Source organism: Petromyzon marinus, chromosome 15 (assembly GCF_048934315.1).
Source record: "Petromyzon marinus isolate PM22_M1 ecotype Great Lakes invasive population chromosome 15, UKy_Petmar_22M1.pri1.0, whole genome shotgun sequence".
In the NCBI taxonomy this organism is placed as follows: Eukaryota; Metazoa; Chordata; class Hyperoartia; order Petromyzontiformes; family Petromyzontidae; genus Petromyzon; species Petromyzon marinus.
The window spans coordinates 3,357,369-3,479,264 of record NC_133681.1 but is presented as its reverse complement, the minus strand read 5'-3'; the positions used below and the strand labels follow the sequence as shown (position 1 = coordinate 3,479,264).

Here is a 121,896-nt window from a genome sequence, read left to right as displayed (position 1 = left end):
ATTTAAAAAAACTTTTTGCACATACTTGATTGCATATATTTCCAAGCATGCAACCTATGCAAAGGGCAGTCCACTGGCTTGCGACACTTACCTTTACGCAAAATATGCATGTCAAGTGTGGAACCCTGTGCAAATAGGCCATTGTGCTTTCACGTTATGCAAATATGAATGAATACTGTAAACCTTGCATCATTCACCATTGTCATTTTGGTGACTCAATTATGGCCACCACTACTGTTTGCATGCGGACCTTTTTCTTAGAGCACCAAATGGGTTGGTGTTTCTCTGGTGGCTTTCGATTCCTAAAATACAAAATATATTTTTCCCTCCTTTACATGATCTGCCACCTACATGACCTCACATATATAAAACATTTTTTCTTACCCATTTGATTGGGGAAGTGGTTCACGACCTTTCCAGGCGCCCAGACCACTGTCAGTCCTCAAAATGCTATTCACAAACAACCTTGCCGTAAAAAAAAAAACCCCTGGTGTTTTGTGAATGTAATTATACCTGCAACAGTTCCGCGGACCACAGGTTGGAGATTTATGGATTAGAGTACTGTATTTAGACGTAGTTTGTTTATTACAACATAATATTCAAAACGGGCATGCATTGATATGTTTCAGGATATTTTCAGGACTGTTTCTAATAAGAGATATGCAGTAATCCCCAAGGTCGTGTTTCTGTCATTTCTTGAAAAGAGGTAATGGACTATGTTCCTTTGAATTGCTTGGAAGTGGGCCTGTTTTGAATGATGAAAAATGCCTGCCAACTCTTCCCCAAACCTTGTTTTCCAGTTTCTGCTTTCTCATATTCACGCATCTCTCCCCCACTCCCCTCCCGCCAACCGCTCCACCCCCCGCCCCCCCCCCCCCAAATAAAAAAGAGAAAAAAAACTCTGGGAAATGTTCATCTTGTCGAAGAGATTGATTCAACTGTGAGCTCTCCAAGACCAAAATAAGTAAAGCCCCTTTAATCTCTGCCACATGAATCTCTGTACTTTAAAGCCAGCAACGCTATCCAAATTCTAGCGCATTTCACAAAAAATACTCAAAATGTCATGTCTTCATGGAAAAAAAAACACATTTATTTATTTAGCATACTGTATTCCAATGTCTACTATACACATGAAATGAACAACAAGTACGATCAACCCCGTAGGCGGTGCCCGATATTATCAGATCACAGAAGCTAAGCAGCAGGTTGGAGGTGGAATAGTGTTTGGATGGGTGTTCGCCAAACGTGCTCGGTTATCAGAGTAAAATCCATTGTTTTAATATGTTTACGTGCTTCCCGCCTTCACTAACACTGACCAGTGTAGTGTATCATGATAAAACAACTCCCACCATCCTTCTTGCGTGGGTAGGCCCTTAGCCACCATTGGTTTGACAATACACGGGCATGCACATATCGTTTCAACACAAAAGTAAGAACACGGAATACTATTCCTCACCGAGACGTGAATGACCTTTCAGCAATAGCAATAAATAACGGGCAGACCATTGTCATTTTTGGTGAAGCTGCGCTGACAAGACTGGATTTCTGAAACATATTTGTGTTCTTTATATTTCCATGGCGAGCACGCATCGAGTCATTCCCTGCTAATGTCAGGCCCCTTTCCAGCTCTACTTGATGAAAGCGAACGTGACCCAGCCACAAACGTCGGCAGTTACTCTGCTGGACAGCCGGATGGGATTAGTGCAATCCCACTCAATCATTGCAAAAAAAAAGCTCTCCCAAAGTCATTTTATGTTACACGCAATCCACTGTGCCGAAAATCGTCGTACCGAATGCATCTCGGCACAAAGGCGGCGTCACGCTGGGAAGTCTCGGTTTTTTTGGAGATGCAGCGTATTTGGCTGGAGTGGTACAGCTTAGCTCACGTTGAAAAAAAAATGTGGCACAATTGCACGCTGCCCCTGATTGACTCGTAGAAAATAATTATAATTGCGGGCTCTTTGAGGAAATTAATGATAGCATCTGGAACTTCAATAAAACACCTTTATATTGAAATCAAAAGTCCTTGGGGCTTAAACCAATTTCACTACTCTAACTATGACTGATGCCCGCATAAAATACAAATCGCAATAAGCCACAAGGCATTCGGCATGACATCTAGAAAAGTAGCAATTGTCACCCCATAGTCTTCACCCTTGCACACAATTAGAGGAATGCATTTATACACAGAAATAATTTTCTCTCCAAGCTAAACACGAAAAGAATATTCCTGTTCCTGCAAAAGGTAGCATAATAGGCTATTGTTATAATCGCCTCCTCAAAATGGGGGCTCTAGGGAAGCCACTCTTGTGGGTATTTCTGGCCTACTCTTTCACGCTGAGCAGATGTCTTGGAAGAGGAGGTGCGCACATTTACGCCACGATACGTGACCTACCAATCAATTTTGGTTGTACCCATTTATAGTGCTGGGTGGGCAGAGGCAATGGGGGATAATTTAGAAACTTGTCCCATTTTTTGAACTGCCGTGCCAGGAGATGTCAAGAGCAACGCATTAACCATTAAACTGTGGCTGCTGCATCCTCGAGTTGAGTAATCAGCATTTGTAAATTGTGTTTTTTGCATGGCCAAGTCATTCCCAATGAATGTCCGTGCTCAAGCGAACCTGAGGCTGTTCTTATCTTACTTGGTTGCTGAGAGATAGTAGTAGTAGTAAAACAAAAAAAATCCACATCGCTATTGCGCCAAACACGTTCTCCTCAGGACAACCACTCTTGACTTCCCACAAAGTGGGACTCAATTTATCGACGGTGTAGAAATGATGGGCAGAGTTGACCCCTTGACCACGGATAGCAAGCGGCCGAGTCAAGCACTTTTCTACAGTGCCAACCCGTTCAAATTTAATGAAAATCTCGGTAGGAAAGACGTGATTTTCATTTTAGTCCTCATTTGAAAGCCAATTTATACAAGTGGAATTTACGACGGATGATTTCAGAGTTGAGCTGCAATTGGTTTGTGAGATGTTATGAACTTCGTGGCCAGCACGTGAAGTATGGGTGAAAAGATTCCACCTTGTCATGGGGAGGCCTTTAGCCACTGGTGGATTGAGAACAGATGGAATTAATATCGTACGTTATCGATGATGTTAAGTCCTAAGATGTTCCAACCACGTATATTGGAATGTATTACTTCGTTTGATCTCGTGGATTACTTCTGCAACCTTTTGAATAGCAGGGCCTGGAAATAGATTAATGTTTAAAGAGGCTGGGATGAATTAAATGGTCAAGTCTCCAGTTATAAATCTTACCCTTTTGTGTTGTTCTGTTAATACAATGGATGTATGCGTTGTTTTTAATTAAAAAAAAACACATTTTGTGGGCATATTTTTGCAAACTTTTGACCTAACAACAATAACAAAATGGAGCATTCATCATCATCATCATCATCAATCAGCCATGATCAATCCACTGCTGGAATAAGGCTTCCCCAAACCATCACCATCCCTCATCATCTCGCTTTACAACAATCCCCCCGCCCCCGGCACCTGAAAACCACGCCCATTTCATTGCTTCATCTCCAGGGTGAGCATCCTCCCAGGCGCGTTCCTCCTTTGGCTGCCACTCGGTTGCTATTCTCCCTCAGGAGCCATCATCTCCTTTCAGCTCCAAGTCCTCCACAAGAAGTCTAGCTGTTCTCGACATACGGAACATAGCAAAAAAGAAAGCATAATTTAACATTGTTCAGTGTAATTTATCTAATGTGCAGAACGTGTACTAAAAGTCTCCACTTGGGTATTATACAACACACTGAACTGTGCCTATTAAATATTGAACAGAAATGTAAACTAAAGCTCTGCTAACATAGTTCAGTGATTAATCTCATCATCCGCAAAGTCCGCAGACGCATGGAATTAAAACAAAATTGACTGAATGGGGCCCCAAATAATTACCCTGCCCAATGCCACTTGGCAGAAGTTGGTAATGAGATTAATACACATTATTTTATGCTACCAAGTGATGCAGTGTGTCATTAAAGCTTTGTGTTTATTTCCATCAATCTGCATATTAAATGTGTGTTCAATGGGGACAGATAAATCACCTCCAAATTAGGCAACTCAAAAAAGATTTAAATAAGTGTTTGTACAATATTCTTGGTTCTTTCGGTAAAGTCACGTAGAAGGGAAACAATAAAATAATATAAATATAAAAAAATAAAATTCTCGATTTAAAGCTTTCGTGACTGCAGTGATTCATATTCTTGGTTCTTTCGGTAAAGTCGAAACGTCGTGAGAATTTTATTGTTTTATATATATTTTATTATTTTATTGTTATCCCTTCAACGTGACTTTACCGAAAGAACCAAGAATAATAAAATTCTCACGACGTTTCGACTGCAACACAAGCAATCATCATCAGTGGCGGTTATTTTTAACGTTAGCACCACGGAGAGCGATTTGACAGTTATTCAGATGGACGAGTCCATCTATGTTCGGAAAAGAGGAGGGGGGAGACGAAAAATAATGGATGCGGTCTGAAAGCCACCTTAAGCATGATCAATCAATTAAGACCCGAAATGGTTTATCAAATCCTTCCAATGATTGTTTGTACAATGTATAAACATTTAACAGCAATACCAATAAAACACATTGAAAGTCCTCACAGGTATATAAAATGCTAATTTACATGCACTCCATTAAATAACGTGTTCTCCCACCTCCGATTAGCACGGTTGGCTACGTACAGTGGATCCCTTAGCTCAACACACATACACGGTGAATTGTAAGACACGTGGAACTGTCAAATGTATAAATTAAAATTGTAGTTGTAAAAGAACAAAGTCCTATGAACCCAGAAATCTAAGTTAGATTCCCAGCTAGCCATGGCTACATGAGTTACAATCGATAGCTGAACTTGCCCTGGATAACTCCTTGACCAACCCACATTGACAAGGGTAAGGAGGATTTCCAACAACTCCCATGACTAATACAGCACTGGGAGACTTTCATCGAGCAATGGATTTATAAGAGGCTGTAAATAATATATAGGATTACATTTAATACAAAAACGAGTGTTATTTACAATGTGTTTCGTCACTAGTTGCATGTGTAGTGTGCTAATTCACAGACACGAGTAGGAGGTACTCTTTTATTCTGGCCTTCACAGCCTTATGGCGGCAGTCTCCAACCTTTTTGGCACCAGGGACCGTTTCGTGGAAGACAATTTTTTCACGAACCAGGCGAGTTCATCATTGGGTCTTCCCCCCTATATTTAGAAGCTCTCCAGCGACGTTTGTTTTTTACTCATTTTAGCTACTAGGGGTTAGCTTGTGGGCTTACCAACACTGTGACTGAGACAAGTGCGCAGTGCGGGAAAGAGGCGCGGACGGAAGTGGCCAATAATAAAATAATGGACGGCCCCTTATCTCTCGACGAGCGTTCTGCTGCGGCTCTGTCCTCACTCTCCGCTCCACGCAGCCGCTCCACGCGCACAGACACACACAGATAAAGACAAAGATCTCCCGTATAGCCTTAACAGACTGTAGGGGGAAGTGCTGTTAGCGAGCACCTATGAAGGCCGAAACGGTATACGAGGGGGTGGGTGGCCAGCACCACACCCGACCGCCTTTGTCTCCCCAGTGGCGATGTTTACACACCGCACCAGGTACTAATTTCAGGCTGAGTCGACCTAGGGGAGGCCCAGGACCGGTTCAGATAATCGTCACTGGGTGTTGGCCGTGAGCGGGAATCGAACCCGGGTCGCCAGGTTCATGGCGCAGCGTAGCGCTAACCGCCCTCGGCCCCGCACCCCTGTGGATCCCCCAGATGGCTCCGTGCCTTGCCCACATGTCCAACTGGTAGAACGGGGCTGCTACCCCCAATCCCATTGTCTACCAATCTCCCAGCGGCACGCGCTCCAGTGACTCATTCCACGTCACTATACATGCACTCACATCTCAGCATAGAATAAGGTGATTAGCTACGATCAATCGACTGCTGAATGCAGGCCTCCACTAAGCCGTCACCATATATCATTCTTCCGAATCAACAATCCATGCATCTCCCGCACACAAGCTGCATTCATCACTCTGTATCCACGATGGAAGTGTACGCTCTATACAGTGCAATCAAACGCAATATACAAATTAGCATGTAAGCCGACACAAACTTGAGCTTTCTGAAGGGTCAATCAAGGAAAAGGCGTAATATATTTCTTGGAAAATGTAAAATTGAGGGTCTATCAAGAAATCAACCATCCTCTGATGTGACGGGGCCACGGGGTATTTTCAACTCATGTGCAAGTTTCCACTCATTAAAACAAGATAAAGGCGCAGCCCTGTAATTCCTTGCTCATGCCACTGCTGGCAGAAAGCCCTCCACTCCAGGAAGCTCTAAAAGGCCCGACGGAGGTTCTGTTGGCCGACCCTTCCACTCTGACCAGACATGTTGGAACACGTGTCAACACCCACACTTTACTCCACCACACGCTGCCTGCCGCTCGACTTTGGTGTTTCCATTGCTATTCAGGGATGCAACGATATCATATTTTTTTTAACGTTGTGAAGGCAAAATCTGTCAATATATATTACGCATCATTGGTCATTCATGCAGATGAAAGCAAAAAAAAAAACGAAATTCCTCATTTCATTAATGCCTGAGGGACTAATCAGATTCAAAGGAAGATCCTTTAGAATTTGCCACAGGTAAAACACAAATACTGGTTGACGATTACCATTTCAAATCATAAAATGTCTACCAAACGTGATAGAACTGGAAATAAACCGTACTAGTATTTATATTTTTAAATCTACAATGGATTTGCTTTTTAATGATGCTGATTTCACTATGTAACACAATTTTTGTTCCTGGGTAGTAAGTGTTATTTTGTAATTGCATGTGCCTAAAAAGTATAGAAAATGGCCATTATTCCCCAAAAACTTTGCTTTTGTGAGCATCGTGGTCGTTGTTGCTGCTGCTGCTGCCTGTTGGCCCCTGATAGCTCAGTCCATCTACTTCAAAATCAGTGCGGGTTTTTTTTTTGTTCACGCTGCACCACACTGCAGCAGTTCAGCATTCACTTTGAATTATCCTCACACATTTGGGTTTAATAAAGGGGGTTTAATTTCCAGCACATTAAACCACAGACGGCGTCAAGCTATGTTCCGTATGAAGTGTTGCAAGGGCAGACTTCGCAGCAGTGGCTTGGTTTTCAAGTGCACAGCTTATTGCTTTTAAACCCAATTCCAGTCCTCCTCGTGTTTGTAGGGCACATTGTTAATTGTGGCGATTAGGGCTAGCAGATGTTCAGGCAAGATGTCCAATATTTTAGATAACATAGCAACTAGATCGGAGTGTTGTCCCTTTGTCCGAATGCATTTTTAATTGACGATGATTTCACATCAGTCACACTCTTAGAGAAGAAAAAACACTGTTTGGACTGTACAAGGTAATTATGAATCATTACATTGATAATTATGATAGATGATAATGAAACTAAACTTGCACCGATTCGAGAGCTGTAATATTATCTGGCAACTCAAGAGTACTTCGGATAGGGTTACTAATGTTGAGGATCTTGAACCACTACGAGTATTAAGATAATTCATGTATGCTTTAGCAAAGAGCTGTGAAGATGTTGAAGTAGACCAAATGCATGGAAAAATTATAAAACGTTTGCAATGGCCCAAAGCACACCACAACATCAATATTCAAGACTTCAATGCAAAGGTAAAAGATTTCCAGAGATGAAAGGATTATTGGTAAAGTTGGCATAGGAGTGAAAGAGGAGAGTAAACAAACATAAAATGGAGATGGAGTGCACAGCCAGAAGTGACAAGAAGATAACGAACACCTTGGAAAAAGTGGTCTCGAAAATGTACTTGCCTAAATAGAAAAAAACTGTGAAATTATTTTGACTTTTTTCTGAGGAGAAATTCCCAAATAAGTCGACACATCCGTGATCCCGTCAAATTCAACAACATAAGGAATCAAAGATTAGTGCGATGCATGTTACACTTCAGAAATGCCAGAGAGGATAAAGTTACCCTATTTGCAAGCAAAAACAACACGTTTAACATCAACATATCCAGTTCGGTAGGTAGGAGACTTTATAATGATTTATGTAACAGATTCATATGGGAGTATGATCGCTGTGGAAATTGGATGGTGATATTATCTCTCGTGCAGGAGCAAAGTGCACTATGGCTTAACAAGACTGTGAGCTTCGGCAATTATATAGGGAGACCTTTATCCAGCAGTGGATTGATCATGGCGATTGATGATGATAAAGAACTCGAATTGCGTTAGGTGCCAATAGTCTCTGCCATGAAAAGAGACGTGATTAGAGGCGCAACTGCTGTCTGTGTACACACACGTGGGGGAGGGGACACACGTGTAAGTGGTTAGAGAGTGCTCTCTGTTACGCAGACATTTTCTGAGAACTACTGGAAAGTAAGCAACTTCATAATGACGTCAATATTTGTTTTGCTTTATATACGACATTATTGACGGTTGATATCGTCATCGTAATTGTATCCTGTCTGCCACTCGAACGCTCCTAGTTTACTGGTTGTGCCTCTGTTCGGATCACAGTCAATCAAAACAAGTCTATCTAGGGATGCATCACTGCAACTTTTTCCATGGCCCTATGCAAACTTGTGACTCAAATACTTGGTTGATGGTGTAATTGTCAGAAAAAGTACATCGCATTAATTGACACCATTTGTTTTATATATTGTTATTCATATAATCAAGTAATGCGCAGAAAAAAGCTTGTACACAAAACTTCCAGACGCACAGTTAATTAAGACAGCGTGCATCATGACCATAACACCTAATCGGGCAATCATCCCCTGGCTCTCTGTTCTGGCAAAGATTCTACCACCAAGCATCTGCAGAGGCATGCAACCTGGAAGGGAGTTTACACGTTTTCTTGCCAACAACAACAACCACCAACCCCATCATCAACCAATACCTCAACAGTGTCACCTCGCCGACATCTCGAGTTCCAGTTCCCCTGTTGGGATTATTCTGTCACCATTTTAAAAATCAAAATCCCGCTCAGACCCAGAAGAATGCTGGCGAACAGAGAGTGGAATAATGCGTACGTATGCCCAGAGTAAAGACCTCGAATCGAGACCCAAACCAATGCGCCTCCCTCCGACTCTCACAGCCGTGAGTACAGCCGCGAGGTACGTGATAGGGCGTGTCACTATTTGGGGACTTGGGTAGCAGTAGGCTAGGCTCTGCTCGTAGAATATTCCCTCCGGGCAGTGCGGGGTTTGCGCCGCAGAATAAAAGTTAGCGCAGATCATCGGGTGCAGTGTCCGTGATTTGTGTGTGTGGGTCTGTGTGTGTGTGTGTGTCTGTGTGTCTCGCGGTGCCGGACGGGCAACTCTGTCGTGGACAGTGCTGTGGGGGGAGGTCCAATTTTGATTGGCTCCTCCCCTCATGGCATATGTGTCCACCACAGGGGCTAAACGGGGGCTCTGGACGGGTGCGAGGGGCTGGTAACCCCTCCACCTTCAATTAATTACCACTAAACCACGAGTTAAACTGAAATATGTAACTAATAAGCTTGTGCCGGAGGCCCCGGGGGGCCAGGCGTCTATGACGTCTCCTGGCCAAACCCCAATTGGCGGAGCCAGGAGCTCCTCCAGAAACAACGAAAAGCCACTATGGGTGGCCACGTGGAATGTTCGAACGCTCACTGCGGAGGAGAGGCTGCCACTCCTCTGTCGGGAGCTGGACCGGTACCGCCTGGATCTGTGTGGCATTCAGGAGGTCCGGTGAACCGGCTCTGGCTCCTGCCACCATGAGGGGTGGACAGTCCTCAACTCGGGGCAGCAGACTGCCAAACAAAAGGGTGTGGCTCTTCTTTTGAACAAAATAATGAAGGGGGCGTGGGAGCGTGGCGGTGAGGTGTGGGAAGCTGTAACTCCAAGGCTACTTTGGGCTCGCCTTCCCATCAACCGGAGGCGAGGAATGGTGGTCCTGGTTACTTATGCCCCCACCGAAGATGAACATCCGTGGAGGGATGCAGGCAAAGCCGATGAGTCAGATGCCTTCTATGACCTCCTGTCACAGGTGCTGGCTAAAGTGGCCCCTCGGGATAGAGTCATCATGTTGGGTGACTTCAATGCCCGAGTTGGTCATGATACTGGCACCTGGTCTGGAGTGATTGGAGGGCATGGGCCAGATCAGCTCAATAACAACGGGTAGGAGGCTGCTAGATTATTGTGCAGCCCATGGGCTTGTAATTACCAACACACTGTTCCGGCATCGGCGCATCCACACAACATCATGGATGCATGCCGGGTCCAAGCAAGAACATCTGCTGGACTACATAGTGACGGACCAGCGGATGCGAGCCCATGTCCTTGACACCAGGACCTACCGTGGAGCTGATCTGCCCTCTGACCATCGACTAGTCATCTGTGAGATGCGCCTGCCATTCTTCCACTCCGGTGGTGGGTGTACACCCAGGACCCCATTCCAACCTAAAGTGGCCTGGTCTCAGTTATCTGATGAAAGTTGCAAGCGAGAATTTCATCATCGCTTGCGGCTGGGATTGGCATCGTCCCCGACTCCTCCTGATGTCGAGGGTAAATGGGCAAGGTTTAGGACTGTGACTCATGCAGCTGCAATGGCTGCTTTGGGTACGCGATCCAGGCCTCCCCAGAGACCCTGGCTGACAGAGGAGGTGTTCAGGATGGTTGAGAAAAAGCGACAGGCCCACTGTCATCGGCTACAGAATCCCACGTCAGAGAATGAGGAGGCTTACCGCAGCCTTCGCTCGGAGGTTCGGAGAGCCGTGAGGCGCTGCAAGGATGGGTGGTGGTCGCGGGTTGCTGAGGAGATGGAGTCTGCCTCAGTGGCCCGTGATCACAAATCTCTATTTAACTCCATCAAAAAAGTAATCTGCAGCGCCACACCTATTACCATCATTAGGGGAAAAAACGGTGACCCAATCTCCGACCCCTAGGAACAGGTTTGCAGATTTGCTGAGCATTTCTGTGAGGTCCTGGGGGAGGGAAAATCCCTCAGCCAGGAAAACATCGTGGCACAAAATGAGGATGACCCTGCTGAGGCTGCGGTGCTCAAATATTGGAAGAAGTCACCTCCTGTGAGTGGCTGGCTGAGGTGCCATCTGCTGAGGAAGTACTGAAGGCGATCCAGAGTCTGAGACCAGGAAAGGCAGCGGGCAGAGATGATCTCCCAAGCGAAATGCTGAGGGAGGGTGGCGTTTGTGCACAGACTGCCCTATGTGACATCATAACAACAGTCTGGACCACTGGACGGGTTCCGCAGGATTGGAAGGATGCCCTGGTGGTCCCCCTTTTTAAGAAGGGGGACCGCACAGACTGTAACAACTACAGAGGTATCTCACTCCTCAGTGTGCCGGAAAAGGTCCTGGCAAGGATTATTCAGCATCGCCTTGCCAGGCACGCTGAGGAGAGGCTTGCGGAGCTCCAATGCGGTTTCAGGAAAGGGCGGTCCTGCACAGATGCCATATTTTCTGTCCGTCTGCTACAGCAGAGGTGTAGGGAATTCCAACAAGACCTACATTTCTGTTTTATTGACCTGGTCAAGGCCTATGATACCATCAGTAGGCCTGGGCTCTGGGTTGTTCTTCGTGCTTTTGGAGTAACTGACCCTCTGCTCATGATCATTAAGGACCTTCATGATGGTGAGCGGGCCCGGGTAAAACTACGTGGCCGGGAGTCAGAGCCATTCCCTGTACACCTTGGGGTGCGACAGGGATGTCCTCTGGCTCCCACATTATTTAACATCTATTTTGACCACGTAGTTCGTGAAGCCTTCAATAGCTGTACCGGGGGAATCTCCATATGGTACAGATATAATGGGAGGCTGATCGATGCCCGGGTGCGGTCAAGGGATGGCTCCCTATTGCTCAACCATGTTATGTATGCCGATGATTTGGTAATAGCTGCCCATTCACAGGAGGAGTTGGAGACGCTGCTGCTGAGACTGGAGCGCGCAACTAAGAGATGGGGCCTTACCATCAGCCCCACCAAAACTAAGCACCTGCCTGGGTATTTTGTACCATCGGACACTCCACCCCCACAACTCCCAATCGGTGATGGGGCAGTTGTGGAGAGAGTGGAGAGTTTCCCATACCTGGGCAGTGTGCTTATGACTGGCTCCAGTTTAACAGCAGAGGTCTCACTCCGAATCAGTCGAGCGGCAATATCTTTTCATCGGTTGCGTAACGCTGTGTGGAAGCTACCTGGTCTGTCGCTCCGCACTAAGCTTCAGGTCTTCTTGGCCACGGTCATTCCCTCACTTCTCTACGCTTGCGAAAAGTGGACCCCCCTAATGGAACATCTTCGCCGGTTAGAAACATTTAGGCTGGCCTGCCTAAAATCCATCCTGGGTTTAACCAGACTGGATTGTGTGAGGAGCTCACAAATCCTTGAAAGATCTGGGCAAGGTCCCATCAGTAATCTCCTCCGGCGGGCAAGGCTGCGATGGCTGGGTCATGTAGCCCGCATGCCCAACCACCGCATGCCAAAACAGCTTTTGTTCGGCCGGATTGAGGGGGCTAAGCGGGCGCGGCACGGGCTAGAGAAGAGATGGAGTGATGTGGTACAGGAGGACGTGGAGCTGAGTGGACTTGCCAATGATTGGTACCAGCGGTGTCAAGATCGGCCTCTGTGGAGGAGGCTCGTGAAGGATGCTACTGGGCAGTTGGAGGTAGTCGCCCTCCAACAACAACGGAGGGCGGAGGAGCGACGCTCAGAACAACGAGCGGAGCGCCGGGTGGCTAAAGCACAGCAGGTTGGCACAGTAGGGGGCACAGGTGGTGCATCAGCCAGTCATCTCAGTCAGTCGACCTGTGGCACCTGGGTCTGCCCCGTGACCTCCTGCCAGCGGGCGTTCGACACTTCACGTGGCCTCAGGGTGCACATAGCCTGGCACAAGCGTCGTGGTGACGTCACCGCCACTTAGTGGCGAATGGCGGTTGTTGTTGTTGTTGTGTCTGTGTGTGTGTGTCTGTGTGTGTGTCTGTGTGTCTGTGCACGTGGAGCGGAGAGTGAGGACAGAGCCGCAGCACGAGCGCTCGTCGAGAGATAAGAGGCCCTCCATAAATGACGTCACGCGATTATGGGCGATTTTTGACCCCACCCCCCTCGTCACACGGCGTCACAAAAAGTCAGATCCCCCCGTCAAATAATACGTCACAAAGCTCTGCCTCCCCCTCCCCAAAATATATATTAAAAATGCTTCAAATCGCTTTAAACTATTGTAATTGAAGTGCATATTTAATATGCCGCTGCACTCTGATGTTGTAGGGGAAAACATTAATCAAAAAGTCTATTTAATTAAGGAGAACGTGTTGTCTATATTTATTTAAAATTGCGCATTTTGATGTGACGTCACATTTCTCAACACCCCCCCCCTCATCACACATCGTTATAAATATCTGACCCCCCTCCCCCCCCTAGGTGCGTGACGTCATTTATGGATGGCCCCTAATCGCTCGCAGGTGTGAACCGCGCTCGTAACGCTGCGCGCTGAGTTAGCGTCGAGTGGCGGTGTGCACACGACGAGTGAACGCAGAGCCGCGGCTGTGTGTGTGTCTGTCTGTGTGTCTGTCTGTGTGTGTCTGTCTGTGTGTGTCTGTCTGTGTGTGTGTGTGGGGAGCGGTGGTGCAGTGGTTAGCGCGCTGCGCTACGAACCCGGCCGCCCAAGTTCGATTCCCGCTCACGGCCAACACCAAGTGACGATTATCTGAACCGGTCCTGGGCCTCCCCTAGGTTGACTCAGCCTCAAATGAGTACCTGGTGCGATGTGTAAACATCGCCACTGGGGAGACGAAGGCGGCTGGGCGTGGTGCTGGCCACCCACCACCTCGTGCGCCGTTCTGGCCTTCATAGGTGCTCGCTAACAGCACTTGCCCCAAGGGTCTGTCACAGGCTACACGGGGGATCTTTGTGCGCGTGTTAAAGAGGCGTGGGCAGCTAGCGCTACCGCGCTGTCCGCTTTGGCTGCGGTGTGCGCGGGTTGAGTGGTGGGCTAACTCCGTGCGGCGGTGAGCTAGCAATTATAGCGGTGTCCGTCAGAGAGGGCGGCGAGCTCGGGGTCGGGTGGGGGGGGGGGGGGACGCCGGCCCCCCACAGAAAAGTGAAATGGAATTGAACCAGCTGGACTGTCGGTGTTTAACAATGCATTTTGAGTCACACGTGCAGTGGGTAATCGAGTCGGTGTGGATCGGGCTTTCCGATGTGTTGTCGAGTTACATATACCGCGCGTTGTTTCGGCATGGTCTGGGAGCGACAGAGGCTTGGCAGGACTTCTATGCACGAATGTTGAACCTCTTTGGCACCATACGTAGCCGGCTGTGCTAATCGGAGCGTGACGTTTCGGATATGATGATGAACATCACTTGCCGTGGAGGGGAAACGTCGGACGTACTGCTCTATTATCCCAAAAACGCATCGCAGAGCGATAGTCATACATTCTTAAAAACCTCACCCTTCTGTGACTGTCTCCCCAAAGTGCTAGTTTGATTGGAATGTGATATTCAGACACTGAATCGGGTAGTCATCTACAGGGAGTTTTCAAAATGTTGGACCCAATTTCAAAGCAGTATATTTCACGATGGCAACATTTTACAATTACACAAATTGTAACAAACGGTTTAATGAGTTCATCTTCTTGGTTCTTTCGGTAAAGTCACCACGTAGAATGGAAATAAAATAATAAAAATAAAACAATAAAATAAAATTCTCACGACGTTTCGGCCACAACACAAGTAGCCTTCTTCAGGTGAAGGAACAGAGTTCTGAACAGAGTTCTGAACAGAGTTCTGTTCCTTCACCTGAAGAAGGCTACTTGTGTTGTGGCCGAAACGTCGTGAGAATTTTATTTGATTGTTTTATTTTTATTATTTTATTTCCATTCTACGTGGTGACTTTACCGAAAGAACCAAGAAGATGAATCCCTGCAGTCACGAAAGCTTTAAATCGAGGTTTAATAAGTTATCAAGTTTTTACGAACCATTTTATAAATGCTCTATGTGCCCTCCACCTGCTGTACGGACAACATCGAGACGATAGTTGAATTCGTCCTAAACGCCTCTGAAAGTGTCTTCTTCCACTGAAGTAACCACTGCCGTGATTCTGTTTTAGAGGTCATCCAGATTAGTCGCTAATGGTGGCACAAAAACACCACGGGTCTTTGACGTATCCCCACAAGAAAAAGTCGCAGGGTGTGGTAATGTCTGGGGATCTTGGGGGCCAAGAGTGTAGCGCCAAGTCTAGGGGTCCCGTGGGACCTATCCAACGTTGAGGCAGTGTTGTCTTGCGAATGACTGAGGCTAGGGGCTGTTTGTGCGCTGGGAGAGGCATCTAGCGGAAATCATTTGAAACTCAATTCCCCGCCCTTTCAAGTGGTAAGTGTTGCATTCATGGGCGGTTCGTGGTTGCAGAGATTTCGCGATTTCAAATCAGGTCCATCTTTTTCAAACACCCTGTATAACGGACTCCATTTAGGGAAGGCTCTGGAATATTCAGACTAGTTAACTTGTCACTACTCTCCATGGCCAAGAGTTGAACCTAGGTTCCCAGGAGCACGTTACACTAACCCCACTGCACCTCCCACACACTCACAACAAATGACACATTTCCTGAAAAGGAATTACCACCTTTATCTCCATTGTTTAGGTCAGTGTCAGCTTCGACTGAGAGCTCACTGTAAGCCGCTGGCTTTGATTTCCGGGCATGAATAGAGCAGCATTTTGTGTCTGCACCGTTGTAAATTTAAAACGTGTTTTTATATTCATGGAAACAAGTCTACTACGCTCATAAAGGTCACGGAAGAACCGCACAGTCAAATGTGTTCAATGAAAATAAAAGCAAAGGAATATTGTTTTATTGTTGAATAAATATATATTTCAAATATATATCGGGCATAAAGTGAGTGGCTGGTAATCAGAAAATTGCCAGTTCAAGTTTGTTTTGGGCAAACTCAGCCTATCATCCCTTTGGGGTCGATAAAACGAGTACCACCTTGTGGGAAAGTCAACAGTGGTTGTCTTATGAATAGATTCGTCGCGTTCATAAGAATTTTGAGTTTCCCACTCCTGGCTTCGGGTTGCGAACAGGAGATGAACACTGCCCCGATGCTCAAGCAGGAAGTAACTTTTTGACTAGACTTTTGAATTTAATGGTCACTTAGTCGGTACTTAAACAGAATATTAAATTTAGTGATGGGCTATCCGATTACTTAAGTAACAGATTACTCTTCAGATTGTCAATTTGATTGCTCGACAGATTTGGTAACGCCGAAATATCCGAAATATATACTTTTTCTCACATATGTTCCCACACGTGCGCTAGCAGGAGTGGTGATGGGCGTGGCTTGGTGATGTAATCCACATCATCAGCCGTGGCTTGGAGGGGGTTTCCTGCCTTCGTGAGGCGGGACATTGGGGTGGCTGCCATTTTGTCAAGGGGCCCCTATTAATCGACTTCAGAAAGTATTCAATATAATTTGTTGTGTGAATTATCTACTTAATTGGGTAATTATCCCAGCTCTAATTTAAAATACGTATGTTTTCCATCGGTATTATATGGTTCTTTCGGTAAAGTCACGTAGATAGAAAAAAAAAATAGCAATAAAATAAAAAATAAAGTGAATAAAAAATCATAAAGAATATCACGACGTTTCGATCGCAACACAAGCGGTCGTTCCTGATGATGACTGTTTGTGTTGCGATCGAAACGTGATATTTGTATTCTTTTATTGTTATTATTTTGTCTATCTACGTGACTTTACGGAAAGAACCATAGAATATGAATTTCTGCAGTCACGAACGTTTTAAGTCGAACTTTTTCATCGGTATTTTGAATAACAAGAAGCTAAATTATTATTATATGTTGAATCCATAATTTGATTATATCTATTGTAAGCATTCTAAGAATGCAATGCTTATATGAGGGATTATTAAGATGAAATAATAGAACAATCTGTCAAGGGTGAAGTTTGTGACGCACACAAATCGAAGCAGACATTGCATCATGCATACATCCAAAACGGAGAATCCATTTTTAGTTGACTGGAATTTCAAATTGAGAATAGGCTCAAGCTCAAGGTTACCTTGTGCCACAGAAGCAGACATAACAGCAATAACAGTGAAGGTATCATGCACTCATGATCTTGTTTAGCCACATTTTAAAGCCCCAAAACTATCCTCTGGTGACCTCAATGGAGAATTAGCCACTTATAGCCGAACAGTAAAAAATTATTATTTAATGAACTGGGGTCCTATATTGACTTAAGTACACTCAATATGATGTTACAGAACTACTTTTGAAGTCCCTTATACCCGTGGCACACCTTCTATATGCCCTGCCTAGAGTATTAATGGCATGTCAATAAAACTTAACATTGTAATTCCCAGACCTAGAAGATGCATGTATGTTGAACTTCTTTAGCTCCGTACATAGCCAACCGTGCTCATCGGAGGTGCGGGAAGGGGGGCAATCCGGGCGATAAACTAAATATACCATGACTATTTTCGTGTGTGCAGTCATTGCTAACTGTGCTAACGACCATCAACTTGCTCCAATGCAGAAACCTGTTTAGGGGCCATCCATCTAGTAGGTAAGCAGAAATCTGTCAAAACTTGACCCCTCCCCCCCTCCCTGTACGCACGCGGTCTTTTTACACCCCTCCGCCAACCTGCGTACATACGCCTGACGCCCCCTGCCCCCCCCCCGAATCCTATAGAACGGCCGATATTTAATCCACGCCGAAACGATCATGGATGAATAATATTAATGTGTTTAAGCAAACAGATAGTCCACCGCCGGACTATCTAGCTCATTTGAAGGCCAATGTAGACAAATTATTATAGAGGCTTCACCCCCCCGCTTCCCGTTTCCTATGCGTACGCACATTGTCAGGAGACTCTTCATACACAAGTATACGCATTTGGGTTAACCTCCCCTTCCCCCTCCATGCGTACGTACTAAATGGATGGCCCCTTAACCTTAAACTAAAGGCAACCGCCCACCATGGTTTGATCCTTTGATTACAAAGCTCATGAAAACTAGGGACAAGGCTTGGGCATGTGCTCAGAAAAGTAATTTGGTCAATGACTGGCTAGAATACAGGATTTTAAGGAATAGATGCGTCAAAAAAATACGGCATGCAAAAAATGCCTACTTTTCCTCCACTCTCCTGGAATCATATGGAAATGCCAGGATTTTTTGGAAAACAATCAAATGTATCGAAAAGGCATCCAAAACAGACAATCTGCCCGTTGAGCTTAACCGAAATGGGGAATATTTTTCAGATCCCAAAAAAATAGTTGCCAATTTTAACCTTCATTTTTCTGAAGCTGGTAATCTTTTTGATAATGTATTGTGAGTCACCCCTGCTCATGCAAATTCCTACACCCCTGTCCAAACATTAAACAAATTTAGTTTCCAGCCAATCCACAAACGTAATGTTCTGAAACAACTGTCCTACCTCAAAGGGTCCTCCTCTACAGGAGCAGATAGTATTCCTGTCTTTGCTCTACAAACTATTGGTCACCTAATATACAAACCTATAGCCCATATTTTCAACCTGTCCATCAAATAAGCATCAGCTCCTCTAGAATGGAAACATTCCTATGTCCGTCCACTTCACAAAGGGGGCCCTAAAGATGATCCAAATAACTACCGACCTATCGCAATTTTATCCCCATTGATTAAATTTTTGAAAAATTATTGACCTACCAAATTAGCAGTTTCCTGTCCACCAACAATCTACTACATCTAAAACAATCTGGGTTCCGAAAAAAATACAGCACCACATCTGCTGCATTAGACTCTCTGAATCACATTTACAGTAGCCTTGATAATAACCAGTACTGTGCCTGTCTTTTTCTAGACCTGTCCAAAGCTTTTGCTACAGTAGACCACAACACCCTGCTTAGTAAACTAAGTTGCCTCGGTTTTTCCGAAAACGCAGTAAAATGGTTACAAAATTACCTATTTTCTCGCACCCAAACTGTATTCACAGATGGTTGGAGGTCAAACAGAGTTAACATAACAAAAGGGGTTCCACAGGGTTCCATCCTCGACCCCCTTTTGTTCTCTCTGTATGTCAATGACTTGGTCACTGACCTGGATCATTCCAGGGTAAAATCTTTTTGCAGATGACACGATACTGATTACTGCTGGCCGCTCTCCGGATGACGTGATTGCTAAGCTACAGGGTGATTTCAACAAACTACAACATCAGCTAGTTGCTCTTAAACTAGTCTTGAATACCTCCAAAACCAAGGTGCTATGCTTCTCACCAGGACTAAAGCAGGAAGTTATTTTCCCCCAATTACATTCCTTAAATAATTATCAAATAGAGCAAGTCAAGATCTATAAGTATCTTGGGGTCATCCTGGATTCAAAACTGAATTTTGAAGATCACATTGATTATATTGGTAAAAAGACAAAAACATTTTTTTTTCTGTATCGACACAAGCACTGCTTCCCCCCAATGTTCCGTTTGGAATTGATAAAAGCTACCATACTGCCTCTACTTGACTACTGTGCCATAGTGTATAAATCAGCCCCAAGTACTGTACTGAAGAAGCTTGATTCCATCTATCACTCGGCCTTAAGATTTGGTTTGAACTGCCCATATAGGACTCACGACTGTGATCTCTACATTGGGTCAAACTTAACATCTCTTAATGTTCGACGGCTTGTGCACCAGATCTTATTTATTTACGATGTACTTACAAAAAAATCCGCAGACTAACTGCTGGATCTCCTCTCTGTTTCAAAGAACAAATTTGACCTCAGGTGTTCGCTCATTTACCAGCTTCACATTCCCTATTGCCGTACAAAAACTGGAGGAAGGGTCTTTGCTATTAATGCCCCCAGGGTCTGGAATGCTATTGCCAATAAACTGCAACTTGAATCGCTACCAATGAGATCTTATCTCAAAACTGCTCTAGAGGAGTTGTACACCCCTAGCTGCCACTGCTATTCATTGGCGTAAAATAAAATAAAATGTTTTCGCTCCGGATGACGCAGCAAAGTATTATCTGTATTTTGATTTAGCGTGCTGATCTTAAAGGTGCATTGAAAAAAATGATACTCCGACTGATGCTTCTGTTGTTGTGGAGTAACTCATGCAGTGAGCTATGGCTCTAGGATTTGGTGTTACATGTTATTTATGTAGTTTATTGTAAAAATCCGGTCACAGTCCCTATGATCACTGTTACGTTGCAATTATGGCTTTATTTTTTGGTGATTTCGAAAACGTTTTTTGGTTTGGACATGTTTGTTTTGTTGTAGTACGAAGTTAGACTGATGGCCTTAATCTAAGTTTTCTTGTAGTTGTTGTTGTTGTTTGACTTGCATCCCACTGGGATTTTTAGCACATAGCGTTGGTGTACGGTGCTTTTTTCAGGAATATTTTTGCTGTTTTTTTTCATGGATTTTCTGTTTGCGCAGTCACACATAGTCACTTTAAGATGTTTTCTTGTTCATGTTTTTGTTTTTTTGTTTGTTGTGGTTGCACCCGATTCAAGAGCCGAATGGCTCACAGGGCTATGCCAAAATATAGAAACTGAAACTGTTCCGAGGTTTGCCGAGTGACCCAGGATTGAGGAGTGCCTTCTCCTATGCCCCCCTCCCCCCCGGCCAAATGGGATTTCAGGAAAAACCAAGAGCTGAGTTTTTATATATTTTTTTGAGAGGGGCCGCAGCTATGAGAAAAGGAGAAGGGCTATAACATTCGGAAGATGTCTGTATTTATTTTACAGAAGAAAAAAACCCCTCAATAGCCATCCTTCTTTGCAGGAAGATCGTCATCTCTGTATGAAGAACGGCCTTTTTTCTGAAATGTCACATCTTATATATGTTTCCTCTTTCGAGCAGTGTTTTTTGATGAATGTGTTGTTTTTTTTTATTTGTGCACGTGTACCACTGCTAATGCTGTATGACAAAAACAATAAGCATTTGATAGTATTTTTCGGCATACTGCGAACAATTTGTTTCCGAACTACAGTATTTACCTCCTTATGAGACACTATTTTAATTCTGAACATTCTGCGCAATACATCGCAGCAGCAGCAAGTAAGCCTTCATGTTAAAGCAGAAATGCACGTGGATCTATGAATCAATGCAAATGGCCTCACTAATGGCAAATACTGTTACGTGTCAGCAAACAGAATCGCTATATATGCAGCATATATATTTTTTAAACGGCATTTATTAACTAGAGCTTAATTGCCTATACATTTAATATCGGGGACGAACATACACGTTGACATTAATGTGCCAGTAAATTTTGGTACACGGATCATAACCGTATTCATGACAGGATACATCATTGTCGGGAATTCAATGGCAAACTGAGGAGTATTAATTTTAGGCTGCCACTGCATTCCCTGTAATTTTGCCTGTCGAACACAATGTGTACGTCCAGTACTTATGACTCCTGCGATTTTAGCATAACCAAGAGTGGTAATTTTATTTTAAATGGCTGTCATATTTTTTTTTTAAATAAGTGAGGCATACTAGCAATTGCAGTCAAAACACTTTCACAATATAACGTCGATTTGAGAGGTGAGATCAAAATCAATCTTCTTCATCCTCTTGCACATTTTCCACGTACCTTTTTCGGAAAACAAATGAGTGCTACGAGCATTATGCACTTGAAGTGTCGTCATCATGCGAATAACACTAGGCTTCACATTTGTTAGGAAACGAAAATGCGTATCTTCATAAGCGTTTTACACGATTAAATACATTCAGAAATGAATAACTGTATACACATGGCCTCACATACACTATTATCAGTTATTTATACAGTACAACATCGTATACCAGACTCACTGGAGGACTGAGGCATAAGCAGATATGGTAAAATGTAGGATATGTGAACATCTAAAGCAAATTACAGTTACGCAACCATCTCCAAATAGGTTAACGGAAGAAAATAAAATGCTAACGTCTTTCAAGGTTGAGAAAATGCTTCGCTGTAGTTAATAAATAAACCAACGTATTCGAGATAAACAAAAAGTAAACACACAGTCGTTTGTAAACATCTAAAGAAAATTTGCGTTACATTGTGCATGCGAGGCTACTGTGGATGGGCAACTAATTGGCCATGGGGAATATCTGACGGTCGATTATGCAACATTCTGTTCATATTAAAAACGATGTTTATCGAAAATAACATTTCCAGATTATTCCATGTTAATTATGCAAAACAGACACTTTCATCGCGGACTTTCAACACGCGTGTAGTTGTTGCTTCCCATGGTAACAGTGCTCGTATAATTTACGGGATAGTCCAGTAAAGATTAAACACACATGGACAAAAATAAAGATAAAATAGCAAGTTTCCAAACATCATCGCAATATGCATAGCCTAGTAATGCATTTTAAGACTGTTTAAGTAACATTAATGCAGTGTGTGCATGCATACATGGTTTTTTTCGTTCCCAAATCTCTACATTAGCTTTGGTCCAAAGTGGAGGCCAGGGATTTATATTTGTGCCCAAATGAATACTGTACATCAAACACGTTATTTTGATGGATTTCATAGAAATGTTAATCCTTCTGATAGTCGGATGAAAATGACAAGAATTCCTCTGTCAGGTGGCTTCAAAAAGTGCACGAAGAAATAGGATAGCGTTAGTGGCAGTGTGAGCGTCTGCTGATTCATTTGTGCGGTCCATTGCTAAATGTGCAGAGGAAAACAGTCTTCGTTTATTTACCATGTACATTATGGTACAATTAACGAAGTTAATTTGTAGTGAAAAATTAAGTGCTGTAATATACAAGGGGGGGGGGGGGGGAACCTCTTTGCAGGTGTAAAGTCGTTACAGTTGCGTGAAGATTTATTTCAGCCAGAACGGTCTGGAAAGCAGTATCGGGATTTGTTTGCATTCACGAAAACCACACCGACAACAGTGTGAGCCCATGCATCTACTTTTCATAAGCCTGTTGATCTGATTATGGGAAAATAGGGTACATTAATGTAGAATTAATAAGAATTTGAATATCTTGTACTCGAGTGGTAGTGCCTTGCACCGATAAGCCCAAATCCAAGTCGGGCTAGCAGCGTTTCAGAAAATATTGGAAGATAAATTAAAGTGCTGGGGTTGCCTGTGTGCATTCAGCGTCCATGTGAATACTAAACTGCTTCCGAAGATAATATCAACCAGTATACACGTGGCAGTGGGCCGTCCATAAATGACGTCACGCGATTTTGGACGATTTTTGGCTACTTCCCCCCCCCTCGTCACACGACGTCACAAAAAGTCAGACCCCCCCTCAAATATGACGTCACAAAGCTCTGCAACCCCCCCAAAAAATAAAACATGCTTCAAATCGCTTTAAACTATTGTCATTGCAGTGCGTATTTAATGTGGCGCTGCACTCTGATGTTGTAGGAGAAAACATTTATTAAAAAGTCTATTTAAGTAGAACGTGTTGAAGTCACATTTCTAAACCCCCCCCACTCGTCACACATCGTCACAAATGTCTGACCCCACCCCCCTAGGTGCGTGACGTCATTTATGGACGGCCCCCAAGACTATTTACGATTGCATTTAAAGAAGACATTGCACGAGTAGCAGAAAGAAAAAAGTGGTGCGACACCCCCATTGTGTACGGCATCAATACCCTTCGGGAGCTTTGTGTTATTTGTTTTTATGGCTTCTGCTTCTGACATACGTTATGCAGGCTTTACGGCAGGGGTTGGGAACTTTTTTTCTGCCAAGGGCCATTTTGATATGTATGATATCATTCGCGGGCCATACAAAATTATCAACTTAAAAATTCGCCTGTTATATTTGGTCAAACATTTAATAAACTCACCCCTTAATGCGATGGCTGGAACTGCCTCTCTTTGGCGAGGCGTGTGATGATGTTAGCTCGTATTGACGATGTCGCTACTCGCAACTGCTTTTCCAGGTTTTGCTCCTTCTAGATTTATTGAATTTCGAGTCCCGCCTGCGGTTGCCTTGGCAGGGCCAGAGACCAAAATGATTCCGCGGTGCCTCATACGACCCGCGGGCCGGACGTTCCCCACCCCTGCTTTAAGGTAATGGCACAGGAGTGCCTATGACAGCCGAGTGAAGAATACAGATGAAAAAAGACGCTTTTTTTAACAGCTAACTATTCGGTATCGGTACGTGCAGTGGATTACTTTCCTTTTAATAAAAGGTCATGCGAATGTAATCTGCTCTTTGAATGATTTCCATGGCTGGATGGCTTCGCAGAGCTGCCTCGGAATGCTTTTGACAGGCAGCTGCTATAACGTAATATTGTGGACATGCTATTAATGACGCCGCCGTAGCGTAATGATTAGCGCGCCAGATGTATAATTCAAGGATGTATGATTCAGAGGTCACCCGTTCGATCTCCCGGCGCGGCAGCTGAAACAATTGGGAAAACATATTCTTTGGGTCTTTCGGTAAAGTCACGGGGATAGGTTCAAAGAAAATAACAAAAACTAACAACAACAAAAAACTACGACGTTTCGATCGCAACGCATCCTCCCGATGACGACCGCTTGCGTTGCGATCGAAACGTCGTAGTTTTCGTTCGTTATTTTCTGTGAACCTATCAACGTGACTTTACCGCCGAAAGACCCCCTCTGTCCACAGGCAGGATGCGTTTAGTCGGCGGTCGGCAGATTGGGTGTGGTGGGGTTAAGTGCGAATGCTCTCACCTCTTACGAGATGTCTTGCGAGGTGTGCATGAGCAGGCCAACAATGCCTTCGAGAGGGGCTCTCCAGAGCTCCTTCTCGTGGAGGCCCTTCCACCAACAGTGGTGTGAGCGAGCATTTGCAAGGCATCAGATTTACCTAACCTCTTTTTTTATGAATGATGTCATGGCGCACACAGCTCCGATGAGTAAGATTGACTCCGTACGGTGCGAAGTAGTTTCAACATACATACACTGTGTGTAGTACTGTGACAAGTCAGTGGTTATTTGAATAATTTGGCGGGACCCCGGGGTCCCGCAAAAATCAGGTCAATAATAATTATTATTTTTCAGTCCGCCCACTCGTGACCCCGACAGCAACGCGCCCGCCCAGACTCGCGCCAACAACAAGCGCCAGCAGCAGCAGCAGGCGGCAATCAACACGATGGGCCCAACCCCACCGGCCAAACGCGAGCCCCGGGGGGCGTCCGCCGCAGTCGCCCTCCGGTCAGCCGTCGTCGATCCTCAGCTTCTTTGCCAAGGCGAGCCCCGCCGCCCCCCAGGCGGTGAATTTAACGTGTTCATGTAATTTTTCAACTTTTTAAGAAACTTAGTGCCCCGAGTAGCTCTCGACGAGGCCAATCGATTGACCACTAGTTTTGTTGTCGGTAAGGTAACAAGACTAGTGTCGCTACGCGGGTTTTCCCACCCCGAGGGCAGTGATGGGACCCTGGGGTCTCGCCAATTGCTTCATTTGCCCAACTTAGCATGGAGGAATACTCAACTCCTGTAACCCTGAGTCAGTGATTAAACGCCAACTATATCATGGTGGGGGTGCATCTACACATCGGATAACTGCTGTTTACTTTCCTCACAAAGTGGTACTTATCTTAACAAACCCTGAAGGATGAATGGCTCAGTCAACACGAACTTGGATTTTAATTCACACCTCAGACTCTACTGCTGTGTTGTACCCAGCCGTAAAAAAACACGATAATTCTGCGGTAAATATACATTTGTAATTAAAGTTAAATATGAGAATATAATGTCACCTCATTATTTACTCTCTATGAGGATAATTATGTTGGATTACTGACATAATTGCATATCCTGGGAATAAAAAAAATCAAATTATTTCCAAAAGTTTTTCAACCTATAATAAATGAAAGAACATGCCAAGTAGATAATTTATCTAAATGACATTTTAATTGCTGAATTTAAATATTCCTCACTACTGCTTTTTAACATTTTGCTGCATAATAGGAATTGAAGTTATAGAAGCGTGCTCAATTAACAAGTCAATATCACACCATTTAGATGCAAGGCTTAGTGTAATAAAGCTGGAGACTAGTAAAAAGTACAAGTTTACAATATGTTTTATTTATTTATGTTGTAATGGCACGTGAGTTTTAGCACCATGTATGAGCATTACTCTTCTGCATGCTAATTTTTATTCCACGTGAATGAAATATATATTTTTTATTTCTTTTCAGATTTTGTCTTACGCGAATTTAGATCTCCCTTCCAACGATGTCGGTTTTGGCCAGTGCACTGTATAACGCTGACAACACGCAGCACAACTCAGAAACACAAGCGAATGCTATACAGTTTCATTGAACTCTCAAAGAAATAAAATAAACCGCTCACGTCTCATTTTATTTCCTAAAACCACCATCTTCAAAGTTTCAAATCTCAGCACAAGAGTAAGAATATTGGAACTTTTTAGGCTATGATTGCAGAGGTCGGATTGATATTCAATGCTTCAACCAAAGGGCCCAAGATCAAAGCTCAAAACTTTCATCGCATTTCGGTATTGACATAGAAGATGAGCAACATCCTCTCTGGTAAGAGGATTGAATGGCAATACAAAAAAAGGAGAAATGGAAAACAGGTCTCACGGAAGGCATTCTTGTTAGAAGCCAAAAAACCGAGATACAGCGATTATTCTTTCACGTGGAAACTTGAAAAGCATTAAAGGTCATCATCGACTCTATGGCTTCTGGGCACCCCGAATGAATCAATGCTGTTCCTCCAGGAAGGTTTTTTTTTTGTTTAGAGGGCAGTGGTTCACTATATCCCATGTAGGGTTGCCACGATATTATTTCATACAATGCGATCATTATTTTAATGACATGACAATTATCGTAATAGCAGTTTACTGTGCATTTTCCGCCTTTATTGCCTAACGTTATCGCGTATTTTTGTGTTTTGCGAGGTGTTCGCGTCGCTCGGATGCCATTCGCCGTTAACCGTATCACGCATGGCTTGGTGAAGCCCCATATGGTTTGTCTGTAGAGACCATGACCAGGTTCTTATTTTCGTCCCTGACGCTTTCCAACAGTCTCTGCCACTTGTCTTGCGGTGACAGTTCCAAAGCTGTGGCCACGAACCGGAAGGGATTCCCGGATTTAAGGTGGCTTCCCCAAGCCAACACCACCTCCCACGGTCCTGCGAGGCAACAAACCTGCACATGAACCGATGTTTTCGCCTCCATCTCCTCGTTGGACGCCCTCTCAGATACGTTCCATTTCCCGGCAGTCATATTCTCCAAGTACTGCTGCGTCTCTTGAGAGGGATGATATGTATAAGGACGGGATGGGGGAGGGAGGGGGGGGGTAGCATGTTAGTGTTGACTTCAGCATTCCTGTAGCTACTATGAATGAGATACCGAGCCGCTGAATTAATTATATCGCATCAAGGAAGCTCGAACCGCATGGAGCGATGCGTCGGACGCCTTGCTGAACGACGCGTGGCCCAACCCGAAGACACACCGCCGAGGTCACGGAAGATGCGGCGATGGGGCGGATGAAGATGACCCCCAGTGGTGGTGGTGCTGGCCCACAGGGGGGGGGGGAGGAGGGGGCACCTCTGTTGATGTATAAACTCTACACGTAACAGATGTGCAATATGAGATGGAGGTTTAGCAACGCGAGAGAAGAGAGATACGGGTGACAGGGATGTAGTGAAATGAGAGATATCTTGATAAGAGACAGAGGTGGAGTTAGATGAGATTCGAGAGAGACAGATAATATGAATTCGATGAATTTGCTTTAGTCACTTAAATTCGATTTTTATAAGGATTTTAATTCGAACTGATGTGTGATTCACCGATATTTAATTCATGAATTCGGGGCCCTTTGAGCCTCTTGGGGCCCGAAGTGTTTGCTGATTCTTAGCGCCTCCATTGATCGTCACCTCAGTCTTCTAGTAGTATTTTCGGGGGACTCAATATGAGGCTACCAATCAGCATGTACTAAGGAGGCTACTACATGTGCCCACCACCACCACATGTAATATTTTATATATCTGTAGCCAATGCTCTTCCTGTGCAATTTGCGAAAAGTATTTAAACACATTTCTGAAAACACAAATAATGGGTTTCCCAATGTCAGTGTTGAAGTTCGACTCACTTAAGAGTCATTAATTCTTGACCTGTTTAAAGGAATGGTGATATTCGGTTCACTCCTATTGCAACAGCCCAATTGCTCTCTGACTTTCGCTACATCTATATGTGCTCGTCAGCTTACACTTGTAACCGTTGATACACTTACAACGATGATTTGAAGACAAACGTGACCACAAGTGTGTGTTGTAGCGTGTGCTTTCAATACAGTATTACATGATGACAACTATTTAGATATTACGGTGGTCTTATACTGGAAATGGTTAACTTCCACATATATATAAAAGACAACGACAAAGATCCCCCCTATAGCTTTAACAGACTGTTGGGGCAAATGCTGTTGGCGAGCACCTATGCAGCCTGGCATGGCACACGAGGGGATTGGTGGCCAACACTGTGCCCGGTAACCTTTGTCTCCCTAGTGGCGATGTCTACGCACCTAACCAGGTACTCATTTGAGACTGCATACCGGGTCAGGGCAGCCAACGTCGAAGACCACGATGCCGGCAGCACCACAAGTTCCACTCCCGATGGCAGCAGCCCCGACTGTGAGTCAGAGTTCGCCTTTTATCCTCCCCGGCCACGCACCGCTCTGGATCCCCCAGAAGGCTCCGGGCTTCGCCCATGGGTCCCATCGGTAGAACGGGCTGCTACCCCCAATGCTATTGTCTACCAGTGCCCAGCGCTACGCTCTCCAATGACTCATTCTACGTCACCACAAAGCAATACTTTTTGTTACGTATTACACGGCCGTCAATAAGTGACTGCCTGCGTTCCAGAAGTTCCACACGTAGAACAATCTCTATATTTCGTGACACAACACAACAGTGAGTACAGTGTTGCACTTTAGAGCACTATCAGAGAATCATTATAATCGAGCAAGCATCAGTTTGTCTGTCACTCTGTTTATCTGCCCGAATGATTTTGTTTTTAAAGCCCATTTACTATGAGCTCATAATATTTGCAAAACATTGACATTCAATTAAATATTGATCTTACGTATTTTGAAATGTGAGCAAAAATGTTGATTAAAAATGTGGGAAACATCACATCCGGTTTACGACGGTTCGATATGCGACACACATTTAAGACCTGTATATCAGGGCACCATGGATTAATTTACTACACGGAAACTTAATTTAATGTTCATTTAAAATAATGTTATAATATAAAAATAGGAAAATAAAATAATAATATTCATAATATTGTAATAATATATCATATAAAATAATTATAACGTAATGTTTAATTAAAATTTGGGAAACATTACACCTGGTTTACAACGGTACGATTTGCGACACACATGACGTGTATATAAAGGCGCCATGGATCAAAATTACGACACAGAAACTTAATTTCACGACGTATCTTCCCACATGACTGAAAACATTTGAAAAGCGATGTCAGTGAGTTTTATTTTCAAAAGGTCAAGTCACTTAAGCAAAGGAAGGAAGAAGCCGAGGCAAGAAAAAAATTATTTTAAACATTTATATAAAAGTGCTTTGTGTCAATTTCGGTAGAAATGTCATGTTCATTACTGTACTGCACACTTAACACTATTGGACTATCAATGTATATCACTAGGGGACTGTTTCCTAACATTATAATATTAAGAATGGTCAATATTTTTTGCAATAAAATAAAAAATATATATTCCTTCTTGTTTGTTTATTAATTTCTTACTGAGAGTATTTAAGATGTTGCTCATTCTAACTCGAAGGCCCTCCAAGTCCTCCGCAGGACCGAGGAGATGACCTTCGGAAAGGAAAAAAAAACATCGATTCCATAAATGTGCCCCAACTTAGCCACATCATGATTATTTTAATATGTTTATGATTAGACTGTCTACCACGTAGATAAATATCAGTAACATAATAGCTGTAATTTCAGTAATTTAAATATCAGTAATTAGGAGCCCTCAGTCGTCTTCATTAATAAATAATCAGGCTTTGAAAACATATTTCCGAAACACTCAAATGAGAAATGCTTTAAATTGCTCTCATGTAGTGCACAGATTCCAGCATTGGTAATCCCAATTAATATTTGTTTTAAATGAAAACAGTTTTCAAAATGCGTATGCTATGCCGGTTGCTCATATGCAATTATTAAAATGTATCGCCACTAATCGCTGCTTCTGACTTTAAATAACCCCTGCCAAATTCAGCTGAACGGGACATTAATTGCAATACTATGCTCAGATTTTAAGGTTCAAGACTGATTACCTAAACATTACACAGTTATTAGTGAAATATTTAGATTGTTTTCCTCAGGTAGGCCTACGATTAATAAACAACATCTTCAAAGCATTTGACTTGCACTTTTGCATAACAACAATATGGAAAACATTACAATACGTAAGAGTGGGAGAGCATACGTTTTATTACAAAGCCTTTGAAATTGACTCATGTTGAATATGACAGTGCAAGATGCATTTGCATGACACTACTCACCAACTAAATAATTAGAGCATTATTTATTAAAAGTTTTACATTCTAATTGATACAAACAGTAAGCGCAAAATGCGGCGAATTATTCATGTTCATTTACACTTTCAGAATGTTTTGCTGCATTGGTATGACCTGTTTGCACTTTAAGCCTGCAGTGTATTCCCATAACCTAGTCAACATCATCAAAGCACCCAGATTGTCAAATTCATTAACTTTATTTTAATGCAAAACAGCGCTGCTTTAAATTCTACCACATACGGAGGACATGCCATTAATGGGATTCTGGGCACATGCTCCTTGGACCCCTCATCACAAACACAGCGTAGCTTGCCAATCGCTGCATGCGTCCAATCAAGTTAGAGGATGCCAGGCAGTAGTCTTCATATGTGGGCTAACCCGACCAATGAGCCCATGTGTATACATCTCATTCATTAGTCAAACCACTGCTTGATGACGGCCTAAGCTGCCACCACCGTTAATGAAAACCTGCGATGTAAATACCCATCTGACACCGGCACTTGAACCCCATTTAATCACTTCATCTCCACAGTGGACGTTCTCGACGATGAGTTCCCATTCCACTTGGTGCGGGTTCGGTTTGTGCGATCTTGCGAATGTGCGGCCAACCCATTTCGACCCAAAACTCCACGTGCAGCCAAGTGGTCGGGTGGGAGAGAGCGGTGTTTGTGTCTCTCTAGGTCGACTCAGCCTCAAATGAGTACGGAGTGCGGTGTGTAAACATCGCCACCGGGGAGACAAAGGCGGTCGGTCGTGGTGCTGGCCACCCACCCCCTCGTGTGCCGTGCCGGCCTTCGTAGGAGCTCGCTAACAGCACTTGCCCCCAACAGTCTGTCGAGGCTATACGGGGGGGGGGGGGGTCTTTGTCTTTTTTTGCGAGCGCTACTCGGCAGGTAGCTGTCTCGTTGCGGTTTCGCTTTGTGCGGCTCACCACCTTTTCTCACGAAACGCGTCTGCAACTGCAAAACTCCCAAGCGGTGTCGGCAACAAACAGCGCGCTTTAAGCGTGTAAAAAGCTGAGAGGGCTGATTTTATTGCATTTTTCTTGACTCGGCCAAAGGATGACCCAAAAAGGGAGGGATTTCCAACAGTGCGAGAGAGAGAAAAAAATTAAGCGGCTTCGGGAAGGGCGTCACGGCCTGAAACGTGGCGGCTCAACACTGTGGATCGGACGGCTTAGGAAGTCGGGTCGACCGAGTCCTTCGGTGCGGGTGGAGGAATCAATGGGCGAGAGTCGTGCGGGCAGTGGCCCATTGCAACCAGTGACGGAAGAGCAACAAATTTAGTGAGGGCGGCTCATTGCTGATGAGCCGAGTGACTGCTGTGAAGCAGTGAGCGCCGTACCGGAGCAAGATGCACAACAGAGTAAGCACAACGGCGCACGGGTGCAGCCTCGCGCAGTGCACACAAACTGACCCCGTGCTTGCGTGACCCGTGAATTAATCTCTGCAAGCTACCGCCCCACCCCCGGCCATGTCGGCTATGGCCCTGAATGCACATTTTTGTTGAATCGGGGGGCCGCCTTGAAACGTCTCGAGTCAATTCATTTAAACCATTTGTTACAAGCCACGATGAAGACTCATTAGCAAGACGGTGCATGCGACTAAACGCACGGTCAGAATGTCCGTACGTCTTTTACTCATTTCGCCTCGTGCTTATTATGGTTTGCATATCCCCCAGCTCAATATTCAATGGGCACACACCACAGCTTTCTGTGAATATAAACTTTTGCCCCTGGTGCAGATCCATTTAATTCCTGTGCCAGCCTTTGCACATCTTAGTTTAATGAAGATGAAAATTACGCTCTCGTTACACTTGTATCCACCCTTGCCTTACGTAACAGTGAAGCAAACATGGACACACACCACTAAAACCTATTCCGTAACATCTAACCGCTTATAATTTACACATCAAACGGTATTTAAATGTTTTGAGTTTGTTTAAGAATACCTTTGATCGGCAATTGACATTATTTAATTGGTTGAAATATCACAAGCTGTGAAAACATTTAAGCACTTCAAAAAGAGTTACCATTAAAGCAGCATCTGTGCACTCAGACATTTAAATACCACGAGAAATATGCGTGAAGGTGAAATTATTAAGGAAAAACTGCCCTGTGCATATCAAAACTATCAAGATTTTTTTTAACCAATTAATGACATATACATAATATGGGCAAGCTTTTAAATCCCCGTGCCTCTGCCCCACCCAGCCGGATACAAATGAGTATGCCACAAGTTGTCGATCAGCAGGTAGAGTTGCGGTGGGGTACAATGACAGAATACCCTTTAGAGCAGCCCTCGAAAGCTCTATCTATGGGAAACCCTTCTTCAAACAGTGGCCCGAGTGAGCCAAGTTATGTCAGCGTCTCAACTTTACCTGTTCCCGTGTAACAGAGTTCATATTGGTACAAATGTAATGGGTTCAACTGAGTCGCAGACAGAGACTTGGAGGCAACACATTTATTTAACTCCAACACACGGGGCAACTTCCCCTTAAACAGAATAACAACCTATGGTGGTGACCACCAGGCCAACTACACTAGTTACTACACTAGTTACTACATTAGTTACCACGTGACTAGTGTAGTTAGCCAGGTGGTGACCACCAGGCTAACTACACTAGTAACTACACTAGTTACAACGTAACTGCTACTACGGACCGAGACCACAGCTTGAGTCCAGGTCCACTCGTTGAACAGAGAACGTAGACGAAGGGTTTCTTCCAGGATGAACAACAACCCCGGTCCCTCTCGGGACCCTGCTTATATTCTCTGCGGCGTGGCTGGCTCCGCCCTTGGCCACGACCACCTTCCAGAATCCTCGGGAAGGATCTGGGTCCCAACCACGTGACCACCCCTAACCCCAACTTGGGGCCCCTTTGTGGACTTAACTGGCCACGTGTCCTCCCGGGTCAACCAGAGTGCCATGGCCTCGAGTAACCTCATTCTTCGCCCGGCACTCACACACTTTGTCCTGTAGGGGCTGGCACTGCACGCCAAGCGTGGTGCCATCTGGCGCTATCAACCAGCGCTCACCGGGCCCCTCTAGGGCCGATACTACACCCACACCGCTGTGGTGTCCGCGATGTCGCTGCACCGCACGCCGTGCCTGTCTAGGGCCGGCACTGCACGTTGACATCCCGCGATGGCACTATACAAATGTTGCATTTGAAATATGTGGCTTAATCGGTGCACATTTTGTGCTTCTCACAATGGAGATATCACACTTTACCTATTTTGGAAATGTAATGGTGACTTACCTTCACGCGACTCAACATATGGGTCTATTTGGCAATGTAAACAAAATAACAAGAATAATACACTATCAACATACCACCACAATGAAAGAGTACTGCTGTTCTTCTTTGGTTCTTTCGGTAAAGTCACGTAGAATGATAATAAAATAATAAATTGATAAAATAAAATAACACAATAATATTCTCACGACGTTTCGGCCACAACACAAGCGGCCTTCATCAGGTGAAGGGGGCGAGACTGTCTGGTAGGACAGCGCTGGAGTGAAAGAGCCACGTTCAGATACGGCCTTTAAGCTGTGTGAGAGGAACAAAGCGCCTTGACAATGGAATTAGCATTAAATTTAGCATTGAAATGGCTGAATGATTAGCTTGTGACTGGTCACAGAAATAGCTATGTTAAAAGTTAAAGCATACACACCCGCAGAGGCACCCATTGTTAAAGGAATTAGCATAGAATTTAGCATTGAAATAGCTAAGTTAAGGCATACACATCCGCAGAGGCACCCCTTGACAATGGAATTAGCATAGAATTTAGCATTGAGATAGCTGAGTGATTAGCTTGTACCTGCTGCAGAAATAGAGCTTGTACCTGCTGCAGAAATAGCTACGTTAAAGTCAGAGCATACACATTCACCGAGGCCCTTAGTACAAATCAAACAGGAGAATTTAGCATTGAAATAACTAGGCGAATCCAGCATTGAAACAACTGAGTGATTAGCTAGTGACTGGTCACAGAAATGACTACACATCTGAGCTATTCACAATACTATATAGTGAACCAATAAAAACTAAAATATAAATTACCTTCATGTTATCAATAAACTCTATATTCTCCAATCAGCTAAGCTACCAACAATAAGTCGTTATATATCACAATGCTATATGGCGAAAAAATGGGTGGATTCTTACCCTCAAATTTCAGCACCACGGATAGCTACGGGCCCCGTTCAGACGGACGAGTTCGTCCATGGTCGGAACAGAGGAGGGGGAGAGAGACAGCTGCGAGGCCCTAGTATGCTCCATGTTGTAAAACTATACCATTAACCGTGGTGTGAGAGGTATTAAGAGGCAATGCTGGCGAAAGAGCTGCGGTCTGAAGGTCATCGTAAAAATACAATTAATTAAGAACAGAAATTATTTAAAACATCTTTCCAGTGGTTACTAAGCCTGAATCCATCTTCTCGGTTGAAATTGTCTCTGTGCTTGTATATGTGAATGGCCTCATGAACGAATCTCTCATGGTAGCCGGTTGGTTTGCAAAGAACCTCCGTCTTGGAGAAGTCAATGTCATGTGAGCCCACTGAATTATAACAGTGATCTGCCACGGCAGAGGAGTTCGTCCTACCGTGTTTCAAGTCTGCTTTGTGTTCGCGGATGCGGTCCGAGATATGTCTTTTGGTTTCTCCAATGTAGCTACTACCACAGAGATACTTTAGTTTGTAAACGCCCGGGTACTGTATGTCTGGAACAGCATCTTTTACAGATGGAACTAAATCACGGATTTTATGTACTGTGTTGAATCGGACCTGGATCTTGTGTTACATAAAATCCGTGATTTAGTTCCATCTGTAAAAGATGCTGTTCCAGACATACAGTACCCGGGCATTTACAAACTAAAGTGCCTCTGTGGTAGTAGCTACATTGGAGAAACCAAAAGACATATCTCGGACCGCATCCGCGAACACAAAGCAGACTTGAAACACGGTAGGACGAACTCCTCTGCCGTGGCAGATCACTGTTATAATTCAGTGGGCTCACATGACATTGACTTCTCCAAGACGGAGGTTCTTTGCAAACCAACCGACTACCATGAGAGATTCGTTCATGAGGCCATTCACATATACAAGCACAGAGACAATTTCAACCGAGAAGATGGATTCAGGCTTAGTAACCACTGGAAAAATGTTTTAAATAATTTCTGTTCTTAATTAATTGTATTTTTACGATGACCTTCAGACCGCAGCTCTTTCGCCAGCATTGCCTCTTAATACCTCTCACACCACGGTTAATGGTATAGTTTTACAACATGGAGCATACTAGGGCCTCGCAGCTGTCTCTCTCCCCTTCCTCTGTTCCGACCATGGACGAACTCGTCCGTCTGAACGGGGCCCGTAGCTATCCGTGGTGCTGAAATTTGAGGGTAAGAATCCACCCATTTTTTCGCCATATAGCATTGTGATATATAACGACTTATTGTTGGTAGCTTAGCTGATTGGAGAATATAGAGTTTATTGATAACATGAAGGTAATTTATATTTTAGTTTTTATTGGTTCACTATATAGTACTGTGAATAGCTCAGATGTGTAGTCATTTCTGTGACCAGTCACTAGCTAATCACTCAGTTGTTTCAATGCTGGATTCGCCTAGTTATTTCAATGCTAAATTCTCCTGTTTGATTTGTACTAAGGGCCTCGGTGAATGTGTATGCTCTGACTTTAACGTAGCTATTTCTGCAGCAGGTACAAGCTCTATTTCTGCAGCAGGTACAAGCTAATCACTCAGCTATCTCAATGCTAAATTCTATGCTAATTCCATTGTCAAGGGGTGCCTCTGCGGATGTGTATGCCTTAACTTAGCTATTTCAATGCTAAATTCTATGCTAATTCCTTTAACAATGGGTGCCTCTGCGGGTGTGTATGCTTCAACTTTTAACATAGCTATTTCTGTGACCAGTCATAAGCTAATCATTCAGCCATTTCAATGCTAAATTATATGCTAATTCCTTTGTCAAGGCGCTTTGTTCCTCTCACACAGCTTAAAGGCCGTATCTGAACGTGGCTCTTTCACTCCAGCGCTGTCCTACCAGACAGTCTCGCCCCCTTCACCTGAGGAAGGCCGCTTGTGTTGTGGCCGAAACGTCGTGAGAATATTATTGTGTTATTTTATTTTATCAATTTATTATTTTATTATCATTCTACGTGACTTTACCGAAAGAACCAAAGAAGATGAATCATTGCAGTCACGAAAGCTTTAAATCGAAAAGTACTGCTGTTTATACGGAGGGGTCATGTTTGTGCACGGCACCATTAATAATGAAGGAGCAATTAGACGTTTCAGATGGATACGTCCGATATAGTGTGTAGCAAAAGCAGCAGTCACATTCCAACGTATGGAAAGAGAGGTAAATATAAAGGTGCAGCCATGGAATTGCTTGCGTTCGGCACTGCTGATGGAAGGGCCTCGGCTCGAGAGAGGTCGATAGAATGGAACTTTCTACAAACAAACTGAGGGCACCCCAATGGGCTCCCCCCTATCTCCGGTTATAGCTAACATTTTCATGGAGAAATTGGTTAACCAATGCATACTTCACTTGGAATGGAACTTTCTACAAACAAACTGAGGGCACCCCAATGGGCTCCCCCCTATCTCCGGTTGTAGCCAACATTTTCATGGAGAAATTTGAGACTGACGCCATCCAGACTGCCACTCTGCGCCCAACCTTATGGAAGAGGTACGTGGATGACACCTTTGTCATCTGTCACAGAAGAATTCTCTCATCAAGACTCTGTACCATAGAGCCCAATGCATATCCGACCAGGAACACATAGGCAGTGAACTCAAGCACGTACACCAAGCTCTTAAGGCTAATGGTTACTCCGACTATACAATCCGCAAAGCTATCACTCAAACCATGAAGAAGGACCCTCTTGAGGAGCCTTTCAAAAGCATCACTTTACCCTACATTGCGGGGTTCACAAAAAAGATCTCCAAAATCTTGAATAAACACAAGATCCAGGTCCGTTTCAACACATTACATAAAATCCGTGATCTGGTTCCGTCTGTAAAAGATGTGATTCCGGACATACAATACCCTGGTGTCTACAAACTAAGTTGCCTCTGTGGTAGTAGTTACATTGGAGAAACAAAACGCCATGTCTCGGACCGCATTCGTGAACACAAAGCAGACCTTAAACACGGTAGGACCAACACCTCGGCCGTGGCAGATCATTGTTATAATTCAGTAGGCTCACATGACATTGACTTTTCCAAGACAGAGGTTTTTTGTGAGCCATCTGGCTACCATGAGAGATTCGTTCATGAGGCTATCCACATATACAAGCACAGAGACAATTTCAACCAAGAAGATGGATTCTGGCTTAGCAATCATTGGAAAGATTTGATTAACCATTTCAGGTCTTAATTGATTGTTCACGCTTACAGTGGCTTTCAGACAGCATACATTAATTTTTCGTCTCCCCCTTCCTATTTTCAGAACATAGATGGACTCGTCATTCTAAATAAACTGCCAAATCGCTGCGCGTGGCGCTAACGTTTTTTTTTATAAATAAATACACCGTTTAAAAATAAATACATTAATGCAAACCGACACACCTGATGACGACCGTTTGTGCTATGGTCGAAACGTCGTGAGAATTTTTATTGTTTTTATTTATATTTTATTGTTTCCCTTCAACGTGACTTTACCGAAAGAGCTAAGAATATGAATTACTGCAGTCACGAAAGCTTTAAATCAAAATTTAGGTTAATGCTTCGTGTGATGGTTCATGCTTCGTGTGATGATTCATGATTCGTGTGATAGTTCATGCTTTGTCTGATGGTTCATGCTTCGTGTGATGGTTCATGCTCCTTAACGAGATCAGCAAGGTTTTGTGGTAAGCACTTTGTGTGTAGTGCGACCTCAGTGTATAATCAATGCGACCTTAACTTACACTTAAGTTTCAACTGTCTCGCCAAGAGATTGAACTGGTGATCTCTGAATTGCAAGTCCAGTGGGAGTGTGCTAACCATCACACCACGACAGCGTCCTCACAACATACACATACGTTCTTCAATGCCCTTGATGAGTGGGTTATGTTGTAAATCAACTAATGGAAATAAGTATAAGTAAATATAGGTTTTATTAAGAGGGGCAGGCAAATCACTGTTTGCTATGCACCCGACCCAATGGATCGTAAAGTTATGACATCTGAAGGTGTATTTTTTTGGCCGAAAAAATAATTTCTCAATTTATTGTGCAAACCTTAATTCTTAGAAAAGAACACTACATCATTACTTTATCAATCGTCCAGGGGACTTTCCAATCTAATTTTCATTACTTTTGTTTAATTAAGATGTCAAAAATGTTGAGTAGTAACATTATTAGCATAGTAATGCAATATAACAAATACATTTCTGCAAATGATCATTTAACAGAACATATATTTATTCATAGATGTTTTAACGGATGGTTTATGCAAAACCAAGCCAGCCGGGATGCACCTGATCTCATCAGATCGCAGAAGCTAAGCAGCTTTGAACCGGGACATTGCCTGGATTGGTGATCGCTATGCTCACAGAGGTTCTCAGAGCTCCAGCGATACACGGTGGGGTAGCAACTGGCAGTGCAACAAAACCCAGCATTGTACCGTAATGCCCTTTCACGCCTATGCTCTTTGCAAAATGGTCAAGTATGGTCGAATAACTCCCACGACCCACGGTGTGGCGAGGCTCCTATCAAGCAGTGAATTGACAACAGGGCTGTACAGCTACATTTCTATGTATATGCCGATGAGTAAATGACCTACGAGTTAGCATAAAAAGGAACATATTAAATAGGATACATGTCGGGCATTGCCAAAGTGACATATATTTTTTTATTTTACTTCCCTGCATATGTATATACATTCATATATATTAAAATTGAGTTGTAGATTCAGGCAACACCCTTTAGTATTGCCCGAAATGCCGCCTATCATATATTGTTTTCCTTTTAAGACAGTGTTATTGACGTCAGTATTGAGCATCTGGTTAATTCTGCTTGTGCCCCAATTGTCAAAGCAGCACCACCACCAAATACGCAGTTGGCATGGTCAGCAACGAGCCACTTTATTTGGGTAGATATAGGAGATCAATTCGTCAAAATTGCAAGAAAATACCGCGTCTCATAACCAAATAATTAAAATGTCACTGTTGTAGTGGGGGCCTTAAATACCTTGCTACGTAAAGAGCAGGCGTGTAAACGGTGATTCATTGACTTGTCAATATTTGGGATCATGGTTATCTTAAAAAAATACGTATTATCGTCTAATTTTTATTACATATTGTATAATTTTGTTGGTGTGTTTTTTTCTGTCGCGTTTCTACATTTGTCTCCCCCATTATCCTAATTATAACAGCATATAATTTGCATACATAGACATAGATTCTCAAATGCACTGATTAAGCATGCAGCGCGAGCGTAAGAATCGATTTTGATCAATGACTCGATGCCTGACTATTTGCAAGAGTAGATTATCTTAGGTTGATGTCATAGCTGTTCATTAAACAACATTACTTGCCACTAAAGTTAAACACAATACAGCTATACACCCACAGTGCTTCCAGCTATATAACCGCACACGATTAACACTAGATACTTTAAAGTGCTTAATTCCCTAGTTTTCGTTAGTTTGTAATTGAACTAAAAACAGTCTTATATCATGACTTTAATTGGATACGTTTGACTTGTTTCGTTAATTGGGTTACAACACTCCTTTGCAAAGATGAATAATAAAAAAAGAGTACCCTTTCAAACATGCATTTCTTGCACGAGGTGCAGCCCTGCAATTGCTTGAACAGAGCACTGCTGCTAGAATGGCCCTCCACGGGACGGAGCGCCTAAGCCAGCTCCTCTCGGAGGGTTTTCAGGCCAACTCGTCCACGTTGATGTGACATCTTGTCAAGGGGTGGGAGTACCCACACTCCGTATCAACCGCCACATGTAACCTGCCAGACGACTGGGGCTTGACCAATTAATACTGCGAGATGGACGCGTGCATGGGGGTGGGATGGAGGTGGGGTGAGGGGGGACTTCCCCATTGCTTCAACTGCCGCGCCAGGAGATCGCCCTCTGGGCTGCATTTCCGGTGTGCGAACCATTGCACTGTGGCAAAGGTGATTTCTTGCATACGCTGGACTTATTTAATGAAGTTAGCAGCAATGTGCAATTAATCTTGTGCAATATACTAATACAGTACGTGGTATATAGATTAAAAAGGTGTGAGATAATGACATTACGTACAAAAATTATACATTTTGTATTCATATTTTTTAACTGTGTGTTAATGTGTATATATACGAAGAGGCAACCAACCTATAATTTGCTCAGAAAAGATTAATTACACTTTGTATAAAATATATAGGGGAAAAAAATTAATTATTCAAAATGTCAGTGATTTAACCATTTGTCGAGAAGTAATGCAATTAATTTTGTGAATGCTAATGTGACAGATGGTTAGATGCCTTAAACGCGATGATTTACATTTTGGAAGTATATATACATAGTCGAAAATTTCATTGCCGATTGGTTGACATGTTTACTTTAATGAAAGGCCCATTTGATTTTGAACCAAAATATGCATTCGTTACATCAATGTTTGAGGTATATATCAGTATCACTGAGGTTATAAAGATATTTTTTGCAATGTTAAAATAAAAAAGGGAATTTAACACTTACGCTTTCGCGACCAATGTTATTCATGATCAAGTTGTTGGGTTCAATCGCCTAAATTTAAATCGTGTCGTACACCCACCTTTACCCAACACAGGCAATTAGTAAGGGTTGTCACATTAACAAAGTGTGCCAATTTTTTACTAGTTCAGCACTCAGGTGTGTTAGAGAGAAATTCACAACATTTACAAAGTACGACTTTTCGCTGGTTGGGTTCCTTTCCAATGCACTGGTGGTCCTGAAAGCGGTAATACATTTTGCACGTTCTATTCACCTGACAACCTCGCTAATTGGCCGTGTCGGGCGGAGGTGGGTGTACGACGCATTTACATTCACGTGATCTTAAACCAAAAAAGCGTGAGCACGAGTTCAACAGAGGGATCCCTAAGAATCAAAGAGATGTGAGATTTATAGGAGTGCAAGAACCAAGACGAATCTCTGGATTTTGCTCCCTCGGGGAATGTCGTGGTCAATGGCAAGTGCCCAAAATGCTCTCGTTATCACAGAAACAAGGAGATCGAGACACGCATCTCCAATTTACTCCGACTGCACTCCAGTATTTGCTGTGCGATCCCTTCATAATCAATCACGGGAAAAAATATACTTAATTTGATAAGGGGGCGGGGGGGGGGGTGGAAATGGGCATCATGATGCCCTGCGGAGCCTCTTGAAATAACTATTTGCGAATGACTCTCAAAGGAATATCCATTTGGCAAGTAAGTAATTCTGGCAGACACACGCTGATTGCAGAATGCAATGTTTGTAGAAGTACTGCACAACCTGGCACTATTTTTTTGCACAAATAATGAAAGCGGTGGGAGGGCACCCATTTGTTATCATCAACTATATGTCCAAATCCATTCTTATGAAAATGTCGTTCCACGTCTGCTGATACCTATACGAGCAATACAATTTTTTTCATTATATATATTTTAATGGCAGACATAATTCACCGTTACCAAGGTCAAAATATCTGCTAACTTTAATAACACTGAGCACAAAGACTTTTTATCAATTTCAGGATTCATTTTAAACTTTAACACTAATTTTTCTCACCACATTTTTTAAAATTCATATTTATTGCTCAGTAGCTCACTCAGCCATTCCTTTTTACAAGCCTAAATAATTGGCAAATGCCCAATTCACCAAAAGGTATGTCACCATCATAGAAAGTTCTGTGCCAAGCATTCATGATGAGATTTTGATTGCTTCCAGCTCAGAGCGCTGATGAGATTGTAGACCTCTTGACAAGATGGGCAGTGCACTCAAATAATGTGGGGTCAGGTCAACCATATTAACCAAATGAATTATGCCAGCAGTATTATATTGCAGATGGGCAGATGAATTCCTCTTTAAAGATAATACAGTATACTCCATTTTTGTATAAAAACCTATCTTTCTTTAAAAAATATATACCCCTCCACAATTTTTCCTTCGCAGCGTGTGAATACATCATAGCTATTCATATTATTGTACACTGTCGCACACAGCAGCATACTTTGCAAAGTTATGAAAACTATAGTTCATTAAACAATGGTGCATTTGTTTTCGCGCTGGAGTTGATAATTGCTCTGAGAGAAACAATTCAGAAAATCCCTATTAGTGACAATTACATGACTGACACATGATGAAGAAAAAAACAATTATTTATTATTCTTCACATAAAGAGGATTTCTCTTTCAATGAGGCTGCTGCGTTGATGTGGCAAATACGCTTGAGACCTTTAAGGATTGAAGTGACTTTACTCGAAAGGGGCAGTTGCCAGTGTCAGTCATGTGAACCTTACATCGGGACCCCGGTGTCCCATAAGCCCCCGGCTCTCGCATAAACTGCGTTGCGACGACATTTTATGTCTGTTGAAGGCGAACGACACGGCGATCTATTCCTCTCGACGAGCTCTACACGATGCGCCAATCAAAGTTTCAAAGTTTTGCTTATGACTACGGCAATTTTGGCAACGACGGGTGCTTAGTGAAGAACGAGGAGAGGATTGATTGTTTATGCGCACGGTGGGACGGAGTCACCAAAAATAAAAATAAATATTAATTACGATTTTGAGTTTCGTTTATCCGGGACCCCGGGGTCCCGCCATAAGGTTCATATGCTCAGCAGGACACCAAATTCACCAGGCAGCAATAACCAGCATGGTGAAATATGGTCAATAATTTGAGGTGCAATATTTGTGCATCTGTTGATAATGTGGCCATTGCCTAGGAGCAAGACCAGTGGCAAAGCAGTAGTTGCTGCTCACCGTAGAACAAAGAAAGTAATTACATATACATAGATAATTACAGTCATAATTTGTGGCAAAGTGACGCACGCTCTTGGCTATAAACCTGGAAAACTGAGTTCGAATCCCAGCCATGTTTGACATCGGTGGCAATTGATATCTGAACCAATCCTTTGGGTGTCCCCTTTACAAACTTGCATTGACCAGCGTGGTGAAGTATGGTCCAGTAACCCTGATGACAAAGAACCATTCATTAAACTGCTGCGGCTGCTGCTGCTGCTGTGGTGCTGCAACTGTCAGCAGAGAGCAATGTGGCAACCTCCATTGTCACGCTATACCATGCTTCAATGTTCTATGTTCCCGACATATAGAAACACATTGATTTGCATCAATAATGTGACCAACACAGCATAGTGTGAGGCCCATTATCCAGCAGCGGCTTTACAGAGGGCTGCAATTTATTTACTTACAGTTGCCAATGGGCTGAAAATACAAACAAATGCTCTGCCATCATCATTTAGATTGTAATGCCCGTGGAGGTTTGCTCATGCTCCTATGTATTTCGGTGTTGGCACGTTCCAAAGAAGGTGGACAATTTGTAGTTCATGCCCACGCGAGAATTATTTGGGTTTTGGGTGGCCACGCACAGTCTCAGCAATAAGCAACAAGCATGGCCAATTGCAAAATAAAATGACCTCTGTAGGCCTCGAAAGTCCATGAATCTAATTTATGAAATGTGCGTGGCTGCACAGGGGGTGAAATAATCTACAAGACCAATACCCAGAGACAAATGAGGATTGACGGAAAATGTGCTTAGAAAAGAACGCGCACATTCAGAGGGAGAAAAGTAGAAAAAAATAAAAAAATATTTAGATTCTAACTGTGAAATATTTTTCAATCATTTCATCTTAAATGGCAAGAAAATTTTGGGAAGAAAAAATTAACAGGTCCTTTGATAGCCGAGGACATACTGCATATACTGTGTACATTGTTGTATCACAGAGAATAAAAGGTTGCTGGACAGCTTGTGGTGGGAGGCGTTCATCCAGCAGTGGATTGATCCAGACTGATGATGATTACGTATATACATCCTAAATATGATAGAATATTTAGCTCTATATTGTTATTACCATTCCTTCCGAGAAACAATCTGTTTTCAAGGCCATTTCGTTATCGTTAGATTGTGTGCATCGAACCAACCAATGTTCCCAAGTAAACACTGCACAGATGCAGCACTTCCATACTGTGCCACCATCTGTCAGCGATGTGTGGCCAATCTCGCTGAAGTGTGATCACAGTCGGATTGTGCCAAGAGGAACCACTTTCGCGATGGGGTCAAACCATGTGAAATATTCCGAACATCCTGAGCAAGTGGCTCAGTGCATCAGATGTCACTGCACTGTTACGCTCATAATGCTCAACAATAAAATAATAAAAATATAAAACAATAAAATTCTCACGACGTTTCGACTGCAACACAAGCAATCATCATCAGGCGTGAAAACCACAGCAAGAAAATGTGAAAAAGTGATGTTATTTTTTTAACGTTAGCACCACAGAGAGCGATGGGAACGTGTGCGAGAGCATATGTGTTCGCCAAAAGAGAGATATTCAAAATGCAAGCTATTACTTTATATATTGTGTTTAACTGTTGCACGTAAAATGTCGAAAATTTGGAGACATGCATACATTAAATGGATATTCAAATTAAGATTAATTGATTCAGCTGCTGCCTTGGGAGGCCTTATTATTTTACAAACGATCTCCAGTATGACCAAATGATATGCTAAATAATATTGACACAGTCACATTACATTACTGGCACAGATGGACAAGAGAGAAGCAGGCTTAATATTTGCAACATATAAATGACATAGCACAGTAAATACCACGGGTTAGGGCATATCACTCGGTGCATACTTGGGTACATTTTAGGCAAGCCCAGCAATGTCCTTTTAATGTCTGGTGACCGATGTATATTCGCTCATTAACGGAGATGAAACCATAAATCGTTCATGTTCATCCGCAATCTTTCGCCGCTGAACGTGCACACGGATCGCACCGCAACGGACATAAACAAACACACACTTCTATGCCGCACATGCATATTCAAGTTTACATATTTCAAATACAAACCCAGGCAGCGTGTGTGCTTCAGAGACACACACACACACACGTATTGAGCGAACTTGCTCAAAGCGACGACATGCTAACAGTGCCAGTCACGAAAGCAGGTGGCTACATGAAACCTGAATGGCTTGCTTGTTCCATTTAGCTGTGGACGTGACCTTTTTTACGTGCAGGCAAAGGTGCACATGCACGAGGCACATTTGCCTGCAAAAGACTGATTAGGGCCCTTAGTGTGTGATGCCTGTCCTTTGGGAGCTTAGTGTCATTTTGCTTGCACGCACCATCGTAGCGTGGCGAGAATTTTAAACACACAATTACATTTGCGGTGCATTAAACATCAATCATACCTTAATGGCAACAATTCACAGCTGGCTGCTATGGCTCTAATTGGTCTCCAAATAGTGCGTACACCTAACAGGCTGAACCGTTCGCTCTGCGAAAACCATATGCAACTTCGGAGACAAATATATGGCGGAATTTTACTTATATTTTGTCCTTTAATTCCCAGCTTGCATCATTGTTTTATATTCGTCTTCCGGACTTAAAAAAAAATCACATTGTGATGTGTAGTTTATCTTATTGTATTTTTGTTGTTGCTGCAATACTGTTATGCATAATATTTTCCGGAGCTTTGTGTTAGCCGATTACCGATTATTTAGGTAATCAATTGCTCTGGCAATTATCAGTGAAGTTACTCGACTAATTGGGTAATACGAAAACATCTGGGGGAAAAAAAAGTCTCACCTCTATTTTCACGTGTGCCATTGGACCGGAGGTGATAGGCGGGGCTTGGTGATGTCATCGGCATCATCACGCGGGTCACGCTGGGTACAGCTTATGAGGAGTTTCTCAACTTCGGGATGTAACGTAAAGGGTAGCTGCCACGTTTAAAGGGACCAGAGTAATCGACCACGATCATTATTCTTTTTTTGTACTTTTTTATTTTAACATGTAAGGCCCACCGAGCTCTGCCGCTATTTTTCAGAAGTGACCTGGCCACAAATGATAGCTCAACGAAATGGCTTATCACGTGGACATTTATAGCAACCAAATACTGTGACGTATTCGATAAAGTAGTCGATTGCAAATTTGTGCGAAATATATTTAATTGCTTAACCTTCCTTAAGTAATTCACATTTAATAAATATGCTTAAATTATTAGATTTTAATAACTAGATTTGTTTTCATTGATATACCCCTTTTAGTGATTGTCAACTGTTAAATGAGGATCGTGGACTATGCTATGGTATTACTCTTGACATTACTTTATTTATTAAAACTGCTAATTAAAAACACCGTGATGCTAAACGTGGAGATTGATAATTTAATAGAAAACGTGTTGAATTAGTAGCCTGGCATTGGAATTATCCTGCCAAACCCCTCATCCACAGCGTTTGACAAGTGTCTCACGAATTAAATAGTCTTATAAGCGAACAGTTTCAATTCAAAACATCCATTGAAAGCCTATCTTTACAGGGGAATAAAGTGTAAAATGTTAAGGTGCAGCCTAGCAACTGGTTGCTTATGCCACTGCTGGTAGATGGCCCTCCACTAGAGGGAGTTCGAGACAGCTCCTATATTGGGCATTTGGTCTACTCTTCCACGTTACCCATCGACTGTGATATACCCATTTGTACTTCTCTGTGGACAGAGGTGTTGGGATGTAAATGTCATTAATTTGTCTATTTCAATTGTCATGCCAGGACATCGAAACGAACTGGTGACCTCTGGTTTACATGTCCAGTGAGCTAACTTACACCAATGCAGGACTGTGGTATGGTGGGTCTACATTTTACGCGTTCATGAATTCTCACCAAGTGAATTTTGAACTTCTTTAGCCAATGATGAAAGTCACACCTGTTTTTACATTATGAGACCTCCTTTGCCAGTAACAAGATATAGTAATAGGTTTTACCCTTTTGACTGGCACAAAAACTGATTCCTTTATTCAAGGCATCATGTTTGCAATAACCACAACACAAGCAGTCAAAATGCAAAAAGAAGAGACAACTCTGATAATAATATGCACTGTTCTTGAATTTGATTGGTCCACACCCGAGACGGCTTTTCTTAGAGCCTAGTCTCCACTGGTGTTGGACCAGAAGACGCCAAAAGGCGTACAGCTCAAAAACAGCGCACTATCAGAGTATTGAGGGGTCGGGGTGAGCATTTACATTATGATACCTCCTTTGCCAGTAACAAGATATAGTAAAAGGTTTTACCTTTTTGACTGGCACAAAAACTGACACCTTTATTCATGGCATCATGTTTGCAATAAGCACAACACAAGCAGTAAAAATGCAAATAAAAGAGACAACTCTGATAATAATATGCACTGTCCTTAAATTTGATTGGTCCACACCCGAGATGGCTTTTCTTAGAGCCTAGTCTCCACTGGTGTTGGACCAGAAGACGCCAAAAGGCGTACAACTCAAAAACAGCGCACTATCAGAGTATTGAGGGCTCGGGGTGAGCATTTACATTATGAGACCTCCTTTGCCAGTAACAAGATATAGTAATAGGTAATAGGTTTAACCCTTTTGTCTTTTTTGTTTGCATAATGTAAATGCTCACCCCGAGCTCTCAATACTCTGATAGCGCGCTGTTTTTGAGTTGTACGCCTTTTGGCGTCTTCTGGTCCAACACCAGTGGAGACTAGGCTCTAAGAAAAGCCGTCTCGGGTGTGGACCAATCAAATTCAAGGACAGTGCATATTATTATCAGAGTTGTCTCTTTTGTTTGCATTTTGACTGCTTGTGTTGTGGTTATTGCAAACATGATGCCTTGATCTTCTTTGGTTCTTTCGGTAAAGTCACGTAGAATCATAATAAAATAATAAATTGATAAAATAAAATAACACAATCATATTCTCACGACGTTTCGGCCACAACACAAGCGGCCTTCATCAGGTGAAGTCTCGCCCCCCTTCACCTGATGAAGGCCGCTTGTGTTGTGGCCGAAACGTCGTGAGAATATTATTGTGTTATTTTATTTTATCAATTTATTATTTTATTATCATTCTACGTGACTTTACCGAAAGAACCAAAGAAGATGAATCATTGCAGTCACGAAAGCTTTAAATCGAAATGATGCCTTGAATAAAGGCGTCAGTTTTTGTGCCAGTCAAAAGGGTAAAACCTATTACTATATTCACACCTGTTTTATTAGGTTGTAAGAGCGCTGAAATTCACGGAGTTAACATTGACCATTCTCTTGCATTTAATGTAAATAAAAAAAATGTATGGGTATGACCACCTGAGTATCATCAGATGTTGCTAACCAGTAACACATTTCAGCCATCTCAAAGATTATCGCATAGAAAAAATATTCTGTAAGTGCAGAGCCACTTTATTTCGCTCGAATAACACACACAAGGGCAGAATATTAATCAAAACAGCTGTTTCACAAGCAAGAGAAGCACCCTTTCTGAAAAGAATGCTTTTACTTGAGTTTATAGAGACCTGTAGTGTCTTAGCGGTGGCACTGATGGCCCGCAAATTAGTTCCGCTGTGGAGAGGTTGCCTTTAAGCATATTGATAAATAAAGTCTGCATTGAGTATGTAAGCAGGAATATAAAATAAGCACGTATTCCCGTAAATACTCTCATTGGCCTTGGGGATATATTGTTCTCCGTAATTTTTTACATAGTGGAGATGCAATTTATCGAATTTGCAACGAAAAAAATCCAGAAAAACAAATCATCATCTCTCCAAATGAATTAGCGATTCAACCAATAGACAAGGCAACGTTACATCTTGCGCTTCACGTTGATGGAAAGCGAGTTTGTAAGGCTGCAGTTATTTAAAAGAGAGATATGTTGATAGAAAGTAGACGTCGTGAATAATTCCCTCATTCGTGTTTTCTCGTGTTACTTGTGAGCAAAATTTGCCACAAAAGTGTAAATAGCTGAAATTATTGAAAGTGTCCGAAATGAACATCTGTATAGTGTGGGGCTGCCCAAATACAATTGTTACATTCCACTGTACAGACGTCTAAATGTTTCTAAATTACGTGTATGCACCTTCATGAAATGCAGCACAGATGGATTGAGTTTACAAACTATGTAGCTGCCATATTATGTTACGTAAATATATGAGTACAATAGCTTTTCCATTTTCTTTCTACAATTATTAATGTTGGAAAATCATGCAGATAACGTGTGTTATATGGTGCAATTCTGAGGGGCAAACCTCCTTATGTGAAAGATGCCCCGAAATTCTTCTTCATAATTACTACAATAAATATGTTCACTGGAGGTTGTCAAACTACTTTAGCTGTTCATGATTCCACAAACACTTTAACAAAATTCCCAACGTTTTATTTTTTTCTACTTTTCAATGGCCCAATTATTGTGTAAACAATGTAATATTTTAACACGCAAGCTTTCGTGACCAATATCATCCATAATACAGTTTTCTTTGGGTAAATTCACGTAAATATATAAACGTGCCGTTAAACCCGCCACCACCCGACACAGCCAACTCGTAAGGGTTGTCACGTTAACAGAAAAAAATGCCGATTCGTCACTAGTGCAGCACACCGGTGTGTTTGAGAGCCAAGCCACAACATTACAAGCTAGTTGTAATTAAATCTTGACTTAAAGCTTTCGTGACTGACTTTGGGTCTTTCGGTAAAGTCACGTAGATAGGAAAAATTATTTAAAAAATCACGACGTTTCGATCGCAACACAAGCAATCGTCATCAGGTGACGATTGCTTGTTTTTCCTGATGACGATTGCTTGTTTTGCGATCGAAACGTCGTGATATTTTTATTTATTATATTTTCTATCTACGTGGCTTTACCGAAAGACCCAAAGAATAGTTGTCATTACTGGCGAAACGTCGTACTCAGATTGTAAATGTTGTGGCTTGGCTCTCTAACACCTGGCTCTCTAACACCTGTGTGCTGTACTCGTGACGAATCTGCATTTGTTTCTGTTTACGTGACTACCCTTACTAGTTGGCTGTGTCGGGTGGTGGTGGGTTTAACGACACATTTATACATTTACGCGATCTAACCCAAAAAAACCTGCATTAAGGTAGTCTTTTTTTGTCAGTTGTTATGGAGGAAAGGATTTACCACATTGCTTTGACACAATATGCAGGACGAATAGATGACACATTGTAACAATGCAATATTATGCCCACTCACACAGGTATATTTTCAAATATATTATTTCATTCACTCCGATGGATGAGAAACCAATGCCACGAATTTAAATGAATATAAATAAAAACTCGCCCACAATATTTTGCAGAAATGTACACAAAATATTGCTTTCTTTAAAGTGGCAATAGGCATATGATATAATATAATGCTTAAAATGTGCAAGTACTATGTAAGTGTACAAGTGTGTAGAATGAACATCGACAAAATGTATTTGCCGTTAAAAAAAGTTGACATTGATAAAGTACAGTATATCCTTTAATGGGACAATAACATAATGTAAACAGATACAGCTCAAATGGATTAACCGAGTGCATGCCCGGCTTGTCCGCTATAAAATACATTTGTGTAGGTGCAATAGCAAGTGGGACAATCACGAGTGCGGAATGCTGATATTCTGAAGCATTTATCAATGGTAAAACAACTTTATCGTGCATTTTACCAATATCATTTATCTGGTAGCATATCATATGTTGCTCCCTGTGGCCATAAGCCATGTAATTAAGCACATGTGATCGCTGCTTAAACAGATTATGATGCGACTGATAATCTTATTCAAATCATTATTCCTGCTTTGACTGCAATCAGAATTTTTCTTTTTAAAGGGTGGTCAGTTTATTACATATATATTGCATTTAAGTTTCGAGCATCACAATTTCCATGATTTAATATCGGAACCAATTTTTACCGTTAATAAATTGCAGGTGGCAGTAAATGATTGCGATAGATGTCACCACTGTAGCCGCTGCAAACGGAAGGAAATTGCTTCAAGGAAAACATTACGGGCGAGTATATAATGCATTCCTCATCATGACGAGCATGCCCTCGTCGCTTGATTTTAACCTTTTCTTTTGCAATACAATAACGCATTCCAAATGATAAAATACGAACAATTTACAGCAGTTGGTCAGCAGCAGATTCAAAAGCAAATCATTAAGACCGATGGCATTCACGCCATTCTCATCGTGCAAGGCTATCGCGAAGGCACTGCGTTTCACAGACAGTCGGAGATAAAACCACGAGAGGAGGCGACGGCTTGGGGAGTTGGTCATCCAGCGGTGGATTGACCGATGCTGATGATGAGCCACTCTTTGATTAAAGCTTTCCGCACGATTCCCCCATCTCAAGGAGAAGCCTAAAATGGGATCATGTCTACCCATTGCAATAGACAGGCGCAGATGTGGGCGCTTTATTTTTTCTAAGGGGTTAACTCCAGTGGAATGGGGCGGGGAGAAGGCATGTAGCTTGGAATACGGAGAGATGGGGTTGGGAGTTTATAAAAGATGCTTTCCGCCTTGCAAGCCCCATGGCAGCACATCATACCGTATGCTCACACCTCTGCACTCAATATTAACTTTTTGGGAGAAGAAAAAAAATGTAATCCTCAGATAATATCACTCAAGATAAATTGGTGACCTGCAATGAAAACGTACTGCGTTCATTTGTAACTGTTTGACGTTTATGCAATAACGATATTAAATCTATCTCCGGCCAAGCTGTCCTCTCTGCAGTACCACTATTGATCACGCCTGTGCCAATTAACGATTGTGTCTTAAACCAAGCACTAGCGCAGCCCGTATGGATATAATGCGGGACAGCAATTTATCGGAACGGTATTCGCTCGCATAAAACGACGCACCATCTATCCTCCCCGTCATTCTCGTCAAACCTCCCACAGCCCTCGACCACCAACCCTCCCAACTCCCCCTTTATCCTAAATCCGCCACAGTTTGGGAGCTAAACTCTGACCTTGTCACTGCGCCACAATGTAGCTGACATTGCCAAGGGGGCCTCGCTAACCCACGGTGCATTTGGCAACATGACAGGACGTCAGGTCTTGCAAGCGTCCAGATGTTAGCTAGCCATGTGGCGAAATCGCACAGAAAGCACGACATCTCTCGCTGCACATCAAAAAACCTTCGCATGCGCCGGAGAAACGCTTTCATTTTTTTTCGTTGGTGGCAGGCCGTGTTTTGTTGGAAATCAAACGAGCTGTAGGTGAAGCCCCCCTCTGGCAATTCACCGCGACAAAAGGGAACATGACAATGATTCCGTTTACTCGGGAGCTGTTGCTTGGTCGTAAAATCGAATGCATATTTGTTATACAAATGTAATTTAACTTTTGTGATATAAAATATCCTGATATGTATTTTCTTCTTTCTAAACTTTGCCAGTCGACATATATTGTGATAATTGGACTGCCAAAACCAATGTATTTAATTTATGAGAAATTGTAATGTCAACATCGTTTTTAAACTCATATTATAGAGAATTACAGGTGTTCTCCTGGCACTAATTTCTATATATATTTTTTTCAAAAATTTTCTAAATTGATAATATTGATTTGTAATGCCATCACCAATAGCCATGTTCATTGCACTGTTGGATGGAGTCCTTCCCACTTTGTAACCACTGCCCACGGTCTCCTATTGCCACAATCCATCTCGTTCCTGCACAGGAGCAAATATCATTGCTCCATCTCGATGCTGGTTATTCTCCTGGGCACAATCCTTCTCCTTCCTGTCCCCTTCAGCCATTTACCCTTCTCCGTCTTCGATTAGCGTTTGTGCCCTAATTCATGCGTTCCTCTGTATCTCGATGTAATTCCCAGCATGCATCTCTTCATAGGTGTTTGCGTAATTTTCAGATTTTATCAAATTTTCTTTGTCCAGTGTCCATGTTTCTGATCAATGTCATTGGAGGTAACATGCAATGATTCAGAAGTTTCCTCAAGTTGACACATAGGTATGCTGCTTTTCACGTATCAAATTAAACTGTCCAAAGCCATTCAAATATGCTCTCACTTGCCTTCTTTATTTTACATTTTTAAAAATCTCGGTATCCCTTCAGTAATTGCCCTAGATATACACTTTTCGCTGCATATCTCAGTTGTGTCTCCCCAACAATTGTTTTCTTAGTTCAATAAACCTGATGCCCTGATGCATGTGGCTTTGTTTTGCTTTCTCAGGCTTGCTGATGACGTACTCGTTATAGCAGCAGTGCAAATAAACAAGGATAGAGACGAGCCGAGGTATGCTGGCCTCATTAAAGATGTAGTTTTTAATCACACGTACACGATACGATACGATGAGAAAGAAAAAAAAGTTATTTATGTAATGTCCTCTGCTCACGATGACGTTACGCAGTACTCGTCACAAATGCAAACGAATGATCCACACATACGGAAGCGCATAAGATCGGCGAATAAATTATTCATTAAAAAAAATAATTACCTCGAATAGAAAATGTTGCATTTGAAGGATAATTTCCACGTATTTATTAAATTCAATAGCAACGCCACCAACATCAGGAACATGAAAACAGTCACACACATGATGTGCTACGTGTAGGTTTATTACTCACGGCTCAAATGGATTCGATTGAAGCTTTTAGGCAAATTTTCTCTTTTTTTAACACGGGAAGGTCATATTTTGAAACTGGCGTCAAAAAAACTTCATAGGTGTATCAACAAATAGCATCATAACAAGAATTTAATTGAAGGCATTGCGAGTCTTTTTTACATATTCATCTCGTCTGCTGACTGTAGGGATTTTCGAGAAGCAATTTGCCGCACAGCAAAAGCCCTTTAGAACTCATCGAGTGCTTATTTGGCAGCCGTTGGAAATTGTACATAAAATATCGCTGCTATGCTGTGCCTAAATGATTGGAACAGTGCCATTGGAGCAGAATTCCAATTTTTTAATAAGATACCCAAACAATGCAACTGTCTGACAGTGGTGCATGCCCATCCTTTATGTATTAAGCTTTCCTGTGTCAAGCATGTGAAAACATTATTGGTTCATCCAGAAGCACATCAAAAAAAATAACAACCATAAATATCCCCTGTACAGCCTTAACAGACTTTTGGTGCAAGTGCTGTTTGCAAACACCTATTGAAGGCCGGACGGCACACGAGGGGTTGTGTGGCCAGCACCAAGCCCGGCCGCCTTTGTCTCCCCGTGGCGATGTTTACACACAGCACCAGGTACTCATTTGAGGCTGAGTCGACCTAGGGGAGGCCCAGGACCGGTACAGATAAAAATTTACATACAAATGTGCGAAAATGTGCAATACCTCTGCTATGCCATGGATTAGAAGCATAGTCATTGACAAAGAAGATTAAACGAAAAATGTAAACGTGTGCATGGGGTAAGTGAACGCTTGGTATTTCACTGATATACAGAAATAGGATTACAGGGGATAAGAAAATAAATACTAATTATAGACATCGTATTGATGATGCCAACGGGCAAGGCTGGTGATGGAATAGCACCCAAAGGAGAGAACTCGCCTCAGAAGAAAACCACTGAGGAGATGGAGCAATGAGATCAGCTTATGTGCGGGAGCGAGATGGATTGTGACATCACAGGACGATTATGTGTGGCGATGGCATGTGTGTGAGTTTAATTTCTTTCGCGCCGTACATATCCAACCGGGCTAATAGAAGGCGCGGAGGAAGGACAACAAATTAAACACAAAAAGCAATTCTACAGAAACGAGTTTTCAATCTAGATGATTTAAAAGTGCTTAGCTCTAGTGGCTTCCTAACATCGGAAGGAAGAGCGTTCCAGACGGCCGCAGAAGCACTTCTGAAAGTGCGCGATGCGGTGACCGTCTTTGTGCGATGGCTCGTCAAAAGCCTCTGCTGTGAGGATGACCGGAGTGTCGCGTGGTGGTGTTTTCTGCTCCTTGACGAGATCAGCAAGGTGTTGTGGTTCGTTTGTGGCAAGCCACTTTGCGTGTAACGAGTGCGATCTTACAAAGAGGATGTCCTTCTAGATTTGAAGTTTTCGTGACTGCAATGCGCGGAAAAAGTCACGTAGGTAAAAATAGGATGCCCTTCATTGAGCAGTGGACAGATTATTGGTGACCGTGGCGATTTCTTACGATTTACATTTACTTTAAATGTCTCACCATGTCATTACAATTGTCCCGTGAGCAGGCGAAAAACGCGATCAGTGGATGTGCCCTGAGTCAGAGAATGGGCCCAAAGGATGACGTCAGAACACTACTTCTGAAGCCACATCAGGAGGCCAGTTTATCTACACGCAGTCCTCGGTGAGCAGGCCCTGAGGTCATCAATTACACTGGAACACCCAGTTAATCGTGGATGGCAAGCCGGATGTAAACTCAGGTTCACTCAGCCCTGCTGACCGAGTGCCTGACCCCACAGCGAACGCGCCAGCTCAACTACATTGACGTCGAGTGTTGCTAAGTTTGAAAAGTAATCGTCACGTTTCGAATACTATGTTAACATTCTTATCACTTTGCCCCGGTATATATGTAAACGCTTGTCATATTGAATGATACAACACCTTAATTTGGTTCAGTGTCTTCATCTTAAATTAAGAGGGATTTCCCCCCCCCCCTCCTCCTCCTCCACCCCCTTATTGACAGAGCTGGAGAATAACTTATGTTTACACCGCTATTTACAGCTGCAATGACATTTTGTTTGCGAATGAAATTGTTTCTTCGTACATTTCACAATTCCCATAAGCAGAAGGAACGCCGTGCCTCACGATCAGACTTCATGCTTGTCATGCGTTGCAATAAAAATCACGATGGAACAAGCTCTTTGCACGTCCTGCGGGTCGCGGGGGTTACTACACCGTGCTTCACCAATTCGTTCAATGCATGTTGCCGAAGTGGATGACGATCAGGACCGGTTCGGATGTCACGAATCACCAGTGTGAGCCATGGCCCGGAATCGAACTCGGGTGGCTAGCTGCATGACGCAGCGCGCCAATAACTGTGGCACCACTCCATCCCGTTGAGACAATATTAGCAAATGAAGCTCGCTTTCACACACAACTAAAAAAAAAACACACACGTCGAAACCCCAGTAGTCAAGGCTGGAAAACATAATCCATGCATGCATTATTTAGTATCCTGCTAACATCATTACGAGCGGTCTGGTTACGTAAAATGAATTTTTTGCTAATTTTGGCAGGCTCTAAGTTGGTTTCGTTATATTTTAAAATTTAACCACAAGGTGATTCTGAAACGATAATATCGTTTAGCAAGTGAGACCCTGCATTGTTAATAATTTACAAGTATTGAACTGTGAGCTTCTAAGTTATTGATGCATGTGCTCGATACAAATGAAGTAGGTGGCTGTTTGAGTGTTTTATGGTACATTATGAAAGGCACAGTTTGTTATTGTGACACAGTGACACTAACATTTCCCAATGCCTTGAGTTCTCAAGACGGTTAACTCAAACAATGCCTCGGTCATGTATTAAAAAGGTAAAACATTTAATTAAAAAAACTTTATACACACATGCACTTTATATGTATATAGCTTCTGTGGCACAATGGTTAGAATATTAGCAATCCAGAGGTCACCGGTTTGATCTCAAAGGGTGACAATTTAAACAATGGTGCAAGTTTATTAAATCACCCCACATCTGTTCAACCCAGCAGTGAACAGAAGTTAGTGAATTGGCAGTTCGCGTGTGATGAAGTAAAATGTGCATACTCTCACTTTCTTTCAATATTTATTGGCCATCCTGGAAGAGTTGGCCAACAATATATTTAAGAGGGCCTCTCTAGATCTCCCTGGACATCTGTGAAAAGACCTTTATAGCTCATCGGATCCCTCCAGTATAAATACAGATTTTGATTTATACCCATACGTACCGACATATAGCTTCAGATTTAAATGTTTTGCGCGTTTATTTTCATTACCGAATTCAATCAGTCGATATTACTCGCCATGAAATATGAATCCGAAACGTGGACACTTAAGAAAAAAATTAACAAAATACAAATACTGCACAAAGAAGCACAAAGAGATGCACAATTGAAATAACATGGAGAGACAAAAAAAGCGGAACACATGGGGATCAGAGAATTACATTCTAATTAGGGGCACAGCGTGGATTGTTTAGGCCTGGTCAGTGGGCTGGGGCAGGATACATCGACGTTAGAAGGGACGGCTGGTGGATGGAACGGCGTCCAATAACGACACAAAAAATAAACCGCCGAAAGGATCACCACCGCGGAGATGGATTCATGAGATCGGTTCGCGTGCAGGCGTGCGATGGATCGTAGTCGGTGTGGGGAGACTCATATCCAGCAGTGGATGTAATGTCTATGCGATATTGTACTCAGCATCAGAATTTGGTCGTTACATATCTGTGCATTATCTCGATTCCCAGTATTCCGTTTTTTTTGTTAACTTTTTTTAATTTGAAGTTAAGATTAAAAAAAAAATTACAAGGTTAAACCCCACCTCATCTCATTTACTAATTAGCACATCATGTTAACCAACGAAAACTGTGCTTGATGATCATTTCTTCCGATGATTTTTTTTTTTCCCTGGGAAATTGCAATTTGTGTTAAAAGTGAGCAATTTAGTTCAGCAGGTTCGAGAAATCCCCTCAGTCGTAAGGTTAAGCCAAAGTCAAGCCGGAGGATGGATTCATTTAAACACGGATCCCCGCTCTGTGGGAGCTGGGCACATCCTGGACCATCGCCAGGGAAATTACGCGACGGCTTTCACCTCCTCCTTGCGTCGTCACCAGGACACAACCCCCAGCATGCATTTGGCCACTCACAATGATAAATTGCCACGTCCCAATTATAGGAAAGCATTCAAGTGGAAAGTAGCATAAAAAAATAAAATAATGAATGCTGATTTTTTTTTTTTGTTTCTGCACAGATACTTACGATGCCGTTGTATTACAAACGAACGTTTCACGAGTGCAGCCAGATCGTACCGATGTGTCTATAGGATCGCACCTTTGTGTGCGTATAAACATAATGCACGTGTGTGGGATATCTCGCATTGTATTCCCGAAATAAAATGAGCTGGCAAGTCGGTCCGTTTAATGGAGCCCTCCGTTTGGGCTGCACACAGAAACGCAAAAACGCACACACGGAGGTGCATGGACAGCCGTGCATTTACAAAATACCACTACTGTATGTTACCCGCCTTGGAATTGATCATTTGTTCCTTCAAGGGAAAACATTTTTCCCTCCACCTACCTATTTGTAAACAAGGGTGAGGGTTAAGGGGTAGGTGCTGTATGAGCTTGGATAAAGTTAAGACAAATCTGGTGCTAAAAAAGAAGTAACACTACACAAATATGTTTGGAAAGTGATCTTACAATGTAGTTTTTCGTTGAAAATGCATGGGTATGCGCTTATGCAAAATAAAGGTTGCTTTGTTACAAAAAAAAATCAATGCGATATAAATTCGTCTTCTGAAAACATGGAACGCATTTTCAGATGCGCGGGTGGAAATAATATTTCCTGGGCATTTCAATAAATAGACTATTGGCTCTCTTTGTTGTACACTTTTGGTTTTGTGATGCATGGTTTTCGCTTAAGATTGATGATACCGCGTGAAACGTCGTGAGAATATTATTGCGTTATTTTATTTTATCAATTTATTATTTTATTCTCATTCTACGTGACTTTACCGAAAGAACCAAAAAGAAAAATACCGAAAGAACCAAAGAAGATTAAAATATATCATTAAGGGTATATGCCTAACTTAATGTGTAGCAATTCTGCAATACGTACAGTATTAATATAAATAGTGTGTACTTAATAATGCGCGCTGATATTTCAGATTTCAGGCAAGCAAGCATCAGAGCATAATGCTAGGTTATACAAATTTACGTGAGTCAAACACAAATACAACCTATTGATAGCCAGTTTAGAACAAAATTACAGATAATGTTTGCAATTGTAAACACCACATTGAAAGCCATTTGCGATAAGTGCTTGCCACCAGCATAATGGGTACACTTTGCCAAACAATTAGGGGCAATGTATGGCCTGCCGATGGATTTAAAGCTGACAGGTCACGCACATTCCCTTCAACAAATCCCCATTTAATTAACTTGCTGCTGGGCAGCCTTGGGGCCCTATTACATGGAATAGTTCAAGATGGGCCAAGCTGAGATTGCATTATGTTCATATATATAATTAATGCTGCTCCGCTAAACTCCGATAACACAAAGTTGTCAAAAAAAATCTATATACTTTCATGCCACAAGCCATGCAGTAAAATTCCTAATTTACATAATTGACTTTCTTGGGATGATGTAAAAAGCCCAAATTTACATATCTTGCTCCACTGGAACACAACTGCAGATATTTGTGGCACTGTGCATGGCTACGGCCCCTTAAGTTTGTGGGAAAAGGGGGGCGCAGGGTGGGCTTCTTCAATACCCAGCCCCATCCAATCGTCGGTGGCATTGCAACAACGGCACCGCACAAGCAACGCGTAGCCCCATGTGCCGCAGTGTGAACGCATTACAATGCGGACATTGCTGGGGAACGTGTTGTGTCAACCCCATTCTGATGTTATTGCTTTTCAAAATAAAACTGTCAAGATGGCCCATTGGTGCAACTTCCAAAACGAGCCCTTTTAAATGACCTTGCTCACGGCGCTCTACTCTTATTTATTAATCTGTTTACAGTCTACGTGCATTTATTAGTCAGCTGTGCCACTCTGATGTACGCGATGGGGTGCCACCGGGATAGCGTGGTCCGGGACGTGCCATGGGTTACGGCACTCTGGTTCCCAAAGCCATCGTGGTTTGGTGACTCACTGAATGTGGTCCAACTCCTTTTTTATGAACAGTTCTCAATAGAGTGAATGCAGCGTGGACACTGTGTCAAAGCAAATTCCAAATCCTGGCTCTGTTCCTGGACAAATGCATTAACAATGGAAATAAAATTTCACAATGGTTGACATGCTCCCACAAGGACTATATTTTCTTGAATGTAATAAATTCATAAATTCAACCATTAAGCTTCAATCCCTTTATACACGCAAGCTGGAAAACAATGATATTAGCCAATACATTAATTAGTATGTTTCTTCGCAAAAAAAAATAAGTCAATGAAAATATCAGCTAAGTGTCTTGTAAAAGGAGAAGATGCCATAATCTAACTTTGACACTTTAAGAAGAAATACAATGTGCATTCAAGAAAGAGAACACATCTTAATACACATCTGTAAGTATTCCAAATGAAGTGGCTGTTGTGAATGCTACTTTATAAACTATAATGGACGTAACACTTTACAATCGGCCTTCCAAAACTATTACGTGCTCTTCAGATTACTCACTTTTTCCCCACAGAATTTTAAAGGCAACATTGTGTGGGTGAGTCTTATAACATTGTGTAACCCTTTTTTATCCTGGGTAGTAAGTGTTATTTCCTAATTGTTTATGCCTCAAAAGTACAGAAAATGGCTATTATTCCCTACAAACATTTCTTTTGTGACCAGGACAGTGATATTTTGAAATGTACTTATTTTCCAGAACATTCCAAATAGATTCAGTGCTGAGTAAACTTGGAGTAACTTCTACAACATTCTAGAACTTGCCTGTAATATAAATAGTAGCATAAATAGTAGTACAAATACAGGGGCCTTAAGCCAACCAGTTCAGTTTAGTTCCAGCTGCCTAAGTGGATACATATCTGCATTTTTCTGAGATGGCATCAAGAGGCTGTAAGCATCCGGCAGACGCATTTTGCTATGTCTGTGGCCAATTTATCAAGACAAGAGCGATAAAGTACTCTCTGCTAAAATGTGTGAGGCCTACAAGGCATATTTCGGCATGCATGTCAGGGATCAGGACAAACCCTGGGCACCTCGTTTCACCTGCGAGCAATGCAAAAAACTCTGGAAAGTAATTGTTGCTCGGAATTTAATGTTATAAAATTCGTTAAAAAAAATTAAATTGTAAAAGTTTTGAATTTGAAAATGTTTTACAATTTTCAATGTTTTTGAGAATATATCATATATGAAAAATGTTGCGAGAATCTTTAAACTATTCAGTTTAGAGATTCTTTGTCGAAAAAGATGAAGTTATTTCCTGCTCAAAAAAAGTATTAAGGCAGTGCTCATTTCCTGTTTACAGCCCGGAGCCAGTAGTGGAAATTCCTCATAAACTAAACTAAAACTAAACTAAACTGTTTTATTTCACCAGGTAAGCCCCACTGAGGTAGAGAACTCTTTTTTTTTACAGCAGCAACCTGGCCACAAAATGATAGCTTCACGATAGTGGCGTACCATCTGGACATTTATAGCAGCCAAATAAGCTAAACTCATGTTTCTAAATGCGGAGGGGGAAAAAAAACGGAGGACCCGGAAAAAAATCCACGCAAAACATGCAACTCCAAATATGCAGGCGTCAGGGTCGGGATCGAATCCATAACCACCTGCATCCCAGGCGATGGCGTTAACATCTCGCCACCGCAGCACCCCTACACTGCTGGGTGGACAGTGTGGAGGATTTAATAAACTTCCCCCTTTTCTCCATCCGCCACGCTTTGAAGATCAACTGCGACCGGTGACCTCTGGATTGCCGGTTCCGCGTGCTCACCACGACACCGCGGCAGCATCCCCTGCCGACATGGAGGTTCTTTTCAAAAAGACAAGTGACTAGATTTACACTTCGCGGCTGATTGATCGCAGGTGACATTGCTCACTGGTGTATGGCTGCACGTTCAGGTGAATGGCTGTGCACGACAGGTGCGAGTGATCAATGCATTCTCCAGCAGTGGCAGCGGGAATGTAACATGCCCGTGAGTATAACATGAATTACTGCACGTACCGATTTGAATGAGCCCGTTAGAAGCCCCCTGAACCTTGTAAGGCACAGCGATAAAGCATTTTTACAGCTCATTTATTTCGCAAACGGCGTTCCAAAAATATAATGCGAGGTTTTTTTTTCGCAATGGGGGGGGGGAATTTACGTGCAGATGTATTTGATTGTTTCAGTCTGAAGAAATTGATTAATGTCGCACTAATCACACGGGCTTTTCGGCAATGCTGTGTACTTGCACCAATGCCACCGATGACCATCAGAAAAAATGTTGACATGGGCACATTTAAAGAATGATAGTTTTCTTCATCACCACAGTGGGGGAACAGAGGATGCTGTCCTAGGACAAGGTGCCTCTGTCCTTGTATATTTGCTGAAAGCACAGCAGGGTTAAGGTCACCGACAAGCCTTGGGTCACCAGGCGCTGGTGGCTCGGTGATGGAGCGAGTGGATCACAATTGTAAAATTGCGAGTTAAAATCCTGGTTGGTGGTTGCCTGATTCCTTCATCCATCTGGATCGAGAAATTGAGTACTACCTTGTGCGGAAGTTAACAGTGGTTGTCCTATAGATTGAGTCGCCCCTCTCATAGCGAGTACTCTGGTGGCGAGATGTTATCTCCCTCACCTGGTATGGAGGAGGTCGTCGGTTCGATCCGCAACCCTGACACCTTTCAATTTTGAGCTAGCACGTTCTCCTCCTGGTCGCGTGGTTTTTTTTATCTGGATTCCCCAGTTTTTCCATCCAAAATCGAGAAACATTTATTTTCAAGAGTATTTGGCCGCTAAACATTTCCACCGTGATGAGCCACTTCGTTGTGCAATTATTTGTGGCCAGGTCGCTTCTGGAAAAATAACTGTATAGCACAGCCGGCCCTACCTGGTTGCCGATCGACAGGCATATTATGTATGGTGTGGTAAAGTGTGGGCACTCCGAGCTTTTTCAAGAAGACTGCCCGGCACGGAAATGTAAGCTACATACCTTCGAGAGGGGCTTTCTAGAGCGGCCAGTAGCGGAGATCCTTTCCGCAAGCAGTGGAGTGAACAAGCAATTGCAGGGCTGCACCCTTAACCTCGACTGTTATAAGATACCATCACATTGTGTGTCTCACCGTTATAGTTGTGGCAGCTAATGCAGAGGGTGGGGGGGGGGGGTCAGGGCACTCTGCCAGAATTAATCAATTATTAAAAATATATATCAATAGCCTCAAGAGGCAATCTAATTGAGTACATGCATTAAAGTGATAATCGATTCTGTGATTGACTAATCGAGTTAATTTGCCCAAGGTCATTGTGTGGGCAGTTGTTAATTAGGAACAATCCATACCCGACCAGTGAGGTATCCTATACCATTTGTGGCAAGCTCTACCCATGTATCCGGGCCACTTACCCCAGTAGATTAAATTACATTTTAATTTTCTAGTCACTTTGAGAATGTACTGCACATTAATTCTTAATTATGTGAATTGTCCCTTTATGTCTTATACATTGATATTGCATTCATTATAACAATGTCTCCCACTTATTATTTTTTTTAAATGCTACTGCAGTATCGGAAATGATGTGATATAAATTTGCACAATAACTGTACGGGACAATAAACCATGCCAAATTGAAGCTGCAAATTGCGTTAATGTGCAGATTTTTTTTATGGCCATAAATTCTTTCGAACGTCTGCGCGTGTGTTGTTATAACGTGGGTAGCGCAGTGGTTAGCACTATGAACCCGATGACCCAAGATCGATTCCTGCTCTTGGCCAACATCAGTGGCGAATATTGTGATTTGGTCACGGGCATCCCATAGGTCTACTTTGCCTTAAATGATCGCCTGCTCGGGAGTCTTAAGCATTAAACTAAATCTTGATTTGAAGCTTTCGTGACTGCAGGAATCCATACTCTTTGGTCCTTTCGGTAAAGTCACGTAGGTATAAAATTAAATAAACTATGAAAAAAAACTAATTTTATTTGACTAAGTAAGGCCCACTGAGCTATATAGTTACTTTTTCAGAAGCGACCTGGCCACAAATGATAGCTCAACGAAGTGGCTTATCACGTGGACATTTATAGCAGCCAAATACTCTAAACGCATCTTTTTAAATGTGGATAGAAAAACCGGAGGACAAGAAGAGAAATCCACGGGAAGAACATGCAGACTCCAAATATACAGGCATCAGGGTCGGGATCGAACCCACAACCTCATGCATACCAGGCGAGGTAGTTGACATCTCACCACGGTGGTGCCCCAGCCAAAGCACTGTGGAGACAAAGGTGGCTGGGTGTGATGCTCGCTAAACCACTTCCTCATTCGCCATGCGGGCCTTGTATGTATGTATGTTGAATTTCTTTCGCACCGTATATAGCTAACCGTGCTCATCGGAGGTTGCGGAAGACCTTTATAGATGCTCGAAAGCATCACTTTCCCAAACAGTCCGTGTAGGATCCGTGGGTAACCTTCGCCTTTATTATTATGTAGAACGTTGGCTAGGCATGGGTATTTGTTTTGTCACTTGCTGTTTGTTCTGGTAAGCCTGTGTCGCAGAGTGGCATAGAGGATTGATGCTGGGCTGTTTATCCAGCCGTTCCCACGCTGTCACACAGTGCAGGGTGCTCGGAGGGTTAGCGCGTGCGCGTCGTCAGAACCCCACGCACACTGCCAGCTGCGTTACCTTTGTGCGGGCGATACTGGGAAATAAACTTTTCGCCAAAAACACAAAACACAAAACTCGCAGGACTTTTAAATGGATGTTTAGTGAGAGGAAAAAGAAATGACATCGCCACAAAGTCTTCGTGTCTGCATTTTTTGACATTTGTTTTCTTCGTAAGAATGCTCAAGTTACACATTAGCACCCTATAGATTTGCATTGTTAACATTTTTAGTTTGTATTTGTCTATAAAAAAAAGCAGTACGGCGTATGCTAAATTACCAGAAGATCAAACCCAAAATTTGCAATCAATAATACTTGCTAATTGGCGATTACAATTTAGTTTGTTATCCAAAAACTACATTTCTAACAATTATAAGATGACACGCATAGAATTAATGTGACTATACCCTGAAGGTCGATTGAAACGAACAACATATACAGCGGGCATACTTTTGACCAAATCACTTGTGATGCGCACAATTGTTGTCAGACCCAGAAGGCTACGCAGAAGAGCATGGTGGCAGCAACATGTATTGTTGTACTGCACTTCTATGCTCCCGCATCTCTGCTCCCCACTTTTACAAGCCTAGATCTAACAGCGTGGTGAAGTATGGTGGAATACGCCTCCCCCCCCCCCCCATGACTCGCATTATGAAAATGGTAATGCAACCCGTGTGGTAGACATTTGATTACAGCGTTAATATTATAATCCCAATAGTTTAAGCTATAAAAGGTTGGGATGACCAAAGCCATCGTCTGTAAATGTGCCTCAATGCTTGAACGTTTGGGGAGTTCCCCCCCCCCCTCCCCAAGTAGCTTTAAAAATAAATGTAAAAATGGCTCAATGAATGTCGATAATCTTGCTGCAATCAACCTGCTTTCAAATATAACATTCCGCAATCCGTGGGTGCATGTCCATTCAAGGCTTGGGAAATTGTCTTGGCAGCATGGTGTCATGATCGCGCATTGCTTATAAATGCATTTTTTTGGAGGGAAGCTGAGTTTGCGAACGATTTGCCGTTTTGAATTCTAGATTGAATGGGAATTTACCGACATTTGCAGACGAATGTAAATGAGCGTATATAGATAAAAAAAAATATAGAGAGATTTTATAACATCTATTACATTTTCATTTTGACGCAAACAAAACTAGCAGATAAGGCATGACGTACCCCTTACTTTTATCACGCCATGCAGAATATTATCATGCAAACACTGACACTGCATTAATTTGTTCTAATCTTAATAAAATAAACAATTTGGCATGCCTGCCAGTTAAGAGAATTAAGCTCAGCCATAGGTTAATGATGTTTCACATTTTTGTTTGGCCGTTTTTCTAAAAAAAAAAATTAATCGGGTGCAAAAGTGCAACGGAATGAGCCAGTTTCACAGCGCAATCTGGGAATGAAACATTACCATATTAATTAAATTCTGATGCTTAAATGGGTAATTATTTGTTCACATATTTTAAAGGGTTAGTTTTGTGGACTTTTCACACACCTTTATTTCGGCCACAATTTCCAAAGCCAGCATACACGTGTGTGATTTAAATGTTATTTTCAGCAATATATATTTAACTAGATATGCTCGGAATTACATTGAGACACGGGCATAGGGTCACGTGTATTAAACAACATCTGCAGTTTAAAGACATCAAATTTACTGTTATGAAACTTAAGCGGGCTGGGCAGGACACGTCATTGCATGCACTGCACGTTGAACTTCTTTTGCACCGTATGCAGCCAACCGTGCTAATCGATGTGCGGGGGAAGGACAACAAACTACACACAAAAAAGCAGTTCTAAAGAAATGAGTTTTCAATCTAGATTTCAAAGTGCATTTTCTTGAAGGAACGTTGGCCAGTGGTGGAGAATAATGATGGAGTGACAGCTAACGGAGGGAATGAGAGGCCATCCTCTGTGCAGATGGAGCGACAGATTCGGCTCGCGCGTGTGTGTGTGTGTGTGCAAGTGGATTGTTACATCGCGATGAGAAATGGTGAACTCTTGGCGAGGTTCTCTTCTGCCACTGGTTTGATCATGGCTGCCGCTGATGAAAATGATGAATTGTGTAACAAAAATAGAAAATGTTCTTCCCTCGTCCGGGAGAAGGAACGCTGCTTTGTTACATTAGTAACCTTATTACGATCACCGAAGCGTAAACTTTGTTTTGTATTGAGCATTACAAAACAATGGAAAAGTGCCTTCATGCTCAAGTAGTTGGTGGGCAATGGCGTTCATCTCAAACGGTGGCCCCCGAGCCAACGCTGGAAATCCCACATTGCCGTAGCGTAGCCCCGGTCTCCCCGTCGAATTACTGCCGGTTCTTGCCTTTCCACAAATTAGTTACTCACTTTACTGAACCCAACGGGAGGATGGGCCAAGTTGATGAGATCTGTTCCCCCCAAAGCCCCACCACCAGTTTAATATACATAAGTGCGCCATGCTATTGTGGTGTGTGTAACGCTGGACTGGCAATCTCCGAGGTGACAAGGTCGAATTAAATCTCCCTCGCGCAGCAGTTTACACAACGGTGCGCGATTCTGAAATCCTCCCCGCCTCCTTCGACCCAGTGGTATGAATGACTACGCCAAAGTCAGTCGGCAAGTCTCGTATTGTGGGCTAAGCGTGGGTGCGTAATACAACCACTTCCCCAAGACGTCCAGCCGGTGTGGACCAGTGGATCACGATACCTTCCAGAGGGGCTCTGCAGAGCTCCCTCTGGTGTCAATGTATGCAAGTTGAACTTTTTCACAGTCAGCCGTGCTAATCGGATGTGCTGGGGGGGTGGGGGGGGAAGGACAACAAACTAAACCCAAAGTGTCGGGCCCTTCTGCCATCAGTGACGTGAGCCAGCTATGGCCGGGGATGCGTATTTAACTTTACTTCTAATGTTATGCTGCCAGATCACTCAAGACCACAACTTCCTCTGGCGCCAATCCAGTCTGCTTTCGGAGCATATCAATGTGGAATTGTGCCGGGTTTCCTTTGTTTCTCCTTCTGTGTTCAGGCCTCTACTGTAGCAGCTTTCTGACTTCTTTATCACTCCTCCTTTGGCAGTGTCTGGCAACGTTAAGCCTCTTTTGCCCGCGTTGCTTCGTCTTTGGCTGCATTCATAGATGTTAACTTTCCTATAACAACAACAATGCCTTCTATTTGTGCTGGAAAGGCTCGCCGAGTCTGAACGCCCTTATTCAGTCTGGTCATTTGTTTAATGTTTGGCAAAGTCTATAAATGAGTTTTTGGCTCGTGGAAGGCTTTCGCGACCTATTTCATCCATAAGAACTGTTTTGGGTTAGATCACGTAAATATAAGTGTCGTTCATCCCACCACCACCACCACCACGACGAAACAGCCAATTAGTAAGGTTTGTCACGTAAACAAAATAAAACATGTCAATCTGGCCGTTGCCTGATGATGCTGGCTGTAATTATGGGTGAAACATCGTACTCGAATTGTAAATGTTGTGGATTTACTCTCCAACACGCCGGTGTGCTGTACTCGTGTCGGGTGGCGGTGGGTTTAACGACAGATTTATATATTTATGCGATCTAACCCAAAAATCTTCTATTATGGAAGCAGGAGTGCCTGGAGAAAACCAAAATAAAACGTGAACTCCACACGGCATCCGTTGCAGCGCTACCATCTCTTGACCACCGTGCAGCCTGAGCCGACAACATCTGGGATTCCCAAGATGTTTCCCAATCAAGTACTAACCATTCCCAACTTTTATTAGCTTTCTAGATGTAATGAAGTCAGGCAGAATATTCACGGTGGTTTTTTGCTTGCAATCCAACTTGGTCCTTCCAGCTGATGCTGAGTAATGCTCGATGCAACCCCGGGTAAGTGAACTTAAATCTCTGTTCTCATGCTGTGGAAAGGAGCTTCCTTGCTTGTTGGATGGTGCTAGATAGAAATAGAATGTAATTCAGAAAGTCGAATTTAGCAGGGACAGCACCTCCAACTTGCATACATCTCCTCCTGGGTCTCGGTGAATCTCAGCTCAACCTCCGTGCCCATGATCTCTTCATTTTATGGGTAATGTATGGATGATTTGTAAATAGAAGCGGGCAATATCATGCCCCCCCTGTAGCACTCCTCAAAGAGATGTCTAACAGGTTAGTCGCTTCATCAGATAAGATAAATAGCTTTAGTCCTGTGGCTTAAAATATATTGTCTGGCATGCCATGCACCTGTAAGATTTGCATAATTTTGTCTCTGCGGATGCTGTTAATGGCCTTGCAAAAGTCAAAGAATGCGAGGATTAACGAAGGTTATTTTGACGCATTCTACGATGCACCCCAAGCCATGAGTTATGTTAATGTTCACCTCCCTTGTCTATCCTTATTTAGATTTCATCTGAGAAGTAAGCGGGTTCAACGTGCGGTGATGTGTGTGACGTTTCAACCCACGGCAAACTGCAAATAGATACTGCCTGCGACGACGGGGACGCTTTAGAAAAACTTCATTTACGCTGACAATGTCGTACAACTCTGTGACAATCCGACACTCCTCTCAGAACCACCCATCACAGTTTCTATCGAGGTGTGTCCAACCCCCCAAAAATACATCAGTCTCCAGCACTGCAGAGCAGCCACCCACAGCGCTCCAGGTCTCACTCTATCATCTCCACTTTATTTAGATGTTTTAACCGACGTGGCACTAATTGTTCCAACACAGCCTACAGCCACGTTTGTACGTGTGTTGTATGCATGTTTCACACCATACGTAGTCAACCATGCTAATCGGAGGTGCAGGGAAAGGACAATAAACTAAACACAAAAATTCAGTTGTAAAGAAAGGAGTTTTCGATCTAGATGATTTAAAGACGCATATCTTCAGTGGCTTTCTAATATCGGAAGGAAGAGCGTTTCAGGTAAAGGTGCAGCCTTGCAATTTCGTATTCACGCCACTGCTGGCAGATGGGCCTCGGCAAGAGGGAGTTCGAGAGAGTTCCTATGCAGGGTATTTGGCCTGCTCTTCCAGCTGATCAGCCGTCTCGGAATAGGGACGAGCACATTAACCCTGGACATTCGGCCTGCCGATTGATGAACTGTCATGTACCCATTTGTACTGCTAGGTGGGCATAGGTGCGGAAATGGAAATGTAAATAATTTGCTTATTTCAACTGTCATGCCAGGACATCCATCCAATAGAGGGAACTCCAGAAAGCAACCACTGTGCAGCATGGCACCTCTTCCATCTTGGCCGCATGTCTTGAATAACTTGCGAACTGGCGTTTGGACTAATCGCGGTGCACCAATTTACACTGCACCAGAGATAATATCGCTTGCATGTGTTCATCACGTGTCATGCAGAGTTCATGAATGTCCACCAAGTGAATGCTGAATTTCTTTGGACAATCATGAAAGTCCCTCCTGTTACTAAGCTATTCCAATAGTTCCGAAATTCATGGTGTTGACATTGCTTATTATTTTGCATCGAAGCAGTTTTTAAACAGGTTTTTGGAGTTGTGCCTCATCGGTTAGCACCCGTCATTCTGTGTTTGCATTCAGGTTGCTTTCTCGCATTATTCACTCCAAATTGTGGAGAGTTTGAAACTCCATTCGAGAGGCAAAGGACTTTATCTCTGGTGCTATTTTATTAAAGCGCGTTCGTGATGTCCTTTTTTCGTCACTAAATACACCAGTAACAAAATCACTAATGGTGATCATAGTAACACGTTAGTGTTACTTTACAGCCTTATATCAACCCACTGCTGCATCCGGGCATTGCCACTGTGTGTCAGTCATGGAGGTTATTTGACTGCACGTCACCACACTGCTCAGTGCAGGTTCGTCAAGGGAGTGGCGAGAGTTGGCCTAGAAAAGTGTGGCATTACAAAGACAAAGATCTCCCATATAGCCTGAACAGACCGTAGGGGCAAGTGCTGTTAGCGAGCACCGATGAAGGCCAGCACGGCACACGAGGGGGTGGGTGGCCAACATCACGCCCGGCCGCCTTTGCCTCCCTAGTGGCGATGTTTACACACTGCACCAGGTACTCATTTGAGGCTGAGTGAACCTAAGGGAGGCCCAGGAGCAGTTTAGATAATCGTCACTGGTGTTGGCCATGAGCGGGAATCGAACTCCCATCGCCAGGTTCATGTGCAGCGTGCTAACCGCTCCACTGCCGCTCCCCATAATTTCAACACACATACATATACATCGTGCAGTTGGCCAACCACTGCGTCACCAAAGTCGCTTAAAACACATTCGCAAATTGTTCACATCAGTTAATGCAACCTTATATCTCATCATACTGCTGCAAATTATAACCTACCTATTCTGAAGTTGTATTCATATAATTATAAATTACGCATTTGATGCATTCAGAGGGGGATGCTGCATTACAGCCAATCGGCCAAACAGTTCCATGAATTATTTTTAAATGACTTAGCCAAGACCCAATTCGTTCAACTATTTTTTTTATCGATGCCACGCATGAGCGGGGAAATTCACATCGTCTTATTAAACTGTTTCCATCTAATTGGGTCTCGCGAATCAGCTGTACATTTGACAAACTCTGATTTTAAATAATTGGTCTCAAGCGAATTTGTGAATATGCTTCTCCACATCACTTTGCTCCTTTGACATGCAATTAGGTGTATAAACCTATTTACATCGTATTACTTCACAGAAAAAAAACCCGTTATAAACAGTGCACTGTTTAGCCCTCTACGGACAAACAAACTAGGCAAACATATTAATTTGTAATTTCTATAATTGCTTTTTCATGGGAAAACTGGCTTTAATGTGAGAATTCACACCCAAAGGGATGATTGATTGTCCCGTTTACAATTGTGTACATGTAGACCTGTTGGTGCGATTCCTCGCGAATCTATCAACAGCGATTCTTGCCAGAACGCAAAGTAGCAGGGCCTAAGCATAAATAAGTTAAAGAGAAACTAAAAAAAAGACATGTAATCGAATTAATAATGCGTCTCATTTACCTAAGAAAGCCTCGCCGAGTCTCACGACAACTCCTCAGGAGGTTCTTGCATTCAGGTGTTTGGCCAGTTTGGCATGCGTGAAAACCCTGGGGTACCTGTAGATATCTCATCTTGCATACGGGCGTGGGGGTAATACGAGATGCAAGAATATATTTCTGTAGAGCAGTGAGCTCAAACGCCCTTCCCTCCCCTTACCCCGTGGGCATCTGGCCTCGGGTTTGTCATCTGCGAATTACCTGTACCCCTCTCGCCCCTATAGCTAGTGCATTGTAATGGGCTCTTATTCAATAAAAAAATATATATATATACAAAAATAAAATAGAAATGATTTCTGCACTGGCATACCCTGTTTGAATAAACTGAAGTTATCTGAACATTCTGTTATGTTTAAGGGTTTTTTTTTTTGGATGATAAAAACGTACATTATTCAAACAAGGAAAGTGTGCATTGTAGCAGGGCATGTCGCGAGAAGGAACGATGGCCAGTGGTAAAGAATAGTGACAGAGTGGCAGTGCTGGATACAAAAACATTTGCCAATGTGATTTGTGACTTCGATCCTTACGCATGTATCAATAGCTTAATTTTAATGTGCAATTTTATTGAGGGACTGTGTGTTGCGTTGGTGTGGTCTGGGACTGGTTTTTTTTGCTGCTTTTCCAAATATTGCATTTGGTGTTGAATAATCGGCACGAATCGATGTACACATTTATATATGTGTAGTGTAATAGCGCCGGCTGGTGACCAGCAGCGGCAACTGCGGTGTACAAACAGTACACACGCCGGTGAGTATAGACACCGGTGTGTGTGTCGGCAGGGCGGAGGAACTGGGGCAAGGGTCATGGAGGGCCCCATCTGGAAGCCCCTGGAACCTACCGGCGGGTTCGAGAAGGGAGGCGTGGCCAGGGCGGAGCCAGGCCACGCTGGTAGCATAAAAGGGGCCGAGAGCGGGGAGCTCGAGGCTGCCGTTGTGGGAATTGGATCGTCTCGTCGTTGTTGTCGTCTCGTCGCCATCGTCGCTGCCATCTTCGCTCGACATCGCGCTGCCAGATTGCCTGTCAACTGTCTCGGTCAGCGTCGCCGATGCTCGACGGCTCGTGTTGTGTCGGAGGCTAGCGAGTACGGAGTGTGTGCAGGCGAGATCGTGTGCGTTAATAAAAGAAGGTGCCTCTACAAATATCGTCTCCGAAGTCAGTGCACTGCATATATATTATTAGCTTTCCTATCCTTTGCACTCCTGTCTGTTTTTGTATTGTTTACTGTTGTTACTTTCTGTGAAAAGTGCATCATAGCTCATCGGCTTCTTCAAGTCTAAATAAAGATGCTGACTCTAAATGGAATGTTTCTGAGGTGACGAAGCAATGGAATCAGCTTATGTGCAGGATTATAAACATGGCAGAATCTGAGGAGGTGGTGATGGCTTTTGGGAGGTCTTGATCCAACAGTGAATTGATCATGGCTGATGATGATGATGAATATATATTAGTGGGCAAATATATCTTACAACTCAAACTCGGATGTGGTACCATTTGCTTATCAAATCCTTTCATAAAAAAAGGGTACGGGTTTTGGGAATGCATGGAGTTAAGTTTTTAATAGGTGATGATAAATTCAACAATGGGCTGCAAATACTTTCAAGAAGAATGAAAGTATGCTAATTGTATTCAACAGTGGATAAAAATTCCCAAAATCAGTATTCTGCTATGTTACTTGGTAATGAAAGTACATCTGAGCCTTAGAAGATGATACGTAACATTCTATCAGATGTTATGCATCTGTTGGAGGTGATAGAGGGATAAATGGGCCATCTATGAAATATTGCATTGTTGCAAAATCATTGAGGGAAATCATTGAAATTCATAAATCCATGTGTTCAATTGTTCTGATACACTATTATTTTTAGTTCAGAAAAATGAGGCAAATATATATTTTAAAAAAACGCAACGAATTTGTTGTGGATTATAACATTATCTCACTGAACAGTATATTAGTGGAAAGTCAAAAATAATGTTGTTGGCAGTTGAACGATTTTATTATTTTCAGATGAACAGTATATAGAATGTAGTGAAGTGGTTAACGTGCTACGGCATTAAACCAACACCATAAGTTGTATTCGCCACCGTGGTTAATATCAGAGGAGGATGTTTGGCCCTGGGTGACTCCCCCCCTCCATCCCCCCGGGTGCACCCCCACTCCCCCTGCCCCCCACCCACTGCCCTCCAATTCCCCAACTAATTTAAAACTTTCCTTGAGCAAAGATGGGCATGTTGCTTTTCATGATCAAATTCAATTTGACAAAAAGCACCTCATCAATGGGGAACGCCTAAATCAAGCAGCGAATAGCACATGGCTGAAGATGACAATCATGATGCCGATGATGCCGCCATTGACGAAGCAGACAATCCCGATGCGGATAATAATGCTGATGATAATCCCGATGCTTGCCATGCTTATGGTGATCGTGCCGATGATGATGCTCCTACTCCTGCAAATGCAGCACAGCTGGTATTCACAGCTCCAAAATGTGTTGCAGTCACCTCCCGGGCTTGTAACTCTGTGCATAATGGTTTCTCGGTAAAGGTGCCTAATATATAAAAAAAAACGTGTGTGCATGCTTCTGTGTATATGCGCAAGTTGTTTGTATGTCTCCGCATCAATGTGGATGTGGTGCATACATATGCATGAAGGTAGACAGGCAGCCCTGAAATTGCTTATTTCATTGCTGGCAAAAAGGGCCTCCACTGACGGAGTACTAGAGAGGCATATTTTGGCCTACTCTTGGCCTACACACCTTTGCATAATAATAATTATTATTTCAATAAATTGCCTTTCATCAAGGATCTCAAAGTGCTGTATTACACATTATGTAAATGGAGTTAGCTGTGCTTACGTGCATCTGCATGATTGTAAATTTACTTCACATGGCCATAAAGTGCACATAGCCTGGCACAAGTGCGGTGACGACATCACCGCCACTTTGGCGAATGGCGGTAGTTGTGTTGTTAAGCATGTGACGATGCATCGATTAATTATTTTTAACGTACTATAAGTGTATTGAACCATACGTTTGAGAACATATTATTTATAACTTGTACAATTTAAATAACACGAGTGAACAAAATCTTTACAATCGAGACGGAAAGAACCATGATAAAACAATGCAAACAACGTGGTCTAATTTTAACAAGCAAAACAAGCGAAATCGATTCTCATAGCAAATTGCAACCCCCCAAAAAACAGTGTCATGCACAGCCATCGACCTTTGGAATAAGAAAAAGAAAGAAACAAGTCCTATTGAGTGACACCAAAAATAGGTCTGGTCACAGCCCGTGTAAAAGTTCGCAAATGGTGGCAGTGCTGATGAACAAGTGAATGTGGTCCCCTATAGTGGCCGAGCTGATGAACAAGTGAATGTGATCCCCTATAGTGACAGTGCTGATGAACAAGTGAATGTAATCCCCTATAGTGACAGTGCTGATGAACAAGTGAATGCGGTCCCCTATAGTGACAGTGCTGATGAACAAGGGAACGTGGTCCCCTATAGTGGCCGAGCTGATGAACAAGTGAATGTGATCCCCTATAGTGGCAGTGCTGATGTACAAGTGCATTTGATCCCCTACAGTGATAGTGCTGATGAACAAGTGAATGTGATCCCCTATAGTGGCAGTGCTGATGAACAAGTGAATGTGGTCCCCTATAGTGGCAGTGCTGATGAACAAGGGAACGTGGTCCCCTATAGTGACAGTGCTGATGAACAAGTGAATGTGATCCCCTATAGTGGCAGTGCTGATGTACAAGTGAATGTAATCCCCTATAGTGACCGTGCTGATGAACAAGTGAATGTGATCCCCTAAAGTGGCAGCGCTGATGAACAAGTGAATGTGATCCCCTATAGTGACCGTGCTGATGAACAAGTGAATGTGGTCCCCTATAGTGACAGTGCTGATGTACAAGTGAATGTAATCCCCTATAGTGACCGTGCTGATGAACAAGTGAATGTGATCCCCTAAAGTGGCAGTGCTGATGAACAAGTGAATGTGATCCCCTATAGTGGCAGTGCTGATGAAAAAGTGTTATGTGATTCCCTATAGTGGCAGTGCTGATGAACAAGTGAATGTGATCCCCTATAGTGACAGTGCTGATGAACAAGTGAATGTGATCCCCTATAGTGGCCGAGCTGATGATCAAGTGAATGTGATCCCCTATAGTGACAGTGCTGATGAACAAGTGAATGTGATCCCCTATAGTGACAGTGCTGATGAACAAGGGAACGTGGTCCCCTATAGTGGCCGAGCTGATGAACAAGTGAACGTGGTCCCCTAAAGTGGCTGAGCTGATGAACAAGTGAATGTGATCCCCTATAGTGGCAGTGCTGATGTACAAGTGAATGTGATCTCCTATAGTGACAGTGCTGATGTACAAGTGAATGTAATCCCCTATAGTGACAGTGCTGATGAACAAGTGAATGTGATCCCCTAAAGTGGCAGTGCTGATGAACAAGTGAATGTGATCCCCTATAGTGGCAGTGCTGATGAACAAGTGAATGTGATCCCCTATAGTGGCAGTGCTGATGAACAAGTGAATGTGATCTCCTATAGTGACAGTGCTGATGTACAAGTGAATGTAATCCCCTATAGTGACAGTGCTGATGAACAAGTGAATGTGATCCCCTAAAGTGGCAGTGCTGATGAACAAGTGAATGTGATCCCCTATAGTGGCAGTGCTGATGAACAAGTGAATGTGATTCCCTATAGTGGCAGTGCTGATGAACAAGTGAATGTGATCCCCTATGGTGGCCGAGCTGATGATCAAGTGAATGTGATCCCCTATAGTGGCAGTGCTGATGAACAAGTGAATGTGATCCCCTATAGTGGCAGTGCTGATGTACAAGTGAGTGTGATCCCCTATAGTGGCAGTGCTGATGAACAAGTGAATGTGATCCCCTATAGTGGCCGAGCTGATGATCAAGTGAATGTGATCCCCTAAAGTGGCAGTGCTGATGAACAAGTGAATATGATCCCCTATAGTGGCAGTGCTGATGAACAAGTGAATGTGATTCCCTATAGTGGCAGTGCTGATGAACAAGTGAATGTGATCCCCTATAGTGACAGTGCTGATGAACAAGTGAATGTGATCCCCTATAGTGGCCGAGCTGATGATCAAGTGAATGTGATCCCCTATAGTGGCAGTGCTGATGAACAAGTGAATGTGATTTCTTATAGTGGCAGTGCTGATGTACAAGTGAATGTGATCCCCTATAGTGGCAGTGCTGATGAACAAGTGAATGTGATCCCCTATAGTGACAGTGCTGATGAACAAGTGAATGTGATCCCCTATAGTGGCCGAGCTGATGATCAAGTGAAAGTGATCCCCTATAGTGGCAGTGCTGATGTACAAGTGAATGTGATCCCCTATAGTGACATTGCTGATGAACAAGTGAATGTGATCCCCTATAGTGGCAGTGCTGATGAACAAGTGAATGTAATCCCCTATAGTGGCAGTGCTGATGAACACTTTGTTTTGCTTATATACAGTTTATTGTAAAATTGATGTCCTGTTGATGTAGTTCATGGGGCAAAGCAACAAGCAGTACCACCCAAAGTAGCAAACTTTAGTAGTATCTATTGATTTACATGGCAAATCAGTATGAATCATTTGATAACCAACTCATTCATAATGGTGATCACAAAATGCACGGTTGCTGATTATGTAAAACAATATTGAACAAGAAATCGCGTACCACCTCATATCGTACGGACGAATGATATATCTGGTTTGGACTCATTAACGCATTGGCTGTTCAAAAAGTGTCTTGTTGAATCTATGGCCCAACATATTTCCCCTTTTTGAGCTGCCTGTATTAGACTCAATTTTTTTTTATTGCGTACATCTATGTACTACTTTCATGCACTCTGAAACAATGAGGTCAAGGGAAGATGTGACAACGCCGACAGTGTGATAGTTTATTATTTAGTTGTTCAGCGAATTAAATCACGCAGTGTACCCTTAAAAGCACAGTCATGTACTTATAAACTTTCATATTCAGTAGAACATCGCGGTCTTCACACAGGATGTTCCAAGCCAGTGGCATACTCCAGTTGAAAATCTAATTGCTGCTATCATAACATGTGTTTGAGACAGATCACAGCAAGTACGTTGTCTCTTTCTGCATATTTGAGAAATGCTTTTACAAGTACAATTCAGGTAGAGTACAATAGTATGTGCGGTGCTCTGCTGTGTGCTTGTAACAAAAAAAAAATTACAATCTACTTCAATATCTGAAGATGCTTTCCATGGCTAAAGTTTTTTCTTTTAAAGATTGAGGATCTATTATTTGTATAAAGGTGAATGACCTATAACACATGTTGCATACATTGGGACATCATAACGACGTCTCCTATAATACGACATCTTCCCACCGGTTTTCGTTCTTATGTAAACGCGTGCTCTTGTTAGGGACATCTAGGTGCACTGTGCTCAATATGGATGAGCTGACTTGGAAGCATAAGCGATTAACAGGTCCCTGCAGGGTGGGCTGGTAGGAACATTGGGATTTTTCACTTCGTTAAAGTATTGAAAGGGGACGGACGGACGGACACATTAATCTATTGCAGGCTGGTACACTCAGTTTACAACTTCGTTCCTACCAGTAAAATTATTTGTATTATTCAAGCTCACTGCAAGCTCAATACTTCAGAGCACCACAGGCCTTACAGTGAGGGAAAAAAGTATTTGATCCCTTGCTGATTTTGTACGTTTGCCTACTGATAAAGAAATGATCAGTCTATCATTTGAATTGTAGGTTTATTTGAACAGTGAGAGACAGAATAACCACAAAAAAATCCAGAAAAACGCATGTCAAAAATGTTATAAGTTGATTTGCATTTTAATGAGGGAGATAAGTTTTTGACCCCTTCTCAATCAGAAAGATTTCTGGCTCCCAGGTGTCTTTTATACAGGTGTAGTGGTTGATTTCACTCGGACAACTTTTGCCTTTCTTCCAACACCACTTTATTTACAGTTCTCCACATGTCCTCAATGCTCCACATTTCCCTTGTTGCCACAGCTCGCTCGCCGTGCTTCACTCGACTCGCTCGCCGCCTTTGTCTCTCCAATCTCCACTTCTCCGTCAGCTCCGATGTCTCTGTGCTTCCCCCACTGCTAACTGCTTCGTCTCTGCTCTCCGCTATCACTGTGCTCTCTCTACTGCTAACTGCTTCGTCTCTGCTCTCCGCTATCACTGTGCTCTCTCTACTGCTGGCTGCTTCGCCTCTGCTCTCCGCTATCACTATGCTCTCTCCACTGCTAACTGCTTCGTCTCTGTCTTCCGCTCTTCGCTATCACTATGCTCTCTCCACTGCTGACTGCTTCGTCTCTGTCCTCCGCTCTTCGCTATCACTGTGCTCTCTCCACTGCTAACTGCTTCGTCTCTGTTCTCCGCTCTTCGCTATCACTGTGCTCTCTCCACTGCTAACTGCTTCGTCTCTGCTCTTCGCTCTCCGCTATCACTGTTCTCTCTCCACTGCTAACTGCTTCGTCTCTGCTCTTCGCTATCATTATGCTCTCTCCACTGCTGACTGCTTCTTCTCTGTTCTCCGCTCTTCGCTATCACTATGCTCTCTCCACTGCTAACTGCTTCTCTCTTCAGCTTCTCCACATCCTGCCTCGTCCAGCCCCCGACTCCAACTCCCCGTTTCTCCTCGCGTCTCCCCACTCTCATTACACCCCAATTAATTAACCCGCAGTCCCAACGACGCTCCGCGTGCCCGTGCACGTGTTACCTCGCCAGACTTCAAGACGCCACCCCAGCCCTGATAACAACACCAGCCAATCACACTCCAGCCCTGACAACAAGACCAGCCAATTACAGCCGTCCTTGGCTCCCCTGGCTTAATTGGCCCAATCGTTACCTCATCGTCCCAATATGACCCCCTACTGTCCTGCTCTCGCGCAAACTCACCAATTACCCCCATGCGCCTATTTATTCCACTATACAGGTAACGAGCTGACATTAGGAGTACACTCTTAAAGGGAGTGCTCCTAATCTCAGCTTGTTACCTGTATAAAAGGCAACTGTCCACAGAAGCAATCATTCAATCAGATTCCAAACTCTCCACCATGGCCAAGACCAAAGAGCTCTCCAAGGATGTCAGGGACAAGATTGTAGACCTACACAAGGCTGGAATGAGCTACAAGACCATTGCCAAGCAGCTTGGTGAGAAGGTGACAACAGTTGGTGCAATTATTCGCAAATGGAAGAAACACAAAAGAACTGTCAATCTCCCTCGGCCTGGCGCTCCATGCAAGATCTCACCTCATAGAGTTGCAATGATCATGAGAACGGTGAGGAATCAGCCCAGAACTACACGGGAAGATCTTGTCAATGATCTCAAGGCAGCTGGGACCATAGTCACCAATAAAACCATTGGTAACACACTACGCCGTGAAGGACTGCAATCCTGCAGCGCCCGCAAGGTCCCCCTGCTCAAGAAAGCACATATACATGTCCGTCTGAAGTTTGCCAATGAACATCTGAATGATTCAGAGGACAACTGGGTGAAAGTGGTGTGGTCAGATGAGACCAAAATGGAGCTCTTTGGCATCAACTCAACTCGCCGTGTTTGGAGGAGGAGGAATGCTGCCTATGAACCCAAGAACACCATTCCCACCGTCAAACATGGAGGTGGAAACATTATGCTTTGGGGGTATTTTTCTGCTAAGGGGACAGGACAACTTCACCCCATCAAAGGGACGATGGACGGGGCCATGTACCGTCAAATTTTGGGTGAGAACCTCCTTCTCTCAGCCAGGGCATTGCAAATGGGTCGTGGATGGGTATTCCAGCATGACAATGACCCAAAACACACGGCCAAGGCAACAAAGGAGTGGCTCAAGAAGAAGCACATTAAGGTCCTGGAGTGGCCTAGACAGTCTCCAGACCTTAATCCCATAGAAAATCTGTGGAGGGAGCTGAAGGTTCGAGTTGCCAAAACGTCAGCCTCGGAATCTTAATGACTTGGAGAAGATCTGCAAAGAGGAGTGGGATAAAATCCCTCCTGAGATGTGTGCAAACCTGGTGACCAACTACAAGAAACGTCTGACCTCTGTGATTGCCAACAAGGGTTTTGCCACCAAGTACTAAGTCATGTTTTGCAGAGGGGTCAAATACTTATTTCCCTCATTAAAATGCAAATAAATTTATAACATTTTTGACATGCGTTTTCTGGATTTTTGTTGTTATTCTGTCTGTCACTGTTCAAGTAAACCTTCCATTAAAATTATAGACTGATACTTTCTTTGTCAGTGGGCAAACGTACAAAATGAGCAGGGGATCAAATACTTTTTTTCCCTCACTGTATCTGAATCATGAACATACCTCTGCTAATTGCTCGATTTCCAGAGTTAACGTGTAATGAGTGATACTTGATACGTAGCATATGTTGCCAATCAAGCTAAAAAAATGCGTGCTCTTTGTTTAAAAAGTAACATCGCTTTGGGAAAGCATGACATCATCTTCATTGACAGCAATGATCTATCCACTGCTGGATGAAGGCCTCCCAAAGTAATCATCACCCTCACGGTTAAGTGAAGCAACAGTGATGAATTTTGTCATACACTTCCTTCGAATGTCACTCTGTATAACTTTGGTGACAGTATATATTTTATCTCCTTGCCAGACGATGCTTCTGATATAAATTTAGTTGTTATTTTTTTTTTGTAAATGCAACCTCAATATAGTCTTTACATTATTGTAAATGGCTTTTAGTTTTTTCACGATATTTTATTTATTTCGGCCTTGTTTTATGAGATCCTAGATGAAGGCTGTGGCAGCTTGTGTATAATTTGACATTGCAATTACTTGGAAAAATAGGCAAGCCATCAACGCATATCAGCATCAGTAATGGGCACGAGCAGCTTTGTAAATTCTCTCACGAAAGAGATGACATCACTCACCTTTAGCAAGAGATAGCAGGGGAGGATTTTTTTTTTATTATTATAGGATGCAAGCACTCATCGACTAAAAAAAGGCATTGAGAAAGTGACATGACAGAATAATGCTCACCTAAATACGCTGCCACGCCTGACGATTTTAAACTTCGAATGTACTTTACGCAGCTCCGGTCCGGGCGTTGTAAACAATTATACCTTTACCAAAATGCCTCCGTTACAGCAAAAAAAAAACCAAAACTATTAAAACGAGTAAAAGTGCCTTTGCCATGCAAATTAATGTCCATAGAGGGGAAGACTGCTGAAAAGATCACCCTTGCAGAGAGAGTTGCTTTCAAACGCTCGGCGGAGACTCCTCCCCTACCGCAAACCGTTTTCTTCCTACGAGCCCAAGAAAGTACAGGGTTCGATGAACGGAGCTTTACAATGAAGGTGCTTTCATGCAAAGCAAAAAAGCCGTCACCCCTCTCCGCTTAGTCAGCTCCTCCCCGACTAACGAGAGATCGGGGAATGTGCTGGGCTGCAATTTATTAATTTTACTTCTCATTATAGCGGGCTGTCAATGTGCTTTTATAGACTTTGTCACATCATCAGCATACTAATGTCCCCCCCATGTATGCCCCAGCAGCTCAATTCAGTGGCACCCATTGTATGGTGAACGTGTGTCGCACGCATTTAACGAGCAGAATGTATCTTGGCGCCAAGGAAGACTGGCGTAACTTCATGTCAAATGTGTAACGTACAATTGCTTAGTCTTACAGTGAGGGAAAAAAGCATTTGATCCCCTGCTGATTTTGTACGTTTGCCCACTGACAAAGAAATTATCAGTATATAATTTTAATGGCAGGTTTAATTGAACAGCGAGAGACAGAATAACAACAAAAAAATCCAGAAAAACGCATGTAAAAATGTTATAAATTGATTTGCATTTTAATGAGGGAAATAAGCATTTGACCCCCTCTCAATCAGATAGATTTCTGGCTCCCAGGTATCTTTAATACAGGTAACGAGCTGAGATTAGGATCACACTCTTAAAGGGAGTGCTCCTAATCTCAGCTTGTTACCTGTATAAAATACAGCTGTCCACAGAAGCAATCAATCAGATTCCAAACTCTCTGCCATGGCCGAGACCAAAGAGCTCTCCAAGGATGTCAGGGACAAGATTGTAGACCTACACAAGGCTGGAATGGGCTACAAGACCATTGCCAAGCAGCTTGGTGAGAAGGTGACAACAGTTGGTGCGATTATTCGCAAATGGAAGAAACACAAAAGAACTGTCAATCTCCCTCGGCCTGGGGCTCCATGCAAGATCTCACCTCGTGGAGTTGCAATGATCATGAGAACGGTGAGGAATCAGCCCAGAACTACACGGGAGGATCTTGTCAATGATCTCAAGGCAGCTGGGATCATAGTCACCAAGAAAACAATTGGTAACACACTACGCCGTGAAGGGACTGAAATCCTGCAGTGCCCGCAAGGTCCCCCTGCTCAAGAAAGCACATATACATGCCCATCTGAATGATTCAGAGGACAACTGGGTGAAAGTGTTGTGGCCAGATGAGACCATATTGGAAGATGTCATAAGATGTTATAAATGTCATAAACCAAGTCAAACTTTAGCTGCCTTATAATAGTACAGCCTTTCCATTTAGCTCGTGCAGTGAACCTCCGCATCCCCCGAACCCCCTGCAGCATAACAAAAGGCGGCTTAACTTAGCCCTCCCTTCACCCACATCCCTGCCTGGCTCCCCCCCCCCTTAACCTGTATATAATCTCGGGTGTCTCAGAGCTCCTCTCTTGATACAGCTATTTTGCTGTGATTGTTCCACCTGAAGACGCAAGCTTGTATTGCCTCCGCAACGTGATTTAATTTAGTTGTTTTCATTTATTTTATCTTACCTACGTGACTTTACCGAAAAAAACAAAAAGTACAAAATGGAGCTCTTTGGCATCAACTCAACTCGCCGTGTTTGGAGGAGGAGGAATGCTGCCTATGACCCCAAGAACACCATCCCCACCGTCAAACATGGAGGTGGAAACATTATGCTTTGGGGGTATTTTTCTGCTAAGGGGACAGGACAACGTCACCGCATCAAAGGGACGATGGACAGGGCCATGTACCGTCAAATCTTGGGTGAGAACCTCCTTTCCTCAGCCAGGGCATTGAAAATGGGTCGTGGATGGGTATTCCAGCATGACAATGACCCAAAACACACGGCCAAGGCAACAAAGGAGTGGCTCAAGAAGAAGCACATTAAGGCCCTGGAGTGGCCTAGACAGTCTCCAGACCTTAATCCCATAAAAAAATCTGTGGAGGGAGCTGAAGGTTCCAGTTGCCAAACGTCAGCCTCGAAACCTTAATGACTTGGAGAAGATCTGCAAAGAGGAGTGGGACAAAATCCCTCCTGAGATGTGTGCAAACCTGGTGGCCAACTACAAGAAACGTCTGACCTCTGTGATTGCCAACAAGGATTTTGCCACCAAGTACTAAGTCATGTTTTGCAGAGGGGTCAAATACTTATTTCCCTCATTAAAATGCAAATAAATTTATAAACATTTTCACAAGCGTTTCTCTCGATTTTTGTTGTTGTTATTCTGTCTCTCACTGTTCAAATAAACTTACCATTAAAATTCGACTGATAATTTCTTTGTCAGTGGGCAAACGTACAAAATCAGCAGGGGATCAAATACTTGTTTCCCTCACTGTACAAGGGATTCGAAAAAAATTAAGGCGTCTTACTTTTTTACATGAGCCTCTTTGTTCCAAGGCTCTCTTAAAAATATCACGGTGTCAAAAGCACAAAAGCTGAATATTATGCGATAGATAAATGCTGTTACAATAAAGTGACAGTGAGGTCTGAATACTTTAGAAAAACCATTACAAAATAAATTATACTAAATTGCACACCGAGGATAAGTGCTCTTCAGTTCTCATGGGAAAGAAGTTAATTATACTTTTTACTAGCAAGAAAATATAATTTAAAACACTTAGATAATTCCCTCTGTAGTTTACTTTGGCAATCGATTTTGGGAATTTTACACAAAAATGACCGCCTGTGAAATAATATATATACATTAAATACAATTATATGCTTTTAAATAAATGTACATGATTTCACCTCTTTTAAATAGCTTTTTTCTACTTTGAACATTGTCCAGATGTGGATTAAATCAATCATTTATGATTAATTCAATGTCTATCAGCTTACAGACGGACTGCGACAGTCATTTTAAACAATGGATTTTTCTTGTAATACTGTATATGTTTATTTATCTTTTTCCCATATATAATTCCTGGTGGACTCTCAGTGTCATGTCATGAGATAAAAAAAAAAATTACAATACGTGCATACAAGAACAGCTGCACAAGATATTTTATCTGAACATTATTCCGAAAAACAACATTAAAGTAGACGTTTTATCTTTACCCAATAAGGGATGGACTTTCCCACACACTCTGCTACGAGTTTTGGAGGTTGTTGCAAGGCACTCAAACTGATTTTTTGATCCTCAGAGTTATAATTGAGCCCAATTAAATGTAAAAAAACAAATTGCGTGGAACAGTGCTACAGTGGCTCGTGCCCTGTCGTATGGAACCCAGCAGCCCCCCGTTTTAAAATTTCCAAGCGTGGTGAGCAACATTGTTAAGTGATTTCAGAACTGGTCTTGCCATCCCTTCCATTGCACCCACCCACACCCACGAGCACCACAGTGACGTGCGGTGAGGTCAATGGCTGCGGAGGGCACTGGCTCGTGTCAAGAGCCAGATTGACACGCTGAGGGGGGCGTGGCCTCATGGAGGGGGTGGGGGTCGTGGCCTCACGGAGGGGGGGGGGGCGTGGCCTCACTGAAGGGGGCGTGTTAGACACGTCCCCCTCAGTGAGGCAGATGTGATAGCTGCCTCCCCTGGTGCTTTTTCATTGCAGTTTCATGACGAGACCAGCGAGCCTAAATATCTTTATACACGTGAAATAAGTTACCTGGTGTATGGAAGGCGAGGACATGAAAATGGGTCTACAAACATTACATTGGTGACGTACTGAGATAGTAACAGGCACGCGCTTATTGCCCGCGCTCCAACCAGTTACTGAGGGGTTGCGCAATCAGAGGGGAGGCTGAGCTTGTCGCTGCCTCACCCCGCAAATTTGGCGATTTTGATTATAAAAATTATTGGAATCGTACAGAAATGACATTTATAACACAGATCAGTGGAAAAATCTTAAAATTGATTTTATTTGATTATTGTTCTTTTTTTACTTTTCGTAACAGCTATTTTCATTGGAGCATGACATGTGAGGTTCTGCCTCCCCTGCCTCCCCTGACAGCACGTCCCTGCACGAGCATGATGAAGGCCTTCCATCTTTTGATAGCTTGGGAAATGGCTGGAATTTCTTTTATCTGAAGTGAAAAACCTAATTTTTTTTTGTCCGGGCATTGGTGACCGGAACTGAGACCCTTAACTAACTGCGACTGAAAGTGTCCGGTTTTAATCACGGACAGCTGCCTCGATTCGAACCTAAGTTCTTCGCAGTGCTGGCTCAGTCACCCGGCCACGTCAAACACGACACACCTAACGCGTGGCATTATTGCTGAATATTTAGATATCAAGCAACATGGTCCTCTTTATGCTCATCTAATAGTCCAACGTGTGCAATCCAGTGAGGGTTAGAATGAAGAAAATCACAAAGTAAATGCAACATTATTTTTGGCAGATGGTCAAGAATAATGACAGAGTGGCAACCAAGGGATGGAGAGTGTCCAACGGTGTCCACCGATGAGAGTGCAATTGAACGGCTCATGTGCAGGTGGAAGATCGATTATTATAATCACAGGGATCTATCAGAGATCTATCAGGCAGCAGATTGAGGAAACCTTCATCCAGCACTGGACTTGACCATGGCGGATCACGAAGGTTACGAAGATGAAGATCATCATCGTATTCTCTGGATAAGATGCTCCAACTTACTTAGTTCCATACTTTTTTTTTAGTTTTTTCGGTAAAGTCACGTAGGTAAAAAAATAAATGAAAACTCAATTAAATCACGACGTTTCGGGCGCAACACAAGCGTCCTTCCTCAGGTCGGGACAACGGAGCGAAAGCACAAACGCTTGAGTGTGTCTCAGAGATGGCTGTGACGAGGGATTATATAGTCGCGGGGCATGGAGAGAGGTGGGGGGAACCATGGTGAGTGTGAGGGGTTTGTGATGTAGGCTGGGAGGTGAAGTTGGGAAGCCGAGGGAGCTCTGGGAGGAAACGAGTATGTATCATGTATTTTTATAATCCGGAGGTACGGTGCTATGGATAGCCATAGCATGTAGTATGATTACCTAAATACTTTATAATGGGGGGAAGGTTGTCTTCTGGAAGATTATTCTAAATGGCTGGTGGTGTTCCTTTGTCCTCTGCCTGAATAATGTAATCTGGAAAATATGTTGTGTCTGTGCATGAAGAGTACTGGATAAGCCATTTTCCGTCTTGTCGTGAAGCCCTTTTCGCATGCTCGTGACAGTCGCGAGGTTATATGGGGTCATGAAAGGCGACACATAAATAACTGTAACACGTCATACCTCACATGCTTCTTCCAAGCACTCAGTAGCAACCTTACGCACAATATCAGCACATGAGGCAGTGGTAGGTCAATTGCAGATAATAACTCAGACTGCCACTAACGTTGCTGGACATAATCTTCAATATCTACACATAATTTGCATTAAGGTTGCTACTTACAATGCCTAAGATGATGTGTGAATTTTAATTGTGCATAATGTACACTAAAGAAATTGGCGTTTCAGCAAATCATTATGTGGGCTACATTTAAGATAATATAATTTTCTAGCACCTTATGCCAATCTGCCGCTGGATGGAGGCCTTCCCTGCATTGCGATGGTTATGGGCATCGTTGGCCATACCTCACCATGCTGGTCACCAACCCACAGTTCCCAGTGTGGTGCATTATGGTCAAAGGTTGAATAAAGGACAGTCCCGTGAAGAAAAACATGCAATTGGTCATCCGCTTGCGTTTCATAGGTTTCTGCATTCAACACTGTGGGTACGTAAATATCGAATAAGTGCTGACGTGAAGTAAAATGTTTTTGTTTAAACGAAGCTGATAAAAGTGTGAATGTGAATGTATCATACATATAACACATTTGTCTTCTGTGGAAAGTTTAAAATACCAAAAGGTCACATGTCTGTGGATTGATTAACATCCGCTGTTGATTTGGAGGTATTTGCAATGTGTAAAGAAAAAAAAAGACGTATTGTAATTTTTTTATTTATTTTATTAAATTATACTGTAAACTACATCTTCCAGATTACACGGCCCTCTGAAAAGTAACATACGCCCGTTTATTTTTTTCCTGTGTGAATAAAGTAAAAAAAAATGAATGCACTTTCCGTATTAAAAAAAAAAACACTGCAAACTTTTATTTGGGAAAAAAAGGTGCATCTTAAAATCTGGAGCATACAGTACTCATATAAAAACAAGTACTGGACGGTGTTATAGGCCCTTTGTCAATTGTTTGAGCATACTTCGCCACGCAGGTGTGCGAGGCTTGGTGAAGAAGTTGGGGGCGAGGGCTAGCTATGATGGTACGAATATCATTCTCCACTGGTGTTAGCCATGGCTGGGATTCGAACCCAGGTGTCACAGCGCAGTGAGCCAAATCTCAGAACCGGGACTCACCAATTATGAAAACAAAATTTCATGTTAACGGTACAGTTTTCCAGGATATTTTGTTAACATACCAAATGACCTTTTGTCCAGAGTTGTATATTCTCCCCCCCCCCCACTACTTCCCCTGGATAATCTTACGTTATAAGAATGCCTGTGGTTAATATGTATTGATGTGACGGCTAAGCTGCTTAGAAAGCCTCCTGATACCAAATTGTTTCTTTAAAAAAAAATAAACCAAGGATTTCCGCGCGTGTGAAGCCGGTGGGATGATCGTGCGATGATGTACAGTGTACGACCCACGCCAGGCCATCTGTCATTCACATCCTTGTTGTGGTGCAAGCGTCGTGTTGAGGATGCCGGCTATATTTTAAAATGGCTGGTAATATTTAATTAGCTGTCTTTCATAGACATCCAATTGTATAGTTATTTAGCGAAGACAAGACGTGCAAGCTCCCGTTTTCGCTTTTAAAAGCATATGGTAGTAAAAAAGAAAACTGGCATTTAATTAGTTTATGAATAATAATTTAAAAAAAAACACATCTGCACCTGTTCTAATTTAATTCGGCAAAAAGTATGACAACTCCTCGGCCCATTTTCCCACACGGTGGTGTAACATAAGCATTAGGAAATGCAGAGACTGGCTCCAGCCATTGAAGAAGGAATAAAGAGTTGAACAAATGTCCAAGAAGCATTTTTTTTTATTTAAACTATAGCCATATTATTGGTTCTTTCCGTAAAGTCACGTAGAAGGGAAACCATAAAATAATAAAAATATGAAACAACAAAAGCTTTGAATCACAATTTAAACTATAGCCCTTAGCTATTATTTAAAAAAAGCTTCATTTTCATTATATTCGTTTCACATGCATTTAACAATGCAGTAGGTTACCTCTCCGACGTGTTTTCGGATTGTACCGCATTGTTTGGGACAATGTCCAACGTTTCGCCCCACATCTTGGGAGCTTCTTCAAGAACGTAATTCAGCCTACAGCACAACTGCATAATACTATGCAGTAGCAATTAAGTAGTGCAATTGGTATTTAATTATCGTCTCAATTTTTGAAAAAAATAAAAATGTTTAATGGTAATGTAATACAAAACCAAATTATGTAAAGATTAGGCCATTGATACATAGTTGTGGATAAACACAAATACTACAATATTCAGGTTATCCCCTCCATAGTTTTAGTGGGCTTCGCTTACTCTATGGTAACATAGAGGTCTCTGTAAACTGACATTTTCGTGGCATTGCTGACACATTTGTCACATATTAGCATTTACCGAGGGGTTTTCATTGGATTGATCCCTTAACCTTGAGCCCTGCATGTCTTCTTCCTATGTTACACAGAGCCATTGTTCAAGGTTATATCGGTAGAGGTTCGTGGCTCCCATTTTGAGGGGGTAATAACGTCCTCCTTGAAAATTATTATTTTCCAGTCTCAGGTGATAATCCGTGCCAAGTGGACCAATTGATCAATTGGAACACAAAGGTGGTGGTGCGGTGATAAGGAGGAGGAGGAGGGTGAACTGTTGCTGGGTTCCCAGCAGACAGGTTCCCACTAGGGAACTGCATGGGCTGGCTCCACACCGTTGGCTGCAGACAGGGCTGATGATGAAGCCACTGCGGGCACATTCCGGTTGTGTGGCTTCTCAGTGGGTATCTGTGCGAGTCTATGGATATCTGTTGCGGGCCATTGGGTATCCAGCACTAATGACGAATCCGTTTCCGACACATTGCAGTTTCTTGACGAGTCCACTTGCACATATCATCCCACGATTGGAAAACCCGACGCAATATTTTGCCTCCTTAACAAGGTACCGGTCCTCATGTAACATGCATAGGACTACGCTTTTTTGTTTTGTAATGCAATGCATATCTTATGAGGCTTCCAAGACTCTGTGGACCAACACAAGTTGAAATGAGCAACCGATCTGTGAATAATATTCAGTCTACGGTACTTTGAAACCGATGCTAGTATTGGCCCTGAATTTAGAAAACTCTCCACACGAGAGGCAGTCGGTCCATTGAAACATGGCCAAGTTAGTTAGAGGCTTGGACTGTTGTGGATAATTTGAGAGATCCTCCATAGAGCATTGCATTTCCATAAAATGTGCTTCGCATTTAGATCCATTGGCAACTGGAATCCCTACAGTGCAAGAGATAATTTAGTCAGTATGTTTATTTATTTTCGTCATTATTTTTAATTCCAGCCGATGACCACCAGTGAAGTTTTTTTGTCAAGTCATTGGACATCTGTGGTCATGTCCCATGACGACTGGACATTTGTGAAAAAGAGCTTCATAGCTCATCGGATTACTCCAGTATAATTACATATTCTGATTCTGCATTCCCTTAGTCTAGTCAACTAAAGCAGTCAATGTTTAGTCAAACATTCTTAGTTGTTAAATGTTGGTGTCAGGGGTGTGAACATCTCACCCCTCTCGCAATTGATTCAGCTGAGCCAATCCTTAAACTAAGCCTAACTTTACATCTACAGTATTCCCTCATTATTCGCGAAGTATACGGCACGGAGATGCTTGTGAACAGCACATTATAGCGGAAAATCAAATTGGCCTACAGAAATAATTTTTCAGGAATTTCCTTAAATAAATACATACGTATTCTATTAAATGCATGGAAATTATCATAATGATACAGCAAAATAAAAAGTGTTATAATAAATATGAAGTTAATAAAAATAATATCATGGGATCTCCTTTGCCAGTACCAAAATATGATAAGAGGGTTTTCCCCTTTTTTTCTAGCAACAAAACAGCTGTGTTAAGATGTTAAAACACCAAACTGAAACCTTTTACAAGGAATCATGTCTGCATTGACCACAATGCTTGTGGTCAGAATGCAAACAAAAAAATTAAATATAAAATTATACTCTTTGGTTCTTTCGGTAGTTACGAAAGAAACAAAGAGTATGGATTCCTGCAGTCACGAAAGCTATACAATTTAAATTTATAAATGAACTTACCTCCAATTATGATGATGCTGGGGATCATCACTTTATCTCTCGTCACTTTGTCTCTCATCACTTTATCTCTCATCACTATCTCTCTCATCACTTTCTCTCTCATCACTTTATCTCTCATCACTTTATCTCTCATCACTATCTCTCATCAATTTCTCTCTCGTCACTTTATCTCTCATCACTTTATCTCTCATCACTGTATCTCTCATCACTTTATCTCTCATCACTTTATCTCTCTCATCACTTTATCTCTCATCACTTTATCTCTCATCACTTTATCTCTCATCACTTTATCTCTCATCACTTTCTCGTCACTTTATCTCTCATCACTTTATCTCTCATCACTTTATCTCTCGTCACTTTATCTCTCGTCACTTTATCTCTCGTCACTTTATCTCTCGTCACTTTATCTCTCATCACTTTATCTCTAATCACTTTATCTCTCATCACTTTATCTCTCATCACTTTATCTCTCATCACTTTCTCGTCACTTTATCTCTCATTACTTTATCTCTCTCATCTCTTTCTCTCTCTCTTTCCCGATGCAGTCATGTTAGAGTCCCAGATGCGATTCGCTGACGGCCAGACATCGCGGATAGCAAGTTCGTGAATAACGAGGGAATACTGCAATCGACCCACAAGAAAAGTACGTGGGTTAGAAGGTGCAAGGGGTGAAAGTTGGAAGGAAAGACATCAAGACGAAGGCAGAAGGAGAGGGGGACGGGGGCGATGTGGTGCGATCGGAAAGAGAGATTGCGCAGGACAGGGCAGCGGTGGGGAAGTTTGGCAAGGACAGTGGAGCACCCCCACGTGAGTGTGAGGACAAACGCGTGGAAAAAGATGACTGTTATCGCTATGAACATATTTTTTGACGGTCTGCCATTTTTCTAAAGTTTCCAATAACATTGATAAAGCACCTCAGTCTACATGTTCATGCAAAAATAAAGTTAATTTCGTCCCGCCACAATCATGCTTTTTTTTTTGGTTCTTGGTAGTAGTTCATCGTTGTCATTGTCACGCTGTATCATTTTCATCCTCGCGTAAGTCCATCACTGACCAAAGTAAAAACTGAACACTTCATCGGATAAGATGTTGTCGCCGTGAATTTCCTTCGTGGAGTTCAACGCAGCGATAAGGTCACGAGCAAGTTGCCAGGGGAAGAGTTTGAACCTAATCGTGCTTCAGGAGAGCTGCTCAATGCAAAACCTAAGGCTGTGGGAAGCGTGGAAGCCACTGAGCAGCGTGCAAACAGTTCCAGAGGCTGGCTTCAAGAGCACGTGCGTGCGTGTTCCGTCGTGTTCCGTTGTGAGTCGTCGTGTTCCGTCGTGTTCCGTTGTGAGTCGTCGTGGGTCATCGTGAGTCGTTGTTGTGAGTCGTTGTTGTGAGTCGTTGTGAGTCGTTGTTGTGAGTCGTTGTTGTGAGTCGTTGTTGTGAGTCGTTGTGAGTCGTTGTTGTGAGTCGTTGTTGTGAGTCATTGTGAGTCGTTGTTGTGAGTCGTTGTTGTGAGTCGTTGTTGTGAGTCGTTGTTGTGAGTCGTTGTTGTGAGTCGTTGTTGTGAGTCGTTGTTGTGAGTCGTTGTTGTGAGTCGTTGTTGTGAGTCATCGTGAGTCGTCGTGAGTCGTTGTTGTGAGTCGTTGTTGTGAGTCGTCGTGAGTCGTTGTTGTGAGTCGTTGTTGTGAGTCGTTGTTGTGAGTCGTCGTGAGTCGTTGTTGTGAGTCGTTGTTGTGAGTCGTTGTTGTGAGTCGTTGTGGTGAGTCATTGTGAGTCGTTGTTGTGAGTCGTTGTGAGTCGTTGTTGTGAGTCGTTGTTGTGAGTCGTTGTTGTGAGTCGTCGTGAGTCGTTGTTGTGAGTCGTTGTTGTGAGTCGTCGTGAGTCGTTGTGAGTCGTCGTGAGTCGTCGTGGGTCATCGTGAGTCGTCGTGAGTCGTTGTTGTGAGTCGTTGTTGTGAGTCGTTGTTGTGAGTCGTTGTTGTGAGTCGTCGTGAGTCGTTGTTGTGAGTCGTCGTGAGTCGTCGTGAGTCGTTGTTGTGAGTCGTTGTGAGTCGTTGTTGTGAGTCGTCGTGAGTCGTTTTTGTGAGTCGTTGTGTGTCCGCTTTGTCTCGTTTCTGCTGTGACGGCCTCCTGCCCGTTTTGTTTTCTCGCCCATCACTTTGAGCTCCGTGCTTCGTCGATCAATTTGTTTTTGTATTAATCGTGCCGTGTCTTCACAATTGACCGACGTCTGCGCAAAAAGCAAAAAAAAACCCTAAAACGAGAGCACGACACGGACGCGCACAAGGGAGATTCGTGACCAACCTCGGTGAGTGCGATGCGTGTAACAATTAGCACGTTAACAGATCGCAGCAAAAGCGCAAAAACTCACACCATTTGAAGGAGGTAATTTAATATTAAAAAATCCCTCCAAGTTTTTTCACCCAAAGCGTCAAGTTATTAATCTTTGATAGATGTGGACCCAAATGGAGTTTGTAATATTCTCATAAAATCTGCAAACATGTTTTGATCATCTTGACACATGTGCTTAAATTCTACAATTCCATTGCCAGAGTATTCTGGATGCTGCTGCTGCTAAAACCACTCATTTTGATACAAGGCAAATAATCTGAAACCCAAGTCTTGCTTGGCTCCTGTGAAAACAAGCTTCAAAAATACCGATGCCGACACAGTTACCCCAAGGAAGTTCCCAACACGCAGAACGAAACGTCGGAACACCCTGCCGTGCTGAGCAAACACGCCAGAGAGCAACGCGGCACTATCGGTAGCATCATCGTTTAACCTGTATTGCATATTTTCGTTTCTCCCCAATATTATCACACACACACACACTTTAATAGCTACACTAGCTTGAATAGACAGTTGCTCATGGTGGGATAAAACTATTCAATTTTTTTTTTACCATGTAAGGCCCACTGAGCAATATATCAATTTTTCAGAAGCTACCTGCCCATCACAAATGATAGCTCAACAAAGTGGCTTACCACGTGGAAATGTATAGCCGCCGAACACTCTAAATGCATGTTTCTAAATGTGGAGGGAAAACCCAGAGAGAAAAGTCCACGCGACCACGAGGATAACAAGCAAACTCAAAATTATACAGCAGGCGTCAGGGTCGGGTTCGAGCCCACGACCTCCTGTATAACGGGCAAGGGAGTTAACATCTCAGTACCGTGGCGCCCTCTCTTCACAACTCATCGAACTGGGTGCCGCGGCAATAACCACTTAAATATTAGTGATTTAATCAATGGCAGACGCTTAATTTTCCTAACAGCGGGGGGCTTATTGCTGTTTACACCAGGCTGTCCACATGCCAAACAATGTGGCCATTTAAGTGGGAAGAATGGGTGTGGGGGGGAGTGGTGTCGTGTCCGAGCGTCCTCCACAATCAGGCTCCTTGCCACTGAGCCATCAGGAGATGTCTGCTGCAAATTACCGAACAGCCCTCGTTTTACAATGTGCTTCTTTACCCCCGGGGCGAGTTCTTCGTCGCGATTGCTTGTCATAAGCAAACACCACAGGGTGGCTACAGGCACGTCACAAAACCAAAATGCATATTTAACCGTTGCAGGTGTAAATGTTTCGGAGAGTGGGTATCGTGCGGGTTTAACGTTGACAAGAAGCGCTCAATTTTCCGTGCCAAAGTTGCACATTCACAGGGCACGATTAGCGTAGCAGCAGGAATCCATCAGCCAGATGAGAGATATGAAGCCTGGTCTTCATCACGCGGGACCAAAACTAGCCACGTGTTTTTTTTTTCTTACAAAGATGATGATGATAAACATGGTTTTCTTTCCCAGTTATGCAAACCAGCTGCTAGGATAGTGTCTAAAACCTGCCCTTCTGTCTGCGCTTACACAAGCACCAAGTTTCGGGGCGGTGGGGATGCGGAGGATGGGGGGGGGGGATGTAATTCCTGGTGCTGTGAACCATGACGATCGAAAGGCAAATTTTTGTTTCCAAACGTTGTGCAATCCATTCATAAACCGGCTTCAACACAAAAACACCTTGCACTGTAGCCCAGCCTGCTGGTTAATTTCAAGTGAGAATGTTTGTTTATAGCGGGACGTTAATAACACAATAATAGCGATATAAATAAAATGAATAAATTAGTTTATTTGCAAATATTCTGCCCCATGTGTTTGCATGCATGGTAGACGTCATGTTATTGTACGTTTATTACTTAGGGTAATTATATGTTAACTGTGCCAAGGATAACGATATTAGCATTTAAATTAATTAGCTTTTGCAAATATTACAGCATTCATAAATTGCTAAAAGACGAAAATAATTTAGTAATATATTTTTGCATTAACATATTACAGTTGCTAAGGAGTGAATGATGATTAGAAGTTAATTTATTTATTTTAAACAAAGCCAATTACCCCATACCTTAGGTCACACATTGAAATTGCATACAGAAATTTGTTTTTGTGTACATGTCATCAAATTTCATTACATTTCATTATTAATGCATGACTATTAATTGACGATTGATCCAATTAAGCCAAAACAATTAGTAAACAAGATCAAAAACGTGTCATTAATAATTACTGCACTTGCAACACAATATGCATCCACGCAGCAAACATTCGGCTGTGCAGTGGGAGGAGCGGTGGCGCAATGGTTAGAGCACCGCGCTACGAGCACGCCCACTCGAGTTCCATGCCTGGTTCCTGGTCACGGCCAACATCAGTGGCGTACGATAATTTAACCTAGCCTTGCCCCCCCCCCCACTCATCAGCAACCCACAGTGACCATGATCAAAATGGTGAAGTATGGCCAAACATCCTCCATGACCGACATGATAAAGAGATATCATTGTCCAACAGTAGATTGACATTGGGGCTATAAATAAATTAACGTCAGTCATACGTATCCGTCCATATATATAAACATTCATGCCAGCAGCAGCAATAAAACTGACTTTAATTTGTACCGTCTGGACCCATCGTGCACTCGTTTTGCCGTCAGTGGAGATGGAGCCACTTGGCCTTGACGGGGTAAAACCCAGCCGTGAACAACGCAGGTTAATTCCCTGTAAACTCTCCCCCCCCCACCTATCCCTCCCCCCACCTATCCCACCCCCCAACTACCCCCCCCCCACCGATCCCCTCCACCGATCCCCCCTCCCCAACTACCTCCCACCTATCCCCCCACTTAAACCCCTCCCCAACTACCCCACCACCTAAACCCCTCCCCAACTACCCCACCACCTATCCCCCCACCTATCCCCCCACCTAAACCCCTCCCCAACTACCCCATCACCTATCCCCCCACCTATCCCCCCACCTAAACCCCTCCCCAACTACCCCACCACCTATCCCCCCACCTAAACCCCTCCCCAACTACCCCACCACCTATCCCCCCACCTATCCCCCCACCTAAACCCCTCCCCAACTACCCCACCACCTATCTCCCCCACCTATCCGCCCTCCCCAACTACCCCCCCCCCGCCACCTATCCTCCCCCCACCAACCCCGGGTCGTCGGCAAGGTGGGTGGCGAATCGATTCACGCCAACCATGCTCTTTCGAGAGCGTCGTCGTCGCGGGGCCCATGTTTGACATTTTTTGTTGTTGCCGTTGCGTCGGGCTCCAGAAGGCGTCGTCATCGATCACGTCCTCGTCGCCTCGCTGTTCAAAGTTCATCGATTCACGGCAACGCCACACGGATCCACGCTGTCTGCGGCGGCGATCTGGGACAGTCTCTCCCTGGCTGCCCGCACGGCCCCGGAGCCGTCAACGTCGGCCGATTGGGGTATCGTTGTGCCACTAATTGGGGAGGGGGGGAGGGCCCTTTTGAAATACACAAAAATAATTGCCAGTTAGCTGTGTGGCACGACGCCGCTATGTCTTCCCACAAAGTCAGGTGTGGACTTTTAAGTTGTTGTTGTTGCTGTTGTCGTTGTTGCTTCGTTTGATTTCGTGGTGCTGCTGCTGCTGTACACTTTTCGTGGCGGTAGCAACCGCAAGGGACTCGGTGGGAATATAGATCTGAAGGAAATTTTCTTTTTTTACATTTTACATTATATCCAACACGAAAGTTTGAATTATAAATGAAACGTAAAAATAACGTATTTGATGCACTTTGAACCGCTGCACAGTTTTACACTGAATTTATCTTCGTCTTGTTTGTTCTTTGAAAGATAATCAGGTGCACTTTAATTGGGTCTAAAAATGTTACTATTGTGAGCTCATATACTTGAATTCACGAGACAATGCGTCAAGATGTTAACTTGCTTTTAATCGCGGCTACTAAAAATGTCAGATGCCCAGAGAACAATGGGGCTATGTAATATTTATTGAGTACATATTGAGGCTATAACGATTATCTCGGTAGGACAAAAAAACAATAAAAACACCTCTGGAAATGCACATAAATTAAAAGAAAGAAAAAAATCTTTAAAACATTTGCCAGAGCTCCCACAAAGTCTAACTGGCAGGTAGAGTGAAACCTTTAATCATTGCCAGTTGGTTAGAGACACGAACAATCCAGCACAATGTTCTGATCCCGTGTTTTCCAGTTAGTGGCATTAGCTGTGGCTGTCGAGCCCGGAAAGTGGCGGTACCGCTGTTAGTGTACTGCGCTATGCACCCGGTGATAAGAATGTGAACAAGTACTGGAGTCCCGCTTTCATCAACCTGCAGTGAGCAGCGTGGTGAAGTATGGTCAAAAAATGCCCATGACCAACAGTGGAATGAACACAGGCTGATAACCAATGTAATTGAATTTAGATAATTAATGTCAGTGTACATCGTAAAAACGTTGCTTCCAAAGTTATCAATAAACTGCACAATAAATAACATTTACATTTTGGGAAGTGAGCCCAATTGAATTAATGATATTGATGTACTATTCAGTTCATGAAAAATACTACAAGTTGAAACATTAATCGAAAACCGAATATCTGAAATCATGCTCAATGGCCATATCAAGCCCTTTATCAATTAACTGCCTTTCCATGGGGCTTGTTTGGCCATACTTCACCACACTGGCCAGCACCGGTCCATGACTAAGAGAGGGGGCAGGCAGGACTCCTCCGGATATCACTCGTGACACTGATATCACCCTTGGCTGGCAATCAAACTTGGGTCACAATGTTAAGTTGCTTGACATGATATCATGTAGGCGAAGGTGCCTATGTGTTTACCCTTTATATATCTGTCTTTGCAAACAGGTGACACATGGACGTTGATTTCTGGAAAGAAAAAAACTAATATTTTTATATCCCTCCGCATGAGCAATAAATTTGTCTTTGCACGATTGTGAACCAACATCAAATTGACGAAGAAAGCCCACAAATGTTTTCTTACTTCAAGCCAGTAAGACTCATTTTAAATTGTTTCAGTCGAGGGATCTTTCACTGTCACTTAGAGACGCATATTTCAAGACTGTGTCATGGCAAGCGAATTTAATAACCCTTCAGGTGTGAAGCGAGGCCTTGCCAAGCTTGTTTATTTCTCAAGCTGTCATAAAAAACAGCCACCCGAGAAAGAAGAAAATACAAAGTAGTCACACCAACAACAACCGCCATTCGCCACTAAGTGGCGATGACGTCACCACGACGCTTGTGCCAAGCTATGTGCACCTTGAGGCCATATGAAGTGTCGAATGCCTGCTGCCAGGTCACAGGGCAGACCCAAATGCCACAGGTAGACTGACTGAGACGACTGGCTGATGCACCACCTGTGCCCCCTACTGTTCCAACTTGCTGTGCTTTAGCCACACGGCGCTCCGCTCGTTGTTGTGAGCGTCGCTCCTCCGCCCTCCGTTGTTGTTGGAGGGCGACTGCCTCCAACTGCCCAGTAGCATCCTTCACGAGCCTCCTCCACAGAGGCGATCTTGACACCGCTGGTACCAGTCATTGGCAAGTCCACTCAGCTCCCCATCCTCCTGTACCACATCACTCCATCTCTTTGCCAGCCCGTGCCGCGCCCATTTCGCCCCCTCGATCCAGTCAAACAAAAGCTGTTTAGGCATGCGTTGGGTGGGCATGCGGGCTACATGGCCCAGCCAACGCAGCCTTGCCTGCCGGAGCTCCTCACACAATCCAGCCTGGTTAAACCCAGGATGGATCGTAGGCAGGCCAGCGGAAATGTTTCTAACTGGCTAAGATGTTCCATTAGGGGGGTCCAGGTTTCGAAAGCGTAGAGAAGGGAGGGAATGACCGTGGCCTGAGAAGACCTGAAGCTTCGTGCAGAGCAACAGACCAGGTAGCTTCCACACAGCGTTATGCAACTGATGAAAAGATAATGCCGCTAGACTGATTGAGAGTGAGACCTCTGCTGTTAAACTGGAGCCGGTCATGAGCACACTGCCCAAGTATGGAAAACTCTTCACTCTTTCCACAACTGCCCTATCACCAATTGGGAGTTGTGGGGGTGGAGTGTCCGATGGTACAAATACCCAGGCAGGTGCTTAGTTTTGGTGGGGCTGATGGTAAGGCCCCAACTCTCAGTGGCAAACTCAAGGTTCAGCAGCAGAGCCTCCAACTCCTCCTCTGAGTGAGCAGTAATTACCAGATCATCGGCATACGTAACATGGTTGAGCAATAAGGAGCCATCCCTTGACAGCACCCGGGCATCGATCAGCCTCCCATTGTATCTGTACCCGATGGAAATTCCTCCGGTACAGCTATTGAAGGCTTCACTAACTACGTGGTCAAAATAGATGTTAAATAATGTGGGAGCCAGAGGACATCCCTGTCGCACCCCAAGGTGTCAGGGAATGGCTCCGACTCCCAGCCACGTAGTTTTACCCGGGCCCGCTCACCATCATGAAGATCATTAATGATCATGAACAGAGAGTCAGGGACTCCGAAAGCACGAATAACTACCCAGAGCCCAGGTCTACTGATGGTATCATAGGCCTTGGCCAGGTCAATAAAGCAGAGATGTAGGTCTTGTTGGAATTCCCTACACCTCTGCTGTAGCAGACGGACAGAAAATATGGCATCTGCGCAGGACCACCCTTTCCTGAAACTGCATTGGGGCTCCGCAAACCCCTCCTCAGCGTGCCTAGCAAGGCAATGTTGAGTAATCATTGCTAGGACATTTCTCGGCACACTGAGGAGTGAGATGCCCCTGTAGTTGTTACAGTCTGTGCGGTCCCCCTTCTTAAAGAGGGGGACCACCAGGGCATCCTTCCAGTCCTACGGAACCCGTCCAGTGGTCGAGACTGTTGTTATGATGTCATGTAGGGCAGTCTGTGCACAAACGCCACCCTCCCTCAGCATTTCACTTGGGAGATCATCTCTGCCCGGTGCCTTTCCTGGTCTCAGACTCTGGATCGCCTTCAGTACTTCCTCAACAGATGGCACCTCAGCCAGCCACTCACCTGATGATGACCGTTTGAGTTATGGTCGAAAAGTCGTGAGAATTTTTTATTGTTTTATATATATTTTGTTATTTTGTTGTTTCTCTTCAACGTGACTTTACCGAAAAAACTAAGAATAGGGGGTGACTTCTTCCAATATTTGAGGCACCGCAGCCTCGGCAGGGTTATCCCCACTTTGTCCCACGTTGTTATCCAGGCTGAGGGATGTCCCCTCCCCCAGGACCTCACAGAAATGCTCAGCAAATCTGCAAACCTGTTCCCAGGGGTCGGAGATTGTATCCCCATTCTTTCCCCTAATTATGGTAATAGGTGTGGCGCTGGAGGTTACTTTTTTGATGGAATTAAAGAGCGATTTGTGATCGTAGGCCATTGAGGCAGACTCCATCTCCTCAGCAACCCGCGACCACCATCCATCCTTGCAGTGCCTCACGGCTTTCCGAACCTCCAAGCGAAGGCTGCGGTAAGCCTCCTCATTCTCTGACGTGGGATGCTGTAGCCGATGAGAGTGGGCCTGTCGCTTTTTCTCAGCCAGCTTCATCACCTCCCCTGTCAGCCAGGGTCTCTGGAGAGGTCTGGACCATGTACCCAAAGCAGCCATTTCAGCTGCATGAGTCACAGTCCTAAACCTCGCCCATTTCCCCTCGACATCAGGAGGAGTGGGGGATGATGCCAACCCCAGCCGCAAGTGTTGATGAAATTCTCGCTTGCAACTTTCATCAGCTACCTGAGACCATGCCACTAAGGGTTTGAATGGGGTCTTGGGTGTACACTCACCACTGGAGTGGAAGAATGGCAGGCGCATCTTACAGATGACAAGCCGATGGTCAGTGGACATGGTAAGTCCTGGTGTCAAGGACATGGGCCCGCATCTGCTGTTCCTTCACTGTGTAGTCCAGCAGATGTTCTTGCTTGGACCTGGCATGCATCCATAATGTTATGTAGATGCGCCAATGCCGGAACAGCGCGTTGGTAATTACAAGCCCATGGGCTGCACAAAAATCTAGCAGCCTCCTGCTGTTGTTATTCAGCTGATCTGGCCCATGCCTTCCAATCACTCCAGACCAGGTGCCAGCATCATGACCAACTCGGGCATTGAAGTCACCCAACAAGATGACTCTATCCCGACGGGCCACTTTAGCTAGCACATGTGACAGGTCATAGAAGGCATCTGACTCATCAGCCTTGCCTGCATCCCTCCACAGATGTTCGTCTTCAGTGGGGGCATAAGTAACCACGACCACCACTCCTCACCTCTGGTTGATGGGAAGTCGAGCCCAAAGTAGCCTGGGGCTTACAGTTTCCCACACCTCACCGCCACGCTCCCACACCCCCTTCATTCTTTTGTTCAGAAGAAGAGCCACTCCCTGTTATTTGGCAGTCTCCTGCCCCGAGAAGAGTACTGTCCACCCCTCATGGTGACAGGAGCCAGAGCTGGTCCACCGGACCTCCTGAATACCACTGAGATCCAGGCGGTACCGCTCCAGCTCCTGACAGAGGAGTGGCAGCCTCTCCTCCGTAGTGAGGATTCGAACATTCCACGTGGCCACACGTAGTGGTTTTTTGTTGTTTCTGGAAGATCCCCGAGGGTAAGGATTCAGTCTCCTGGCTCCGCCAAATGGGGTTTGGCCAGGATACGTCATAGACGCCTGTCCCCCCGGGGCCTCCGGCACAAGCTTATTAATGAAATTTTCCGTCGTGGTTTAGCAGTAATTCATTGAAGGTGGAGGCGTTACCAGCCCCTCTCACCCGTCCAGAGCCTCCTTTTGGCCACTGTGGTGGTCACAAACGCCATGAGGGGAAAGGCCAATCGGAATTGGCCCTCCCCCCACAGCACTGCCCACGACAGCGTTGCCCGTCCGGCACCACGAGGAGGTAGGGGGTTGTTTTTCCGGACACCAACACCACTACCACGTCTACAGACACTGCATGCCAAAATCATTCACTCTACACCTATAAAAATATACAAAGTAGTCACACCAACACCACCACCACCACATCTACAGACACTGAATACTAAAATCATTCACTGTACACCTATAACATTTGCGTGCGGGTCTAAACAAAGTTACAGAAAGCGATATGATCTTACGTAATAATAATCATAAAATTATAACGAATAGCCCCTTTGTCAATTCATTTGTCCACACCGTTTCGGTCATGGGGATTGTTTTTGATCACGCCCCACCAGAATGGCTGGTGAAGTAGGCACCAAATAAAATCATGAACTAAAAGAAAAGTGATTTTTACATTCACATGTTACACTTGCAGTCCTGAAAAAATATCTATATATATATCTGGGCGCCGTGTTGTGCATTAGTCCACTAAGGCAAAACACATGGGCTCTTACAAGCCTGCAAACTTACCTTGCCCACGTTTGCAGAGAACACTTAGCTTCCCGCCGCTAGAGAAGACATCAAGGCGCGCTGACATGAGGATATAAAAATAAGTGATGGTCCTGCAGTCGTGAGCATAGGTTTTTTGTTGTTGCTGCTGCTGATCTAAACCAAGATCGAATGTCAGCTATACTAAAGCCACTAAATGGCTGCACACAATATTCTTGAGCCATAGCTTCGGACAAACAGTGCCCCTACTAATATGTAATTATTATATTTCAGTGCATTTGGTATTTGAGCCGTGTTTATAGCGCAAAGCCATTCAAAGTGTAGGTACCACAGATGGGTATAGTCTGCCAGTAGGGAGCGATGTTTCTATTGGGATTTCCTTAATTAAGCAATGTATGAAATTGAGGATAAATAAAAGAGTTTGGCAGATTTGGACTGTAACGCCAGTATACAAGGCCTACTCTTGTCAGTTTCTTAATCTCAAACACCATACCCTGATGTTGAATTTTGGTTTCTTGTACTATCTATATGGAGCAAAACTTAACATATAATTTGTTGAAAAAGTAACGTGTCCCTATTATACGAGAAAATGACATGGAGAATAAAATGTATGTACAAATAAGATATGGTGCTGAAATCAGAAAAATAAGCTCCTTGTATTAATATTATTATTTTCGTCTTATTTTTCTCATGCTTCTTAAATAATTCATTTTGGAATGTTATAATTTTAAGCATCCCAATCATCAACAAATAATTACATTCAGTAAAGGGGGGGATGCACAATGCAGACGCAGATATGTGGTCTCAAGTGTTGCCAATACCATTAAATTTATGCAGTGCAATAGGCACACAATTTCTCTTGGTGCATCACAATTATTGGCATTTGCTGACATTTCTCAGCCCTAACAAGCACTGCGGTACCATCTGTTAAATAGTGTATGACTTCAGAGAACTTAAATTTTATAATGTCAGTTATTACATATCATCTGCATTGCTTGTACAGAAATTCCTTTCCCCATGAAAACCACGGCAAAAACACGATCAGGAAAATAAAAATAAAACACTAAGGCCCAAACATCATCGACAGAAAGGAATATAAACCGTGAAGTTCTGAATTTTAATCGATTTGTCATGAAAAGGACATATGCTCACACTCCACCAAGCCATGCACTGTTTACTGTTTGAAAGGTACACAGTGTGACATGTTCATAATAGCGCCGTAGCGACATCGTGCATGATTTGTGGGTTTGGTAAAATGATATCTGTGGGAAGCTTCCTTAAGCTCCATTATCCCATAAGTCCCATTGTCCAAGCAGTTTTTCCAAGATCAATATAAAGATTGTTGAAGGTTTGGCTTCAGTACTGCTCCCCAGATGCCAACACCTCCTCCTCAAAGCATAGTTTGACCCCAGCAATGACCTCACTTAAGATATGTTATTTCACTCAGCATGCAACTTGGGATCTGCTACAAAACCTGTCTCCCAAACATAAGTTGCGTGCCATAAAAATATTGAGGTTGTATTTGTTGGGGTCAAAGCCTTTGTTTTCAGTAAGGAATTGTTAATATTTTATTTTGTTTGCAGCTCCATAAAACTTGCAATGGACATCTTAAATAATATAATTTGTATCTTGTTATATATTGTTATATGCAGTACAATAAAACAGCTTCTTCCTCTGCAGATCACAATCGAGAGACATGGCAACGGCTTATGGAGGCCCTTCATACAGCAGAGGATATATCACGGCTACTGATGGAGAATACCTTAAATATCTAGTTGCTTTGTTGTCCATTGTTTCAGTTTTTATTTCAGTTTATTTATTTTTTGGTATAGCCCTGTGAGCCATTCGGCTCTTGAATCGGGTGCAACCACAAGAAACAAAAAACACGAACAAGAAAAACATTATTATACTGGGCCCTTTTTTAAAACGTGCTTTTTCGAAACGCATTACAGTTCTCTATTTTAGTTTGTGATCACGGTGTCTATGAATATACGCCTGGTTGGGCACTTGACCGGTGTCTCGGATAGTACAAGGACCATTGATGGAGATGTCACGTTTTCAAAAGCGTTATTTACAATCTCCTCTTCAATAGTATATAAATGTTGATTGTTAATGTTAGTTTTAATGATAGGTTAGAAACAGTTATTATGTGCTGTCCAGTTGTCTGGTTGAAAAGTGGGCAGAGTTTTGCCCATTCCTGGCCGAGCTGGCTCACAGATTGAATAAACTAAATAAAAACACCTATTTCTTACGTGTAATAAAGTTCATTGAAAAATCGCATGCCACTGTGGGAAAACAAACATCAAAACATTGGGCAAATAAGGCAGGAAAAACTTGGCTACAGATGCTTTTATGTTGCTTGTAAAAGAGGGCACATTAAGCTCAAGATACATCCCCCAAAGGAATGATGGTGCACATCAATGGAATGGTGACAGGAATCCTCTTTGACATGCGACATTCATTTTAATGGGGCCAAGGTCATATCTAGGTAGACAGCCATAGAGCACAGCAGGCTGTTTTTTTTTTGAATGAGCGTAGTGATTTGCAGTAGATTAAAACAAATCCTTCGTCCGGAATCTGGAAAATGAAAAAAAATTAAGACCATTAATGAAGATATTTGGTATTTCACTCATCACATTTGACGTGTGGAATTTTCAAATAAAAATAATTGTACCTGTAATACATTGAGCAGAGGAATGTCCTAGTGATTTCGAATACATTAGTGTTCCATCATCATTATCAGGCTATTTATGAACAATATATGAAATGTATTATACATACAGGCCTCAATATTGTGTACACCCGCAATATCCCACAGAAGGTTGGAACTCCAAAAGCATTTTTTTCATAGAAATGATTCAAACTTACCTTGGAAGTGCCCTGATAGTGACTATGAAACAACCAAATTAATCAATGGTCACACGTATTTAAAAACAAAGTTTTGCAGGCTGGTTGGCTGGCATGTGGGCGGTCAAGTGAGCGGTCGTGACGTCACCTGCGTCCCATAGTGTTGAGCCGGTTAGTGCGTGTGACGTCACGTTTCCCCCTTACCCACCCACCCTGACCATGTATCCCACGCAAATGTGCGGGCAGTGAGAATTGATTATACAAATGAAGTTGGGGAAAGAATCTGGGTGGTGTTGAGCGTAGACATCCAGTCATTGGTTAGTTATTATTAACGCGATCAATAAACTATCCAAAATACAGGATCCATAATAATAATCAGGTTTAAAATACAGTTATCTTACAACTAAAATTAAGTTCATAGATGTTTTTTTGTGTGTTAGATTGAGTAAATATAAATGTGTCGTTAAACCCGTCACAAAATTTGTGGGTTTACTCTCCAACACACCGGTGTGCTGAACTAGTAACGAATTTGAATATTTTGTTTACGTGAAAAACCTTAATAATTGGCTATGTCGGGTGGTGGCGAATTTAACGACGTATTTATATTTACGCGACTTAACCCACAAAACCTCTACTATGGATACTGTTGGTTGCGAAAGCCTACGTATCAAACTAAAATAAGGTATTTTTTCTGAAGCTGATTCAGAGATGGTCCACACGTTCTACATGTGGGAACGACAAGAAATTAAAGGCATGTGGACACATGCTGTGATGTAATATAATACTTGGCAGGGATACTCAGTGTGAAATAAATCTGCAAGTGTTGCACTCTCCTCACAAGACACACACGTGACTGTGCTCTAAAAATAAACGAATAATGCCCTTTATTTGAAAAGTATTCACATAGTCTCAAGACACTTTTCAAAGAGGGCCCTGCATTGTACGTGACCCACTAAATTAAAATAAAGCAGACAACAAACACACATTTTTCTGCAGTATCGGTTTAATACAAGCAAACTGGACCAGTTTCTACATGCAGTGTCTCATCAGCAGTCACGATTGCATAAAGCAATGATGGTAAACTGCCATAATTATGTTTATCGGCAACGACCATCCTCTCTTGTAAGATATCCATCCTAGTTTGATGTAAAACTATATAATACTTAACACAATTTACTCATTAGCATCGTTGCGGAGAATACAAAAACAAATAAACTACCTTTAAAAAAAGCTTTTTTTTTAAACCAACGGTTTTATTAACAGCTTCGTTAAACTCACAGTCTTTGAGAAATGCGTCCATGGTGCCTGAGACACGCGGCGCCTGCGTTTTGTGCGAACCGATTCCACAGTTTAGGGATCGTGGCGTTTTTGACCTACACACAAATATAGAAATAATAAGGCGTCCACATAAAATGTAAATTGCTTTAAAGTAGCGAATTAGTTGATTAATTGATGCCGATTTTGATACAGGCATGCATTGTCACCGGATCTGAGTACGTGTGCAAAATGTGGAATTGATTGGACAACGGGAAGTGGACTAAATTTTGATTACAAGATTTGACCACGACACAGGAGTCAAGTTAGGTATAAAACCATTGAATAAAACCGTTGAAAAAGTAAATTTTGATTTAAAGCTTCCGTGACTGCAGTGATTCATATTCTTGGTTCTTTCGGTAAAGTCACGTTGAAGGGAAACAATAAAAAGTAATTAAGCAGACTACTATGCCTCCTTCTCATATCTGTCTCTCCTCACAAAAAAATAAAGCATATAGTGGAGTTGTTTGTTTGTTGAGGAGCATTGGTTTAACACAAGTTAACTTTGGAACTGTGTCGATTCAAGAGTGTTGGGCATGTAATGGGAAATTGGAGTACCCAGACCAAGCCCAGGCACACAAGGTGATAACAAGCCACACCTCCACCCAGATATATTAAAACAATCCATTGCTCTGCTGACCCGCCTGTAACACCTGCTTACATAATGTATGACATCACAATGTCCCACATGCCATTGGATTTGGTGACAGACACATTCATAACGATTACTTTTATGCATGCAATCACGTAAAATATATGCGTTCAGACAGGGATAAAACAGTAAAGGCATCACAAATCCTCGCAGAACGCAGGCTCACGAGATGCCACCATCTATCGTTAACATCATACTTAATATTAGCTTTGTCCACAAGACAGACAGCCGTGCGCTAATGTAGCAGCAAGTAAATATAGACACCATCATAGGGTGGCATTTGCATCGATATGTAATCACGTCATAGCAAAACTATGCTCCAATACCCAAATACATTTGCTACATGTATTTTTATACACTAATTAAGTGTTTAATCTTCAGCAATAAAGTGGTGAGTTCATCATGGATATTTATACTCACGTTCCAATTGAAATGTTAATCCGCACACTAATTCCAACCCTGACACAACCACGAAACTCCTTTAGTGTACTTTATTTAAATGTATATATTTTTTGTCGAATTAGTTAAGAATACTCGTGTCTTTTTTCCGGAAGCTTAAATGTTAACGTTACAGTAAATGTTATTCATACTGCATCTCTTCATGGATTACCGCAGAGGTTACAAAAATACACCAAGGTTTTTTTTAAAGCAAGGAAGAAGGCAAATTGAAACTGATTACATTCAACGCGCAGCAACGGGAAATAAAACAGTAGACAGTTTTTTTAGGGTAATATTTTACGGAAGACAAAGCGACCAAAAAAAATCTCAAAACGGTATTGAATGCACTTATAAATGCAAAGTAAATGATGATCCTTCTCCACTAACCAGGCATTAGCCTGCCCTATCAGGTAACATGACACATATAGATCACGGCCGTAGATGGATGAGGTCACCTTCTCAAGTTGAGCTCATCTCAGGGTTGTGAACCCAAGACACCACAATGATAGTTTGGTGATATTAAGACCGATGTGCAGCATCTGCATGCCACGCTCTAACAAGATGAGCATGCCCAGTAAAAATGTGATTTTTTGTATTATTATTATCCACCGTCAGTAGAAGTCAATCTGTAGAAAGAGCACAGTTGCCTTATCCCCTTTGGCCCTTTCAAATCATCCAATATTAATATACGACACAGCTTGCAGACCTTGCCGTGGTCATTCATGCTGACGATTGTTTTAAATGTAAAAGAGGGAGAATGCAAAACTCTAGTGGCAACTTGACAGCAGCCCTCCCTGCACCATGACCTATGACCTTCACTCTGAAATGTGGTTATTCAGTGGACCAAATCAGAGGCATCTACGCAGACGTCTACAGTACTTTTTTTTATATATATCGTGTCCATGGATCTTTACATTTGCTTTGCTCTGCCAGTATTTCAAAGACACATCGTCTGGGGCAATAAGGTGTGAACACAATGACTCTAACACAGCATTGCAATCCTGAGATTCCACACCAGCAGATTCAAAGCAGAAAAATAAAACAGCCGAATGCTACCTTTGCTCGGTTGTCCATACAATATACCAATCATACAAAATTACCGAGACGTGCACGTCATGAAAGTAGCAATAGAGAGCATGATTGCCTAAGTGTGAGCCACGAGGGCTTGGCATGTATTGACCGGATGAGATGAAGACATGCACTGCTACGGACTGAAAATGTCAAGGACCTGATTGTTGCCACTGCCACCAAGTCATCTCAATGGGGCCTATTGAAAAGAAAATGAAACAAGTTATTGTGAATTATGTGATCATTCGTGCAGTGTATAACATACAGTGTCTATATGTATTGATAATTGTTAAACGACAATTGCAGATGGGAGTGCTACACTAAACCATTTTCAATGTGTATTTGCTACGTATTTTTTGTTTTTTATGGAAGCATAGTTATATGGGTATATTAATGACGTATGCATGTATAATTGGGCATAGTATGGTGGGGATATGTTAACTACCTCGCCTGGTATACAGGAGGTCATGGGTTTGATCCCGACCCTGACACCTTTATATTTAGAGTTTGCATCTTCTGCCCGTGGTTGCGTGGCATTATCTCTGGGTCTTCAGATTTTTTCCCCATCATATTTAGAAATGTTCGTTTGGAGTATTTAGCTGCTATAAATCTCCACGTGATAAGCCACTTTATTGAGCTATCATGTGTGGCCAAGTCACTTATGAAAAAGAGGTTTATAGCTCAGTGGGCCTTACCTGGTAAATACAAAAAATAGATTAATAGTTAAATATGCTGTCCATGCGAGCTATGTCATGTGAGGGTGTCAGTGCAAATCGCGAGGCATACTTAAAGCAGATTGCGCAACTGGTCAGTTTTAACGCTGATTATTGTAAAAAACGCACAACTATAAACAGTCATTGCATAGAGTAAATGTCGGTACCAAATAATATGCATTAATTCTCATGACAATGCGCACTATTTTCCTGCAGACTATGCAATTTGCTAAATATACTTGTGAGTGGGTCTACAGACATAAGTTTGTTCACCTCTTTCACTTATTTAATGCAAAGTTTCGACAAAATTTAGCTTCTTTTTCTGCTTATCATACATTGCCACCTAGTGTAAAAATGTAATTTCAAGTAGCGTTTGTCATAATTTAAAAAAAAAACGAATTAATGAACCCTTAAGCCCAAGTATGCATACACATGGCAGACAATTGTTTCAGCATATGTCCAGGAAGACGGTGACCAATGATGATACTAATAAAGGAAATAAGTTTGAGGATTATTGGAAATATTACAATGAGGATGACGATGAGAATTATGAGGGTGATTACATTGAGAATGATGATGATCATTATGTTAATGATTATGTTGACGATTAACATTTGGAAGATTATGATGATGATAATTATGTTTTGTGTAAAATGTCAGTAGTATGTCATCCAAACGTGTTTTTCAGCATACTCCATTGAAGTTGTCCTCTGTATGTCTGTTGGTTGTATTAAATTACAGCTCACACGAGGATTTATTTTTTTACTATGAATCATGGGATTACAGTATATGAATATGCCTACTGCTCAGAGGAGGCAACTAAGGCATTGTGGATTTCAGAACAAAGTGTTCAGATGTGGTATTTTGCTAAATAACAAAAAAAACAACCAGAATGTTCTCCCCCTTGCCAAAACGCTCCCTTCAGTCATCAAGTGTTCGATAAAAACATCCACACTACTTGACATTATAACAGATCTGTACAGCCGTGCTAATTATGTCGCTAGACAATTATGCTGAATCGTTAGACCTCCTTTGCCAGTACCAGAATATAATAATGGGGTTTCCCCCCCTTTTTTTTCTGGCAACAAAACTGAAACCTTTTTTTACAAGGAATCATGTGTTACATTAACCACAATACTTGTGGTCAAAATGCAAACAAAAAACACATTGATAATATACGCATTGTCCTTGAAACCAATCAGTCAAAATGCAAACAAACCAAACAGTTTCAAGGACAATGAGTATATTATCAGTGTGTTTTTCGTTTGCATTTTGACTGACCACAAGTATTGTTGTTAATGCACACCATGATTCATCGTAAAAAGGTTTCAGTTTTGTTGCCAGAAAAAAAGGGGAAACACCCTATTATTAAATTATGCTGAACTTTGCAATATGATATTTAATAGATTATAACACCAACAAGTTTTGGAACGTCAAACCAACACATCCGCAAAATGCCTCGCAAACTTAAATAAGGTTACGTCTCTAGTGTGAACTACGTGGAAGAATTGGGAGCTTGCCGCATTACATAACTACAAAACAAGATGCAGCCCTGCAATTTCTTGCTCGCACCACTACTGGCAGAGGGGCCTCCACAAGAGGAAACTCTACAGAAGTTATTTGGCCTGCATTTCCACACTCGCCACATTTCCACACTCGCCACTAAAGAGGTCACCGCATCACGCACTTTCAGATGCGCCTCTGCGGGCGGCTGGAACACTCTTCGTTCCGATATTAGGAAGATGGTAGCATCTTCACGTAACACAATACTGATGAAAAACATTGGACTTGTTAGTGTCTCTATAAAACACCATTTTCACGATATAGGAAAGGTCATCGAATGCTTTCTTAACAGGCAACAGTTCTCTAAAGTTTAGCTTTACTTTTCGTGATGTAAGAATCAATTAAAAACACGTTATCGTGCACAACAATGTATCGTGCTATTGATGCTCTATAGTCAATACACACGAGCCGCAATGCATTGCATCTCTATAGATCACCTTTGGCAAGTCACCCGGAACGCGTCAGATCTCAGAAGCTAGGGGGACTTGAGCCTGGATATTGCTTAGATGGTGACCACCGTGGGAAGAAAAAAAAACACCGTTTCATAGGGCTCCTATTGGGCTACGTTGTACCACAGCAGATGGCAGTTGTACTTCTACGCCCTCCACATCGATACTATCCACCTGTACCACCCCACAATTACCAGAATGGTAAAATAACCACCATAGCTAGCTCGGCATGGAGAAGCTGTCATTCAGCAGTGGACGTGGACATTTTCTATGCATATCTAAATACAAATCGAAATAAATCTGCCGATGTATTGACTCCAAGTTGGTTGAGGTGGTGGTCTTCTCTGGTCTTTGTTTGTGGGGAAGCTGCTGAATCTTGCTGAACATCATCGACCTTTTTTTATCATGCACACCATCGGCCATGATCCATCCACCGCTGGATGATGACGACCTCCCAAAGCCGTCAGCCGTCTCACAGGAGACCGGCGAGGTAACGATTCACCCAGCAACGGCACACCCGCCGATCTCACAGCTCATTGCCACGGCTGACGAGCTTCTCAGACGCGTTCCATTCCACTATACTTCATCGCTATTCTTGACCATTAAAACCTGAATGATTAAACCAGGTAAGACCCTCTGAGCTATAACATAAGCTCAACGGAGTGGCTTGTCACGGGGAAATCATAGCAGCCAAATACTCGAAACGTGTGCTTCTAAATGCGGAGGGGAAAACCTGAGTACCTCGAGAAAAATCCACGCCACCACAGGGAGAACATGCAAACTCCAAATATTCAGCAGGCGTCGGGATCGAACCCACGACCTCCTGTATACCAGGCGAGGTAGTCAACATCTCGCCACCGTGGCACGCCCATATCGGTATACATACTATATTGATTTACTTTGTAATCTGCCTCGGATAAAATATCCCCTCCATTATCCGCAAAATGTTCGTCTTGTTTTCATTAAACAGCAGCTACGGAACTGCTTTGGCGTGGCCCACCCCATTTGGTAAACTCCGCACGGCCGGTGCCTTTGACAGATGATATATTTCATCCGGTGGAGCATGCTCGCTGAGAAATTATGCTTTTTGCGACTCGCACTTCAGATAAATAGCAAAAGATGCTCCCTCGAGGAGAGCCACACTTTCACGCTTGAGAGAACAAGCAAAATATTGACGGCGGATGAAAAGTGCATGCGTGCCGCCACGTCGCAAGGACGGGGGCAGGGGGGAGGGGGTATGACTTCTTGTTCATGTGTCCGGTTGTGTTTGAAGGTAGAACGGGTCGATAGACCAGATAAATGAAGGCGATGCCGTTATAGAGCGCGCACGGTGCGGTTAGAGAACAGAAATGAGGGTGGGGTGTGGGGAGCAACGTTGTTAGCCGCCGCTCCGCGTGGATGCCATGACCACGGAGTGCCGTTATTGAATGCCCCCAGCTCACGGGGTGGATCTAAAACTTTGATTGTGCAAAGTGTATTGGCTTCTAACAAATTAATGGATGGCTCCTCTGGTGTCTAGTGCTTGAAATATATACAATTTACTGGACTGAAAGTCGTTAATGCATTAGCGCCAACTGCTTTGTACAAACATGCGCACGCCAACATTAACTCTACAACGGTGGTTAAATATCTTCCGCGATATAAATTGATAATGATAACAATATTACCAACTTGCATCCGTTTTCCAATTGATTGCTGGACGAAGACTTTCCCCACGTTGTGTCAGGACGTTTGGACCATACTTCACCGCACCGGTCTATGCGGGTTGATATAGGTGAACACGAGTCACCAAATCCACAGTGTGGTGCGCCAACCGCTTTGCCAACGCTGCACCTTATACCAGGGATCGGAAACCTGCGGCTTCCGATCCGCATGCGGCTCTTGAAGCAACTGCTGCTGTCGTGACTGTTATTTATTGAGGACCACATGCATTGCGGCTTTCTGAAAAATGTAAGGGTTTTTTTGAACGAATTCGAAAATATGGCACTTCTTGTTAGTTTGGTTGCCGAGCCGTACCCTGTACCGTGTTATACAATGCAATTTACGGACGTAAAATTGTGCGTGTGTGAAGTCAAGTATGCCTTCAACTTTTTTTAAAGCGGCTTGTTTTGTCACAAGGCATGTGTGGCTAACCGTTGTCAACTGCACAGCAGTGTGAAATTGTGTACGGATTTTTTTGCACACCCATAATGCTGCATGAATTAAGGTTGAAAAACACTTACATTTGACACTAAGAGCAATTTGAAATGAAGCTTAATGGTTGCTAATGAGTGGGTGCTTTGAGGCAACAGTGTTTATGCTACATGTCAATGCTTGTTCTGAACATTAGGTCCCGAGTCAAATGCCTTCATCGCAATAACTAATTCGCCAAGGAAAATAGATCGTAAAAAAATGCGCGCAGGCAATAGCAATGTGACATTCCCACATACATTGTATATAAGTCATGGGTGACAGTGCAGCCCTGAAAAATACAAAGTATAGAGAGCAAGACCACCACATCTACAAATGCTGACTTCCAAAAATTACTCACAATATATACACACAAAGACAAAGATCCTCCGTACAGTATAGCATCGACAGACTGTTGGGGCAAGTGCTGTTAGCGAGCACCTATTAAGGCCGGCACGGCACACGAGTGGGTGGGTGGTCAGCACCACGCCCGGCCGCCTTTGTCTCCCTAGTGGCAATGTTTACACACCGCACCAGGTACTCATTCGAGGCTGAGACGACCTAGGGGAGGAGGCCAAGGACCGGTTCAAATAATCGTCACTGGTGTCGGCCGTGAGCTGGAATCGAACACACACACACACTCCTTCAAAATTACGATTGCATATGGCATTAACTAGATCTCGAAGGTAAATGTGTAGCCCTGCAATTGCTTGCCTCATGCCACTGCTAGCGGAAGGGCTGCCACTTGAGGGAGCGCTAGAGAAGCCTTCCAGAGGGTAATTTGGCCTTCTCTTCCACGCTGATGAGATGCATTGGAAGAGGTGGGATTAGCCACACTTTACCCCACCACATGAACTTACTGGTGTTACCATTCACAGTGCCAAGTGGAGAGAGGCGCGGGGGGAGTGGGGGATTTTACGAACCTATATCACCCATCGTTTCAGCTGCTGCACCAGAGTAAGAACCAGGGGACCTCTGGATTCTAAGTCCAGCGTGCTAACCATCACACACCACGTGCAGCATCCCGAGGATGCGTAAGGTTTGCATTGTTTTCACACACCCTGCTTACGCATTCTTGTTACTTAGGGGGAGATTAAAAACAAGTGTAGCCGATGTACCTGCAGATGAGTCATATTGTTAAATCAAAACACACATCTCTCAAACCCAGAATCTCAATTCAATAGGCAAAAAGCTCAGAAGCAGAAAGCAAGCTGGGGTTGTTACATTAGCGTTTCCCACAATGCTCTGTTGGAGCTTCTCATGAACATCCACACCTACGTAATCTTACATGTTCCACGGAACTATGAGTCTCCGTCAGATTCTAATGAAAACGTTGCTGCTCTCCAATGTTTTTTGGGGAGTTGTTACCGCATGTTGTTCTGCACGATGTCAGACTTCTCGCTTCACGTGCGGGGAGCATATGCAGCACGTGTGGCGATATTTTAATAACCTCGCCTGGTATACAGACTGTCATGGGTTCGATCCCGACCCTGACGCCTGCAGTATACTTTAAGTTTGCATGTTTTCCCCGTGGTCGTGTGGATTTTTCTCCGGGTCCTCCGTTTTTTTTTTTGCTCCACATTTAGAACCACACGTTTAGAGTATATGGCTGCTATAAATTTCCACACGATAAGCCATTTCGTTGAGCTATAATTTGTGGGCAGGTCGCTTCTGAAAAAGAGCTACACAGATCAGTGGGCCTTACCTGGTAAAATAAAACAAATTTATCTTTTAGTTTCGCAAAACGTCGGACGTATCAAACAACGCGTGCGGCAAACCCAACAGCACATTGCAGAGCTGTGCAGAACAACCTACGCTTTTGTGAAATATAGCAGTGCAGTATATTTTATTACAAGTAAACCTAATAATGAAAAAGAGAAGTTACATTTTATGTATTACTGCCTGGAATAAAATCAAGATACAATTGTACATTATATTAAATGTGTAAAGGTCACATTGAAAAGAACAGTAAATGAAATATGCCTTTTATTCCATTCATTTTATTTTTTTGTCCATTGATGATCATTTAGAGCTCATAAGAGCATGTTAATATACTTTGAAGGATAATAGTACCCATGAGAAATTGATCATTTTCCTCCTATACCCCATTGCAATGAATTATTGAATTCCAACTGTAATAAATCATTTCACAGCAAGATAGATTTAAAGACAACCATTGGAATTTTTATTTTCAGTATAAATTAGTAAAGGTGTCCAGTAATATATGCATGCATTTTAAATGACTTACAATTCATAAACACAACGTAAAAACATATATTTATATTTTAGTATTTATTCATAACTGAAGTCACGTCGTATAAAAGAAACAATCATGATATGACCAATGCCACCAATTTCAAAATCTAACCTCAGGGTCTTTAAAGTCCTTCAAGGATTCATCCTGCCTACTTCTTATCTCACTCTACTCCCCTCCACGCTCTCTCCTACCTCTCCCCTCTCATCTCACTCTACTCCCCTCCACACACTCTCTTACCTCTCCCCTCCCATCTCACTCTACTCCCCTCCACGCTCTCTCCTACCTCTCCCCTCTCATCTCACTCTACTCCCCTCCACGCACTCTCCTACCTCTCCCCTCTCATCTCACTCTACTCCCCTCCACCCACTCTCCTACCTCTCATCTCACTCTACTCCCCTCCATGCACTCTCCTACCAATCCCTTCTCATCTCACTCTACTCCCCTCCACGCACTCTCCTACCTCTCCCCTCCCATCTCACTCTACTCCCCTCCACGCACTCTCTTACCTATCCCCTCTCATCTCACTCTACTCCCCTCCACGCACTCGCCTGCCTCTCCCCTCTCATCTCACTCTACTCCCCTCCATGCACTCTCCTACCAATCCCTTCTCATCTCACTCTACTCCCCTCCACGCACTCAACGCTCTGGCAATGAAGGCTTTCTCCTAAAAGCCCCAGTAAACCTTCCCTCAGTGGGAGGTCGCTCATTCTCCTCCCCTGTTTCTATCACCCATGACTTCCTCGCCTCATTTAACTGTGCGGTCAACTTCCTGCTGAAATCCAGCCTCAAGACTTTCGTATACTCCTCTGCCTGTGACTACTTCTTTTTAATATATGTGTCCACTGTGTCTCTTGACAGTCTTTAGATATGGTTACATTTAGACTCGATATAGATCCAGATTGTATTGTGTTGTATGCGGTGCATTAATAACATTGCAACCAGTCCATGTTGTGACTTCCACAGATAGTAGGAGGTATATGTTATAGGATACATGTTATAACCTTCCTTGATGAAAGGGAAATAACTCCTTTGGATATATACGGTACTTATTTGTTGTGTTCATAAGTTACTTGTGAATTAGTCAACATTAAGCTGAAATGTAGAATAAATGGGTGTTGATGCTTTCATATCCATTGTTCTGTCCCTTTGAAAATAATGCATTTTCAACAGGGGCGGAGCCAGGATTTTGACTTTGGGGGGGCTGACTTCAATATTCTGAGATATCCAGTGTTTATGTTTTCCAATGGGGGCCACAAATGTATAAAAAAAATTATAATGGATTTGAACGTGGATTTTATTAATAGGTCGGAGCCGCTGATGTGGCAAATAAGTTCGATAAGTTCGAAAGGCTGCCGCTCAAGCAGCCTGCAGAGCAGCACGAGGTGGCAGCCTGCAGGGCAGCACAAGGTGGCAGCCTGCAGGGCAGCACACAAGGTGACAGCCTGCAGGGCAGCACAAGGTGGCAGCCTGCAGGGCAGCACAAGGTGGCAGCCTGCAGGGCAGCACGAGGTGGCAGCCTGCAGGGCAGCACGAGGTGGCAGCCTGCAGGGCAGCACAAGGTGGCAGCACAAGGTGGCAGCACAAGGTGGCAGCCTGCAGGGCAGCACAAGGTGGCAGCCTGCAGGGCAGCACACAAGGTGACAGCCTGCAGGGCAGCACAAGGTGGCAGCCTGCAGGGCAGCACACAAGGTGACAGCCTGCAGGGCAGCACAAGGTGGCAGCCTGCAGGGCAGCACGAGGTGGCAACCTGCAGAGCAGCACACAAGGTGGCAGCCTGCAGGGCAGCACACAAGGTGGCAGCCTGCAGGGCAGCACACAAGGTGGCAGCCTGCAGGGCAGCACAAGGTGGCAGCCTGCAGCATTTTGCAGCAGCCGGATATCCGGTAATCCCGATTACCGACTTTCCCAAAATTTCAGGGGGTTTTGCTGAGCCCCCCCCAGCCCCCTCTGTGGCTCCGCCCCTGATTTTCAAGTAATGTATTGTGGGTATAGGTATATATATACCCACGCGATTTTCTAGGTAGATGGTAGGAGCTGTGACCTTTTTAAAATCAAAGGTGACTGCCACACATAGAGCTGTGTGTGTGTGTGTTCAGTTGGACCCAGTCTATGTTAATGTAGTCCAGATGCAGCTCATAAAAAGGTCGTACATAGTGCACACGTCTATGTGAAATGTCAAAATCTACAGGATGTCGCACAACATTGTTACTGTGCTCGATGGCATTAACATTGCGGAAAGTATTCGTGCAGAACATTTTAAGACCGAATTCATCCACACGTGACAGTCTCCACATTCATCAACAGAGCCACTTTATCATTTTTACATTTCCGCATTTCTTTGTATTTTTCTCAAATACAATAGCCAAAAAAAAACTACCCCGGCCTTTTATAGTTTTCTAAAACCTGGACCATATTATTATCGCTCAATTTTTTTAAGAAATGCATTTATACAGTCGGGAGCATTGCTGAAGGAGCGGGTATGTAATGGTACAGCGGCTTGCACACTGCACTATGGAGGTGCAGTGTTACCGGTAGTATTCCTGACCATGGCTAACATCGGTGCAAGAGGGTGACCCTGTCCTGGATTCCTCCAACGTTGACTCCACAAAGTGAGCACCTGGTGTGATGTGTACATATCCCGCACATCCGATTATCACGGTTGGCTACGTATGGCGCCAAATAGGTTCAGTACATCGGCACTGGGGATACAAAGGTGGTCAGTCATTTTGCCAGGCACCACATCCCTCCCTCACATGCCATGAGTGTGGGGGTGCTTTTTAAATAATGCAATGGATTCAAAAGTCCAAACTCTGCTTGGCAAGCCCCCATCTCATGAGTCCATTGCTATATGATGTACAGTAATAGCAACACGGTCATTGGATTTTAATTTTCTTGACGCCTTTTAATCTCCCCAAAATGCACGCACGTGCTAATTGTTGCCAAAGTACTAATACTTTCGCTCTGGCAGTTCACCAAACGAATAATCTGCATATGTACGCCGTGATTAATATGCTTCGGTGCAGGTTGACATCCGAGGGTAGCACTCAATGTGGCACGAAAATTAGACGAGTCGTAAGGAAGCAATCATGTAAATGAGCCAACAGCAATGTCAACAGCTATGGCACGAGCCATTAATGCAACCCCCTCTACTTCGGCATTGTGCAAGGAGTACGTCTTCTTAACGCCGTGATCATCCGTGCCAAAAACCAAGACACACGGGTTGACGTACAGAAATTCAACCAAACGGATAGAAAAATGAAAAATCAATCATACTACGTATTATGCTCACCTTCGAATGGTGACGTGCATTAAACACAATATGTACGCAGCGGTGTTAGATTTCTATGACTGTGATCATGTTAATAATAATACGAATTAGGATTACAATCATTAAACTAGGAATGTCAGTTGAGCTATTTGTAATAAATAACACACTTTTCATTTCATAATTACAATGGCAAATGCCATAATGCGATGATCTCATTGATACTAGATATGTTAATGACAGATACAAAAAAATATTCCCCTGTGCGCCCTGCAAAGAAGTCTCTGCAATGTCTACTTACTGGAAAGTGACATCTTTTGGTAAAAGTAACAGTCCTAACATTTTCCTTCTTTGCTGGACCATATTCTTGTTTCAGAGCACAATGTCACTAGTTAAAGTAATAGAAATACGAAAAAACGTAGCACCATCAATTATTTTAAACGGTAGTTTCTGCACACCGAAGATAAGTGCTGTGACGAACGGTGTGAATATAACATTCACTTTGGCAGTGCATATATGCTGCAATACCGCTGCTGCCCGAATTAATTATAAAATACAAGTTTGCTTAAGATGTAATAGCCTGCCTGTGACTGAAATTGCCGATCCATATTAAACACAACTAGTTCGTGCCATTAAATCCAACGGGAAATGGCCTCTGAATCAAATGCCCCATGCACTTAGTGTCCGCACATTCCCGGCAATGCACGCAATTTGACCTCAAAGGGCTGTCATTTGAAAAAAATAAAATGTCCCATCCGCTCATCATGGCCTCGTTGCACGAAGATACTACGGTGGTGTATGTTCTCGCTACGCACTAAATACTGCAGTGGTATCGCAACAAAAATAGCCCATGTTAAATACTGTGCGGAGTCAATTTGCTAAGACCGAGGCCAAGAGTGCGTTGGGTGAGAGAGAGGGGCGGGGGGGGGGGGCCGCGGTGATGGAGGGGGGGGGGGAATTTTCTCTTTCCTGTGGGCCAGATGGGGCATTCAAATACCTCTGTCGGGCAACTCATTAAACACAGCTCAGGTCACTTTAGGAACAGAGTGTTGCCAGGTCGAAAATATTACCCTCTCGTAGCCAATTAAGGCGGCTGAAATGCTTGTAGTGAAGGATAGAATATCTTCTGCGCACCATTGCTAAGTGGGAGGCTTCGTGGGGGCCCACGGGTCCCGTGAATTAAAGCCACGGCCTATAGGTTCCCTACCCCTGATCTAAGCATTCGCACATTGGTTAACATGTGCAATATATCATTTTTTGTATAATATTTAAACAATAAATTGAGCCACAAAACCTCATAAATTGTATCTGTTGAGCATTAAAGGCGTTTTAAGTCATGGCGTTCAATAAGTATGCTTTACTAGTGCGTATAGGGAAATCCAGGACACACCATGCAAATGTTAATTACCGCAGTGCTGGGACAAATGGTTTCAAGTCTCATAAGCATGCTAATCCGATTGTTCACGTCTACTCGACTCCACTATCACTAATGCTCATATAGAATCCTGCTGCACGCGAAACAATTACTCCCAAAGAGAACATCTCCCCATTAGCAGCATCCTGTCTATTTGCATTCACGAGAGGACAACGCGAGCTACATCACCATCTTCGGGTACAATGTGGACTTAATTATATATTTCATATTTCATTTTAATGTTATATCTAGAATAAAAAAACATCGTTCATGATAATTGAGTACTTTATACAACTATATATTTGTAATAAGTTAATGTGTAGGCACTGGATGGATTTTTGCATCACAGGATCGTAATAAATGGCAGCGGATTTGGGAAGGTATCATCCAGCAGTGGATTGAACACAGCTGATGATATTAATTTTTTAATAACATATAAGTATATGTCAGACGTATAACAATGCATGGATTTACATTTATCCATGTGCTTAGTACACAATGCATTAAATCACGTGCGATAATCCATTGTTTATCACTTATTCAAATTAGAATTATGATGACCAAGACTGAAGACAGAGTGGCAGC

General features: G+C 43.1%; 1 long non-coding RNA gene across 1 annotated transcript; it reads right to left on the bottom strand.

The window, feature by feature from the left end:
• Window positions 1-909: 909 nt before the first annotated feature.
• Window positions 910-82,583, bottom strand: LOC142924629 (uncharacterized). The gene is made up of 3 exons (XR_012941741.1): window positions 81,950-82,583; window positions 27,105-27,205; window positions 910-3,646 (listed from the first exon to the last, which is right to left on the bottom strand). It is a non-coding gene; the product is annotated as an uncharacterized LOC142924629 (long non-coding RNA).
• Between the last annotated feature and the right edge of the window lie 39,313 nt (window positions 82,584-121,896).